The sequence below is a fragment of the Pleurodeles waltl genome, chromosome 6 (assembly GCF_031143425.1).
Source record: "Pleurodeles waltl isolate 20211129_DDA chromosome 6, aPleWal1.hap1.20221129, whole genome shotgun sequence".
NCBI classification, from domain to species: Eukaryota; Metazoa; Chordata; class Amphibia; order Caudata; family Salamandridae; genus Pleurodeles; species Pleurodeles waltl.
Window position 1 is genome coordinate 83,165,213 of NC_090445.1, and position 141,158 is coordinate 83,306,370.

General features: G+C 51.5%; 30 non-coding genes across 30 annotated transcripts; all 30 read left to right on the forward strand.

Moving 5' to 3' along the window:
- Window positions 1-5,137: 5,137 nt before the first annotated feature.
- Window positions 5,138-5,210, forward strand: TRNAK-CUU (transfer RNA lysine (anticodon CUU)). The gene has a single exon. It is a non-coding gene; the product is annotated as a tRNA-Lys (tRNA).
- Window positions 5,211-10,027: 4,817 nt separating this feature from the next.
- TRNAK-CUU (transfer RNA lysine (anticodon CUU)) lies at window positions 10,028-10,100 on the forward strand. Its single transcript has one exon. It is a non-coding gene; the product is annotated as a tRNA-Lys (tRNA).
- A 2,374-nt stretch (window positions 10,101-12,474) lies between these two features.
- TRNAM-CAU (transfer RNA methionine (anticodon CAU)) lies at window positions 12,475-12,547 on the forward strand. The gene has a single exon. It is a non-coding gene; the product is annotated as a tRNA-Met (tRNA).
- A 3,998-nt stretch (window positions 12,548-16,545) lies between these two features.
- Window positions 16,546-16,618, forward strand: TRNAN-AUU (transfer RNA asparagine (anticodon AUU)). The gene has a single exon. It is a non-coding gene; the product is annotated as a tRNA-Asn (tRNA).
- Window positions 16,619-23,867: 7,249 nt separating this feature from the next.
- TRNAK-CUU (transfer RNA lysine (anticodon CUU)) lies at window positions 23,868-23,940 on the forward strand. The gene has a single exon. It is a non-coding gene; the product is annotated as a tRNA-Lys (tRNA).
- A 1,551-nt stretch (window positions 23,941-25,491) lies between these two features.
- Window positions 25,492-25,564, forward strand: TRNAK-CUU (transfer RNA lysine (anticodon CUU)). The gene has a single exon. It is a non-coding gene; the product is annotated as a tRNA-Lys (tRNA).
- A 1,551-nt stretch (window positions 25,565-27,115) lies between these two features.
- TRNAK-CUU (transfer RNA lysine (anticodon CUU)) lies at window positions 27,116-27,188 on the forward strand. The gene has a single exon. It is a non-coding gene; the product is annotated as a tRNA-Lys (tRNA).
- Window positions 27,189-28,753: 1,565 nt separating this feature from the next.
- TRNAK-CUU (transfer RNA lysine (anticodon CUU)) lies at window positions 28,754-28,826 on the forward strand. Its single transcript has one exon. It is a non-coding gene; the product is annotated as a tRNA-Lys (tRNA).
- Window positions 28,827-32,847: 4,021 nt separating this feature from the next.
- On the forward strand, window positions 32,848-32,920 carry TRNAK-CUU (transfer RNA lysine (anticodon CUU)). The gene has a single exon. It is a non-coding gene; the product is annotated as a tRNA-Lys (tRNA).
- Window positions 32,921-35,299: 2,379 nt separating this feature from the next.
- On the forward strand, window positions 35,300-35,372 carry TRNAK-CUU (transfer RNA lysine (anticodon CUU)). Its single transcript has one exon. It is a non-coding gene; the product is annotated as a tRNA-Lys (tRNA).
- A 746-nt stretch (window positions 35,373-36,118) lies between these two features.
- TRNAK-CUU (transfer RNA lysine (anticodon CUU)) lies at window positions 36,119-36,191 on the forward strand. Its single transcript has one exon. It is a non-coding gene; the product is annotated as a tRNA-Lys (tRNA).
- Window positions 36,192-37,760: 1,569 nt separating this feature from the next.
- Window positions 37,761-37,833, forward strand: TRNAK-CUU (transfer RNA lysine (anticodon CUU)). The gene has a single exon. It is a non-coding gene; the product is annotated as a tRNA-Lys (tRNA).
- Window positions 37,834-38,579: 746 nt separating this feature from the next.
- TRNAK-CUU (transfer RNA lysine (anticodon CUU)) lies at window positions 38,580-38,652 on the forward strand. The gene has a single exon. It is a non-coding gene; the product is annotated as a tRNA-Lys (tRNA).
- Window positions 38,653-41,029: 2,377 nt separating this feature from the next.
- On the forward strand, window positions 41,030-41,102 carry TRNAK-CUU (transfer RNA lysine (anticodon CUU)). Its single transcript has one exon. It is a non-coding gene; the product is annotated as a tRNA-Lys (tRNA).
- A 5,657-nt stretch (window positions 41,103-46,759) lies between these two features.
- On the forward strand, window positions 46,760-46,832 carry TRNAN-AUU (transfer RNA asparagine (anticodon AUU)). The gene has a single exon. It is a non-coding gene; the product is annotated as a tRNA-Asn (tRNA).
- A 1,574-nt stretch (window positions 46,833-48,406) lies between these two features.
- Window positions 48,407-48,479, forward strand: TRNAK-CUU (transfer RNA lysine (anticodon CUU)). Its single transcript has one exon. It is a non-coding gene; the product is annotated as a tRNA-Lys (tRNA).
- Window positions 48,480-49,222: 743 nt separating this feature from the next.
- On the forward strand, window positions 49,223-49,295 carry TRNAK-CUU (transfer RNA lysine (anticodon CUU)). Its single transcript has one exon. It is a non-coding gene; the product is annotated as a tRNA-Lys (tRNA).
- A 748-nt stretch (window positions 49,296-50,043) lies between these two features.
- On the forward strand, window positions 50,044-50,116 carry TRNAN-AUU (transfer RNA asparagine (anticodon AUU)). The gene has a single exon. It is a non-coding gene; the product is annotated as a tRNA-Asn (tRNA).
- Window positions 50,117-59,480: 9,364 nt separating this feature from the next.
- Window positions 59,481-59,553, forward strand: TRNAK-CUU (transfer RNA lysine (anticodon CUU)). The gene has a single exon. It is a non-coding gene; the product is annotated as a tRNA-Lys (tRNA).
- Window positions 59,554-82,534: 22,981 nt separating this feature from the next.
- TRNAK-CUU (transfer RNA lysine (anticodon CUU)) lies at window positions 82,535-82,607 on the forward strand. Its single transcript has one exon. It is a non-coding gene; the product is annotated as a tRNA-Lys (tRNA).
- Window positions 82,608-84,162: 1,555 nt separating this feature from the next.
- Window positions 84,163-84,235, forward strand: TRNAK-CUU (transfer RNA lysine (anticodon CUU)). Its single transcript has one exon. It is a non-coding gene; the product is annotated as a tRNA-Lys (tRNA).
- A 1,558-nt stretch (window positions 84,236-85,793) lies between these two features.
- On the forward strand, window positions 85,794-85,866 carry TRNAM-CAU (transfer RNA methionine (anticodon CAU)). Its single transcript has one exon. It is a non-coding gene; the product is annotated as a tRNA-Met (tRNA).
- Window positions 85,867-87,422: 1,556 nt separating this feature from the next.
- TRNAK-UUU (transfer RNA lysine (anticodon UUU)) lies at window positions 87,423-87,500 on the forward strand. Its single transcript has one exon. It is a non-coding gene; the product is annotated as a tRNA-Lys (tRNA).
- Window positions 87,501-92,190: 4,690 nt separating this feature from the next.
- TRNAK-UUU (transfer RNA lysine (anticodon UUU)) lies at window positions 92,191-92,268 on the forward strand. The gene has a single exon. It is a non-coding gene; the product is annotated as a tRNA-Lys (tRNA).
- A 3,990-nt stretch (window positions 92,269-96,258) lies between these two features.
- TRNAK-CUU (transfer RNA lysine (anticodon CUU)) lies at window positions 96,259-96,331 on the forward strand. Its single transcript has one exon. It is a non-coding gene; the product is annotated as a tRNA-Lys (tRNA).
- A 1,551-nt stretch (window positions 96,332-97,882) lies between these two features.
- Window positions 97,883-97,955, forward strand: TRNAK-CUU (transfer RNA lysine (anticodon CUU)). The gene has a single exon. It is a non-coding gene; the product is annotated as a tRNA-Lys (tRNA).
- A 1,563-nt stretch (window positions 97,956-99,518) lies between these two features.
- On the forward strand, window positions 99,519-99,591 carry TRNAK-CUU (transfer RNA lysine (anticodon CUU)). Its single transcript has one exon. It is a non-coding gene; the product is annotated as a tRNA-Lys (tRNA).
- Window positions 99,592-102,785: 3,194 nt separating this feature from the next.
- Window positions 102,786-102,858, forward strand: TRNAK-CUU (transfer RNA lysine (anticodon CUU)). The gene has a single exon. It is a non-coding gene; the product is annotated as a tRNA-Lys (tRNA).
- Window positions 102,859-106,869: 4,011 nt separating this feature from the next.
- On the forward strand, window positions 106,870-106,942 carry TRNAK-CUU (transfer RNA lysine (anticodon CUU)). The gene has a single exon. It is a non-coding gene; the product is annotated as a tRNA-Lys (tRNA).
- A 4,009-nt stretch (window positions 106,943-110,951) lies between these two features.
- TRNAK-CUU (transfer RNA lysine (anticodon CUU)) lies at window positions 110,952-111,024 on the forward strand. The gene has a single exon. It is a non-coding gene; the product is annotated as a tRNA-Lys (tRNA).
- The last annotated feature ends 30,134 nt before the right edge of the window (window positions 111,025-141,158 follow it).

A 141,158-nucleotide genomic window follows, 5' to 3' on the forward strand; every position in this document is an offset into this window, starting at 1 on the left:
AAAGCAACTGCAAGTATGTGCCCAGAGACAGGTTGAGAGGACAGATGCATGTATGTACCAGAGTGAGCTCCAGAGAGACTGATGGGGACATAAGACTGTGGTAGAGCGAGAGATGGAGAAAGAGAAAGGTGCCTGTGTCGAGTCAGCAGCAGAGAAAATGAAACAAAGGGGCCTCCTGGGATAACCACAAACTACTTCCTCACAAAGAACACACAGAGGGTGTGTGAAATGATAAAGACACAGCAGCCCGGCTACCTCAGTCGGTAGAGCATGAAACTCTTAATCTCAGGGTTGTGGGTTTGAGCCCCATGTTGGGCGTGATGCTTTTTAAAGGCTTCTCCATTTTCGGGTTTAACATTAACTCTCACCTTTTTCATATATTTCGCTGAGGCTTAAAACTACACACACACACACATCCTGCAGTTTGCCTCACGATTCCCACAGGACTCCACACAACGCAGCACTTCCCGCCCTGGGAGGCGCCGGTGGGAGTGGTCCTAGGCCGAGCCTTTCCTGCGCCCTTTCCTAGCCTGAGCCGCCCGTGCTTACAGCGAACTCGGAGTCCGCTCCGTTCCATCCTGTCCCCCCCCATCCTTTCAAAAAGAGGAGTTTAAAGTCTCATCCCCGCTGGTGTTATGATTAAAGTAGGTATGAAAACTGCTTTATGTCGGCAGTGGGATGTGATCACTGGACTCGGGAAGATACACCTCCTGAAAGTGGTGCCTTACACCGCTCGGCCATTCCGGCAGCCTCCAGAATACAGCTCTGGAGGCTGACTGCCACCTCGCAAAACAGGGAGAGTTCACATTGTTCTCTACTGGACATTTAAGTATGTGCCCAGAGACAGGTTGAGAGGACAGATGCATGTATGTACCAGAGTGAGCTCTAGAGAGACTGATAGGGGCACAAGACTGGGGTAGAGCGAGAGATGGAGAAAGAGAAAGTTGCCTGTGTCGAGTCAGCAGCAGAGAAAATGAAACAAAGGGGCCTCCTGGGATAACCACACACTACTTCCTTACAAAGAACACACACAGGGTGTGTGAAATGACATAGGCAGAGCAGCCCGGCTAGCTCTTTCGGTAGACCATGAGACTCTTAATCTCAGGGTTGTGGGTGTGAGCCCCACGTTGGTGCTTGATGCTTTTTAAAGGCTTCTCCATTTTCGGGTTTAACATTAACTCTCACCTTTTTCAGATATTTCGCTGAGGCTTAAAACTACACACACACACATCCTGCAGTTTGCCTCACGATTCCCACAGGACTCCACACAACACAGCACTTCCCGCCCTGGGAGGCGCCGCTGGGAGCGGTCCTAGGCCGAGCCTTTCCTGCGCCCTTTCCTAGCATGAGCTGCCCGTGCTTACAGCGAGCTCGGAGTCCGCTCCGGTCCGTCCTGTCCCCCCCCATCCTTTCAAAAAGAGGAGTTTAAGGTCTCATCCCCGCTGGTTTTATGATTAAAGTAGATATGAAAATTACTTTATGTCGGCAGCAGGATTTGATCACGGGACTGGGGAAGATACTGCTCTTAAATGTGGCACCTTACACCACTCGGCCATTCCGTCAGCCTCCGGAGCACCACTCTGGAGGCTGACTGCCACCTCGCAAAACAGGGAGAGTTCACACTGTTCTCTACTGGACATTTAAGTATGTGCCCAGAGACAGGTTGAGAGGACAGATGCATGTATGTACCAGAGTGAGCTCCAGAGAGACTGACGGGACATAAGACTGGGGTAGAGCGAGAGATGGAGAAAGAGAAAGGTGCCTGTGTCGAGTCAGCAGCAGAGAAAATGAAACAAAGGGGCCTCCTGGGATAACCACACACTACTTCCTCACAAAGAACACACAGAGGGTGTGCGAAATGACATAGGTACAGCAGCCCGGCTAGCTCAGTCGGTACAGCATGAGACTCTTAATCTCAGGGTCGTGGGTTCGAGCCCAACGTTGGGAGTAATGCTTTTTTAAGGCTTCTCCAATTTCAGGTTTAACATTAACTCTCACCTTTTTCAGATATTTTGCTGAGGCTTAAAACTAACACACACACATCCTGCAGTTTGCCTCACGATTCCCACAGGACTCCACACAACGCAGCACTTCCCGCCCTGGGAGGCGCAGCTGGGAGCGGTCCTAGGCCCAGCCTTTCCTGCGCTCTTTCCTAGCCTGAGCCACTCGTGCTTACAGCGAGCTCGGAGTCCGCTCCGGTCCGTCTTGTCCCCCCCCATCCTTACAAAAAGAGGAGTTTCAGGTCTCATCCCCACTGGTGTTATGATTAAAGTAGGTATGAAAACTACTTTATGTCGGCAGCGGGAATTGATCACGGGAGTGGTGTAGATACTGCTCTGGAATGTGGCGCCTTACACCGCTCGGAAATTCCGGCAGCCTCCCGAACACGGCTCTGGAGGCTGACTGCCACCTCGCGAAACAGGGAGAGTTCACACTGTTCTCTACTGGACATTCAAGTATGTGCCCAGAGACAGGTTGAGAGGACAGATGCATGCATGTACCAGAGTGAGCTCCAGAGAGACTGATGGGAACATAAGACTGGGGTAGAGCGAGAGATGGAGAAAGAGAAAGGTGCCTGTATCGAGTCAGCAGCAGAGAAAATGAAACAAAGGGGCCTCCTGGGATAACCACACACTACTTCCTCACAAAGAACACACAGAGGGTGTGTGAAATGACATAGGCACAGCAGCCTGGCTAGCTACGTCAGTAGAGCATGACACTCTTAATGTCAGGGTTGTGGGTTCAAGCCCCACGTTGGGCGTGACGCTTTTTAAAGGCTTCTCCATTTTCGGGTTTAACATTAACTCTCACCTTTTTCAGATATTTCACTGAGGCTTAAAAAGACACACACACACACATCCTGCAGTTTGATTCACGATTCCCACAGGACTCCACACAACGCAGAACTTCCCTCCCTGGGAGGCGCCGCTGGGAGCGGTCCTAGGCCCAGCCTTTCCTGCGCCCTTTCCTAGCCTGAGCCGCCCGTGCTTACAGCAAGCTCGGAGTCCGCTCCGGTCCGCCCTGTCCCCCCCCCATCCTTTCAAAATGAGGAGTTTAAAGTCTCATCCCCGCAGGTGTTATGATTAAAGTAGGTATGAAAACTACTTTATGTCGGCAGCAGGATTTCATTACGGGACTGGGGAAGATACTGCTCTTGAATGTGGCACCTTACACCGCTCAGCCATTCCGGCAGCCTCCGGAACACGGCTCTGGAAGCTGACTGCCACCTCGCGAAACAGGGAGAGTTCACACTGTTCTCTACTGGACATTTAAGTATGTGCCCAGAGACAGGTTGAGAGGACAGATGCATGTATGTACCAGAGTGAGCTCCAGAGAGACTGATGGGGACATAAGAATGGGGTAGAGCGAGAGATGGAGAAAGAGAAAGGTGCCTGTGTCGAGTCAGCAGCAGAGAAAATGAAACAAAGGGGCCTCTTGGGATAACCACACACTACTTCCTCACAAAGAACACACAGAGGATGTGTGAAATAACTTAGGCACAGCAGCCCGGCTAGCTCAGTCGCTAGACCATGAGACTCTTAATCTCAGGGTCGTGGGTTTGAGCCCCACGTTGGGCGTGATGCTTTTTAAAGGCTTATCCATTTATGGGTTTAACATTAACTCTCACCCTTTTCAGATATTTCACTGAGGCTTAAAACTACACACACACACATCATGCAGTTTGCCTCCCGATTCCCACAGGACTCCACACAACGCAGCACTTCCCACCCTGGGAGGTGCCACTGGGAGCGGTCCCAGGCTGAGCCTTTCCTGCGCCCTTTCCTAGCCTGAGCCGCCCGTGCTTACAGCGAGCTCGGAGTCCGCTCCGGTCCGTCCTGTCTCCACCTCATCCTTTCAAAAAGAGGAGTTTAAGGTCTCAACCCCGCTGGTGTTATGATTAAAGTAGGTATGAAAACTACTTTATGTCGGCAGCGGGAATTGATCACGGGACTGGGGAAGATACTGCTCTTGAATGTGGCACCTTACACCGCTCGGAAATTCCGGCAGCCTCCTGAACACGGCTCTGGAGGCTGACTGCCACCTCGCGAAACAGGGAGAGTTCACACTGTTCTCTACTGGACATTCAAGTATGTGCCCAGAGACAGGTTGAGAAGACAGATGCATGTATGTACCAGAGTGAGCTCCAGAGAGACAGATGGGGACATAAGACTGGGGTAGAGCGAGAGATGGAGAAAGAGAAAGATGCCTGTGTCGAGTCAGCAGCAGAGAAAATGAAACAAAGGGGCCTCCTGGGATAACCACACACTACTTCCTCACAAAGAACACACAGAGGGTGTGTGAAATGACATAGGCACAGCAGCCCAGCTAGCTCAGTCGGTAGAGCATGAGACTCTTAATCTCAGGGTCGTGGGTTCAAGCCCTACGTTGGGCGTGATGCTTTTTAAAGGGTTCTCCATTTTCGGGTTTAACATTAACTCTCACCTTTTTCAGATATATTTCGCTGAGGCTTAAAAATACAAAGACACACACATCCTGCAGTTTGCCTCACGATTCCCACAGGACTCCACACAACGCAGCACTTCCCGCCCTGGGAGGCGCCGCTGGGAGCGGTCCTAGGCCGAGCCTTTCCTGCGCCCTTTCCTAGCCTGAGCCGCCCGTGCTTACAGCGAGCTCGGTGTCTGCTCCGGTCCGTCCTGTCCCCCCCATCCTTTCAAAAAGAGGAGTTTAAGGTCTAATACCCACTGGTGTTATGATTAAAGTAGGTATGAAAACTACTTTATGTCGGCAACGGGAATTGATCATGGTACTGGGGAAGATACTGCTCTTGAATGTGGCGCCTTTCACCGCTTAGCCATTCCGGCAGCATACGGAACACGGCTCTGGAAGGTGACTGCCACCTCGCGAAACAGGGAGAGTTCACACTGTTCTCTACTCGACATTTAAGTATGTGCCGAGAGACAGGGTGAGAGGACAGATGCATGTATGTACCAGAGTGAGCTCCAGAGAGACTGACGGGGACATAAGACTGGGGTAGAGCGAGAGATGGAGAAAGAGAAAGGTGCCTGTGTCGAGTCAGCAGCAGAGAAAATGAAACAAAGGGGCCTCCTGGGATAACCACACACTACTTCCTCACAAAGAACACACAGAGGGTGTGTGAAACAACATAGGCACAGTAGCCTGACTAGCTCAGTTGGTAGAGCATGAGACTCTTAATCTCAGGGTCGTGGGTTCGAGCCCCACGTTGGGCGTGATGTATTTAAAAGGCTTATCCATTTTCGGGTTTAACATTAACTCTCACCTTTTTCAGATATTTCGCAGAGGCTTAAAACTACACACACACACATCCTGCAGTTTGCCTCAAAATTCCCACAGGACTCCACACAACGCAGCACTTCCCACCCTGGGAGGCGCTGCTGAGAGCGGTCCTAGGCCGAGCCTTTCCTGCGCCCTTTCCCAGCCTGAGCCGCCCGTACTTACAGCGAGCTCGGAGTCCGCTCCGGTCAGTCCTGTCCCCCCACATCCTTTCAAAATGAGGAGTTTAAGGTCTCATCCCCGCTGGTGTTATGCTTAAAGTAGGTATGAAAACTACTTTATGTCGGCAGCGGGAATTGATCACAGGACTGTGGAAGATACTGCTCTTGAATGTGGCGCCTTACACCGCTAGGAAATTCCGGCAGCCTCCCGAACACGGCTCTGGAGGCTGACTGCCACCTCGCGAAACAGGGAGAGTTCACACTGTTCTCTACTGTACATTCAAGTATGTGCCCAGAGACAGGTTGAGACGACAGATGCATGTATGTAACAGAGTGAGCTCCAGAGAGACTGATGGGGACAGAAGACTGGAGTAGAGCGAGAGATGGAGAAAGAGAAAGGTGCCTGTGTCGAGTCAGCAGCAGAGAAAATGAAACAAAGGGGCCTCCTGGGATAACCACACACTACTTCCTCACAAAGAACGCACAGAGGGTGTGTGAAATGACATAGGCACAGCAGCCCGGCTAGCTCAGTCGGTAGCGCATGAGAATCTTAATTTCAGGGTCGTGGGTTCAAGCCCCGCGTTGGGCGTGATGCTTTATAAAGGCTTCTCCATTTTCGGGTTTAACATTAACTCTCACCTTTTTCAGATATATTTCACTGAGGCTTAAAACTACAAACACACACACATCCTGCAGTTTGCCTCACGATTCCCACAGGACTCCACACAACGCAGCACTTCCCGCCCTGGGAGGCGCCGCTGGGAGCGGTCCTAGGCCGAGCCTTTCCTGCGCCCTTTCCTAGCCTGAGCCGCCCGTGCTTACAGCGAGCTCGGTGTCCGCTCCGGTCCATCCTGTCCCCCCATCCTTTCAAAAAGAGGAGTTTAAGGTCTAATCCCCGCTGGTGTTATGATTGAAGTAGGTATGAAAACTACTTTATGTCGGCAACGGGAATTGATCATGGTGCTGGGGAACATACTGCACTTGAATGTGGCGCCTTACACCGCTTAGCCATTCCAGGAGCCTACGGAACAAGGCTCTGGAGGCTGACTGCCACCTCGCGAAACAGGGAGAGTTCACACTGTTCTCTACTGGACATTTAAGTATGTGCCCAGAGACAGGTTGAGAGGAAAGATGCATGTATGTACCAGAGTGAGCTCCAGAGAGACTGACGGGGACATAAGACTGGGGTAGAGCGAGAGATGGAGAAAGAGAAAGGTGCCTGTGTCGAGTCAGCAGCACAGAAAATGAAACAAAGGGGCCTCCTGGGATAACCACACACTACTTCCTCACAAAGAACACACAGAGGGTGTGTGAAAAGACATAGGCACAGTAGCCTGGCTAGCTCAGTCGGTAGAGCATGAGACTCTTAATCTCAGGGTCGTGGATTAGAGCCCCACGTTGGGTGTGAGGCTTTTTAAAGGCTTCTCCATGTTCGGGTTTAACATTAACTCTCACCTTTTTCAGATATTTCGCTGAGGCTTAAAACTACACACACACACATCCTGCAGTTTGCCTCACAATTCCCACAGGACTCCACACAACGCAGCGCTTCCCGCCCTGGGAGGCGCCGCTGAGAGTGGTCCTAGGTCGAGCCTTTCCTGGGCCCTTTCCTAGCCTGAGCCGCCCGTACTTACAGCGAGCTCCGAGTCCGCTCCGGTCCGTCCTGTCCCCCCCCCCATCCTTTCAAAAAGAGGAGTTTAAGGTCTCATCCCCGCTGGTGTTATGATTAAAGTAGGTATGAAAACTACTTTATGTCGGCAACAGGATTTGAACACGGGACTGGGGAAGATACTGCTCTTGAATGTGGCTCCTTACACCGCTCGGCCATTCCGGCAGCCTCCGGAACATGGCTCTGGAAGCTGACTGCCACCTCGCGAAACAGGGAGAGTTCACACTGTTCTCTACTGGACATTTAAGTATGTGCCCAGAGACAGGTTGAGAGGACAGATGCATGTATATACCAGATTGAGCTCCAGAGAGACTGATGGGGACATAAGACTGGGGTAGAGCGAGAGATGGAGAAAGAGAAAGGTGCCTGTGTCGAGTCAGCAGCAGAGAAAATGAAACAACGGGGCCTCCTGGGATAACCACACACTACTTCCTCACAAAGAACACACAGAGGGGGTGTGAAACGACATAGGCACAGCAGCCCGGCTAGCTCAGTCGGTAGAGCTTGAGTCTCTTAAGGTCAGGGTCGTGGGTTTGAGCTCCCTGTTGGGCGTGATGCTTTTTAAAGGCTTCTCCATTTTCGGGTTTAACATTAACTCTCACCTTTTTCAGATATTGCGCTGAGGCTTAAAACTACACACACACACACACATCCTGCCGTTTGCCTCACGATTCCCACAGGACTCCACACAACGCAGAACTTCCCGCCCTGGGAGGCGTCGCTGGGAGCGGTCCTAGGCCGAGCCTTTCCTGCCCCCTTTCCTAGCCTGAGCCGCCCGTGCTTACAGCGAGCTCGGTGTCCGCTCCGGTCCGTCCTGTCCCCCCCATCCTTTCAAAAAGAGGAGTTTAAGGTCTAATCCCCGCTGGTGTTATGATTAAAGTAGGTATGAAAACTACTTTATGTCGGCAACAGGAATTGATCATGGTACTGGGGAAGATACTGCTCTTGAATGTGGAACCTTACACCGCTTAGCCATTCCAGCAGCCTACGGAACACGGCTCTGGAGGCTGACTGCCACCTCGCGAAACAGGGAGAGTTCACACTGTTCTCTACTGGACATTTAAGTATGTGCCCAGAGACAGGTTGAGAGGACAGATGCATGTATGTACCAGAGTGAGCTCCAGAGAGGCTGACGGGGACATAAGACTGGGGTAGAGCGAGAGATGGAGAAAGAGAAAGGTGCCTGTGTCGAGTCAGCAGCAGAGAAAATGAAACAAAGGGGCCTCCTGGGATAACCACACACTACTTCCTCACAAAGAACACACAGAGGGTTTGTGAAAAGACCTAGGCACAGCAGCCTGGCTAGCTCAGTCGGTAGAACATGAGACTCTTAATCTCAGGGTTGTGGGTTCGAGCCCCATGTTGGGCGTGATGCTTTTTAAAGGCTTCTCCATTTTCGGGTTTAACATTAACTCTCACCTTTTTCAGATATTTCGCTGAGGCTTAAAACTACACAAACACACATCCTGCAGTTTGCCTCACGATTCCCACAGGACTCCACACAACGCAGAACTTCCCGCCCTGGGAGGCGCCGCTGGGAGCGTTCCTAGGCCGAGCCTTTCCTGCGCCCTTTCCTAGCCTGAGCCGCCCGTGCTTACAGCAAGCTCGGAGTCCGCTCCGGTCCGTTCTGTCCCCCCCCATGCTTTCAAAAAGAGGAGTTTAAAGTCTCATCCCCGCTGGTGTTATGATTAAATTAGGTATGAAAACTACTTTATGTCGGCAGCGGGATTTCATCATGGGACTGGGGAAGATACTACTCTTGAATGTGGCACCTTAAACCGCTCAGCCGTTCCGGCAGCCTCCGGAACACGGCTCTGGAGGCTGACTGCCACCTCGCGAAACAGGGAGAGTTCACACTGTTCTCTACTGGACATTTAAGTATGTGCCCAGAGACAGGTTGAGAGGACATATGCATGTATGTACCAGAGTGAGCTCCAGAGAGTCTGATGGGGACAAAAGACTGGGGTAGAGCGAGAGATGGAGAAAGAGAAAGGTGCCTGTGTCGAGTCAGCAGCAGAGAAAATGAAACAAAGGGGCCTCCTGGGATAACCACACACTACTTCCTCACAAAAAACACACAGAGGGTTAGTGAAATGACATAGGCACTGCAGCCAGGCTAGCTCAGTAGGTAGAGCATGAGACTCTTAATCTCAGGGTCGTGCGTTCGAGCCCCACGTTGGTTGTGATACTTTTTAAAGGCTTCTCCCTTTTTGGGTGAACATTAACTCTCACGTTTTTTAGATATTTCGCTGAGGCTTAAAACTACACGTACACACATCCTGCAGTTTGCCCTTACAATTCCCACAGGACTCCACACAACGCAGCACTTCCCGCTCTGGGAGGCGCCGCTGGGAGTGGTCCTAGGCCGAGCCTTTCCTGCGCCCTTTCCTAGCCTGAGCCGCCCGTGCTTACAGCGAGCTCGGAATCCGCTCCGGTCCATCCTGTCCCCCCCATCTTTTCAAAAAGATGAGTTTAAGGTCTCATCCCCGCTGGTGTTATGATTAAAGTAGGTATGAAAACTACTTTATGTCGGCAGCAGGATTTGATCACGGGACTGGGGAAGATACTGCTCTTGAATGTGGCACCTTACACCGCTCGGCCATTCCGGCAGCCTCCGGAACATGGCTCTGGAAGCTGACTGCCACCTCGCGAAACAGGGAGAGTTCACACTGTTCTCTACTGGACATTTAAGTATGTGCCCAGAGACAGGTTGAGAGGACAGATGCATGTAAGTACCAGAGTGAGCTCCAGAGAGACTGATGGGGACATAAGACTGGGGTAGAGCGAGAGATGGAGAAAGAGAAAGGTGCCTGTGTCGAGTCAGCAACAGAGAAAATGAAACAAAGGGGCCTCCTGGAATAACCACACACTACTTCCTCACAGAGAACACACAGAGGATGTGTGAAATAACATAGGCACAGCAGCCCGGCTAGCTCAGTCGGTAGAGCATGAGACTCTTAATCTCAGGGTCGTGGGTTCGAGCCCCACGTTGGGCGTTATTTCTTTTAAAGACTTATCCATTTTCTGTTTGAACATTAACTCTCAACTTTTTCAGATATTTCGCTGAGGCTTAAAACTACACACACACACATCCTGCAGTTTGCCTCACGAATCCCACAGGACTCCACACAACGCAGCACTTCCCGCCCTAGGAGGCGCCGCTGGGAGCGGTCCTAGGCCGAGCCTTTCCTGCGCCCTTTCCTAGCCTGAGCCGCCCGTGCTTACAGCGAGCTCGGAGTCCGCTCCGGTCCGTCCTGTCTCCCCCCCATCCTTTCAAAAAGAGGAGTTTAAGGTCTCAACCCCGCTGGTGTTATGATTAAAGTAGGTATGAAAACGACTTTATGTCGGCAGCGGGAACTGATCACGGGACTGGGGAAGATACTGCTCTTGAATGTGGCACTTTACACCGCTCGGAAATTCCGGCAGCCTCCCGAACATGGCTCTGGAGGCTGACTGCCACCTCGCGAAACAGGGAGAGTTCACACTGTTCTCTACTGGACATTCAAGTATGTGCCCAGAGACAGGTTGAGAGGACAGATGCATGTATGTACCAGAGTGAGCTCCAGAGAGACTGATGGGGACATAAGACTGGGGTAGAGCGAGAGATGGAGAAAGAGAAAGATGCCTGTGTCGAGTCAGCAGCAGAGAAAATGAAACAAGGGGGCCTCCTGGGATAACCACACACTACTTCCTCACAAAGAACACACAGAAGGTGTGTGAAAAGTTATAAGCACAGCAGCCCGGCTAGCTCAGTCGGTAGAGCATGAGATTCTTAATCTCAGGGTCGTGGGTGTGAGCCCCGCGTTGGGTGTGATGCTTTTTAAAGGCTTCTCCGTTTTCGGGTTTAACATTAACTCTCACCTTTTTCAGATATTTTGCTGAGGCATAAAACTACACAAACACACATCCTGCAGTTTGCCTCACGATTTCCACAGGACTCCACACAACGCAGCACTTCCCGCCCTGGGAGGCGCCGCTGGGAGCGGTCCTAGGCTGAGCCTTTCCAGCGCCCTTTCCTAGCCTGAGCCGCCCGTGCTTACAGCGTGCTTGGAGTCCTCTCCGGTCCGTCCTGTCCCCCCCCGCATCCTTTCAAAAAGAGGAGTTTAAGGTCTCATCCCCGCTGGTGTTATGATTAAAGTAGGTATGAAAACTACTTTATGTCGGCAGCGGGATTTGATCACGGGACTGGGGAAGATACTGCTCTTGAATGTGGCGCCTTACAGCACTCAGCCATTCCGGCAGCCTCCAAAACACGGCTCTGGATGCTGACTGCCACCTCGCGAAACAGGGAGAGTTCACACTGTTCTCTACTGGACATTTAAGTATGTGCCCAGAGACAGGTTGAGACGACAGATGCATGTATGTACCAGAGTGAGCTCCAGAGAGACTGATGGGGACATAAGACTGGAGTAGAGCGAGAGATGGAGAAAGAGAAAGGTGCCTGTGTCGAGTCAGCAGCAGAGAAAATGAAACAAAGGGGCCTCCTGGGATAACCACACACTACTTCCTCACAAAGAACACACAGAGGGTGTGTGAAATGACATAGTCAAAGTACCCTGGCTAGCTCAGTTGGTAGAGCATGAGACTCTTAATCTCAGGGTCGTGGGTTCGAGCCCCATGTTGGGCGTGATGCTTTTTAAAATCTTCTCCATTTTCGGGTTGAACATTAACTCTCACCTTTTTCAGATATTTCGCTGAGGCTTAAAACTACACACACACACACATCCTGCCGTTTGCCTCACGATTCCCACAGGACTCCACACAACGCAGCACTTCCCGCCCTGGGAGGCGCCGCTGGGAGCGGTCCTAGGCCGAGCCTTTCCTGCGCCCTTTCCTAGCCTGGCCGCCCGTGCTTACAGCGAGCTCGGAGTCCGCTGCGGTCCGTCCTGTCCCCCCCCATCCTTTCAAAAAGAGGAGTTTAAGGTCTCATCCCCGCTGGTGTTATGATTAAAGTAGGTATGAAAACTACTTTATGTCAGCAGTGGGATTTGATCATGGGACTGGGGAAGATACTGCTCTTGAATGTGGCACCTTACACCGCTCGGCCATTCCGGCAGCCTACAGGACAAGGCTCTGGAAGCTGACTGCCACCTCGCGAAACAGGGAGAGTTCACACTGATTCTCTACTGGACATTTAAGTATGTGCCCAGAGACAGGTTGAGAGGACAGATGCATGTATGTACCAGAGTGAGCTCCAGAGAGACTGATGGGGACATAAGACTGGGGTAGAGCGAGAGATGGAGAAAGAGAAAGGTGCCTGTGTCGAGTCAGCAGCAGAGAAAATGAAACAAAGGGGCCTCCTGGGATAACCACACACTACTTCCTCACAAAGAACACACAGAGGGTGTGTGAAATGACATAGGCACAGCAACCAGGCTAGCTCAGTCGGTAGAGCATGAGACTCATAATCTCAGGGTCGTGGGTTCGAGCCCCATGTTGGGTGTGATGCTTTTTAAGGCTTATCCATTTTCGGGTTTAACATTAACTCTCACCTTTTTCAGATATTTCGCTGAGGCTTAAAACTACACACACACACATCCTGCATTTTGCCTCACAATTCCCACAGGACTCCACATAATGCAGCACTTCCCGCCCTGGGAGGCGCCGCTGGGAGCGGTCCTAGGCCGAGCCTTTCCTGCGCCCTTTCCTAGCCTGAGCCGCCCGTGCTTACAGCGAGCTCGGAGTCCGCTCCGGTCTGTCCTGCTCCCCGCCCCATCCTTTCAAAAAGAGGAGTTTAAGGTCTCATCCCCGCTGGTGTTATGATTAAAGTAGGTGTGAAAACTACTTTATGTCAGCAGCAGGATTTGATCACGGGACTGGGGAAGATACTGTTCTTGAATGTGGCACCTTACACCGCTCGGCCATTCCGGCAGCCTCCGGAACACCGCTCTGGAGACTGACTGCCACCTCGCGAAACAGGGAGAGTTCACACTGTTCTCTACTGGACATTTAGGTATGTGCCCAGAGACAGGTTGAGAGGACAGATGCATGTATGTACCAGAGTGAGCTCCAGAAAGACTGATGGGGACATAAGACTGGGGTAGAGAGAGAGATGGAGAAAGAGAAAGGTGCCTGTGTCGAGTCAGCAGCAGAGAAAATGAAACAAAGTGGCCTCCTGGGATAACCACACACTACTTCCTCACAAAGAACACACAGAGGGTGTGTGAAATGACATAGGCACAGCAACCCGGCTAGCTCAGTCGGTAGAGCATGAGACTCTTAATCTCAGGGTCGTGGGTTCGAGCCCCATGTTGGGCGTGATGCTTTTAAAAGGCTTCTCCATTTTCGGGTTTAACATTAACTCTCACCTTTTTCAGATATTTCGCTGAGGCTTAAAACTACACACACACATCCTGCAGTTTGCCTCACGATTCCCACAGGACTCCACACAACGCAGCACTTCCCGCCCTGGGAGGCGCCGCTGGGAGCGGTCCTAGGCCGAGCCTTTCCTGCGCCCTTTCCTAGCCTCAGCCGCCCGTGCTTACAGCGAGCTCGGAGTCTGCTCCGGTCCGTCCTGCCCCCCGCCCCATCCTTTCAAAAAGAGGAGTTTAAGGTCTCATCCCCGCTGGTGTTATGATTAAAGTAGGTGTGAAAACTACTTTATGTCAGCAGCAGGATTTGATCACGGGACTGGGGAAGATACTGTTCTTGAATGTGGCGCCTTACACCGCTCGGCCATTCCGGCAGCCTCCGAAACACAGCTCTGGAGGCTGACTGCCACCTCGCGATTCAGGGAGAGATCACAATGTTCTCTACTGGACATTTAAGTATGTGCCCAGAGACAGGTTGAGAGGACAGATGCATGTATGTACCAGAGTGAGCTCCAGAGAGACTGATGGGGACATAAGATTGGGGTAGAGCGAGAGATGGAGAAAGAGAAAGGTGCCTGTGTCGAGTCAGCAGCAGAGAAAATGAAACAAAGGGGCCTCCTGGGATAACCACACACTATTTCCTCGCAAAGAACACACAGAGAGTGTGTGAAATGACAAAGACACAGCAGCCAGGCTAGCTCAGTCGGTAGAACATGAGACTTTTAATCTCAGGGTCGTGGGTTCGAGCCACACGTTGAGTGTGTTGATTTTTAAAGGCTTCTCCATTTTCGGGTTTAACATTAACTCTCACCTTTTTTAGATATTTCACTGAGGCTTAAAACTACACACACACACATCCTGCAGTTTGCCTCACGATTCCCACAGGACTCCACACAACGCAGCACTTCCCGCCCTGGGAGGCGCCGCTGGGAGCGGTCCTAGGCCAAGCCTTTCCTGTGCCCTTTCCTAGCCTGAGCCGCCCATGCTTACAGCGAGCTCGGAGTCTGGTCCTGTCCGTCCTGTCCCCCCCCATCATCCAAAAAGAGGAGTTTAAGCTCTCATCCCCGCTGGTGTTATGATTAAAGTAGGTATGAAAACTACTTTATGTCGGCAGCGGGATTTGATTACAGGACTGGGGAAGATACTGCTCTTGAATGTGGCCCCTTACACCGATCGGCCATTCCGGCAGCCTCCGGAACACGGCTGTGGAGGCTGACTGCCACCTTGCGAAACAGGGAGAGTTCGCACTGTTCTCTACTGGACATTTAAGTATGTGCCCAGAGACAGGTTGAGAGGACAAATGCATGTATGTACCAGAGTGAGCTCTGGAGAGACTGATGGGGACATAAGACTGGGGTAGAGCGAGAGATGGAGAAAGAGAAAGGTGCCTGTGTCGAGTCAGCAGCAGAGAAAATGAAACAAAGGGGCCTCCTGGGATAACCACACACTACTTCCTCACAAAGAACACACAGAGGGTGTGTGAAATGACAGTTGGCACAGCATCCCGGCTATCTCAGTCGGTAGAAAATGAGACTTAATCTCAGGGTCGTGGGTTCGAGCCACACGTTGAGCGTGATGATTTTTAAAGGCTTCTCCATTTTCGGGTTTAACATTAACTCTCACCTTTTTCAGATATTTCGCTGAGGCTTAAAACTACACACACACACACATCCTGCAGTTTGCCCCACGATTCCCACAGGACTCCACACAATGCAGCACTTCCCGCCCTGGGAGGCGCCGCTGGGAGCGGTCCTAGGCCGAGCCTTTCCTGAGCCCTTTCCTAGCCTGAGCCGCCCGTGCTTACAGCGAGCTCGGAGTCCGCTCCGGTCGGTACTGTCCCCCCCATCCTTTCAAAAAGAGGAGTTTAAGGTCTCATCCCCGCTGGTGTTATGATTAAAATTGGTATGGAAACTACTTTATGTCAGCAGCAGGATTTGATCACAGGACTGGGGACGATACTGCTCTTGAATGTGGCGCCTTACACCGCTCGGCCATTCCGGCAGCCTCCGGAACATAGCTCTGGAGGCTGACTGCCACCTCGCGAAACAGGGAGAGTTCACACTGTTCTCTACTGGACATTTAAGTATGTGCCCAGAGACAGGTTGAGAGGACAGATGCATGTATGTACCAGAGTGAGCTCCAGAGAGACTGATGGGGACATAAGACTGGGGTAGAGCGAGAGATGGAGAAAGAGAAAGGTGCCTGTGTCGAGTCAGCAGCAGAGAAAATGAAACAAAGGGGCCTCCTGGGATAACCACACACTACTTCCTCACAAAGAACACACAGTGGGTGTGTGAAATGACATAGGCACATCAGCCCGGCTAGCTCAGTCAGTAGAGCATGAGACTCTTAATCTCAGAGTTGGGTTCGAGCCCCATGTTGGGCGTGATGCTTTTTTAAGGCTTCTCCATTTTCGGTTTTAACATTAACTCTCACCTTTTTCAGATATTTTGCTGAGGCTTAAAACTACACACACACACACATCCTGCAGTTTGCCTCACGATTCCCACTGGACTCCACACAACGCAGCACTTCCCGCCCTGGGAGGCGCCGCTGGGAGCGGTCCTAGGCCGAGCCTTTCCTGCTCCCTTTCCTAGCCTGAGCCGCCCGTGCTTACAGTGAGCTCGGAGTCCGCTCCTGTCCGTCCTGTCCCCCCCCCATCCTTTTAAAAATAGGAGTTTAAGATCTCATCCCCGCTGGTGTTATGATTAAAGTAGGTATGAAAACTACTTTATGTCGACAGCGGGATTTGATCACATGACTGGGGAAGATACTGCTTTTGAATGTGGCACCTTACACTGCTCGGCCATTCCGGCAGCCTCCAGAGCACAGCTCTGGAGGCTGACTGCCAGCTCGCGAAACAGAAAGATTTCACACTGTTCTCTACTGGACATTTAAGTATGTGCCCAGAGACAGGTTGAGAGGACAGATGCATGTATGTACCAGAGTGAGCTCCAGAGAGACTGACGGGGACATAAGACTGGGGTAGAGCGAGAGATGGAGAAAGAGAAAGGTGCCTCTGTCGAGTCAGCAGCAGAGAAAATGAAACAAAGGGGCCTCCTGGGATAACCACACACTACTTCCTCACAAAGAACACACAGACGGTGTGTGAAATGACATAGGCACTGCAGCCTGGCTAGCTCAGTCGGTAGAGCATGAGACTATTAACCTCAAGGTCGTGGGCTCGAGCCCAATGCTGGGCGTGATGATTTTTAAAGGCTTCTCCATTTTCGGGTTTAACATTAACTCTCACCTTTTTCAGATATTTCACTGAGGCTTAAAACTACACACACACACATCCTGCAGTTTGCCTCACGATTCCCACAGGACTCCACACAACGCAGCACTTCCTGCCCTGGGAGGCGCCGCTGGGAGCGGTCCTAGGCCGAGCCTTTCCTGCGCCCTTTCCTAGCCTGAGCCGCCCAAGCTTACAGCGAGCTCGGAGTCCGCTCTCGTCCGTCCTGTCCCCCCCATCATTCAAAAAGAGGAGTTTAAGGTATCATCCCCGCTGGTGTTATGATTAAAGTAGGTATGAAAACTACTTTAATTCGGCAGAGGGATTTGATCACGGGACTGGGGAAGATACTGCTCTTGAATGTGGCGCTTTACACCGCTCGACAATTCCAGCAGCCTCCGGAACACGGCTCTGGAGGCTGACTGCCACCTCTCGAAACAGGGAGAGTTCACACTGTTCTCTACTGGACATTTAAGTATGTGCCCAGAGACAGGTTGAGAGGACAGATGCATGTATGTACCAGAGTGAGCTCCAGAGAGACTGATGGGGACATAAGACTGGGGTAGAGCGAGAGATGGAGAAAGAGAAAGGTGCCTGTGTCAAGTCAGCAGCAGAGAAAATGAAACAGAGGGGCCTCCTGGGATAACCACACACTACTTCCTCACAAAGAACACACAGAGGGTGTATGAAATGACATAGGCACGGTAGCCCGGCTAGCTTATTGGTGGAGCATGAGACTCTTAATCTCATGGTCGTGAGTTCGAGCCCCACGTTGGGCGTGTTGCTTTTTAAAGGCTTCTCCATTTTCGGGTTTAACATTATCTCTCAACTATTTCATATATATTTCGCTGAGGCTTAAAACTACACACACACACACACACATTCTGCAGTTTGCCTCACGATTCCCACAGGACTCCACACAACACAGCACTTCCCGCCTTGGGAGGCGCCGCTGGGAGCGGTCCTAGGCCGAGTTTTCACTGCGCCCTTTCCTAGCCTGAGCCGCCCTTGCTTACAGCGAGATCGGAGTCCGCTCCGGTCCATCCTGTCCCCCCCAATCTTTAAAAAAGTGGAGTTTAAAGTCTCATCCCCGCTGGTGTTATGATTAACATAGATACGAAAACTACTTTATGTCAGCAGCGGGATTTGATCACGGGACTGGGGAAGATACTGTTCTTGAATGTGTCGCCTTACACCGCTCAGCCATTTCGGCAGCCTCATGGACACGTCTCTGGAGGCTGACTGCCACCTCGCGAAACAGGGAGAGTTCACACTGTTCTCTTCTGGACATTTAAGTATGTGCCCAGAGACAGGTTGAGAGGACAGATGCATGTATGTACCAGAGTGAGCTCCAGAGAGACTGATGGGGACATAAGACTGGGGTAGAGCGAGAGATGGAGAAAGAGAAAGGTGCCTGTGTCGAGTCAGCAGCAGAGAAAATGAAACAAAGGGGCCTCCTGGAATAACCACACACTACTTCCTCACAAAGAACACACAGAGAGTGTGTGAAAGAATATAGGCACAGCAACCTGGCTAGCTCAGGCGGTAGAGCATGAGACTCTTAATCTCAGGGTCGTGGGTTCGAGCCCCATGTTGGGTGTGATGCTTTTTAAAGGCTTTTCCATTTTCGGGTTTAACATTAACTCTCACCTTTTTCAGATATTTCGCTGAGGCTTAAAACTACACACACACACACACACATCCTGCAGTTTGCCTCACAATTCCCACAGGACTCCACACAACGCAGCAGTTCCCGCCCTGGGAGGCGCCGCTGGGAGCGGTCCTAGTCCGAGCCTTTCCTGCGCCCTTTCCTAGCCTGAGCCGCCCGGGCTTACAGTGAGCTCAGAGTCCGCTCCGGTCCGTCCTGTCCCCCCCCATCCTTACAAAAAGAGGAGTTTAAGATCTCATCCCCGCTGGTGTTATGATTAAAGTAGGTATGAAAACTACTTTATGTCAGCAGTGGGATTTGATCATAGAACTGGGGAAGATACTGCTCTTGAATTTGGCGCCTTACACCGCTCGGCCATTCCGGCAGCCTCCGGAATACAGCTCTGGAAGCTGAGTGCCACATCGTGAAACAGGGAGAGTTCACAGTGTTCTCTACTGGACATTTAAGTATGTGCCTAGAGACAGGTTGAGAGGACAGATACATGTATGTACCAGAGAGAGCTCCAGAGAGACTGATGGGGACATAAGACTGGGATTGAGCCAGAGATGGAGAAAGAGAAAGGTGCCTGTGTCCAGTCAGCAGCAGAGAAAATAAAACAAAGGGGCCTCCTGGGATAACCACACACTACTTCCTCACAAAGAACACACAGATGGTGTGTGAAATGACGTAGACACAGAAGCCCGGCTAGCTCAGTCGGTAGGGCATGAGACTCTTAATTTCAGGGTTGTGGGTTCGAGCCCCACATTGGGTGAGATGCTTTTTAAAGGCTTCTCCATTTTCGGGTTTAACATTAACTCTCACCTTTTTCAGATATTTCGCTGAGGCTTAAAACTACACACACACACATCCTGCAGTTTGCCTCACGATTCCCACAGGACTCCACACAACACAGCACTTCCCGCACTGGGAGGCACCGCTGGGAGCGGTCCTAGGCCGAGCCTTTCCTGCGCCCTTTCCTAGCCTGAGCCGCCCGTGCTTACAGCGAGCTCGGAGTCCGCTCCGGTCCGTCCTGTCCCCCCCCCAATCTTTCAAAAAGAGAAGTTTAAGGTCTCATCCCCGCTGGTGTTATGATTAAAGTAGGTATGAAAACTACTTTATTTCAGCAGTGGGATTTGATCACGGGACTGTGGAAGATACTGCTCTTGACTGTGGCGCCTTACACTGCTCAGACATTCCGGCAGCCTCCGGAGCACGGCTCTGGAGGCTGACTGCCAGCTCGCGAAACAGGGAGAGTTCACACTGTTCTCTACTGGACATTTAAGTATGTGCCCAGAGACAGGTTGAGAGGACAGATGCATGTATGTACCAGAATGAGCTCCAGAGAGACTGATGGGGACATAAGACTGCAGTAGAGCGAGAGATGGAGAAAGAGAAAGGTGCCTGTGTCGAGTCAGCAGCAGAGAAAATGAAACAAAGGGGCCTTCTGGGATAACCACACACTACTTCCTCACAAAGAACACACAGAGGGTGTGCGAAATGACATCGGCACAGTAGCCCGGCTAGCTCAGTCGGTAGAGCATGAGACTCTTAATCTCAGGGTCGTGGGTTTGAGCCTGACATTGGGCGTAATGCTTTTTTAAGGCTTCTACATTTTTGGGTTTAACATTAACTCTTACCTTTTTCAGATATTTTGCTGAGGCTTAAAACTACACACACACACATCCTGCAGTTTGCCTCATGATTCCCACAGGACTCCACACAACGCAGCACTTCCCGCCCTGGGAGGCGCCGCTGGGAGCGGTCCGAGGCCGAGCATTTCCTGTGCCCTTTCCTAGCTTGAGACGCCCGTGCTTACAGCGAGCTCGGAGTCCGCTCCGGTCCGTCCTGTCCCCCCCCATCCTTTCAAAAAGAGCAGTTTAAGGTCTCATCCCCGCTGGTGTTATGATTAAAGTAGGTATGAAAACTACTTTATGTTGGCAGCAGGATTTGATCACGGGACTGGGGAAGATACTGCTCTTGAATGTGGCGCCTTACACCGCTCGGGCATTCCAGCAGCCTCTGGAACACGGCTCTGGAGGCTGACTGCCACCTCGCAAAACAGGGAGAGTTCACACTGTTCTCTACTGGACATTTAAGTATGTGCCCAGAGACAGGTTAAGAGGACAGATGCATGTATGTACCAGAGTGAGCTCCAGAGAGACTGATGGGGACATAAGACTGGGGTAGAGCGAGAGATGGAGAAAGAGAAAGGTGCCTGTGTCGATTCAGCAGCAGAGAAAATGAAACAAAGGGGCCTCCTGGGATAACCACACACTACTTCCTCACAAAGAACACACAGAGCGTGTATGAAATGACATAGGCACAGTAGCCCGGCTAGCTTATTGGTAGAGCATGAGACTCTTAATCTCAGGGTCGTGGGTTAGAGCCCCATGTTGGGCGTGATGCTTTTTAAAGGCTTCTCCATTTTCGGGTTTAACATTAACTCTCAACTTTTTCAGATATATTGCGCTGAGGCTTAAAACTACACACACATATTGCAGTTTGCCTCACGATTCCCACAGGACTCCACACAACGCAGTACTTCCCGCCCTGGGAGGCGCCGCTGGGAGAGGTCTAAGGCCGAGCCTTTCCTGCGCCCTTTCCTAGCCTGAGCCGCCCTTGCTTACAGCGAGCTCGGAGTCCGCTCCGGTCTGTTTTGTCCCCCCCCATCCCTTCAAAAAGAGGAGTTTAAGGTCTCATCCCCGCTGGTGTTATGATTAAAGTAGGTATGAAAACTACTTAAATTCGTCAGCAGGATTCGATCACGGTACTGGGGAAGATACTGCTCTTGAACGTGGCGCCTTACACCGCTCGGCCATTCCGGCAGCCTCTGGAACCTGGCTCTGGAGGCTGACTGCCACCTCTCGAAACAGGGAGATTTCACACTATTCTCTACTGGACATTTAACTATGTGCCCAGAGACAGGTTGAGAGGACAGATGCATGTATGTACCAGAGTGAGCTCCAGGGAATCTTATGGGGACATAAGACTGGGGTAGAGCGAGAGATGGAGAAAGAGAAAGGTGCCTGTGTCGAGTCAGCAGCAGAGAAAATTAAACAAAGGGGCCTCCTGGGATAACCACACACTACTTCCTCACAAAGAACACACAGAGGGTGTGTGAAATGACGTAGGCACAGCAGCCCGGCTAGCTCAGTCGGTAGAGCATGAGACTCTTAATCTCAGGGGTGTGGGTTCGAGCCCCACGTTGGGTGTGATGCTTTTTAAAGGCTTCTCCATTTTCGGGTTTAACATTAACTCTCACCTTTTTCAGGTATTTCGCTGAGGCTTAAAACTACACACACACACATCCTGCAGTTTGCCTCACGATTCCCACAGGACTCCACACAACGTAGCACTTCCCTCCCTGGGAGGCGCCTCTGGGAGCGGTCCTAGGCCGAGCCTTTCCTGCTCCCTTTCCTAGCCTGAGCCGCCCGTGCTTACAGCGAGCTCGGAGTCCTCTCCGGTCCGTCCTGTCCCCCCCCATCCTTTCAAAAAGAGGAGTTTAAGGTCTCATCCCCACTGGTGTTATGATTAAAGTAGGTATGAAAACTACTTTATATCGGCAGTGGAATTTGATCACAGGACTGGGGAAGATACTGCTCTTGAATGTGGCACCTTACACCGCTCGGCCATTCTGGCAGCCTCCGGAACACAGCTCTGGAGGCTGACTGCCACCTCGCGAAACAGGGAGAGTTCACACTGTTCTCTACTGGATATTTAAGTATGTGCCCAGAGACAGGTTGAGAGGACAGATGCATGTATGTACCAGAGTGAGCTCCAGAGAGACTGATGGGGACATAAGACTGGGGTAGAGCGAGAGATGTAGAAAGAGAAAGGTGCCTGTGTCGAGTCAGCAGCACAGAAAATGAAACAAAGGGGCCTCCTGGGATAACCACACACTACTTCCTCACAAAGAACACACAGAGAATGTGTGACATGACCTAGGCACAGCAGCCTGGCTAGCTCAGTCGGTAGAGCATGAGACTCTTAATCTCAGGGTCGTGGGTTCAAGCCCCACATTGGGCGTGATGCTTTTTAAAAGCTTATCCATTTTCGGGTTTAACATTAACTCTCACCTTTTTCAGATATTTCGCTGAGGCTTAAAACTACACACTCACACATCCTGCAGTTTGCCTCACGATTCCCACAGGACTTCTCACAACGCAGCACTTCGCGCTGCTGGGAGCGGTCCTAGGCCGAGCCTTTCCTGTGCACTTTCCTAGCCTGAGCCGCCCGTGCTTACAGCGAGCGCGGAGTCCGCTCCGGTCCGTCCTGTCCCCCCCCCATCCTTTCAAAAAGAGGAGTTTAAGGTCTCATCCCCGCTGGTGTTATGATTAAAGTATGTATGAAAACTACTTTATATCGGCAGCGGAATTTGATCACAGGACTGGGGAAGATACTGCTCTTGAATGTGGCACCTTACACCGCTCGGCCATTCCGGCAGCCTGCGGAACACTGCTCTGGAGGCTGACTGCCACCTCGCGAAACAGGGAGAGTTCACACTATTCTCTACTGGACATTTAAGTATGTGCCCAGAGACAGGTTGAGAGGACAGATGCATGTATGTACCAGAGTGAGCACCAGAGAGACTGACGGGGACATAAGACTGGGGTAGAGCGAGAGATGGAGAAAGAGAAAGGTGCCTGTGTCGAGTCAGCAGCAGAGAAAATTAAACAAAGGGGCCTCCTGGGATAACCACACACTACTTCCTCACAAACAACACACAGAGGGTGTGTGAAATAACATAAGCACAGCAGCCCGGCTAGCTCAGTCGGCAGAGCATGAGACTCTTAATCTCAGGGTTGTGCGTTCGAGCCCCACGTTGGGTGTGATACTTTTTAAAGGCTTCTCCATTTTCGGGTTTAACATTAACTCTCACGTTTTTCAGATATATTTCGCTAAGGCTTAAAACTACACACACACACACATCCTGCAGTTTGCCTCACGATTCCCACAGGACTCCACACAACGCAGCACTTCCCGCCCTGTGAGGCGCCGCTGGGAGCGGTCCTAGGCCGAGCCTTTCCTGAGCCCTTTTCTAGCCTGAGCCGCCTGTGCTTAAAGCGAGCTCAGAGTCCGCTCCGGTCCGTCCTGTCTCCCCCCCATCCTTTCAAAAAGAGGAGTTTAAGGTCTCAACCCAGCCGGTGTTATGATTAAAGTAGGTATGAAAACTACTTTATGTCGGCAGCGGGAATTGATCACGGGACTAGGGAAGATACTGCTTTTGAATGTGGCGCCTTACACCGCTCGGAAATTCCGACAGCCTCCCGAACACGGCTCTGGAGGCTGACTGCCACCTCGCGAAATAGGGAGAGTTCACACTGTTCTCTACTGGACATTCAAGTATGTGCCAAGAGACAGGTTGAGAGGACAGATGCATGTTTGTACCAGAGTGAGCTCCAGAGAGACTGATGGGGACATAAGACTGGGTTAGAGCGAGAGATGGAGAAAGGTGCCTGTGTCGAGTCAGCAGCAGAGAAAATGAAACAAAGGGGCCTCTTGGGATAACCACACACTACTTCCTCACAAAGAACACACAGAGGTTGTGTGAAATAACACAGGCACAGTAGCCCGGCTAGCTCAGTCGGTAGAGCATGAGACTCTTAATCTCAGGGTCGTGGGTTCGAGCCCCATGTTGGGCGTGATGATTTTTAAAGGCTTTTCCATTTTCGGGTTTAACATTAACTCTCACCTTTTTCAGATATTTTGCTGAAGCTTAAAACGACACACACACACATCCTGCCGTTTGCCTCACGATTCCCACAGGACTCCACACAACGCAGCACTTCCAGCCCTGGGAGGCGCCGCTGGGAGCGGTCCTAGGCCCAGCCTTTCCTGCGCCCTTTCCTAGCCTGAGCCGCCCGTGCTTACAGCGAGGTCGGAGTCCGCTCCGGTCCGTCCTGTCCCCCCCCATCCTTTCAAAATGAGGAGTTTAAGGTCTCATCCCCGCTGGTGTTATGATTAAAGTAGGTAAGAAAACTACTTTATGTCAGCAGCAGGATTTGATCACAGGACTGGGGACGATACGGCTCTAGAATGTGGCACCTTACACCGCTCGGCCATTCCGGCAGCCTGCAGAACACTGCTCTGGAGGCTGACTGCCACCTCGCAAAACAGGGAGAGTTCACACTGTTCTCTACTGGACATTTAAGTATGTGCCCAGAGACAGGTTGAGAGGACAGATGCATGTATGTATCAGAGTGAGGTCCAGAGAGACTGATGGGGACATAAGACTAGGGTAGAGCGAGAGATGGAGAAAGAGAAAGGTGCCTGTGTCGAGTCAGCAGCAGAGAAAATGAAACAAAGGGGCCTCCTGGGATAACCACACACTACTTCCTCACAAAGAACACACAGAGGATGTGTGAAATAACATAGACACAACAGCCTGGCTAGCTCAGTCGGTAGAGCAAGAGACTCTTAATCTCAGGGTCGTGGGTTCGAGCCCCACGTTGGGCGTGATGCTTTTTAAAGGCTTATCCATTTCCGGGTTTAACATTAACTCTCACCTTTTTCAGATATTTCGCTGAGGCTTAAAACTACACACACACACATCCTGCAGTTTGCCTCACGATTCCCACAGGACTCCACACAACGCAGCACTTCCCACCCTGGGAGGCGCCGCTGGGAGCGGTCCTAGGCCGAGCCTTTCCTACGCCCTTTCCTAGCCTGAGCCACCCGTGCTTACAGCGAGCTGGGAGTCCGCTCCGGTCCGTCCTATCTCCCCCCCCATCCTTTCAAAAAGAGGAGTTTAAGGTCTCAACCCCGCTGGTGTTATGATTAAAGTAGGTATGAAAACTAATTTATGTCGGCAGCGGGAATTGATTACGGGACTGGGGAAGATACTGCTCTTGAATGTGGCGCCTTACACGGCTCGGAAATTCCGGCAGCCTCCCGAACACGGCTCTGGAGGCTGACTGCCACCTCGCGAAACAGGGAGAGTTCACACTGTTCTCTACTGGACATTCAAGTATGTGCCCAGAGACAGGTTGAGAGGACAGATGCATGTATGTACCAGAGTGAGCTCCAGAGAGACTGATGGGGACATAAGACTGGGGTAGAGCGAGAGATGGAGAAAGGTGCCTGTGTCGAGTCAGCAGCAGAGAAAATGAAACAAAGGGGCCTCTTGGGATAACCACACACTACTTCCTCACAAAGAACACACAGAGGTTGTGTGAAACCCCACAGGCACAGGAGCCCGGCTAGCTCAGTCGGTAGAGCATGAGACTCTTAATCTCAGGGTCGTGGGTTCGAGCCCCACGTTGGGCGTGATGATTTTTAAAGGCTTTTCCATTTTCGGGTATAACATTAACTCTCACTTTTTTCAGATATTTCGCTGAGGCTTAAAACGACACACACACACACATCCTGCCGTTTGCCTCACGATTCCCACAGGACTCCACACAACGCAGCACTTCCAGCCCTGGGAGGCGCCGCTGGGAGCGGTCCTAGGCCCAGCCTTTCCTGCGCCCTTTCCTAGCCTGAGCTGCCCGTGCTTACAGCGAGCTCGGAGTCCGCTCCGGTCCGTCCTGTCCCCCCCCCATCCTTTCAAAAAGAGGAGTTTAAGGTCTCATCCCCGCTGGTGTTATGATTAAAGTAGGTATGAAAACTACTTTATGTCAGCAGCGGGATTTGATCACGGGACTGGGGACGATACGGCTCTAGAATGTGAAACCTTACACCGCTCGGCCATTCCGGCAGCCTGCGAAGCACTGCTCTGGAGGCTGACTGCCACCTCGCAAAACAGGGAGAGTTCACACTGTTCTCTACTGGACATTTAAGTATGTGCCCAGAGACAGGTTGAGAGGACAGATGCATGTATGTACCAGAGTGAGCTCCAGAGAGACTGATGGGGACATAAGACTGGGGTAGAGCGAGAGATGGAGAAAGAGAAAGGTGCCTGTGTCGAGTCAGCAGCAGAGAAAATGAAACAAAGGGGCCTCCTGGGTTAACCACACACTACTTCCTCACAAAGAACACACAGAGGATGTGTGAAATGACGTAGGCACAGCAGCCCGGCTGGCTCAGTCGGTAGAGCATGAGACTCTTAATCTGAGGGTCGTGGGTTCGAGCCCCACGTTGGGCGTGATGCTTTTCAAAGGCTTATCCATTTTCGGGTTTAACATTAACTCTCACCTTTTTCAGATATTTCGCTGAGGCTTAAAACTACACACACACACACACATCCTGCAGTTTGCCTCACGATTCCCACAGGACTCCACACAACGCAGCACTTCCCACCCTGGGAGGCGCCGCTGGGAGCAGTCCTAGGCCGAGCCTTTCCTAGCCTGAGCCGCCCGTGCTTACAGCGAGATGGGAGTCCGCTCCGGTCCGTCCTAACTCCCCCCCATCCTTTCAAAAAGAGGAGTTTAAGGTCTCAACCCCGCTGGTGTTATGATTAAAGTAGGAATGAAAACTAATTTATGTCGGCAGCGGGAATTGATTACGGGCCTGGGGAAGATACTGCTCTTGAATGTGGCGCCTTACACCGCTCGGAAATTCCGGCAGCCTTCCGAACACGGCTCTGGAGGCTGACTGCCACCTCGCGAAACAGGGAGAGTTCACACTGTTCTCTACTGGACATTCAAGTATGTGCCCAGAGACAGGTTGAGAGGACAGATGCATGTATGTACCAGAGTGAGCTCCAGAGAGACTGATGGGGACATAAGACTGGGGTAGAGCGAGAGATGGAGAAAGAGAAAGATGCCTGTGTCGAGTCAGCAGCAGAGAAAATGAATCAAAGGGGCCTCCTGGGATAACCGCACACTACTTCCTCACAAAGAACACACAGAGGGTGTGTGAAATAACATAGGCACAGGAGCCCGGCTAGCTCAGTCGGTAGAGCATGAGACTCTTAATCTCAGGGTTGTGGGTTCGATCCCCACGTTGGGCGTGATGCTTTTTAAAGGCTTCTCCATTTTCGGGTTTAACATTAACTCTCACCTTTTTCAGATATATTTAGCTGAGGCTTAAAACTACACACACACACACACACATCCTGCAGTTTGCCTCACGATTCCCACAGGACTCCACACAACGCAGCACTTCCCACCCTGGGAGGCGCCGCTTGGAGCGGTCCTAGGCCGAGCCTTTCCTGCGCCCTTTTCTAGCCTGAGCCGCCCGTGCTTACAGCGAGCTCGGAGTCCGCTCCGGTCCGTTCTGTCTCCCCCCCATCCTTTCAAACAGAGGAGTTTAAGGTCTTAACCCCGCCGGCGTTATGATTAAAGTAGGTATGAAAACTACTTTATGTCGGCAGCGGGAATTGATCACGGGACTGGGGAAGATACTGCTCTTGAATGTGGCGCCTTACACCGCTTGGAAATTCCGGCAGCCTCCCGAACACGGCTCTGGAGGCTGACTGCCACTTCGCGAAACAGGGAGAGTTCACACTGTTCTCTACTGGACATTCAAGTATGTGCCCAGAGACAGGTTGAGAGGACAGATGCATGTATGTACCAGAGTGAGCTCCAGAGAGACTGAAGGGGACATAAGACTGGGGTAGAGCGAGAGATGGAGAAAGAGAAACGTGCCTGTGTCGAGTCAGCAGCAGAGAAAATGAAACAAAGGGGCCTCCTGGGATAACCACACACTACTTCCTCACAAAGAACACACAGAGGGTGTGTGAAATGACTTAGGCACCGTAGCCTGGCTAGCTCAGTTGGTAGAGCATGAGCCTCTTAATCTCAGGGTTGTGGGTTCGAGCCCCACGTTGGGCGTGATGCTTTTTAAAGGCTTCTACATTTTCCGGTTTAACATTAACTCTCACCTTTTTCAGATATTTCGCTGAGGCTTAAAACGACACACACACACACATCCTGCCGTTTGCCTCACGATTCCCACAGGACTCCACACAACGCAGTACTTCCCGCCCTGGGAGGCGCCGCTGGGAGCGGTCTTAGGCCCAGCCTTTCCTGTGCCCTTTCCTAACCTGAGCTGCCCGTGCTTACAGCGAGCTCGGAGTCCGCTCCGGTCCGTCCTGTCCTTCCCATCCTTTCAAAAAGAGGAGTTTAACGTCTCATCCCCGCTGGTGTTATGATTAAAGTAGGTATGAAAACTACCTTATGTCAGCAGCGGGATTTGATCACGGGACTGGGGACAATACTGCTCTAGAATGTGGCACCTTACACCGCTCGGCCATTCGGGCACCCTCCGGATCACGGCTCTGGAGGCTGACTGCCACCTCGCAAAACAGGGAGAGTTCACACTGTTCTCTACTGGACATTTAAGTATGTGCCCAGAGACAGGTTGAGACGACAGATGCATGTATGTACCAGAGTGAGCTCCAGAGAGACTGATGGGGACATAAGACTGGAGTAGAGCGAGAGATGGAGAAAGACAAAGGTGCCTGTATCGAGTCAGCAGCAGAGAAAATTAAACCAAAGGGCCTCCTGGGATAACCACAAACTACTTCCTCACAAAGAACACACAGAGGATGTGTGAAATGACATAGGCACAGCAGCCCGGCTAGCTCAGTCGGTAGAGCATGAGACTCTTAATCTCAGGGTCGTGGGTTCAAGCCCCACGTTGGGTGTGATGCTTTTTAAAGGCTTCTCGATTTTCGGGTTTAACATTAACTCTCACCTTTTTCAGATATATTTCGCTGAGGCTTAAAACTACACACACACATCCTGCAGTTTGCCTCACTATTCCCACAGGACTCCACACAACGCAGCACTTCCCACCCTGGGAGGCGCCGCTGGGAGCGGTCCTAGGCCGAGCCTTTCCTACGCCCTTTCCTAGCCTGAGCCGCCCGTGCTTACAGCGAGCTGGGAGTCCGCTCCGGTCCGTCCTATCTCCCCCCCCATCCTTTCAAAAAGAGGCGTTTAAGGTCTCAACCCCGCTGGTGTTATGATTAAAGTAGGTATGAAAACTAATTTATGTCGGCAGCGGGTATTGATTACGGGACTGGGGAAGATACTGCTCTTGAATGTGGCGCCTTACACAGCTCGGAAATTCCGGCAGCCTCCCGAACACGGCTCTGGAGGCTGACTGCCACCTCGCGAAACAGGGAGAGTTCACACTGTTCTCTACTGGACATTCAAGTATGTGCCCAGAGACAGGTTGAGAGGACAGATGCATGTATGTACCAGAGTGAGCTCCAGAGAGACTGATGGGGACATAAGACTGGGGTAGAGCGAGAGATGGAGAAAGGTGCCTGTGTCGAGTCAGCAGCAGAGAAAATGAAACAAAGGGGCCTCTTGGGATAACCACACACTACTTCCTCACAAAGAACACACAGAGGTTGTGTGAAATACCACAGGCACAGCAGGCCGGCTAGCTCAGTCGGTAGAGCATGAGACTCTTAATCTCAGGGTCGTGGGTTCGAGCCCCACGTTGGGCGTGATGATTTTTAAAGGCTTTTCCATTTTCGGGTTTAACATTAACTCTCACCTTTTTCAGATATTTCGCTGAGGCTTAAAACGACACACACACACACATCCTGCCGTTTGCCTCACGATTCCCACAGGACTCCACACAACGCAGCACTTCCAGCCCTTGGAGGCGCCGCTGGGAGCGGTCCTAGGCCCAGCCTTTCCTGCGCCCTTTCCTAGCCTGAGCCGCCCGTGCTTACAGCGAGCTCGGAGTCCGCTCCGGTCCGTCCTGTCCCCCCCCATTCTTTCAAAAAGAGGAGTTTAAGGTCTCATCCCCGCTGGTGTTATGATTAAAGTAGGTATGAAAACTACTTTATGTCAGCAGCGGGATTTGATCACGGGACTGGGGACGATACGGCTCTAGAATGTGAAACCTTACACCGCTCGGCCATTCCGGCAGCCTGCGGAGCACTGCTCTGGAGGCTGACTGCCACCTCGCAAAACAGGGAGAGTTCACACTGTTCTCTACTGGACATTTAAGTATGTGCCCAGAGACAGGTTGAGAGGACAGATGCATGTATTTACCAGAGTGAGCTCCAGAGAGACTGATGGGGACATAAGACTGGGGTAGAGCGAGAGATGGAGAAAGAGAAAGGTGCCTGTGTCGAGTCAGCAGCAGAGAAAATGAAACAAAGGGGCCTCATGAGTTAACCACACACTACTTCCTCTCAAAGAACACACAGAGGATGTGTGAAATGACATAGGCACAGCAGCCAGGCTGGCTCAGTCGGTAGAGCATGAGACTCTTAATCTGAGGGTTGTGGGTTCGAGCCCCACGTAGGACGTGATGCTTTTTAAAGGCTTATCCATTTTCGGGTTTAACATTAACTCTCACCTTTTTCAGATATTTCGCTGAGGCTTAAAACTACACACACACACACACATCCTGCAGTTTGCCTCACGATTCCCACAGGACTCCACACAACGCAGCACTTCCCACCCTGGGAGGCGCCGCTGGGAGCAGTCCTAGGCCGAGCCTTTCCTACGCCCTTTCCTAGCCTGAGCCGCCCGTGCTTACAGCGAGATGGGAGTCCGCTCCGGTCCGTCCTAACTCCCCCCCATCCTTTCAAAAAGAGGAGTTTAAGGTCTCAACCCCGCTGGTGTTATGATTAAAGTAGGTATGAAAACTAATTTATGTCGGCAGCGGGAATTGATTACGGGACTGGGGAAGATACTGCTCTTGAATGTGGCGCCTTACACCGCTCGGAAATTCCGGCAGCCTCCCGAACACGGCTCTGGAGGCTGACTGCCACCTCGCGAAACAGGGAGAGTTCACACTGTTCTCTACTGGACATTCAAGTATGTGCCCAGAGACAGGTTGAGAGGACAGATGCATGTATGTACCAGAGTGAGCTCCAGAGAGACTGATGGGGACATAAGACTGGGGTAGAGTGAGAGATGGAGAAAGAGAAAGATGCCTGTGTCGATTCAGCAGCAGAGAAAATGAATCAAAGGGGCCTCCTGGGATAACCACACACTACTTCCTCACAAAGAACACACAGAGGGTGTGTGAAATGACATAGGCACAGGAGCCCGGCTAGCTCAGTCGGTAGAGCATGAGACTCTTAATCTCAGGGTCGTGGGTTCGAGCCTCACGTTGGGCGTGATGCTTTTTAAAGGCTTCTCCATTTTCGGGTTTAACATTAACTCTCACCTTTTTCAGATATATTTAGCTGAGGCTTAAAACTACACACACACACACACACACACACACATCCTGCAGTTTGCCTCACGATTCCCACAGGACTCCACACAACGCAGCACTTCCCACCCTGGGAGGCGCTGCTTGGAGCGGTCCTAGGCCGAGCCTTTCCTGTGCCCTTTTCTAGCCTGAGCCGCCCGTGCTTACAGCGAGCTCGGAGTCCGCTCCGGTCCGTCCTGTCTCCCCCCCATCCTTTCAAACAGAGGAGTTTAAGGTCTTAACCCCGCCGGTGTTATGATTAAAGTAGGTATGAAAACTACTTGATGTCGGCAGCGGGAATTGATCACGGGACTGGGGAAGATACTGCTCTTGAATGTGGCGCCTTACACCGCTCGGAAATTCCGGCAGCCTCCCGAACACGGCTCTGGAGGCTGACTGCCACCTCGCGAAACAGGGAGAGTTCACACTGTTCTCTACTGGACATTCAAGTATGTGCCCAGAGACAGGTTGAGAGGACAGATGCATGTATGTACCAGAGTGAGCTCCAGAGAGACTGATGGGGACATAAGACTGGGGTAGAGCGAGAGATGGAGAAAGAGAAAGGTGCCTGTGTCGAGTCAGCAGCAGAGAAAATGAAACAAAGGGGCCTCCTGGGATAACCACACACTACTTCCTCACAAAGAACACACAGAGGGTGTGTGAAATGACATAGGCACCGTAGCCTGGCTAGCTCAGTCGGTAGAGCATGAGCCTCTTAATCTGAGGGTCGTGGGTTTGAGCCCCACGTTGGGCGTGATGGTTTTTAAAGGCTTTTCCATTTTCGGGTTTAACATTAACTCTCACCTTTTTCAGATATTTCGCTGAGGCTTAAAACGACACACACACACACATCCTGCAGTTTGCCTCACGATTCCCACAGGACTCCACACAACGCAGCACTTCCCACCCTGGGAGGCGCCGCTGGGAGCAGTCCTAGGCCGAGCCTTTCCTACGCCCTTTCCTAGCCTGAGCCGCCCGTGCTTACAGCGAGCTGGGAGTCCGCTCCGGTCCGTCCTATCTCCCCCCCCATCCTTTCAAAAAGAGGAGTTTAAGGTCTCAACCCCGCTGGTGTTATGATTAAAGTAGGTATGAAAACTACCTTAAGTCAGCAGCAGGATTTGATCACGGGACTGGGGACAATACTGCTCTAGAATGTGGCACCTTACACCGCTCGGCCATTCCGGCAGCCTCCAGAACACGGCTCTGGAGGCTGACTGCCACCTCGCAAAACAGGGAGAGTTCACACTGTTCTCTACTGGACATTTAAGTATGTGCCCAGAGACAGGTTGAGACGACAGATGCATGTGTGTACCAGAGTGAGCTCCAGAGAGACTGATGGGGACATAAGACTGGGGTAGAGCGAGAGATGGAGAAAGAGAAAGGTGCCTGTGTCGAGTCAGCAGCAGAGAAAATGAAACAAAGGGTCCTCCTGGGATAACCACACACTACTTCCTCACAAAGAACACACAGAGGATGTGTGAAATAACATAGACACAACAGCCTGGCTAGCTCAGTCGGTAGAGCATGAGACTCTTAATCTCAGGGTCGTGGGTTCGAGCCCCACGTTGGGCGTGATGCTTTTTAAAGGCTTATCCATTTCCGGGTTTAACATTAACTCTCACCTTTTTCAGATATTTCGCTGAGGCTTAAAACTACACACACACACATCCTGCAGTTTGCCTCACGATTCCCACAGGACTCCACACAACGCAGCACTTCCCACCCTGGGAGGCGCCGCTGAGAGCGGTCCTAGGCCGAGCCTTTCCTACGCCCTTTCCTAGCCTGAGACCCCCGTGCTTACAGCAAGCTGGGAGTCCGCTCCGGTCCGTCCTATCTCCCCCCCCATCCTTTCAAAAAGAGGAGTTTAAGGTCTCAACCCCGCTGGTGTTATGATTAAAGTAGGTATGAAAACTAATTTATGTCGGCAGCGGGAATTGATTACGGGACTGGGGAAGATACTGCTCTTGAATGTGGCGCCTTACACGGCTCGGAAATTCCGGCAGCCTCCTGAACACGGCTCTGGAGGATGACTGCCACCTCGCGAAACAGGGAGAGTTCACACTGTTCTCTACTGGACATTCAAGTATGTGCCCAGAGACAGGTTGAGAGGACAGATGCATGTATGTACCAGAGTGAGCTCCAGAGAGACTGATGGGGACATAAGACTGGGGTAGAGCGAGAGATGGAGAAAGGTGCCTGTGTCGACTCAGCAGCAGAGAAAATGAAACAAAGGGGCCTCTTGGGATAACCACAAACTACTTCCTCACAAAGAACACACAGAGGTTGTGTGAAATTCCACAGGCACAGGAGCCCGGCTAGCTCAGTCGGTAGAGCATGAGACTCTTAATCTCAGGGTCGTGGGTTCGAGCTCCACATTGGGCGTGATGCTTTTTAAAGGCTTCTCCATTTTCGGGTTTAACATTAACTCTCACCTTTTTCAGATATATTTAGCTGAGGCTTAAAACTACACACACACACACACACACACATCCTGCAGTTTGCCTCACGATTCCCACAGGACTCCACACAACGCAGCACTTCCCACCCTGGGAGGCGCCGCTGTGAGCGGTCCTAGGCCGAGCCTTTCCTACGCCCTTTCCTAGCCTGAGCCGCCCGTGCTTACAGCGAGCTGGGAGTCCGCTCCGGTCCGTCCTATCTCCCCCCCATCCTTTCAAACAGAGGAGTTTAAGGTCTTAACCCCGCCGGTGTTATGATTAAAGTAGGTATGAAAACTACTTTATGTCGGCAGCGGGAATTGATCACGGGACTGGGGAAGATACTGCTCTTGAATATGGCGCCTTACACCGCTCGGAAATTCCGGCAGCCTCCCGAACACTGCTCTGGAGGCTGACTGCCACCTCGCGAAACAGGGAGAGTTCTCACTGTTCTCTACTGGACATTCAAGTATGTGCCCAGAGACAGGTTGAGAGGACAGATGCATGTATGTACCAGAGTGAGCTCCAGAGAGACTGATGGGGACATAAGACTGGGGTAGAGCGAGAGATGGAGAAAGAGAAAGGTGCCTGTGTCGAGTCAGCAGCAGAGAAAATGAAACAAAGGGGCCTCCTGGGATAACCACACACTACTTCCTCACAAAGAACACACAGAGGGTGTGTGAAATGACATAGGCACCGTAGCCTGGCTAGCTCAGTTGATAGAGCATGAGCCTGTTAATCTCAGGGTTGTGGGTTCGAGCCCCACGTTGGGCGTGATGCTTTTTAAAGGCTTCTCCATTTTCCGGTTTAACATTAACTCTCACCTTTTTCAGATATTTCGCTGAGGCTTAAAACGACACACACACACACATCCTGCCGTTTGCCTCACGATTCCCACAGGACTCCACACAACGCAGCACTTCCCGCCCTGGGAGGCGCCGCTGGGAGCGGTCCTAGGCCCAGCCTTTCCTGCGCCCTTTCCTAACCTGAGCTGCCCGTGCTTACAGCGAGCTCGGAGTCCGCTCCGGTCCGTCCTGTCCTTCCCATCCTTTCAAAAAGAGGAGTTTAAGGTCTCATCCCCGCTGGTGTTATGATTAAAGTAGGTATGAAAACTACTTTATGTCAGCAGCGGGATTTGATCACAGGACTGGGGACGATACGGCTCTAGAATGTGAAACTTTACACCGCTCGGCCATTCCGGCAGCCTGCGGAGCACTGCTCTGGAGGCTGACTGCCACCTCGCAAAACAGGGAGAGTTCACACTGTTCTCTACTGGACATTTAAGTATGTGCCCAGAGACAGGTTGAGAGGACAGATGCATGTATGTACCAGAGTGAGCTCCAGAGAGACTGATGGGGACATAAGACTGGGGTAGAGCGAGAGATGGAGAAAGAGAAAGGTGCCTGTGTCGAGTCAGCAGCAGAGAAAATGAAACAAAGGGGCCTCCTGGGTTAACCACACACTACTTCCTCACAAAGAACACACAGAGGATGTGTGAAATGACATAGGCACAGCAGCCCGGCTGGCTCAGTCGGTAGAGCATGAGACTCTTAATCTCAGGGTTGTGGGTTCGAGCCCCACGTTGGGCGTGATGCTTTTTAAAGGCTTATCCATTTTCGGGTTTAACATTAACTCTCACCTTTTTCAGATATTTCGCTGAGGCTTAAAACTACACACACACACACACATCCTGCAGTTTGCCTCACGATTCCCACAGTACTCCACACAACGCAGCACTTCCCACCCTGGGAGGCGCCGCTGGGAGCAGTCCTAGGCCGAGCCTTTCCTACGCCCTTTCCTAGCCTGAGCCGCCCGTGCTTACAGCGAGATGGGAGTCCGCTCCGGTCCGTCCTAACTCCCCCCCATCCTTTCAAAAAGAGGAGTTTAAGGTCTCAACCCCGCTGGTGTTATGATTAAAGTAGGTATGAAAACTAATTTATGTCGGCAGCGGGAATTGATTACGGGACTGGGGAAGATACTGCTCTTGAATGTGGCGCCTTACACCGCTCGGAAATTCCGGCAGCCTCCCGAACACGGCTCTGGAGGCTGACTGCCACCTCGCGAAACAGGGAGAGTTCACACTGTTCTCTACTGGACATTCAAGTATGTGCCCAGAGACAGGTTGAGAGGACAGATGCATGTATGTACCAGAGTGAGCTCCAGAGAGACTGATGGGGACATAAGACTGGGGTAGAGCGAGAGATGGAGAAAGAGAAAGATGCCTGTGTCGAGTCAGCAGCAGAGAAAATGAATTAAAGGGGCCTCCTGGGATAACCACACACTACTTCCTCACAAAGAACACACAGAGGGTGTGTGAAATGACATAGGCACAGGAGCCCGGCTAGCTCAGTCGGTAGAGCATGAGACTCTTAATCTCAGGGTCGTGGGTTCGAGCCCCACGTTGGGCGTGATGCTTTTTAAAGGCTTCTCCATTTTCGGGTTTAACATTAACTCTCACCTTTTTCAGATATATTTAGCTGAGGCTTAAAACTACACACACACACACACACACACACATCCTGCAGTTTGCCTCACGATTCCCACAGGACTCCACACAACGCAGCACTTCCCACCCTGGGAGGGGCCGCTTGGAGCGGTCCTAGGCCGAGCCTTTCCTGCGCCCTTTTCTAGCCTGAGCCGCCCGTGCTTACAGCGAGCTCGGAGTCCGCTCCGGTCCGTCCTGTCTCCCCCCCATCCTTTCAAACAGAGGAGTTTAAGGTCTTAACCCCGCCGGTGTTATGATTAAAGTAGGTATGAAAACTACTTTATGTCGGCAGCGGGAATTGATCACGGGACTGGGGAAGATACTGCTCTTGAATGTGGCGCCTTACACCGCTCGGAAATTCCGGCAGCCTCCCTAACACGGCTCTGGAGGCTGACTGCCACCTCGCGAAACAGGGAGAGTTCACACTGTTCTCTACTGGACATTCAAGTATGTGCCCAGAGACAGGTTGAGAGGACAGATGCATGTATGTACCAGAGTGAGCTCCAGAGAGACTGATGGGGACATAAGACTGGGGTAGAGCGAGAGATGGAGAAAGAGAAAGGTGCCTGTGTCGAGTCAGCAGCAGAGAAAATGAAACAAAGGGGCCTCCTGGGATAACCACACACTACTTCCTCACAAAGAACACACAGAGGGTGTGTGAAATGACATAGGCACCGTAGCCTGGCTAGCTCAGTTGATAGAGCATGAGCCTGTTAATCTCAGGGTTGTGGGTTTGAGCCCCACGTTGGGCGTGATGCTTTTTAAAGGCTTCTCCATTTTCCGGTTTAACATTAACTCTCACCTTTTTCAGATATTTCGCTGAGGCTTAAAACGACACACACACACATCCTGCCGTTTGCCTCACGATTCCCACAGGACTCCACACAACGCAGCACTTCCCGCCCTGGGAGGCGCCGCTGGGAGCGGTCCTAGGCCCAGCCTTTCCTGCGCCCTTTCCTAACCTGAGCTGCCCGTGCTTACAGCGAGCTCGGAGTCCGCTCCGGTCCGTCCTGTCCTTCCCATCCTTTCAAAAAGAGGAGTTTAAGGTCTCATCCCCGCTGGTGTTATGATTAAAGTAGGTATGAAAACTACTTTATGTCAGCAGCGGGATTTGATCACAGGACTGGGGACGATACGGCTCTAGAATGTGAAACTTTACACCGCTCGGCCATTCCGGCAGCCTGCGGAGCACTGCTCTGGAGGCTGACTGCCACCTCGCAAAACAGGGAGAGTTCACACTGTTCTCTACTGGACATTTAAGTATGTGCCCAGAGACAGGTTGAGAGGACAGATGCATGTATGTACCAGAGTGAGCTCCAGAGAGACTGATGGGGACATAAGACTGGGGTAGAGCGAGAGATGGAGAAAGAGAAAGGTGCCTGTGTCGAGTCAGCAGCAGAGAAAATGAAACAAAGGGGCCTCCTGGGTTAACCACACACTACTTCCTCACAAAGAACACACAGAGGATGTGTGAAATGACATAGGCACAGCAGCCCGGCTGGCTCAGTCGGTAGAGCATGAGACTCTTAATCTCAGGGTTGTGGGTTCAAGCCCCACGTTGGGCGTGATGCTTTTTAAAGGCTTATCCATTTTCGGGTTTAACATTAACTCTCACCTTTTTCAGATATTTCGCTGAGGCTTAAAACTACACACACACACACACATCCTGCAGTTTGCCTCACGATTCCCACAGTACTCCACACAACGCAGCACTTCCCACCCTGGGAGGCGCCGCTGGGAGCAGTCCTAGGCCGAGCCTTTCCTACGCCCTTTCCTAGCCTGAGCCGCCCGTGCTTACAGCGAGATGGGAGTCCGCTCCGGTCCGTCCTAACTCCCCCCCATCCTTTCAAAAAGAGGAGTTTAAGGTCTCAACCCCGCTGGTGTTATGATTAAAGTAGGTATGAAAACTAATTTATGTCGGCAGCGGGAATTGATTACGGGACTGGGGAAGATACTGCTCTTGAATGTGGCGCCTTACACCGCTCGGAAATTCCGGCAGCCTCCCGAACACGGCTCTGGAGGCTGACTGCCACCTCGCGAAACAGGGAGAGTTCACACTGTTCTCTACTGGACATTCAAGTATGTGCCCAGAGACAGGTTGAGAGGACAGATGCATGTATGTACCAGAGTGAGCTCCAGAGAGACTGATGGGGACATAAGACTGGGGTAGAGCGAGAGATGGAGAAAGAGAAAGATGCCTGTGTCGAGTCAGCAGCAGAGAAAATGAATTAAAGGGGCCTCCTGGGATAACCACACACTACTTCCTCACAAAGAACACACAGAGGGTGTGTGAAATGACATAGGCACAGGAGCCCGGCTAGCTCAGTCGGTAGAGCATGAGACTCTTAATCTCAGGGTCGTGGGTTCGAGCCCCACGTTGGGCGTGATGCTTTTTAAAGGCTTCTCCATTTTCGGGTTTAACATTAACTCTCACCTTTTTCAGATATATTTAGCTGAGGCTTAAAACTACACACACACACACACACACACATCCTGCAGTTTGCCTCACGATTCCCACAGGACTCCACACAACGCAGCACTTCCCACCCTGGGAGGGGCCGCTTGGAGCGGTCCTAGGCCGAGCCTTTCCTGCGCCCTTTTCTAGCCTGAGCCGCCCGTGCTTACAGCGAGCTCGGAGTCCGCTCCGGTCCGTCCTGTCTCCCCCCCATCCTTTCAAACAGAGGAGTTTAAGGTCTTAACCCCGCCGGTGTTATGATTAAAGTAGGTATGAAAACTACTTTATGTCGGCAGCGGGAATTGATCACGGGACTGGGGAAGATACTGCTCTTGAATGTGGCGCCTTACACCGCTCGGAAATTCCGGCAGCCTCCCTAACACGGCTCTGGAGGCTGACTGCCACCTCGCGAAACAGGGAGAGTTCACACTGTTCTCTACTGGACATTCAAGTATGTGCCCAGAGACAGGTTGAGAGGACAGATGCATGTATGTACCAGAGTGAGCTCCAGAGAGACTGATGGGGACATAAGACTGGGGTAGAGCGAGAGATGGAGAAAGAGAAAGGTGCCTGTGTCGAGTCAGCAGCAGAGAAAATGAAACAAAGGGGCCTCCTGGGATAACCACACACTACTTCCTCACAAAGAACACACAGAGGGTGTGTGAAATGACATAGGTACCGTAGCCTGGCTATCTCAGTCGGTAGAGCATGAGCCTCTTAATCTCAGGGTTGTGGGTTCGAGCACCACGTTGGGCGTGATGCTTTTTAAAGGCTTCTCCATTTTCCGGTTTAACATTAACTTTCACCTTTTTCAGATATTTCGCTGAGGCTTAAAACGACACACACACACATCCTGCCGTTTGCCTCACGATTCCCACAGGACTCCACACAACGCAGCACTTCCCGCCCTGGGAGGCGCCGCTGGGAGCGGTCCTAGGCCCAGCCTTTCCTGCGCCCTTTCCTAACCTGAGCTGCCCGTGCTTACAGCGAGCTCGGAGTCCGCTCCGGTCCGTCCTGTCCTTCTCATCCTTTCAAAAAGAGGAGTTTAATGTCTCATCCCCGCTGGTGTTATGATTAAAGTAGGTATGAAAACTACCTTATGTCAGCAGCGGGATTTGATCACAGGACTGGGGACAATACTGCTCTAGAATGTGGCACCTTACACCGCTCGGCCATTCGGGCAGCCTCCGGAACACGGCTCTGGAGGCTGACTGCCACCTCGCAAAACAGGGAGAGTTCACACTGTTCTCTACTGGACATTTAAGTATGTGCCCAGAGACAGGTTGAGACGACAGATGCATGTATGTACCAGAGTGAGCTCCAGAGAGACTGATGGGGACATAAGACTGGAGTAGAGCGAGAGATTGAGAAAGAGAAAGGTGCCTGTATCGAGTCAGCAGCAGAGAAAATTAAACCAAAGGGCCTCCTGGGATAACCACACACTACTTCCTCACAAAGAACACACAGAGGATGTGTGAAATGACATAGGCACAGCAGCCCGGCTAGCTCAGTCGGTAGAGTATGAGACTCTTTAACTCAGGGTCGTGGGTTCAAGCCCCATGTTGGGTGTGATGCTTTTTAAAGGCTTCTCCATTTTCGGGTTTAACATTAACTCTCACCTTTTTCAGATATATTTCGCTGAGGCTTAAAACTACACACACACATCCTGCAGTTTGCCTCACTATTCCCACAGGACTCCACACAACGCAGCACTTCCCACCCTGGGAGGCGCCGCTGGGAGCGGTCCTAGGCCGAGCCTTTCCTACGCCCTTTCCTAGCCTGAGCCGCCCGTGCTTACAGCGAGCTGGGAGTCCGCTCCGGTCCGTCCTATCTCCCCCCCCATCCTTTCAAAAAGAGGAGTTTAAGGTCTCAACCCCGCTGGTGTTATGATTAAAGTAGGTATGAAAACTAATTTATGTCGGCAGCGGGAATTGATTACGGGACTGGGGAAGATACTGCTCTTGAATGTGGCGCCTTACACGGCTCGGAAATTCCGGCAGCCTCCCGAACACGGCTCTGGAGGCTGACTGCCACCTCGCGAAACAGGGAGAGTTCACACTGTTCTCTACTGGACATTCAAGTATGTGCCCAGAGACAGGTTGAGAGGACAGATGCATGTATGTACCAGAGTGAGCTCCAGAGAGACTGATGGGGACATAAGACTGGGGTAGAGCGAGAGATGGAGAAAGGTGCCTGTGTCGAGTCAGCAGCAGAGAAAATGAAACAAAGGGGCCTCTTGGGATAACCACACACTACTTCCTCACAAAGAACACACAGAGGTTGTGTGAAATACCACAGGCACAGCAGCCCGGCTAGCTCAGTCGGTAGAGCATGAGACTCTTAATCTCAGGGTCGTGGGTTCGAGCCCCACGTTGGGCGTGATGATTTTTAAAGGCTTTTCCATTTTCGGGTTTAACATTAACTCTCACCTTTTTCAGATATTTCGCTGAGGCTTAAAACGACACACACACACACATCCTGCCGTTTGCCTCACGATTCCCACAGGACTCCACACAACGCAGCACTTCCAGCCCTGGGAGGCGCCGCTGGGAGCGGTCCTAGGCCCAGCCTTTCCTGCGCCCTTTCCTAGCCTGAGCCGCCCGTGCTTACAGCGAGCTCGGAGTCCGCTCCGGTCCGTCCTGTCCCCCCCATTCTTTAAAAAAAAAGAGTTTAAGGTCTCATCCCCGCTGGTGTTATGATTAAAGTAGGTATGAAAACTACTTTATGTCAGCAGCGGGATTTGATCACGGGACTGGGGACAATACGGCTCTAGAATGTGAAACCTTACACCGCTCGGCCATTCCGGCAGCCTGCGGAGCACTGCTCTGGAGGCTGACTGCCACCTCGCAAAACAGGGAGAGTTCACACTGTTCTCTACTGGACATTTAAGTATGTGCCCAGAGACAGGTTGAGAGGACAGATGCATGTATGTACTAGAGTGAGCTCCAGAGAGACTGATGGGGACATAAGACTGGGGTAGAGCGAGAGATGGAGAAAGAGAAAGGTGCCTGTGTCGAGTCAGCAGCAGAGAAAATGAAACAAAGGGGCCTCCTGGGTTAACCACACACTACTTCCTCACAAAGAACACACAGAGGATGTGTGAAATGACATAGGCACAGCAGCCCGGCTGGCTCAGTCGGTAGAGCATGAGACTCTTAATCTGAGGGTCGTGGGTTCGAGCCCCACGTTGGGCGTGATGCTTTTTAAAGGCTTATCCATTTTCGGGTTTAACATTAACTCTCACCTTTTTCAGATATTTCGCTGAGGCTTAAAACTACACACACACACACACATCCTGCAGTTTGCCTCACGATTCCCACAGGACTCCACACAACGCAGCACTTCCCACCCTGGGAGGCGCCGCTGGGAGCAGTCCTAGGCCGAGCCTTTCCTACGCCCTTTCCTAGCCTGAGCCGCCCGTGCTTACAGCGAGATGGGAGTCCGCTCCGGTCCGTCCTAACTCCCCCCCATCCTTTCAAAAAGAGGAGTTTAAGGTCTCAACCCCGCTGGTGTTATGATTAAAGTAGGTATGAAAACTAATTTATGTCGGCAGCGGGAATTGATTACGGGACTGGGGAAGATACTGCTCTTGAATGTGGCGCCTTACACGGCTCGGAAATTCCGGCAGCCTCCCGAACACGGCTCTGGAGGCTGACTGCCACCTCGCGAAACAGGGAGAGTTCACACTGTTCTCTACTGGACATTCAAGTATGTGCCCAGAGACAGGTTGAGAGGACAGATGCATGTATGTACCAGAGTGAGCTCCAGAGAGACTGATGGGGACATAAGACTGGGGTAGAGCGAGAGATGGAGAAAGGTGCCTGTGTCGAGTCAGCAGCAGAGAAAATGAAACAAAGGGGCCTCTTGGGATAACCACACACTACTTCCTCACAAAGAACACACAGAGGTTGTGTGAAATACCACAGGCACAGCAGCCCGGCTAGCTCAGTCGGTAGAGCATGAGACTCTTAATCTCCGGGTCGTGGGTTCGAGCCCCACGTTGGGCGTGATGATTTTTAAAGGCTTTTCCATTTTCGGGTTTAACATTAACTCTCACCTTTTTCAGATATTTCGCTGAGGCTTAAAACGACACACACACACACATCCTGCCGTTTGCCTCACGATTCCCACAGGACTCCACACAACGCAGCACTTCCAGCCCTGGGAGGCGCCGCTGGGAGCGGTCCTAGGCCCAGCCTTTCCTGCGCCCTTTCCTAGCCTGAGCCGCCCGTGCTTACAGCGAGCTCGGAGTCCGCTCCGGTCCGTCCTGTCCCCCCCATCCTTTAAAAAAAAAGAGTTTAAGGTCTCATCCCCGCTGGTGTTATGATTAAAGTAGGTATGAAAACTACTTTATGTCAGCAGCGGGATTTGATCACGGGACTGGGGACAATACGGCTCTAGAATGTGAAACCCTACACCGCTCGGCCATTCCGGCAGCCTGCGGAGCACTGCTCTGGAGGCTGACTGCCACCTCGCAAAACAGGGAGAGTTCACACTGTTCTCTACTGGACATTTAAGTATGTGCCCAGAGACAGGTTGAGAGGACAGATGCATGTATGTACTAGAGTGAGCTCCAGAGAGACTGATGGGGACATAAGACTGGGGTAGAGCGAGAGATGGAGAAAGAGAAAGGTGCCTGTGTCGAGTCAGCAGCAGAGAAAATGAAACAAAGGGGCCTCCTGGGTTAACCACACACTACTTCCTCACAAAGAACACACAGAGGATGTGTGAAATGACATAGGCACAGCAGCCCGGCTGGCTCAATCGGTAGAGCATGAGACTCTTAATCTGAGGGTCGTGGGTTCGAGCCCCACGTTGGGCGTGATGCTTTTTAAAGGCTTATCCATTTTCGGGTTTAACATTAACTCTCACCTTTTTCAGATATTTCGCTGAGGCTTAAAACTACACACACACACACACATCCTGCAGTTTGCCTCACGATTCCCACAGGACTCCACACAACGCAGCACTTCCCACCCTGGGAGGCGCCGCTGGGAGCAGTCCTAGGCCGAGCCTTTCCTACGCCCTTTCCTAGCCTGAGCCGCCCGTGCTTACAGCGAGATGGGAGTCCGCTCCGGTCCGTCCTAACTCCCCCCCATCCTTTCAAAAAGAGGAGTTTAAGGTCTCAACCCCGCTGGTGTTATGATTAAAGTAGGTATGAAAACTAATTTATGTCGGCAGCGGGAATTGATTACGGGACTGGGGAAGATACTGCTCTTGAATATGGCGCCTTACACCGCTCGGAAATTCCGGCAGCCTCCCGAACACGGCTCTGGAGGCTGACTGCCACCTCGCGAAACAGGGAGAGTTTACACTGTTCTCTACTGGACATTCAAGTATGTGCCCAGAGACAGGTTGAGAGGACAGATGCATGTATGTACCAGAGTGAGCTCCAGAGAGACTGATGGGGACATAAGACTGGGGTAGAGCGAGAGATGGAGAAAGAGAAAGATGCCTGTGTCGAGTCAGCAGCAGAGAAAATTAATCAAAGGGGCCTCCTGGGATAACCACACACTACTTCCTCACAAAGAACACACAGAGGGTGTGTGAAATGACATAGGCACAGGAGCCCGGCTAGCTCAGTCGGTAGAGCATAAGACTCTTAATCTCAGGGTTGTGGGTTCGAGCCCCACGTTGGGCGTGATGCTTTTTAAAGGCTTCTCCATTTTCGGGTTTAACATTAACTCTCACCTTTTTCAGATATATTTAGCTGAGGCTTAAAACTACACACACACACACACACACACACACATCCTGCAGTTTGCCTCACGATTCCCACAGGACTCCACACAACGCAGCACTTCCCACCCTGGGAGGCGCCACTTGGAGCGGTCCTAGGCCGAGACTTTCCTGCTCCCTTTTCTAGCCTGAGCCGCCCGTGCTTACAGCGAGCTCGGAGTCCGCTCCGGTCCGTCCTGTCTCCCCCCCATCCTTTCAAACAGAGGAGTTTAAGGTCTTAACCCCGCCGGTGTTATGATTAAAGTAGGTATGAAAACTACTTTATGTCGGCAGCGGGAATTGATCACGGGACTGGGGAAGATACTGCTCTTGAATGTGGCGCCTTACACCGCTCGGAAATTCCGGCAGCCTCCCGAACACGGCTCTGGAGGCTGACTGCCACCTCGTGAAACAGGGAGAGTTCACACTGTTCTCTACTGGACATTCAAGTATGTGCCCAGAGACAGGTTGAGAGGACAGATGCATGTATGTACAAGAGTGAGCTCCAGAGAGACTGATGGGGACATAAGACTGGGGTAGAGCGAGAGATGGAGAAAGAGAAAGGTGCCTGTGTCGAGTCAGCAGCAGAGAAAATGAAACCAAAGGGCCTCCTGGGATAACCACACACTACTTCCTCACAAAGAACACACAGAGGGTGTGTGAAATGACATAGGCACAGCAGCCCGGCTAGCTCAGTCGGTAGAGCATGAAACTCTTAATCTCAGGGTCGTGGGTTCAAGCCCCACGTTGGGTGTGATGCTTTTTAAAGGCTTCTCCATTTTCGGGTTTAACATTAACTCTCACCTTTTTCAGATATATTTCGCTGAGGCTTAAAACTACACACACACATCCTGCAGTTTGCCTCACTATTCCCACAGGACTCCACACAACGCAGCACTTCCCACCCTGGGAGGCGCCGCTGGGAGCGGTCCTAGGCCGAGCCTTTCCTACGCCCTTTCCTAGCCTGAGCCGCCCGTGCTTACAGCGAGCTGGGAGTCCGCTCCGGTCCGTCCTATCTCCCCCCCCATCCTTTCAAACAGAGGAGTTTAAGGTCTCAACCCCGCTGGTGTTGTGATTAAAGTAGGTATGAAAACTAATTTATGTCGGCAGCGGGAATTGATTACGGGACTGGGGAAGATACTGCTCTTGAATGTGGCGCCTTACACCGCTCGGAAATTCCGGCAGCCTCCCGAACACGGCTCTGGAGGCTGACTGCCACCTCGCGAAACAGGGAGAGTTCACACTGTTCTCTACTGGACATTCAAGTATGTGCCCAGAGACAGGTTGAGAGGACAGATGCATGTATGTACCAGAGTGAGCTCCAGAGAGACTGATGGGGACATAAGACTGGGGTAGAGCGAGAGATGGAGAAAGAGAAAGATGCCTGTGTCGAGTCAGCAGCAGAGAAAATGAATCAAAGGGGCCTCCTGGGATAACCACACACTACTTCCTCACAAAGAACACACAGAGGGTGTGTGAAATGACATAGGGACAGGAGCCTGGCTAGCTTAGTCGGTAGAGCATGAGACTCTTAATCTCAGGGTTGTGGGTTCGAGCCCCACGTTGGGCGTGATGCTTTTTAAAGGCTTCTCCATTTTCGGGTTTAACATTAACTCTCACCTTTTTCAGATATATTTCGCTGAGGGTTAAAACTACACACACACACACACATCCTGCAGTTTGCCTCACGATTCCCACAGGACTCCACACAACGCAGCACTTCCCACCCTGGGAGGCGCCGCTTGGAGCGGTCCTACGCCGAGCCTTTCCTGCGCCCTTTTCTAGCCTGAGCCGCCCGTGCTTACAGCGAGCTCGGAGTCCGCTCCGGTCCGTCCTGTCTCCCCCCCATCCTTTCAAAAAGAGGAGTTTAAGGTCTCAACCCCACCGGTGTTATGATTAAAGTAGGTATGAAAACTACTTTATGTCGGCAGCAGGAATTGATCACGGGACTGGGGAAGATACTGCTCTTGAATGTGGCGCCTTACACCGCTCGGAAATTCCGGCAGCCTCCCGAACACGGCTCTGGAGGCTGACTGCCACCTCGCGAAACAGGGAGAGTTCACACTGTTCTCTACTGGACATTCAAGTATGTGCCCAGAGACAGGTTGAGAGGACAGATGCATGTATGTACCAGAGTGAGCTCCAGAGAGACTGATGGGGACATAAGACTGGGGTAGAGCGAGAGATGGAGAAAGAGAAAGGTGCCTGTGTCGAGTCAGCAGCAGAGAAAATGAAACAAAGGGGCCTCCTGGGATAACCACACACTACTTCCTCACAAAGAACACACAGAGGGAGTGTGAAATGACGTAGGCACAGTAGCCTGGCTAGCTTAGTCGATAGAGTATGAGCCTATTAATCTCAGGGTTGTGGGTTTGAGCCCCACGTTGGGCGTGATGCTTTTTAAAGGCTTCTCCATTTTCGGGTTTAACATTAACTCTCACCTTTTTCAGATATTTCGCTGAGGCTTAAAATCACACACACACACACATCCTGCAGTTTGCCTCACGATTCCCATAGGACTCCACACAACGCAGCACTTCCCGCCCTGGGAGGCGCCGCTGGGAGCGGTGTAGGCCGAGCCTTTCCTGCGCCCTTTCCTAGCCTGAGCCGCCCGTGCTTACAGCGAGCTCGGAGTCCGCTCTGGTCCGTCCTGTCCCCCCCACCATCCTTTCAAAAAGAGCAGTTTAAGGTCTCATCCCGCTGGTGTTATGATTAAAGTAGGTATGAAAACTACTTTATGTCGGCAGCAGGATTTGATTACGGGACTGGGGAAGATACTGCTCTTGAATATGGCGCCTTACACCGCTCGGAAATTCCGGCAGCCTCCCGAACACGGCTCTGGAGGCTGACTGCCACCTCGCGAAACAGGGAGAGTTTACACTGTTCTCTACTGGACATTCAAGTATGTGCCCAGAGACAGGTTGAGAGGACAGATGCATGTATGTACCAGAGTGAGCTCCAGAGAGACTGATGGGGACATAAGACTGGGGTAGAGCGAGAGATGGAGAAAGAGAAAGATGCCTGTGTCGAGTCAGCAGCAGAGAAAATTAATCAAAGGGGCCTCCTGGGATAACCACACACTACTTCCTCACAAAGAACACACAGAGGGTGTGTGAAATGACATAGGCACAGGAGCCCGGCTAGCTCAGTCGGTAGAGCATAAGACTCTTAATCTCAGGGTTGTGGGTTCGAGCCCCACGTTGGGCGTGATGCTTTTTAAAGGCTTCTCCATTTTCGGGTTTAACATTAACTCTCACCTTTTTCAGATATATTTAGCTGAGGCTTAAAACTACACACACACACACACACACACACACATCCTGCAGTTTGCCTCACGATTCCCACAGGACTCCACACAACGCAGCACTTCCCACCCTGGGAGGCGCCACTTGGAGCGGTCCTAGGCCGAGACTTTCCTGCTCCCTTTTCTAGCCTGAGCCGCCCGTGCTTACAGCGAGCTCGGAGTCCGCTCCGGTCCGTCCTGTCTCCCCCCCATCCTTTCAAACAGAGGAGTTTAAGGTCTTAACCCCGCCGGTGTTATGATTAAAGTAGGTATGAAAACTACTTTATGTCGGCAGCGGGAATTGATCACGGGACTGGGGAAGATACTGCTCTTGAATGTGGCGCCTTACACCGCTCGGAAATTCCGGCAGCCTCCCGAACACGGCTCTGGAGGCTGACTGCCACCTCGTGAAACAGGGAGAGTTCACACTGTTCTCTACTGGACATTCAAGTATGTGCCCAGAGACAGGTTGAGAGGACAGATGCATGTATGTACAAGAGTGAGCTCCAGAGAGACTGATGGGGACATAAGACTGGGGTAGAGCGAGAGATGGAGAAAGAGAAAGGTGCCTGTGTCGAGTCAGCAGCAGAGAAAATGAAACCAAAGGGCCTCCTGGGATAACCACACACTACTTCCTCACAAAGAACACACAGAGGGTGTGTGAAATGACATAGGCACAGCAGCCCGGCTAGCTCAGTCGGTAGAGCATGAGACTCTTAATCTCAGGGTCGTGGGTTCAAGCCCCACGTTGGGTGTGATGCTTTTTAAAGGCTTCTCCATTTTCGGGTTTAACATTAACTCTCACCTTTTTCAGATATATTTCGCTGAGGCTTAAAACTACACACACACATCCTGCAGTTTGCCTCACTATTCCCACAGGACTCCACACAACGCAGCACTTCCCACCCTGGGAGGCGCCGCTGGGAGCGGTCCTAGGCCGAGCCTTTCCTACGCCCTTTCCTAGCCTGAGCCGCCCGTGCTTACAGCGAGCTGGGAGTCCGCTCCGGTCCGTCCTATCTCCCCCCCCATCCTTTCAAACAGAGGAGTTTAAGGTCTCAACCCCGCTGGTGTTGTGATTAAAGTAGGTATGAAAACTAATTTATGTCGGCAGCGGGAATTGATTACGGGACTGGGGAAGATACTGCTCTTGAATGTGGCGCCTTACACCGCTCGGAAATTCCGGCAGCCTCCCGAACACGGCTCTGGAGGCTGACTGCCACCTCGCGAAACAGGGAGAGTTCACACTGTTCTCTACTGGACATTCAAGTATGTGCCCAGAGACAGGTTGAGAGGACAGATGCATGTATGTACCAGAGTGAGCTCCAGAGAGACTGATGGGGACATAAGACTGGGGTAGAGCGAGAGATGGAGAAAGAGAAAGATGCCTGTGTCGAGTCAGCAGCAGAGAAAATGAATCAAAGGGGCCTCCTGGGATAACCACACACTACTTCCTCACAAAGAACACACAGAGGGTGTGTGAAATGACATAGGGACAGGAGCCCGGCTAGCTTAGTCGGTAGAGCATGAGACTCTTAATCTCAGGGTTGTGGGTTCGAGCCCCACGTTGGGCGTGATGCTTTTTAAAGGCTTCTCCATTTTCGGGTTTAACATTAACTCTCACCTTTTTCAGATATATTTCGCTGAGGGTTAAAACTACACACACACACACACATCCTGCAGTTTGCCTCACGATTCCCACAGGACTCCACACAACGCAGCACTTCCCACCCTGGGAGGCGCCGCTTGGAGCGGTCCTACGCCGAGCCTTTCCTGCGCCCTTTTCTAGCCTGAGCCGCCCGTGCTTACAGCGAGCTCGGAGTCCGCTCCGGTCCGTCCTGTCTCCCCCCCATCCTTTCAAAAAGAGGAGTTTAAGGTCTCAACCCCACCGGTGTTATGATTAAAGTAGGTATGAAAACTACTTTATGTCGGCAGCAGGAATTGATCACGGGACTGGGGAAGATACTGCTCTTGAATGTGGCGCCTTACACCGCTCGGAAATTCCGGCAGCCTCCCGAACACGGCTCTGGAGGCTGACTGCCACCTCGCGAAACAGGGAGAGTTCACACTGTTCTCTACTGGACATTCAAGTATGTGCCCAGAGACAGGTTGAGAGGACAGATGCATGTATGTACCAGAGTGAGCTCCAGAGAGACTGATGGGGACATAAGACTGGGGTAGAGCGAGAGATGGAGAAAGAGAAAGGTGCCTGTGTCGAGTCAGCAGCAGAGAAAATGAAACAAAGGGGCCTCCTGGGATAACCACACACTACTTCCTCACAAAGAACACACAGAGGGAGTGTGAAATGACGTAGGCACAGTAGCCTGGCTAGCTTAGTCGATAGAGTATGAGCCTATTAATCTCAGGGTTGTGGGTTTGAGCCCCACGTTGGGCGTGATGCTTTTTAAAGGCTTCTCCATTTTCGGGTTTAACATTAACTCTCACCTTTTTCAGATATTTCGCTGAGGCTTAAAATCACACACACACACACATCCTGCAGTTTGCCTCACGATTCCCATAGGACTCCACACAACGCAGCACTTCCCGCCCTGGGAGGCGCCGCTGGGAGCGGTGTAGGCCGAGCCTTTCCTGCGCCCTTTCCTAGCCTGAGCCGCCCGTGCTTACAGCGAGCTCGGAGTCCGCTCTGGTCCGTCCTGTCCCCCCCACCATCCTTTCAAAAAGAGCAGTTTAAGGTCTCATCCCGCTGGTGTTATGATTAAAGTAGGTATGAAAACTACTTTATGTCGGCAGCAGGATTTGATCACGGGACTGAGGAAAATACTGCTCTTGAATGTATCGCCTTACACCGCTCGGCCATTCCGGCAGCCTCCGAAACACAGCTCTGGAGGCTGACTGCTACCTCGCAAAACAGGGAGAGTTCACACTGTTCTCTACTGGACATTTAAGTATGTGCCCAGAGACAGGTTGAGAGGACAGATGCATATATGTACCAGAGTGAGCTCCAGAGAGACTGATGGGGACATAAGACTTGGGTAGAGCGAGAGATGTAGAAAGAGAAAGGTGCCTGTGTCGAGTCAGCAACAGATAAAATGAAACAAAGGGGCCTCCTGGGATAACCACACACTACTTCCTCACAAAGAACACACAGAGGGTGTGTGAAATGACATAGGCACAGCAGCCCGGCTAGTTCAGTCAGTAGAGCATGAGACTCTTAATCTCAGGGTCGTGCGTTTGAGCCCCATGTTGGGCGTGATGCTTGTTAAAGGCTTCTCCATTTTCGGGTTTAACATTAACTCTCACCTTTTTCAGATATTTCGCTGAGGCTTAAAACTACACACACACACATCCTGCAGTTTGCCTCACGATTCCCACAGGACTCCACACAACGCAGCACTTCCCGCCCTGGGAGGCGCCGCTGGGAGCGGTCCTAGGCCGAGCCTTTCCTGCGCCCTTTCCTAGCCTGAGCCGCCCGTGCTTACAGCGAGCTCGGAGTCCGCTCCGGTCCGTCCTGTCCCCCCCATCCTTTCAAAAAGAGCAGTTTAAGGTCTCATCCCACTGGTGTTATGATTAAAGTAGGTATGAAAACTACTTCATGTCTGCAGCAGGATTTGATCACGGGACTGGGGAAGATACTGCTCTTGAATGTGGCGCCTTACACCGCTCGGCCATTCCGGTAGCCTTCGGAACACGGCCCTGGAGGCTGACTGCCACCTCGCAAAACAGGGAGAGTTCACTCTGTTCTCTACTGGACATTTAAGTATGTGCCCAGAGACAGGTTGAGAGGACAGATGCATATATGTACCAGAGTGAGCTCCAGAGAGACTGATGGGGACATAAGACTTGGGTAGAGCGAGAGATGTAGAAAGAGAAAGGTGCCTGTGTCGAGTCAGCAACAGATAAAATGAAACAAAGGGGCCTCCTGGGATAACCACACACTACTTCCTCACAAAGAACACACAGAGGGTGTGTGAAATGACATAGGCACAGCAGCCCGGCTAGTTCAGTCAGTAGAGCATGAGACTCTTAATCTCAGGGTCGTGCGTTTGAGCCCCATGTTGGGCGTGATGCTTGTTAAAGGCTTCTCCATTTTCGGGTTTAACATTAACTCTCACCTTTTTCAGATATTTCGCTGAGGCTTAAAACTACACACACACACATCCTGCAGTTTGCCTCACGATTCCCACAGGACTCCACACAACGCAGCACTTCCCGCCCTGGGAGGCGCCGCTGGGAGCGGTCCTATGCCGAGCCTTTCCTGCGCCCTTTCCTAGCCTGAGCCGCCCGTGCTTACAGCGAGCTCGGAGTCCGCTCCGGTCCGTCCTGTCCCCCCCATCCTTTCAAAAAGAGCAGTTTAAGGTCTCATCCCGCTGGTGTTATGATTAAAGTAGGTATGAAAACTACTTTATGTCAGCAGCAGGATTTGATCACGGGACTGGGGAAGATACTGCTCTTGAATGTGGCGCCTTACACCGCTCGGCCATTCCGGTAGCCTTCGGAACACGGCCCTGGAGACTGACTGCCACCTCGCAAAACAGGGAGAGTTCACTCTGTTCTCTACTGGACATTTAAGTATGTGCCCAGAGACAGGTTGAGAGGACAGATGCATGTATGTACCAGAGTGAGCTCCAGAGAGACTGATGGGGACATAAGACTGGGGTAGAGCGAGAGATGGAGAAAGAGAAAGGTGCCTGTGTCGAGTCAGCAGCAGAGAAAATGAAACAAAGGGGCCTCCTGGGATAACCACACACTACTTCCTCACAAAGAACACACAGAGGGTGTGTGAAATGACATAGGCACAGCAGACCGGCTAGCTCAGTCTGTAGAGTATGAGACTCTTAATCTCAGGGTCGTGGGCTCGAGCCCCACGTTGGGCGTGATGCTTTTTAAAGGCTTCTCCATTTTCGGGTTGAACATTAACTCTCACCTTTTTCAGATATTTCGCTGAGGCTTAAAACTACACACACACACACACACATTCTGCAGTTTGCCTCACGATTCCCACAGGACTCCACACAAAGTAGTACTTCCCGCCCTGGGAGGCGACGCTGGGAGCGGTCCTAGGCCGAGCCTTTCCTGCGCCCTTTCCTAGCCTGAGCCGCCCGTGCTTACAGCAAGCTTGGAGTCCGCTCCGGTCCATCCTGTCCCCCCCCGTCCTTTCAAAAAGAGGAGTTTAAATTCTCATCCCTGCTGGTGTTATGATTAAAGTAGGTATGAAAACTACTTTATGTCGGCAGCGGTATTTGATCACGGGACTGTGGAAGATACTGCTCTTGAATGTGGCACCTTACACCGCTTGGCCATTCCGGCAGCCTCCGGAACACGGCTCGGGAGGCTGACTGCCACCTTGCGAAACAGGGAGAGTTCACACTGTTCTCTACTGGACATTTAAGTATGTGCCCAGAGACAGGTTGAGAGGACAGATGCATGTATGTACCAGAGTGAGCTCCAGAGAGACCTATGGGGACATAAGACTGGGGTAGAGCGAGAGATGGAGAAAGAGAAAGGTGCCTGTGTCGAGTCAGCATCAGAGAAAATGAAACAAAGGGGCCTCCTGGGATAACCACACACTACTTCCTCACAAAGAACACAAAGAGGGTGTGTGAAATGAAACAAGCACAGCAGCCTGGCTAGCTCAGTCGGTAGAGCATGAGAGTCTTAATCTCAGGGTCGTGGGTACGAGCCCTATGTCGGGTGTGATGCTTTTTAAAGGCTTCTCCATTTTCGGGTTTAACATTAATTCTCACCTTTTTCAGATATTTCGCTGAGGCTTAAAACTACACACACACACACACATCCTGCAGTTTGCCTCACGATTCCCACAGGACTCCACACAAGGCAGCACTTCCCGCCCTGGGAGGCGCCGCTGGGTGCGGTCCTAGGCCGAGGCGTTCCTGCGCCCTTTCCTAGCCTGAGCCGCCAGTGCTTACAGCGAGCTCGGAGTCCGCTCCGGTCCGTCCTGTCCCCCCCCATCCTTTCAAAAAGAGGAGTTTAAAGTCTCATCCCCGTTGGTGTTATGATTAAAGTAGGTATGAAAACTACTTTATGTCGGCAGCGGGATTTGATCACGGGACTGGGGAAGATACTGCTCTTGAATATGGCACCTTACACCGCTCGGCCATTCCGGCAGCCTGTGGAACAGCGCTCTGGAGGCTGACTGCCACCTCGCGAAACAGGGAGATTTCACACTGTTCTCTACTGGACATTTAAGTATGTGCCCAGAGACAGGTTGAGAGGACAGATGCATGTATGTACCAGAGTGAGCTCCAGAGAGACTGATGGGGACATAAGACTGGGGTAGAGCGAGAGATGGAGAAAGAGAAAGGTGCCTGTGTCGAGTCAGCAGCAGAGAAAATGAAACAAAGGGGCCTCCTGGGATAACCACACACTACTTCCTCACAATAGAACACACAGAGGGTGTGTGAAATGACGTAGGCACAGCAGCCCGGCTAGCTCAGTCGGTAGAGCATGAGACTCTTAATCTCAGGGTTGTGGGTTTGAGCCCTATTTTGGGCGTGATGCTTTTTAAAGGCTTCTCCATTTTCGGGTTTAACATTAACTCTCACCTTTTTCAGATATTTTGCTGAGGCTTAAAACTACAAACATACACACACACACATCCTACAGTTTGCCTCACGATTCCCACAGGACTCCACACAACGCAGCACTTCCCGCCCTGGGAGGTGCCGCTGGGAGCGGTCCTAGGCCGAGCCTTTCCTGCGCCCTTTCCTAGCCTGAGCCGCCCGTGCTTACATCAAGCTCGGAGTCCGCTCCGGCCCGTCCTGTCCCCCCCCATCCTTTCAAAAAGAGGAGTTTAAAGTCTCATCCCTGCTGGTGTTATGATTAAAGTAGGTATGAAAACTACTTTATGTCGGCAGCGGTATTTGATCATGGGCCTGGGGAAGATACTGCTCTTGAATGTGGCACCTTACACCGCTCGGCCATTCCGGCAGCCTACCAAACACGACTCTGGAGGCAGACTGCCACCTCGCGAAACAGGGAGATTTCACACTGTTCTCTACTGGACATTTAAGTATGTGCCCAGAGACAGGTTGAGAGGACAGATGCATGTATGTACCAGAGTGAGCTCCAGAGAGACTGATGGGGACATAAGACTGGGGTGGAGCGAGAGATGGAGAAAGAGAAAGGTGCCTGTGTCGAGTCAGCAGCAGAGAAAATGAAACAAAGGGGCCTCCTGGGATAACCACACACTACTTCCTCACAAAGAACACACAGAGGGTGGGTGAAATAACATAGGCACAGCAGCCCAGCTAGCTCAGACGGTAGAACATGAGACTCTTAATCTCAGGGTCGTGGGTTTGACCCCCACGTTGGGCGTGATTCTTTTTAAAGGCTTCTCCATTTTCGGGTTTAACATTAACTCTCACCTTTTTCAGATATTTTGCTGAGGCTTAAAACTACACACACACACATCCTGCAGTTTGCCTCATGATTCCCACAGGACTCCACACAACGCAGCACTTCCCGCCCTGGGAGGCGCCGCTGGGAGCGGTCCTAGGCCGAGCCTTTCCTGCGCCCTTTCCTAGCCTGAGCCGCCCGTGCTTACAGCGAGCTCGGAGTCCTCTCCGGTCCGTCTTGTTCCCCCCCATCCTTTCAAAAAGAGGAGTTTAAGGTCTCATCCCCGCTGGTGTTATGAATAAAGTAGGTATGAAAACTACTTTATGTCAGCAGCGGGATCTGATCACAGGACTGGGGAAGATACTGTTCTTGAAGGCGGCACCTTACACCGCTCGGCCATTCCAGCAGCCTCCGGAGTATAGCTCTGGAGGCTGACTGCCACCTCGCGAAACAGGGAGCGTTCACACTGTTCTCTACTGGACATTTAAGTATGTGCCCAGAGACAGGTTGAGAGGACAGATGCATGTATGTACCAGAGTGAGCTCCAGAGAGACTGGTGGGGACATAAGACTGGGGTAGAGCGAGAGATGGAGAAAGAGAAAGGTGCCTGTGTCGAGTCAGCAGCAGAGAAAATGAAACAAAGGGGCTCTTTCCTAGCCTGAGCCGCCCGTGCTTACAGCGAGCTCAGAGTATGCTCCGGTCCGTACTGTCCACCCCCCCCATCCTTTCAAAAAGAGGAGTTTAAGGTCTCATCCCCACTGGTGTTATGATTACAGTAGGTATGAAAACTACTTTATGTCGGCAGCGGGATTTGATCACAGGACTGGGCAAGATACTGCTCTTGAATGTGGCACCTTACACCGCTCGGCCATTCCGGCAGCCTCCGGACTGCAGCTCTGGGGGCTGACTGCCACCTCACAAAACAGGGAGAGTTCACACTGTTCTCTACTGGACATTTAAGTATGTGCCAAGAGTCAGGTTGAGAGGACAGATGCATGTATGTACCAGAGTGAGCTCCAGAGAGACTGATGGGGACATAAGACTGGGGTAGAGCGAGAGATGGAGAAAGAGAAAGGTGCCTGTGTCGAATCAGCAGCAGAGAAAATGAAACAAAGGGGCCTCCTGGGATAACGACACACTACTTCCTCACAAAGAACACACAGAGGATGTGTGAAATGACATAGGTAGAGCAGCCTGGCTAGCTCAGTCGGTCGAGCATGAGACTCTTAATCTCAGGGTTGTGAGCTTGAGCCCCATGTTGGACGTGATGCTTTTTAAAGGCTTCTACATTTTCAAGTTTAACATTAGCTCTCACCTTTTTCAGATATTTTGCTGAGGCTTAAAACTACACACACACACACATCCTGCAGTTTGCCTCACGTTTCCCACAGGACTCCACACAACGCAGCACTTCCCGCCCTGGAAGGCGCCGCTGGGAGCAGTCCTAGGCCGAGCCTTTCCTGTGCCCTTTCCTAGCCTGCGCCGCCCGTGCTTACAGCGAGCTCGGAGTCCGCTCCGGTCCGTCCTGTCCCCTCCATCTTTTCAAAAAGGAGTTTAAGGTCTCATCCCCGCTGGTGTTATGATTAAAGTAGGAATGAAAACTACTTTATGTCGGCAGCGGTGTTTGATCACAGGACTGGGGAAGATACTGCTCTTGAATGGGGCACCTTACACCTCTCAGCCATTCTGGCAGCCTCCGAAACACGGCTCTGAAGGCTGACTGACACCTCGCGACACAGGGAGAGTTCCCACTGTTCTCTACTGGACATTTAAGTACATGCCCAGAGACAGGTTGAGAGGACAGATGCATGTATGTACCAGAGTGAGCTCCAGAGAGACTGATGGGGACATAAGACTGGGGTAGAGCGAGAGATGGAGAAAGAGAAAGGTGCCTGTGTCGAGTCAGCAGCAGAGAAAATGAAACAAAGGGGCCTCCTGGGATAACCACACACTACTTCCTCACAAAGAACACAAAGAGGGTGTGTGAAATGACATAGGCACAGCAGCCCGGCTAGCTCAGTCGATAGCGCATGAGACTCTTAATCTCAGGGTCGTGGGTTCGAGCCCCACGTTGGGCGTGATGCTTTTTAAAGGCTTCTCCATTTTCGGGTTTAACATTAACTCTCACCTTTTTCAGATATTTCGCTGCGGCTTAAAACTACACACACACACACATCCTGCGGTTTGCCTCACGATTCCTACAGGACTCCACACAACGCAGCACTTCCCGCCCTGGGAGACGCTGCTGGGAGCGGTCCTAGGCCAAGCCTTTTCTGCGCCCTTTCCTAGCCTGAGCCGCCCGTGCTTACAGCGAGCTCGGAGTCCGCTCCGCTCCGTCCTGTCCCCCCCCATCCTTTCAAAAAGAGGATTTTAAGGTCTCATCCTCGCTGGTGTTATGATTAAAGTAGGTATGAAAACTATTTTATGTTGGCAGCGGTATTTGATCACAAGACTGGGGAAGATACTGCTCTTGAATGTGGCGCCTCACACCGCTCGGCCATTCCGGCAGCCTCCGAAACACCGCTCTGGAGGCTGACTGCCACCTCGCGAAACAGGGAGAGTTCACACTGTTCTCTACTGGACATTTAAGTATGTGCCCAGAGTCAGGTTGAGAGGACAGATGCATGTATGTACCAAAGTGAGCTCCAGATAGACTGATGGGGACATAAGACTGGGGTAGAGCGAGAGATGGAGAAATAGAAAGGTGCCTGGGTCGAGTCAGCAGCAGAGAAAATGAAACAAAGGGGCCTCCTGGGATAACCACACACTACTTCCTCACAAAGAACACACAGAGGGTGTGTGAAATGATATAGGCACAGCAGCCCGCCTAGCTCAGACGGTAGAGCGTGAGACTCTTAATCTCAGGGTCGTGGGTTCGAGCCCCATGTTGGGTGTGATGCTTTTTAAAGGCTTCTCCATTTTCGGGTTCAACATAAAATCTCACCTTTTTCAGATATTTCGCTGAGGCTTAAAAATACACAAACACACATCCTGCAGTTTGCCTCACGATTCCCACAGGACTCCACACAACGCAGCACTTCCCGCCCTGGGAGGCGCCGCTGGGAGCGGTCCTAGGCCAAACCTTTCCTGCGCCCTTTCCTAGCCTGAGCCGCCCGTGCTTACAGCGAGCTCGGAGTCCGCTCCGGTCCGTCCTGTCCCCCCCATCCTTTAAAAAAGAGGAGTTTAAGGTCTCATCCCCGCTGGTGTTATGATTAAAGTAGGTATGAAAACTACTTTGTCAGCAGCAGGATTTGACCACGGGACTGGGGAAGATACTGCTTTTGAATGTGGCGCCTTACACCGCTCGACCATTCCGGCAGCCTCCGGACACAACTCTGGAGGCTGACTGCCACCTCGCGAAACAGGGAGAGTTCACACTGTTCTCTACTGGCCATTTAAGTATGTGCCCAGAGACAGGTTGAGAGGACAGATGCATGTATGTACCAGAGTGAGCTCCAGAGAGACTGATGGGGACATAAGACTGGGGTAGAGCGGGAGATGGAGAAAGAGAAAGGTGCCTGTGTCGAGTCAGCAGCAGAGAAAATGAAACAAAGGGGCCTCCTGGAATAACCACACACTACTTCCTTACAAAGAACACACAGAGGGTGTGTGAAATGCCATAGGCACAACAGCCCGGCTAGCTCAGTCGGTAGAGCATGAGACTCTTATTCTCAGGGTCGTGGGTTCGAGCCCCACGTTGGGTGTGATGCTTTTTAACGGCTTCTCCATTTTCGGGTTTAACATCAACTCTCACCTTTTTCAGATATGTTGCTGAGGCTTAAAACTACACACACACACATCCTGCAGTTTGACTCACGATTCCCACAGGACTCCACACAACACAGCACTTCCCGCCCTGGGAGGCGCCGCTGGGAGCGGTCCTAGGCCGAGCCTTTCCTGCGCCCTTTCCTAGCCTGAGCCGCCCGTGCTTACAGCGAGCTCGGAGTCCGCTCCGGTCCGTCCTGTCCCCCCCCATCCTTTAAAAAAGAGGAGTTTAAGGTCTCATCCCTGCTGGTGTTATGATTAAAGTAGGTATGAAAACTACTTTGTCAGCAGCGGAATTTGACCACAGGACTGGGGAAGATACTGCTCTTGAATGTGGCGCCTTACACCGCTCGACCATTCCGGCAGCCTCCGGACACAACTCTGGAGGCTGACTGCCACCTCGCGAAACAGGGAGAGTTCACACTGTTCTCTACTGGACATTTAAGAATGTGCCCAGAGACAGGTTGAGAGGACAGATGCATGTATGTACCAGAGTGAGCTCCAGAGAGACTGAAGGGGACATAAGACTGGGGTAGAGCGAGAGATGGAGAAAGAGAAAGGTGCCTGTGTCGAGTCAGCAGCAGAGAAAATGAAACAAAGGGGCCTCCTGGGATAACCACACACTACTTCCTCACAAAGAACACACAGAGGGTGTTTGAAATGACATAGGAACAGCAGCCTGGCTAGCTCAGTCGGTAGAGCATGAGACTCTTAATCTCAGGGTCGTGGGTTCGAGCCCCACGTTGGGCGTGATGCTTTTTAAAGTCTTCTCCATTTTCGGGTTTAACATTAACTCTCACCTTATTCAGATTTTTCGCTGAGGCTTAAAAATACACAAACACACATCCTGCAGTTTGCCTCACGATTCCCACAGGACTCCACACAACGCAGCACTTCCCGCCCTGTGAGGCGCCGCTGGGAGTGGTCCTAGGCCGAGCCTTTCCTGCACCCTTTCCTAGCCTGAGCTGCCCGTGCTTACAGCGAGCTTGGAGTCTGCTCCGGTCCGTCCTGTCCCCCCCATCCTCCCCCATCCTTTCAAAAAGAGGAGTTTAAGGTCTCATCCCCCCTGGTGTTACGATTAAAGTAGGTATGAAAACTACTTTATGTCAGCAGCGGGATTTGACCACGGGACTGAGGAAGATACTGCTCTTGAAGGTGGCGCCATACACCGCTCGGCCATTCCGGCAGCCTCCGGAACACGACTCTGGAGGCTGACTGCCACCTCGCGACACAGGGAGAGATCCCACTGTTCTCTACTGGACATTTAAGTATATGCCCAGAGACAGGTTGAGAGGACAGATGCATGTATGTACCAGTGTGAGCTCCAGAGAGACTGATGGGGACATAAGACTGGGGTAGAGCGAGAGATGGAGAAAGAGAAAGGTGCCTGTGTCGAGTCAGCAGCAGAGAAAATGAAACAAAGGGGCCTCCTGGGATAACCACACACTACTTCCTCACAAAGAACACAAAGAGGGTGTGTGAAATGACATAGGCACAGCAACCTGGCTAGCTCAGTCGGTAGCGCATGAGACTCTTAATCTCAGGGTTGTGGGTTCGAGCCCCACGTTGGGCGTGATGCATTTTAAAGGCTTCTCCATTTTCGGGTTTAACATTAACTCTCACCTTTTTCAGATATTTCGCTGCGGCTTAAAACTACACACACACACACACATCCAGCAGTTTGCCTCACGATTCCCACAGGACTCCACACAACGCAGCACTTCCCGCCCTGGGAGCCGCCGCTGGGAGCGGTCCTAGGCCAAGCCTTTCCTGCGTCTTTTCCTAGCCTGAGCCGCCCGTGCTTACAGCGAGCTCGGAGTCCGCTCCGCTCCGTCCTGTCCCCCCCCATCCTTTCAAAAAGAGGATTTTAAGGACTCATCCCCGCTGGTGTTATGATTAAAGTAGGTATGAAAACTACTTTATGTTGGCAGCGGTATTTGATCACAGGACTGGGGAAGATACTGCTTTTGAATGTGGCGCCTCACACCGCTCGGCCATTCCGGCAGCCTCCGAAACACCGCTCTGGAGGCTGACTGCCACCTCGCGAAACAGGGAGAGTTCACACTGTTCTCTACTGGACATTTAAGTATGTGCCCAGAGTCAGGTTGAGAGGACAGATGCATGTATGTACCAAAGTGAGCTCCAGAGAGACTGATGGGGACATAAGACTGGGATAGTGTAGGAGGCTGGACTGGCTTGTTGTGAGTACCAAGGGGTACTTGCACCTTGCACCAGGCCCAGTTATCCCTTATTAGTGTATAGGGTGTCTAGCAGCTTAGGCTGATAGATAATGGTAGCTTAGCAGAGCAGCTTAGGCTGAACTAGGAGACGTGTGAAGCTACTACAGTACCACTTAGTGTCATATGCACAATATCATAAGAAAACACAATACACAGTTATACTAAAAATAAAGGTACTTTATTTTTATGACAATATGCCAAAGTATCTTAGAGTGTACCCTCAGTGAGAGGATAGGAAATATACACAAGATATATATACACAATAGCAAAAATATGCAGTATAGTCTTAGAAAACAGAGCAAACAATGTATAGTTACAATAGGATGCAATGGGGAAACATAGGGATAGGGGCAACACAAACCATATACTCCAAAAGTGGAATGTGAACCACGAATGGACCCCAAACCTATGTGACCTTGTAGAGGGTCGCTGGGACTATTAGAAAATAGTGAGAGTTAGAAAAATAACCCTCCCCAAGACCCTGAAAAGTGAGTGCAAAGTGCACTAAAGTTCCCCTAAGGACAAAGAAGTCGTGTTAGAGGAATAATGCAGGAAAGACACAAACCAGCAATGCAACAACTGTGGATTTCCAATCTATGGTACCTGTGGAAGAAGGGGACCAAGTCCAAAAGTCACAAGCAAGTCGGAGATGGGCAGATGCCCAGGAAATGCCATCTGCGGGTGCAAAGAAGCTTCTACTGGACAGAAGAAGCTGAGGTTTCTGCAGGAACGAAAAGGGCTAGAGACTTCCCCTTTGGTGGACGGATCCCTCTCGCCTTGGAGAGTCGTGCAGAAGTGTTTTCCCGCCGAAAGGACGCCAACAAGCCTTGCTAGTCGCAATTCGTGCGTTTGGCGTTTTTGGACGCTGCTGGGGCCCAGGAGGGACCAGGAGGTCGTAAATTGGACCTGAAGAGAGAGGGGACGTCGAGCAAGACAAAGAGCCCTCACTGAAGCAGGTAGCACCCGGAGAAGTGCCAGAAACAGGCACTATGAGGATGCGTGAAACGGTGCTCGCCGAAGTTGCACAAAGGAGTCCCACGTCGCCGGAGACCAACTTAGAAAGTCGTGCAATGCAGGTTAGAGTGCCGTGGACCCAGGCTTGGCTGTGCACAAAGGATTTCTGCCGGAAGTGCAAAGGGCCGGAGTAGCTGCAAAGTCGCGGTTCCCAGCAATGCAGCCCAGCGGGGTGAGGCAAGGACTTACCTCCACCAAACTTGGACTGAAGAGTCACTGGACTGTGGGGGTCACTTGGACAGAGTCGCTGGATTGGAGGGACCTCGCTCGTCGTGCTGAGAGGAGACCCAAGGGACCGGTAATGCAGCTTTTTGGTGCCTGCGGTTGCAGGGGGAAGATTCCGTCGACCCACGGGAGATTTCTTCGGAGCTTCTGGTGCAGAGAGGAGGCAGACTACCCCCACAGCATGCACAAGCAGGCAAACAGTCGAGAAGGCGGCAGGATCAGCGTTACAGAGTTGCAGTAGTCGTCTTTGCTACTATGTTGCAGGTTTGCAGGCTTCCAGCGCGGTCAGCAGTCGATTCCTTATCAGAAGGTGAAGAGAGAGATGCAGAGGAACTCGGCTGAGCTCATGCATTCGTTATCTAAAGTTTCCCCAGAGACAGAGACCCTAAATAGCCAGAAAAGAGGGTTTGGCTACCTAGGAGAGAGGATAGGCTACTAACACCTGAAGGAGCCTATCAGCAGGAGTCTCTGACGTCACCTGGTGGCACTGGCCACTCAGAGCAGTCCAGTGTGCCAGCAGCACCTCTGTTTCCAAGATGGCAGAGGTCTGGAGCACACTGGAGGAGCTCTGGACACCTCCCAGGGGAGGTGCAGGTCAGGGGAGTGGTCACTCCCCTTTCCTTTGTCCAGTTTCGCGCCAGAGCAGGGGCTAAGGGGTCCCTGAACCGGTGTAGACTGGCTTATGCAGAATTGGGCACCTCTGTGCCCAACAAAGCATTTCCAGAGGCTGGGGGAGGCTACTCCTCCCCTGCCTTCACACCATTTTCCAAAGGGAGAGGGTGTCACACCCTCTCTCAGAGGAAGTTCTTTGTTCTGCCATCCTGGGCCAGGCCTGGCTGGACCCCAGGAGGGCAGCTGCCTGTCTGAGGGGTTGGCAGCAGCAGCAGCTGCAGTGAAACCCCAGGAAGGGCAGTTTGGCAGTACCAGGGTCTGTGCTACAGACCACTGGGATCATGGGATTGTGCCAACTATGCCAGGATGGCATAGAGGGGGCAATTCCATGATCATAGACATGTTACATGGCCATATTCGGAGTTACCATTGTGAAGCTACATATAGGTAGTGACCTATATGTAGTGCACGCGTGTAATGGTGTCCCCGCACTCACAAAGTTCAGGGAATTGGCTCTGAACAATGTGGGGGCACCTTGGCTAGTGCCAGGGTGCCCTCACACTAAGTAACTTTGCACTTAACCGTTACCAGGTAAAGGTTAGACATATAGGTGACTTATAAGTTACTTAAGTGCAGTGTAAAATGGCTGTGAAATAACGTGGACGTTATTTCACTCAGGCTGCAGTGGCAGGCCTGTGTAAAAATTGTCAGAGCTCCCTATGGGTGGCAAAAGAAATGCTGCAGCCCATAGGGATCTCCTGGAACCCCAATACCCTGGGTACCTCAGTACCATATACTAGGGAATTATAAGGGTGTTCCAGTAAGCCAATGTAAATTGGTAAAATTGGTCACTAGCCTGTTAGTGTCAATTTTAATGAAATGAGAGAGCATAACCACTGAGGTTCTGGTTAGCAGAGCCTCAGTGAGACAGTTAGGCACCACACAGGGAACACATACATATAGGCCACAACCTTATGAGCACTGGGGTCCTGACTAGCAGGGTCCCAGTGACACATAACAAACATACTGAAAACATAGGGTCTTCACTATGAGCACTGGGCCCTGGCTAGCAGGATCCCAGTGAGACAGTGAAAACACCCTGACATACACTCACAAACAGGCCAAAAGTGGGGGTAACAAGGCTAGAAAGAGGCTACTTTCTCACACAACCCCCCCCCAAACGAAGGACAATAAGGCTAACCTTGGCCAGTTGAGACTTTATTGTCTAAGTGGTGATAAGTAGAGAGTAGCTCTGCAATAGACTGGTTACTCCCTTTATCATCCACTATATGGTTACTTCCCTGTGGGGATGTAAACCACCCTGTTTGAAGTTTTTTAGCTAAGCAACAATGTGAAGATGTATTTTCAGAGTTTCTATCAGTAAGTTTTAGTTTAGAGCAGTGGGAATTGTCCACTGAACCTATTTGTAGTGATGGAAATGCCAGACAGGGATGCTGTCTCAGAAAAGCCATAGCTGGGCAAAAACTTTGTCCATATGGCTGGAAGAGAGAACAGGGATGCTGTTTCTCTTGGGTTGGAGCAGGGCAGGGATGCTGTCCTATGAGCTCCACACTAGGGCAGGGATGCTGTCCTAAGTGTTGTGAGGCAGTGCAGAGTTTCTGCACTAAAGTTTCTCTGGGAGGGTTGGAGGGATGCTCCATGTTAACTAAAATGGTGCTCTTTTTCTCACCAATGTAAGTTATCCCACAGAGAGGTACTTCTACCTCAGGGAGTACAGCTTTGCCAGCTGATGTTTTCCTTGGAACAGGTGCCACCCCAGGAGAGGTTTCTCCCACCACAGGAATGCTATCCTGAATGGTAGGGTGGTTAGGGCATACTGTGATACCCTTTTTACCTGTTGATGGAGAGGGATCCTGAGTTTTTAGGCCTTCTCTCCTTTGCTTTTTCATTTCAGTAGAAATGAGAGGGAACAATTCCTCAGGGATGCCCAGCATGGCTGCATGGGCATAAAACTCTACATCAGCCCAACCTGAGGCCTCTAGGTCATTACCTAAGAGACAGTCTACAGGTAAGCTAGGTGATACCACCACCTGCTTAGGGCCAGTAACTCCACCCCAACTAAACTGAATTATAGCTAAGGGAAGAAACTTAGTGGAGTTATGGACATCAATAATCTTATACTGTTGTCCAATGATGTGTTGATCAGGGTGCACTAGGTTTTCAGTCACCAAAGTGATACTGGCACCTGTGTCCCTGTAGGCCAAGGCCTCAACACCATTTATTGAAACTGTCTGCCTGTACTTATCCATTGTAAGGGGACAAGCAGCCAGTGTGGCAAGGCCAATGCCACTAGGTGTGACAGAAACTGTCTTGGGACTGACTACCCCAGTTTCTATGATGGACCCATAAGTGAACCCAACTACACCCTTTGCTTGACTGTTGCCAGCAGTCCCACCACTAGTACCACTACTGCTAGGGGCACTAGAGCTTGATGTATTAGTGGTGGTAGGCTCAGGGGGTTTACCTGGACAGGACTTATCCCCTGGCCTATGGCCTCTATTTTTACACACAAAGCACCAAGGCTTTTTAAATTGTGTAGGTTGAGAAGAAGAGGAAGAATTTGTTTTATCCCCACCCTCTGAAGAGTGTTTAAGATTTGAAGTGGGATCTTTGGTTTTACCCTTATCCCCATGCTTATCTTGAGATTTTTCACCATCTTTCTTCTTATTGCCATCTTTGTCACCCCCTGTATGAACTTTTCTGTTCACCCTTGTTCTGACCCATTTGTCTGCCTTCCTTCCCAATTCTTGGGGAGAGGTCAGATCAGAGTCTACCAGGTACTGGTGCAACAAATCAGACACACAATTATTAAGAATATGCTCTCTCAGGATCAAGTTATACAGGCTGTCATAATCAGTAACTTTACTGCCATGTAACCACCCCTCCAAGGCCTTCACTGAATGGTCAATGTAATCAACCCAGTCTTGTGAAGACTCCTTTTTGGTCTCTCTGAACTTTATCCTGTACTGTTCAGTGGTTAAGCCATAACCATCCAGGAGTGCATTCTTAAGAACTTGGAAATTATTAGCATCATTTTATTTTACAGTAAGGAGCCTATCCCTACCTTTTCCACTAAATGATAGCCATAGGATAGCAGCCCACTGCCTTTGAGGGACATCCTGTACAACACAGGCCCTCTCAAGTGCAGCAAACCACTTGTTAATGTCATCCCCCTCCTTATAAGGGGGAACTATCTTGTGCAGATTCTTGGAATCATGCTCTTTTGCAGGATGACTATGGGGAATACTGCTGCTGCCACCATGGGTATCTAAACCCAACTTCTGTCTTTCCTTCTCTAATTCAAAAGACTGTCTATCCAAATCCAGCTGTTGCTTTTTAAGCTTCAGTCTGGTTTGTTCCACCCTCAACTTATTGAGTTCCCTCTCTAACATTCTGTCATCAGGGTTGGTGGGAGGGACATTCCTAGAAACAGAGGTATGATGGGAATGAACAGAAGGAGACCTGTCCCTTACAGGAGCCACCCTAACAGCTTGGTTAACAGAAACATTACTACCGGTATGGTGAGAATAAATGCTTTTGCTATGATGTGAGACAACACTATTTGTATGGTGTGGCTCATCATCATTCCCAACTATGCTAGACTGTCTAGTAATGGGCAGGCTAGGGAGTTTCTTTCCTGAATCTTTTCCTGGGGGAGTCCCTGAATCAGATTGGGAACTATTAGGTACTTTTTCAATAGATGAGGCACCTATGGCCTTATCCTGTTCTCTAAGCATGTTAAGTAACAGTTCCAAGGAAGGATTTTTCCCTACACTCAAACCTCTCTCTATACAGAGACTCCTTGCTCTTTTCCAGCTAAGGTTGTCATATGCAAGTTTGGACAGATCAACATTTTGGCCTGTGCCAGACATTTTTTTAGAGAGAGTTAAAGTGATAGAAAAAGAGAAAAAAGTTTTCAGAACTTTTTGGAAAGACAGAAAAAAACTTTTTAAACTTTTAAGAACTTTTTGAAAGTTTAGAAGTACTTTTCAGCACTTAGAAAAGAGTGAAAAGAGGAAATGCAAAACTTTTTGGCTATGTGTATATACACTGACCTTGTTTTGTATATTTTTCTCTCATGAAAAGTACAATGACAAGAGTGGTAAGTAGTCTCAAGCACTTATCCCACCGCTGCACAACCAATGTAGGAGGCTGGACTGGCTTGTAGTGAGTACCAAGGGGTACTTGCACCTTGCACCAGGCCCAGTTATCCCTTATTAGTGTATAGGGTGTCTAGCAGCTTAGGCTGATAGATAATGGTAGCTTAGCAGAGCAGCTTAGGCTGAACTAGGAGACGTGTGAAGCTACTACAGTACCACTTAGTGTCATATGCACAATATCATAAGAAAACACAATACACAGTTATACTAAAAATAAAGGTACTTTATTTTTATGACAATATGCCAAAGTATCTTAGAGTGTACCCTCAGTGAGAGGATAGGAAATATACACAAGATATATATACACAATAGCAAAAATATGCAGTATAGTCTTAGAAAACAGTGCAAACAATGTATAGTTACAATAGGATGCAATGGGGAAACATAGGGATAGGGGCAACACAAACCATATACTCCAAAAGTGGAATGTGAACCACGAATGGACCCCAAACCTATGTGACCTTGTAGAGGGTCGCTGGGACTATTAGAAAATAGTGAGAGTTAGAAAAATAACCCTCCCCAAGACCCTGAAAAGTGAGTGCAAAGTGCACTAAAGTTCCCCTAAGGACAAAGAAGTCGTGTTAGAGGAATAATGCAGGAAAGACACAAACCAGCAATGCAACAACTGTGGATTTCCAATCTAGGGTACCTGTGGAACAAGGGGACCAAGTCCAAAAGTCACAAGCAAGTCGGAGATGGGCAGATGCCCAGGAAATGCCAGCTGCGGGTGCAAAGAAGCTTCTACTGGACAGAAGAAGCTGAGGTTTCTGCAGGAACAAAAAGGGCTAGAGACGTCCCCTGTGGTGGACGGATCCCTCTCGCCTTGGAGAGTCGTGCAGAAGTGTTTTCCCGCCGAAAGGACGCCAACAAGCCTTGCTAGTCGCAAATCGTGCGTTTGGCGTTTTTGGACGCTGCTGGGGCCCAGGAGGGACCAGGAGGTCGCAAATTGGACCTGAAGAGAGAGGGGACATCGAGCAAGACAAAGAGCCCTCACTGAAGCAGGTAGCACCCGGAGAAGTGCCAAAAACAGGCACTACGAGGATGCGTGAAACGGTGCTTGCCGAAGTTGCACAAAGGAGTCCCACGTCGCCGGAGACCAACTTAGAAAGTCGTGCAATGCAGGTTACAGTGCCGTGGACCCAGGCTTGGCTGTGCACAAAGGATTTCCGCCGGAAGTGCACAGGGGCCGGAGTAGCTGCAAAGTCGCAGTTCCCAGCAATGCAGCCCAGCGAGGTGAGGCAAGGACTTACCTCCACCAAACTTGGACTGAAGAGTCACTGGACTGTGGGGGTCACTTGGACAGAGTCGCTGGATTCGAGGGACCTCGCTCGTCGTGCTGAGAGGAGACCCAAGGGACCGGTAATGCAGCTTTTTGGTGCCTGCGGTTGCAGAGGGAAGATTCCGTCGACCCACGGGAGATTTCTTCAGAGCTTCTGGTGCAGAGAGGAGGCAGACTACCCCCACAGCATGCACAAGCAGGAAAACAGTCGAGAAGGCGGCAGGATCAGCGTTACAGAGTTGCAGTAGTCGTCTTTGCTACTATGTTGCAGGTTTGCAGGCTTCCAGCGCGGTCAGCAGTCGATTCCTAATCAGAAGGTGAAGAGAGAGATGCAGAGGAACTCGGCTGAGCTCATGCATTCGTTATCTAAAGTTTCCCCAGAGACAGAGACCCTAAATAGCCAGAAAAGAGGGTTTGGCTACCTAGGAGAGAGGATAGGCTACTAACACCTGAAGGAGCCTATCAGCAGGAGTCTCTGACGTCACCTGGTGGCACTGGCCACTCAGAGCAGTCCAGTGTGCCAGCAGCACCTCTGTTTCCAAGATGGCAGAGGTCTGGAGCACACTGGAGGAGCTCTGGACACCTCCCAGGGGAGGTGCAGGTCAGGGGAGTGGTCACTCCCCTTTCCTTTGTCCAGTTTCGCGCCAGAGCAGGGGCTAAGGGGTCCCTGAACCGGTGTAGACTGGCTTATGCAGAATTGGGCACCTCTGTGCCCAACAAAGCATTTCCAGAGGCTGGGGGAGGCTACTCCTCCCCTGCCTTCACACCATTTTCCAAAGGGAGAGGGTGTCACACCCTCTCTCAGAGGAAGTTCTTTGTTCTGCCATCCTGGGCCAGGCCTGGCTGGACCCCAGGAGGGCAGCTGCCTGTCTGAGGGGTTGGCAGCAGCAGCAGCTGCAGTGAAACCCCAGGAAGGGCAGTTTGGCAGTACCAGGGTCTGTGCTACAGACCACTGGGATCATGGGATTGTGCCAACTATGCCAGGATGGCATAGAGGGGGCAATTCCATGATCATAGACATGTTACATGGCCATATTCGGAGTTACCATTGTGAAGCTACATATAGGTAGTGACCTATATGTAGTGCACGCGTGTAATGGTGTCCCCGCACTCACAAAGTTCAGGGAATTGGCTCTGAACAATGTGGGGGCACCTTGGCTAGTGTCAGGGTGCCCTCACACTAAGTAACTTTGCACCTAACCTTTACCAGGTAAAGGTTAGACATATAGGTGACTTATAAGTTACTTAAGTGCAGTGTAAAATGGCTGTGAAATAACGTGGACGTTATTTCACTCAGGCTGCAGTGGCAGGCCTGTGTAAGAATTGTCAGAGCTCCCTATGGGTGGCAAAAGAAATGCTGCAGCCCATAGGGATCTCCTGGAACCCCAATACCCTGGGTACCTCAGTACCATATACTAGGGAATTATAAGGGTGTTCCAGTAAGCCAATGTAAATTGGTAAAATTGGTCACTAGCCTGTTAGTGACAATTTGAATGAAATGAGAGAGCATAACCACTGAGGTTCTGGTTAGCAGAGCCTCAGTGAGACAGTTAGGCACCACACAGGGAACACATACATATAGGCCACAACCTTATGAGCACTGGGGTCCTGACTAGCAGGGTCCCAGTGACACATAACAAACATACTGAAAACATAGGGTCTTCACTATGAGCACTGGGCCCTGGCTAGCAGGATCCCAGTGAGACAGTGAAAACACCCTGACATACACTCACAAACAGGCCAAAAGTGGGGGTAACAAGGCTAGAAAGAGGCTACTTTCTCACACAACCCCCCCCCAAACGAAGGACAATAAGGCTAACCTTGGCCAGTTGAGACTTTATTGTCTAAGTGGTGATAAGTAGAGAGTAGCTCTGCAATAGACTGGTTACTCCCTTTATCATCCACTATATGGTTACTTCCCTGTGGGGATGTAAACCACCCTGTTTGAAGTTTTTTAGCTAAGCAACAATGTGAAGATGTATTTTCAGAGTTTCTATCAGTAAGTTTTAGTTTAGAGCAGTGGGAATTGTCCACTGAACCTATTTGTAGTGATGGAAATGCCAGACAGGGATGCTGTCTCAGAAAAGCCATAGCTGGGCAAAAACTTTGTCCATATGGCTGGAAGAGAGAACAGGGATGCTGTTTCTCTTGGGTTGGAGCAGGGCAGGGATGCTGTCCTATGAGCTCCACACTAGGGCAGGGATGCTGTCCTAAGTGTTGTGAGGCAGTGCAGAGTTTCTGCACTAAAGTTTCTCTGGGAGGGTTGGAGGGATGCTCCATGTTAACTAAAATGGTGCTCTTTTTCTCACCAATGTAAGTTATCCCACAGAGAGGTACTTCTACCTCAGGGAGTACAGCTTTGCCAGCTGATGTTTTCCTTGGAACAGGTGCCACCCCAGGAGAGGTTTCTCCCACCACAGGAATGCTATCCTGAATGGTAGGGTGGTTAGGGCATACTGTGATACCCTTTTTACCTGTTGATGGAGAGGGATCCTGAGTTTTTAGGCCTTCTCTCCTTTGCTTTTTCATTTCAGTAGAAATGAGAGGGAACAATTCCTCAGGGATGCCCAGCATGGCTGCATGGGCATAAAACTCTACATCAGCCCAACCTGAGGCCTCTAGGTCATTACCTAAGAGACAGTCTACAGGTAAGCTAGGTGATACCACCACCTGCTTAGGGCCAGTAACTCCACCCCAACTAAACTGAATTATAGCTAAGGGAAGAAACTTAGTGGAGTTATGGACATCAATAATCTTATACTGTTGTCCAATGATGTGTTGATCAGGGTGCACTAGGTTTTCAGTCACCAAAGTGATACTGGCACCTGTGTCCCTGTAGGCCAAGGCCTCAACACCATTTATTGAAACTGTCTGCCTGTACTTATCCATTGTAAGGGGACAAGCAGCCAGTGTGGCAAGGCCAATGCCACTAGGTGTGACAGAAACTGTCTTGGGACTGACTACCCCAGTTTCTATGATGGACCCATAAGTGAACCCAACTACACCCTTTGCTTGACTGTTGCCAGCAGTCCCACCACTAGTACCACTACTGCTAGGGGCACTAGAGCTTGATGTATTAGTGGTGGTAGGCTCAGGGGGTTTACCTGGACAGGACTTATCCCCTGGCCTATGGCCTCTATTTTTACACACAAAGCACCAAGGCTTTTTAAATTGTGTAGGTTGAGAAGAAGAGGAAGAATTTGTTTTATCCCCACCCTCTGAAGAGTGTTTAAGATTTGAAGTGGGATCTTTGGTTTTACCCTTATCCCCATGCTTATCTTGAGATTTTTCACCATCTTTCTTCTTATTGCCATCTTTGTCACCCCCTGTATGAACTTTTCTGTTCACCCTTGTTCTGACCCATTTGTCTGCCTTCCTTCCCAATTCTTGGGGAGAGGTCAGATCAGAGTCTACCAGGTACTGGTGCAACAAATCAGACACACAATTATTAAGAATATGCTCTCTCAGGATCAAGTTATACAGGCTGTCATAATCAGTAACTTTACTGCCATGTAACCACCCCTCCAAGGCCTTCACTGAATGGTCAATGTAATCAACCCAGTCTTGTGAAGACTCCTTTTTGGTCTCTCTGAACTTTATCCTGTACTGTTCAGTGGTTAAGCCATAACCATCCAGGAGTGCATTCTTAAGAACTTGGAAATTATTAGCATCATTTTATTTTACAGTAAGGAGCCTATCCCTACCTTTTCCACTAAATGATAGCCATAGGATAGCAGCCCACTGCCTTTGAGGGACATCCTGTACAACACAGGCCCTCTCAAGTGCAGCAAACCACTTGTTAATGTCATCCCCCTCCTTATAAGGGGGAACTATCTTGTGCAGATTCTTGGAATCATGCTCTTTTGCAGGATGACTATGGGGAATACTGCTGCTGCCACCATGGGTATCTAAACCCAACTTCTGTCTTTCCTTCTCTAATTCAAAAGACTGTCTATCCAAATCCAGCTGTTGCTTTTTAAGCTTCAGTCTGGTTTGTTCCACCCTCAACTTATTGAGTTCCCTCTCTAACATTCTGTCATCAGGGTTGGTGGGAGGGACATTCCTAGAAACAGAGGTATGATGGGAATGAACAGAAGGAGACCTGTCCCTTACAGGAGCCACCCTAACTATGAGCACTGGGCCCTGGCTAGCAGGATCCCAGTGAGACAGTGAAAACACCCTGACATACACTCACAAACAGGCCAAAAGTGGGGGTAATAAGGCTAGAAAGAGGCTACTTTCTCACAGATAGAGCGAGAGATGGAGAAATAGAAAGGTGCTTGGGTCGAGTCAGCAGCAGAGAAAATGAAACAAAGGGGCCTCCTGGGATAACCACACACTACTTCCTCACAAAGAACACACAGAGGGTGTGTGAAATGATAAAGGCACAGCAACCTGCCTAGCTCAGTCGGTAGAGCATGAGACTCTTAATCTCAGGGTCGTGGGTTCGAGCCCCACGTTGGGTGTGATGCTTTTTAAAGGCTGCTCCATTTTCGGGTTGAACATGAACTCTCACTTTTTTCAGATATTTTGCTGAGGCTTAAAACTACACACACACACACACATCCTGCAGTTTGCCTCACGATTCCCACAGGACTCCACACAACTCAGCACTTCCCGCGCTGGGAGGTGCCGCTGGGAGCGGTCCTATGCGAGCCTTTCCTGCGCCCTTTCCTAGCCTGAGCCGCCCGTGCTTACAGCGAGCTCGGAGTCCGCTCCGGTCCGTCCTGTCCCCACCCATCCTTTCAAAAAGAGGAGATTAAAGACTCATCCCCGCTGGTGTTATGATTAAAGTAGGTATGAAAACTACTATATGTCAGCAGCGGGATTTGATCACAGAACTGGGGAAGATACTGCTCTTGAATGTGGTGCCTTACACCGCTCGGCCATTCCGGCAACCTGCAAAACATGGCTCTGGAGGCTGACTGCCACCTCGCGACACAGGGAGAGTTCACACTGTTCTCTACTGGACATTTAAGTATGTGCCCAGAGACAGGTTGAGAGGACAGATGCATGTATGTACCAGAGTGAGCTCCAGAGAGACTGATGGGGACATAAGACTGGGGTAGAGCGAGAGAAGGAGAAAGAGAAAGGTGCCTGTGTCGAGTCAGCAGCAGAGAAAATGAAACAAAGGGGCCTCCTGGGATAACCACACACTACTTCCTCGTAAAGAACACACAGAGGGTGTGTGAAATGACATAGGCACAGCATCCCGGCTAGCTCAGTCGGTAGAGCATGAGACTCTTAATCTCAGGGTTGTGGGATCAAGCCCCACGTTGGGCGTGATGCTTTTTAAAGGCTTCTCCATTTTCGGGTTGAACATTAACTCTCACCTTTTTCAGATATTTTGCTGAGTTTTAAAACTACACACACACACATCCTGCAGTTTGCCTCACGATTCCCACAGGACTCCACACAACGCAGCACTTCCCGCCCTGGGTGGCGCCGCTGGGAGCGGTCCTAGGCCGAGCCTTTCCTGCGCCCTTTCCTAGCCTGAGCCGCCCGTGCTTACAGCGAACTCGGAGTCCGCTCCGGTCCGTCCTGCCCCCCCCCATCCTTTCAAAAAGAGGAGTTTAAAGTCTCATCCCCACTGGTGTTATGATTAAAGTAGGTATGAAAACTACTTTATGTCAGCATCAGGATTTGACCACGGGACTGGGGAAGATTCTGCTCTTGAATGTGGCGCCTTACACCGCTCGGCCATTCCGGCAGGCTGCGGAACACGGCTCTGGAGGCTGACTGCCACCTCGCGACACAGGGAGAGTTCACACTGTTCTCTACTGGACATTTAAGTATGTGCCCAGAGACAGGTTGAGAGGACAGATGGATGTATGTACCAGAGTGAGCTCCAGAGAGACTGATGGGGACATAAGACTGGGGTAGAGCGAGAAAGAGAAAGGTGCCTGTGTCGAGTCAGCAGCAGAGAAAATGAAACAAAGGGGCCTCCTTGGATAACCACACACTACTTCCTCACAAAGAACACACAGAGGGTGCGTGAAATGACGCGACAACAACAGCCTAGCTAGCTCAGTCAGTTGAACATGAGACTCTTAATCTCAGGGTCGTGGGTTTGAGCCCCACGTTGGGAGTGATGCTTTTTAAAGGCTTCTCCATTTTCGGGTTTAACATTAACTCTCACCTTTTTCAGATATTTCGCTGAGGCTTAAAACTACACACACACACACACACATCCTGCAGTTTCCTCACGATTCCCACAGGACTCCACACAACGCAGCACTTCCCTCTCTGGGAGGCGCCGCTGGGAGCGGTCCTAGGCCGAGCCTTTCCTGCGCCCTTTCCTAGCCTGAGCCACCCGTGCTTACAGCGAGCTCGGAGTCCGCTCCGGTCCGTCCTGCCCTCCCCCCCCCCAATCCTTTCAAAAAGAGGAATTTAAGGTCTCATCCCCGCTGGTGTTATGATTAAAGTAGGTATGAAAACTACTTTATGTCGGCAGCGGGATTTGATCACAAGACTGAGAAATATACTGCTCTTGAATGTGGCACCTTACAACGCTCGGCCATTCCGGCAGCCTCCAGAACACAGCTCTGGAGGCTGACTGCCACCTCGCGAAACAGGGAGAGTTCACACTGTTCTCTACTGGACATTTAAGTATGTGCCCAGAGACAGGTTGAGAGGACAGATGCACGTATGTACCAGAGTGAGCTCCAGAGAGACTGATGGGGACTTAAGACTGGGGTAGAGCGAGAGATGGAGAAAGAGAAAGGTGCCTGTGTCGAGTTAGCAGCAGAGAAAATGAAACAAAGGGGCCTCCTGGGATAACCACACACTACTTCCTCACAAAGAACACACAGAGGGTGTGTGAAATGACATAGGCACAGCATCCCGGCTAGCTCAGTCGGTAGAGCATGAGACTCTTAATCTCAGGGTCGTGGGTTCGAGCCCCACGTAGGGCGTGATGCTTTTTTAAAGGCTTCTCCATTTTCGGATTTAACACTAACTCTCACCTTTTTCAGATATTTCGCTGAGGCTTACAACTACACACACACACACATCCTGCAGTTTGCCTCACGATTCCCACAGGACTCTACACAACGCAGCACTTCCCACCCTGGGAGGCGCCGCTGGGAGCGGTCCTAGGCCGAGCCTCTCCTGTGCCCTTTCCTAGCCTGATCCGCCCGTGCTTACAGCGAGCTCGGAGTCCGCTCCGGTCCGTCCTGTCCCCCCCCATCCTTTCAAAAAGAGGAGTTTAAGGTCTCATACCCGCTGGTGTTATTATTAAAGTAGGTATGAAAACTACTTTATGTCGACAGCAGGATTTGATCACAGGACTGGGGAAGATACTGCTCTTGAAGGTGGCACCTTACACCGCTTGGCGATTCCGGCAGCCTCCGGAACACGCCTCTGGAGGCTGACTGCCACCTCGCGAAACAGGGAGAGTTCACACTGTTCTCTACTGGACATTTAAGTATGTGCCCAGAGACAGGTTGAGAGGACAGATGCATGTATGTACCAGACTGAGCTCCAGAGAGACTGATGGGGACATAAGACTGGGGTAGAGCGAAAGATGGAGAAAGAGAAAGGTGCCTGTGTCGAGTCAGCAGCAGAGAAAATGAAACAAAGGGGCCTCCTGGGATAACCACACACTACTTCCTCACAAAGAACACACAGAGGGTGTGTGAAATGATATAGGCAAAGCAACCTGGCTAGCTCAGTGGGTTGCGCATGAGACTCTTAATCTCAGGGTTGTGGGTTAGAGCCCCATGATGGGCGTGATGCTTTTTAAAGGCTTCTCCTTTTTCGGGTTTAACATTAACTCTCACCTTTTTCAGATATTTCGCTGAGGCTTAAAACTACACACACAAACATCCTGCAGTTTGCCTCACGATTCCCACAGGACTCCACACAACGCAGCACTTCCCGCTCTGGAAGGCGCCGCTGGGAGTTTTCCTAGGCCGATACTTTCCTGCGCCCTTTCCTAGCCTGAGCCGCCCGTGCATACAGCGAGCTCGGAGTCCGCTCGGGTCCGTCCTGTCCCCTCCCATCCTTTCAAAAAGAGGAGTTTAAAGTCTCATCCCTGCTGGTGTTATGATTAAAGTAGGTATGAAAACTACTTTATGTCAGCAGCGGGATTTGATCACAGGACTGGGGAAGATACTGCTCTTGAATGTGGCGCCTTACACCGCTCGGCCATTCCGGCAGCCTACGGAACACGGTTCTGGAGGCTGACTGCCACCTCGCGACACAGGGAGAGTTCACACTGTTCTCTACTGGACATTTAAGTATGTGCCCAGAGACAGGTTAAGAGGACAGATGCATGTATGTACTAGACTGAGCTCCAGAGAGACTGATGGAGACATAAGACTGGGGTAGAGCGAAAGATGGAGAAAGAGAAAGGTGCCTGTGTCGAGTCAGCAGCAGAGAAAATGAAACAAAGGGGCCTCCTGGGATAACCACACACTACTTCCTCACAAAGAACACACAGAGGGTGTGTGAAATGTCATAGTCACAGCAGCCTGGCTAGCTCAATCGGTAGAGCATGAAACTCTTAATCTCAGGGTCGTGGGTTGGAGACCTATGTTGAGTGTGATGCTTTTTAAAGGCTTCTCCATTTTCGGGTTTAACATTAACTCTCACCTTTTTCAGATATTTCGCTGAGGCTTAAAACTACACACACACACACATCCTGCAGTTTGCCTCACGATTCCCACAGGACTCCACACAACGCAGCACTTCCCGCCCTGGGAGGCGCCGCTGGGAGCGGTCCTAGGCCAAGCCTTCCTGCGCCCTTTCCTTGCCTGAGCCGCCCGTGCTTACAGCGAGCTCGGAGTCCGCTCCGGTCCGTCCTGTTCCCCCCCCCCATCCTTTCAAAAAGAGGAGTTTAAGGTCTCATCCCCGCTGGTGTTATGATTAAAGTAGGTAAGAAAACTACTTTATGTCAGCAGCGGGATTTGATCACAGGACTGGGGAAGATACTGCTCTTGAATGTGGCGCCTTACACCGCTCGGCCATTCCGGCAGCCTGCGGAACACGGCTCTGGATCCTGACTGCCACCTCGCGACACAGGGAGAGTTCACACTGTTCTCTACTGGACATTTAAGTATGTGCCCAGAGACAGGTTGAGAGGACAGATGCATGTATGTACCAGAGTGAGCTCCAGAGAAACTGATGGGGACATAAGACTGGGGTAGAGCGAGAGATGGAGAAATAGAAAGGTGCCTGTGTCGAGTCAGCAGCAGAGAAAATGAAACAAAGGGGCCTCCTGGGATAACCACACACTACTTCCTCACAAAGAACACACAGAGGGTGTGTGAAACAACATAGGCACAGCAGCCCGGCTAGCTCAGTTGGTAGAGCATGAGACTCTTAATCTCAGGGTCGTGGGTTCGAGCCCCAGGTTGGGCGTGATGCTTTTTAAAGGCTTCTCCATTTTCGGTTTGAACATTAACTCTCACCTTTTTCAGATATTTCGCTGAGGCTTAAAACTACACACACACACATCCTGCAGTTTGCCTCACGATTCCCACAGGACTCCACACAACGCAGCACTTCCCGCCCTGGGTGGCGCCGCTGGGAGCGGTCCTAAGCCGAGCCTTTCCAGCGCCCTTTCCTAACCTGAACCGCCCGTGCTTACAGCGAGCTCGGAGTCCGCTCCGGTCCGTCCTGTCCCCCCCCATCCTTTCAAAAAGAGGAGTTTAACGTCTCATCCCCGCTGGTGTTATGATTAAAGTAGGTATGAAAACTACTCTATGTCAGCAGCGGGATTTGACCACGGGACTGGAGAAGATACTGCTCTTCAATGTGGCGCCTTACACCGCTCGGCCATTCCGGCAGCCTGCGGAACACGGCTCTGGAGGCTGTCTGCCACCTCGCGACACAGGGAGAGTTCACACTGTTCTCTACTGGACATTTAAGTATGTGCCCAGAGACAGGTTGAGAGGACAGATGCATGTATGTAGCAGAGTGAGCTCCAGAGAGACTGATGGGGACATAAGACTGGGGTAGAGCGAGAGATGGAGAAAGAGAAAGGTGCCTATGTCGAGTCAGCAGCAGAGAAAATGAAACAAAGGGGCCTCCTGGGATAACCACACACTACTTCCTCACAAAGAACACACAGAGGGTGTGTGAAATGACATAGGCACAACAGCCTCACTAGCTTAGTCGGTAGAGCATGAGACTCTTAATCTCAGGGTTGTGGGTTCGAGCCCCACGTTGGGCGTGATGCTTTTTAAAGGCTTCTCCATTTTCGGGTTTAACATTAACTCTCACCTTTTTCAGATATTTTGCTGAGGCTTAAAACTGAACACACACACACATCCTGCAGTTTGCCTCACGATTCCCACAGGACTCCACACAACGCAGCACTTCCCGCCCTGGGAGGCGCCGCTGGGAGCGGTCCTATGCCGAGCCTTTCCTGCGCCCTTTCTTAGCCTGAGCCACCCGTGCTTACAGCGAGCTCGGAGTCCGCTCCGGTCCTTCCTGTCCCCCCCATCCTTTCAAAAAGAGGAGTTTAAAGTCTCATCCCTGCTGGTGTTATGATTAAAGTAGGTATGAAAACTACTTTATGTTTGCAGCGGTATTTGATCACAGGACTGGGGAAGATACTGCTCTGGAATGTGGCACCTCACACCGCTCGGCCATTCCGGCAGCCTCTGAAACGCGGCTCTGGAGGCTGACTGCCACCTCGCGAAACAGGGAGAGTTCACACTGTTCTCTACTGGACACTTAAGTATGTGCCCAGAGACAGGTTGAGAGGACAGATGCATGTATGTACCAGAGTGAGCTCCAGAGAGACTGAAGGGGACATAAGACTGGGGTAGAGCGAGAGATGGAGAAAGAGAAAGGTGCCTGTGTCGAGACAGCAGCAGAGAAAATGAAACAAAGGGGCCTCCTGGGATAACCACACACTACTTCCTCACAAAGAACACACAAAGGGTGTGTGAACTGACATAGGCACAGCAGCCTGACTAGCTCAGTCGGTTGAGCATGAGACTCTTAATCTCACGGTCGTGGGTTCGAGCCCCATGTTGGGTGTGATGCTTTTTAAAGGCTTCTCCATTTTCGGGTTTAACACTAACTCTCACCTTTTTCAGATATTTCGCTGAGGCTTAAAACTACACAAACACACATCCTGCAGTTTGCCTCATGATTCCCACAGGACTGCGCACAACGCAGCACTTCCAGCCCTGGGAGGCGCAGCTGGTAGCGGTCCTAGGCCGAGCCTTTCCTGCGCCCTTTCCTAGCCTGAGCCGCCCGTGCTTACAGCGAGCTCGGAGTCCGCTCCGGTCCGTCCTGCCCCCCCCCCCATCCTTTCAAAAAGAGGAGTTTAAGGTCTCATCCCCAGTGGTGTTATGATTAAAGTAGGTATGAAAACTACTTTATTTCGGTAGCGGGATTTGATCACCAGACTGGGGAAGATACTGCTCTTGAATGTGGCGCCTTACACCGCTCAGCCATTCCGGCAGCCTCCGAAACATACCTCTGGAGGCTGACTGCCACCTCGCGAAACAGGGAGAGGTCACACTGTTCTCTACTGGACATTTAAGTATGTGCCCAGAGACAGGTTGAGAGGACAGATGCATGTATTTACCAGAGTGAGCTCCAGAGAGACTGATGGGGACATAAGACTGGGGTAGAGCGAGAGATGGAGAAAGAGAAAGGTGCCTGTGTCGAGTCAGCAGCAGAGAAAATGAAACAAGGGGGCCTCCTGGGATAACCACACACTACTTCCTCACAAAGAACACACAGAGGGTGTGTGAAATGACATAGGCAGAGCAGCCTGGCTAGCTCAGTCGGTAGAGCATGAGACTCTTAATCTCGGGGTCGTGGCTTTGAGCCCCACGTTGGGGGTGATGCTTTTTAAAGGCTTCTCCATTTTCGGGTTTAACATTAACTCTCACCTTTTTCAGATATTTCGCTGAGGCTTAAAACGACACACACACACACATCCTGCCGTTTGCCTCACGATTCCCACAGGACTCCACACAACACAGCACTTCCCACCCTGGGAGTCGCCGCTGGGAGCGGTCCTAGGCCCAGCCTTTCCTGCGCTCTTTTCTAGCCTGAGCCGCTAGTGCTTACAGCGAGCTCGGAGTCCGCTCCGGTCCGTCCTGTCCCCCCCCATCCTTTCAAAAAGAGGAGTTTAAGGTCTCATCCCCCCTGGTGTTATGATTAAAGTAGGTATGAAAACTACTTAATGTCAGCAGCGGGATTTGACCACAGGACTGGGGAAGATAATGCCCTTGAATGTGGCACCTTACACCGCTCGGCCATTCCGGCAGCCTCCGGAACACGGCTCTGGAGGCTGACTGCCACCTCGCGACACAGGGAGAGTTCACACTGTTCTCTACTGGACATTTAAGTATATGCCCAGAGACAGTTTGAGAGGACAGATGCATGTATGTACCACAGTGAGCTCCAGAGAGACTGATGGGGACATAAGACTGGAGTAGAGCGAGAGATGGAGAAAGAGAAAGGTGCCTGTATCGAGTCAGCAGCAGAGAAAATGAAACAAAGGGGCCTCCTGGGATAACCACACACTACTTCCTCACAAAGAACACACAGAGGGTGTGTGAAATGACATAGGCACAGCAGCCTGGCTAGCTACGTCGGTAGAGCATGAGACTCTTAATCTCAGGGTTGTGGGTTCGAGCCCCACGTTGGGCGTGACGCTTTTTAAAAGCTTCTCCATTTTCGGGTTTAACATTAACTCTCACCTTTTTCAGATATTTCGCGGAGGCTTAAAACGACACACACACACACATCCTGCAGTTTGATTCACGATTCCCACAGGACTCCACACAACGCAGAACTTCCCTCCCTGGGAGGCGCCGCTGGGAGCGGTCCTAGGCCCAGCCTTTCCTGCGCCCTTTCCTAGCCTGAGCCGCCCGTGCTTACAGCGAGCTCGGAGTCCGCTCCGGTCCGTCCTGTCCCCCCCCATCCTTTCAAAAAGAGGAGTTTAAAGTCTCATCCCCGCAGGTGTTATGATTAAAGTAGGTATGAAAACTACTTTATGTCGGCAGCGGGATTTCATTACGGGACTGGGGAAGATACTGCTCTGGAATGTGGCAGCTTACACCGCTCAGCCATTCCGGCAGCCTCCGGAACACGGCTCTGGAGGCTGACTTCCACCTCACGAAACAGGGAGAGTTCACACTGTTCTCTACTGGACATTTAAGTATGTGCCCAGAGACAGGTTGAGAGGACAGATGCATGTATGTACCAGAGTGAGCTCCAGAGAGACTGATGGGGACTTAAGACTGGGGTAGAGCGAGAGATGGAGAAAGAGAAAGGTGCCTGTGTCGAGTCAGCAGCAGAAAAAATGAAACAAAGGGGCCTCCTGGGATATCCACACACTACTTCCTCACAAAGAACACACAGAGGGTGTGTGAAATGAAATAGGCACTGCAGCCCTGCTAGCTCAGTAGGTAGAGCATGAGACTCTTAATCTCAGGGTTGTGCATTCGAGCCACACGTTGGTCGTGATGCTTTTTAAAGGCTTCTCCATTTTCGGGTTTAACATTAAATCTCACGTTTTTCAGATATTTCGCTGAGGCTTAAAACTACACAAACACACATCCTGCAGTTTGCCTCACAATTCCCACAGGACTCCACACAACGCAGCACTTCCCGCTCTGGGAGGCGCCGCTGGGAGCGGTCCTAGGCCGAGCCTTTCCTGCGCCCTTTCCTAGCCTGAGCCGCCCGTGCTTACAGCGAGCTCGGAGTCCGCTCCGGTCCGTCCTGTCCCCCCCATCTTTTCAAAAAGAGGAGTTTAAGGTCTCATCCCCGCTGGTGTTATGATTAAAGTAGGTATGAAAACTACTTTATGTCGGCAGCGGGATTTGATCACGGGACTGGGGAAGATACTGCTCTTGAATGTGGCACCTTACACTGCTCGGCCATTCAGGCAGCCTCCAGGATATGGCTGTGGAAGCTGACTGCCACCTCGCGAAACAGGGAGAGTTCACACTGTTCTCTACTGGACATTTAAGTATGTGCCCAGAGACAGGTTGAGAGGACAGACGCATGTAAGTACCAGAGTGAGCTCCAGAGAGACCGATGGGGACATAAGACTGGGGAAGAGCGAGAGATGGAGAAAGAGAAAGGTGCCTGTGTCGAGTCAGCAGCAGAGAAAATTAAACAAAGGGGCCTCCTGGAATAACCACACACTACTTCCTCACAAAGAACACACAGAGGATGAGTGAAATGACATAGGCACAGCAGCCCGGCTAGCTCAGTCGGTAGAGCATGAGACTCTTAATCTCAGGGTCGTGGGTTCGAGCCCCACGTTGGGTGTGATTTCTTTTAAAGGCTTATCCATTTTGGGGTTTAACATTAACTCTCACCTTTTTCAGATATTTCGCTGAGGCTTAAAACTACACACACACACATCCTGCAGTTTGCCTCATGATTCCCACAGGACTCCACACAACGCAGAACTTCCCTCCCTGGGAGGCGCCGCTGGGAGCGGTCCTAGGCCCAGCCTTTCCTGCGCCCTTTCCTAGCCTGAGCCGCCCGTGCTTACAGCGAGCTCGGAGTCCGCTCCGGTCCGTCCTGTCCCCCCCCCATCCTTTGAAAAAGAGGAGTTTAAAGTCTCATCCCCGCAGGTGTTATGATTAAAGTAGGTATGAAAACTACTTTATGTCGGCAGCGGGATTTCATTACGGGACTGGGGAAGATACTGCTCTTGAATGTGGCAGCTTACACCGCTCAGCCATTCCGGCAGCCTCCGGAACACGGCTCTGGAGGCTGACTTCCACCTCACGAAACAGGGAGAGTTCACACTGTTCTCTACTGGACATTTAAGTATGTGCCCAGAGACAGGTTGAGAGGACAGATGCATGTATGTACCAGAGTGAGCTCCAGAGAGACTGATGGGGACTTAAGACTGGGGTAGAGCGAGAGATGGAGAAAGAGAAAGGTGCCTGTGTCGAGTCAGCAGCAGAAAAAATGAAACAAAGGGGCCTCCTGGGATATCCACACACTACTTCCTCACAAAGAAAACACAGAGGGTGTGTGAAATGAAATAGGCACTGCAGCCCAGCTAGCTCAGTAGGTAGAGCATGAGACTCTTAATCTCAGGGTTGTGCATTCGAGCCACACGTTGGTCGTGATGCTTTTTAAAGGCTTCTCCATTTTCGGGTTTAACATTAACTCTCACGTTTTTCAGATATTTCGCTGAGGCTTAAAACTACACAAACACACATCCTGCAGTTTGCCTCACAATTCCCACAGGACTCCACACAACGCAGCACTTCCCGCTCTGGGAGGCGCCGCTGGGAGCGGTCCTAGGCCGAGCCTTTCCTGCGCCATTTCCTAGCCCGAGCCGCCCGTGCTTACAGCGAGCTCGGAGTCCGCTCCGGTCCGTCCTGTCCCCCCCATCTTTTCAAAAAGAGGAGTTTAAGGTCTCATCCCCGCTGGTGTTATGATTAAAGTAGGTATGAAAACTACTTTATGTCGGCAGCGGGATTTGATCACGGGACTGGGGAAGATACTGCTCTTGAATGTGGCACCTTACACTGCTCGGCCATTCAGGCAGCCTCCAGGATATGGCTGTGGAAGCTGACTGCCACCTCGCGAAACAGGGAGAGTTCACACTGTTCTCTACTGGACATTTAAGTATGTGCCCAGAGACAGGTTGAGAGGACAGACGCATGTAAGTACCAGAGTGAGCTCCAGAGAGACCGATGGGGACATAAGACTGGGGAAGAGCGAGAGATGGAGAAAGAGAAAGGTGCCTGTGTCGAGTCAGCAGCAGAGAAAATGAAACAAAGGGGCCTCCTGGAATAACCACACACTACTTCCTCACAAAGAACACACAGAGGATGAGTGAAATGACATAGGCACAGCAGCCCGGCTAGCTCAGTCGGTAGAGCATGAGACTCTTAATCTCAGGGTCGTGGGTTCGAGCCCCACGTTGGGTGTGATTTCTTTTAAAGGCTTATCCATTTTGGGGTTTAACATTAACTCTCACCTTTTTCAGATATTTCGCTGAGGCTTAAAACTACACACACACACATCCTGCAGTTTGCCTCATGATTCCCACAGGACTCCACACAACGCAGCACTTCCCACCCTGGGAGGCGCCGCTGGGAGCGGTCCTAGGCCGAGCCTTTCCTGCGCCCTTTCCTAGCCTGAGCCGCCCGTGCTTACAGCGAGCTCGGAGTCCGCTCCGGTCCGTCCTGTCTCCCCCCCATCCTTTCAAAAAGAGGAGTTTAAGGTCTCAACCCCGCTGGTGTTATGATTAAAATAGGTATGAAAACTACTTTATGTCGGCAGCGGGAATTGATCACGGGACTGGGGAAGATACTGCTCTTGAATGTGGCGCCTTACACCGCTCGGAAATTCCGGCAGCCTCCCGAACACGGCTCTGGAGGCTGACTGCCACCTCGCGAAACAGGGAGAGTTCACACTGTTCTCTACTGGACATTCAAGTATGTGCCCAGAGACAGGTTGAGAGGACAGATGCATGTATGTACCAGAGTGAGCTCCAGAGAGACTGATGGGGACATAAGACTGGGGTAGAGCGAGAGATGGAAAAAGAGAAAGGTGCCTGTGTCGAATCAGCAGCAGAGAAAATGAAACAAAGGGTCCTCCTGGGATAACCACACACTACTTCCTCACAAAGAACACACAGAGGGTGTGTGAAATGACATAGGGACAGCAGCCTGGCTATCTCAGTCGGTAGAGCATGAGACTCTTAAGGTCAGGGTCGTGGGTTTGAGCCCCCTGTTGGGCGTGATGCTTTTTAAAGGCTTCTCCATTTTCGGGTTTAACATTAACTCTCACCTTTTTCAGATATTTCGCTGAGGCTTAAAACTACACACACACACACATCCTGCCGTTTGCCTCACCATTCCCACAGGACTCCACACAACGCAGCACTTCCCGCCCTGGGAGGCACCGCTGGGAGTGGTCCTAGGCCGAGCCTTTCCTGCGCCCTTTCCTAGCCTGAGCCGCCTGTGCTTACAGCGAGCTCGGAGTCCGCTCCGGTCCGTCCTGTCCCCCCCCATCCTTTCAAAAAGAGGAGTTTAACGTCTCATCCCCGCTGGTGTTATGATTAAAGTAGGTATGAAAACTACTCTATGTCAGCAGCGGGATTTGACCACGGGACTGGGGAAGATACTGCTCTTCAATGTGGCGCCTTACACCGCTCGGCCATTCCGGCAGCCTGCGGAACACGGCTCTGGAGGCTGTCTGCCACCTCGCGACACAGGGAGAGTTCACACTGTTCTCTACTGGACATTTAAGTATGTGACCAGAGACAGGTTGAGAGGACAGATGCATGTATGTAGCAGAGTGAGCTCCAGAGAGACTGATGGGGACATAAGACTGGGGTAGAGCGAGAGATGGAGAAAGAGAAAGGTGCCTATGTCGAGTCAGCAGCAGAGAAAATGAAACAAAGGGGCCTCCTGGGATAACCACACACTACTTCCTCACAAAGAACACACAGAGGGTGTGTGAAAGGACATAGGCACAGCAACCAGGCTAGCTCAGTCGGTAGAGCATGAGACTCATAATCTCAGGGTCGTGGGTTCGAGCCCCATGTTGGGTGTGATGCTTTTTAAGGCTTATCCATTTTCGGGTTTAACATTAACTCTCACCTTTTTCAGATATTTCGCTGAGGCTTAAAACTACACACACACACATCCTGCATTTTGCCTCACAATTCCCACAGGACTCCACATAATGCAGCACTTCCCGCCCTGGGAGGCGCCGCTGGGAGCGGTCCTAGGCCGAGCCTTTCCTGCGCCCTTTCCTAGCCTGAGCCGCCCGTGCTTACAGCGAGCTCGGAGTCCGCTCCGGTCTGTCCTGCTCCCCGCCCCATCCTTTCAAAAAGAGGAGTTTAAGGTCTCATCCCCGCTGGTGTTATGATTAAAGTAGGTGTGAAAACTACTTTATGTCAGCAGCAGGATTTGATCACGGGACTGGGGAAGATACTGTTCTTGAATGTGGCACCTTACACCGCTCGGCCATTCCGGCAGCCTCCGGAACACCGCTCTGGAGACTGACTGCCACCTCGCGAAACAGGGAGAGTTCACACTGTTCTCTACTGGACATTTAGGTATGTGCCCAGAGACAGGTTGAGAGGACAGATGCATGTATGTACCAGAGTGAGCTCCAGAAAGACTGATGGGGACATAAGACTGGGGTAGAGCGAGAGATGGAGAAAGAGAAAGGTGCCTGTGTCGAGTCAGCAGCAGAGAAAATGAAACAAAGTGGCCTCCTGGGATAACCACACACTACTTCCTCACAAAGAACACACAGAGCGTGTGTGAAATGACATAGGCACAGCAACCCGGCTAGCTCAGTCGGTAGAGCATGAGACTCTTAATCTCAGGGTCGTGGGTTCGAGCCCCATGTTGGGCGTGATGCTTTTAAAAGGCTTCTCCATTTTCGGGTTTAACATTAACTCTCACCTTTTTCAGATATTTCGCTGAGGCTTAAAACTACACACACACATCCTGCAGTTTGCCTCACGATTCCCACTGGACTCCACACAACGCAGCACTTCCCGCCCTGGGAGGCGCCGCTGGGAGCGGTCCTAGGCCGAGCCTTTCCTGCGCCCTTTCCTAGCCTCAGCCGCCCGTGCTTACAGCGAGCTCGGAGTCCGCTCCGGTCCGTCCTGCCCCCCGCCCCATCCTTTCAAAAAGAGGAGTTTAAGGTCTCATCCCCGCTGGTGTTATGATTAAAGTAGGTGTGAAAACTACTTTATGTCAGCAGCAGGATTTGATCACGGGACTGGGGAAGATACTGTTCTTGAATGTGGCGCCTTACACCGCTCGGCCATTCCGGCAGCCTCCGAAACACAGCTCTGGAGGCTGACTGCCACCTCGCGATTCAGGGAGAGATCACAATGTTCTCTACTGGACATTTAAGTATGTGCCCAGAGACAGGTTGAGAGGACAGATGCATGTATGTACCAGAGTGAGCTCCAGAGAGACTCATGGGGACATAAGATTGGGGTAGAGCGAGAGATGGAGAAAGAGAAAGGTGCCTGTGTCGAGTCAGCAGCAGAGAAAATGAAACAAAGGGGCCTCCTGGGATAACCACACACTATTTCCTCGCAAAGAACACACAGAGAGTGTGTGAAATGACAAAGACACAGCAGCCAGGCTAGCTCAGTCGGTAGAGCATGAGACTTTTAATCTCAGGGTCGTGGGTTCGAGCCACACGTTGAGTGTGATGATTTTTAAAGGCTTCTCCATTTTCGGGTTTAACATTAACTCTCACCTTTTTTAGATATTTCACTGAGGCTTAAAACTACACACACACACATCCTGCAGTTTGCCTCACGATTCCCACAGGACTCCACACAACGCAGCACTTCCCGCCCTGGGAGGCGCCGCTGGGAGCGGTCCTAGGCCAAGCCTTTCCTGTGCCCTTTCCTAGCCTGAGCCGCCCATGCTTACAGCGAGCTCGGAGTCTGCTCCTGTCCGTCCTGTCCCCCCCCATCATCCAAAAAGAGGAGTTTAAGCTCTCATCCCCGCTGGTGTTATGATTAAAGTAGGTATGAAAACTACTTTATGTCGGCAGCGGGATTTGATTACAGGACTGGGGAAGATACTGCTCTTGAATGTGGCCCCTTACACCGATCGGCCATTCCGGCAGCCTCCGGAACACGGCTGTGGAGGCTGACTGCCACCTTGCGAAACAGGGAGAGTTCGCACTGTTCTCTACTGGACATTTAAGTATGTGCCCAGAGACAGGTTGAGAGGACAAATGCATGTATGTACCAGAGTGAGCTCTGGAGAGACTGATGGGGACATAAGACTGGGGTAGAGCGAGAGATGGAGAAAGAGAAAGGTGCCTGTGTCGAGTCAGCAGCAGAGAAAATGAAACAAAGGGGCCTCCTGGGATAACCACACACTACTTCCTCACAAAGAACACACAGAGGGTGTGTGAAATGACAGTTGGCACAGCATCCCGGCTATCTCAGTCGGTAGAGAATGAGACTTAATCTCAGGGTCGTGGGTTCGAGCCACACGTTGAGCGTGATGATTTTTAAAGGCTTCTCCATTTTCGGGTTTAACATTAACTCTCACCTTTTTCAGATATTTCGCTGAGGCTTAAAACTACACACACCCACACATCCTGCAGTTTGCCCCACGATTCCCACAGGACTCCACACAATGCAGCACTTCCCGCCCTGGGAGGCGCCGCTGGGAGCGGTCCTAGGCCGAGCCTTTCCTGCGCCCTTTCCTAGCCTGAGCCGCCCGTGCTTACAGCGAGCTCGGAGTCCGCTCCGGTCGGTACTGTCCCCCCCATCCTTTCAAAAAGAGGAGTTTAAGGTCTCATCCCCGCTGGTGTTATGATTAAAATTGGTATGGAAACTACTTTATGTTTGCAGCGGTATTTGATCACAGGACTGGGGAAGATACTGCTCTGGAATGTGGCACCTCACACCGCTCGGCCATTCCGGCAGCCTCCGAAACGCGGCTCTGGAGGCTGACTGCCACCTCGCGAAACAGGGAGAGTTCACACTGTTCTCTACTGGACACTTAAGTATGTGCCCAGAGACAGGTTGAGAGGACAGATGCATGTATGTACCAGAGTGAGGTCCAGAGAGACTGAAGGGGACATAAGACTGGGGTAGAGCGAGAGATGGAGAAAGAGAAAGGTGCCTGTGTCGAGACAGCAGCAGAGAAAATGAAACAAAGGGGCCTCCTGGGATAACCACACACTACTTCCTCACAAAGAACACACAGAGGGTGTGTGAACTGACATAGGCACAGCAGCCTGACTAGCTCAGTCGGTTGAGCATGAGACTCTTAATCTCACGGTCGTGGGTTCGAGCCCCATGTTGGGTGTGATGCTTTTTAAAGGCTTCTCCATTTTCGGGTTTAACACTAACTCTCACCTTTTTCAGATATTTCGCTGAGGCTTAAAACTACACAAACACACATCCTGCAGTTTGCCTCATGATTCCCACAGGACTGCGCACAACGCAGCACTTCCAGCCCTGGGAGGCGCAGCTGGTAGCGGTCCTAGGCCGAGCCTTTCCTGCGCCCTTTCCTAGCCTGAGCCGCCCGTGCTTACAGCGAGCTCGGAGTCCGCTCCGGTCCGTCCTGCCCCCCCCATCCTTTCAAAAAGAGGAGTTTAAGGTCTCATCCCCAGTGGTGTTATGATTAAAGTAGGTATGAAAACTACTTTATTTCGGTAGCGGGATTTGATCACCAGACTGGGGAAGATACTGCTCTTGAATGTGGCGCCTTACACCGCTCAGCCATTCCGGCAGCCTCCGAAACATGCCTCTGGAGGCTGACTGCCACCTCGCGAAACAGGGAGAGGTCACACTGTTCTCTACTGGACATTTAAGTATGTGCCCAGAGACAGGTTGAGAGGACAGATGCATGTATTTACCAGAGTGAGCTCCAGAGAGACTGATGGGGACATAAGACTGGGGTAGAGCGAGAGATGGAGAAAGAGAAAGGTGCCTGTGTCGAGTCAGCAGCAGAGAAAATGAAACAAGGGGGCCTCCTGGGATAACCACACACTACTTCCTCACAAAGAACACACAGAGGGTGTGTGAAATGACAAAGGCATAGCAGCCTGGCTAGCTCAGTCGGTAGAGCATGAGACTCTTAATCTCGGGGTCGTGGCTTTGAGCCCCACGTTGGGGGTGATGCTTTTTAAAGGCTTCTCCATTTTCGGGTTTAACATTAACTCTCACCTTTTTCAGATATTTCGCTGAGGCTTAAAACGACATACACACACACATCCTGCCGTTTGCCTCACGATTCCCACAGGACTCCACACAACACAGCACTTCCCACCCTGGGAGTCGCCGCTGGGAGCGGTCCTAGGCCCAGCCTTTCCTGCGCTCTTTTCTAGCCTGAGCCGCTAGTGCTTACAGCGAGCTCGGAGTCCGCTCCGGTCCGTCCTGTCCCCCCCCATCCTTTCAAAAAGAGGAGTTTAAGGTCTCATCCCCCCTGGTGTTATGATTAAAGTAGGTATGAAAACTACTTAATGTCAGCAGCGGGATTTGACCACAGGACTGGGGAAGATAATGCCCTTGAATGTGGCACCTTACACCGCTCGGCCATTCCGGCAGCCTCCGGAACACGGCTCTGGAGGCTGACTGCCACCTCGCGACACAGGGAGAGTTCACACTGTTCTCTACTGGACATTTAAGTATATGCCCAGAGACAGGTTGAGAGGACAGATGCATGTATGTACCACAGTGAGCTCCAGAGAGACTGATGGGGACATAAGACTGGAGTAGAGCGAGAGATGGAGAAAGAGAAAGGTGCCTGTATCGAGTCAGCAGCAGAGAAAATGAAACAAAGGGGCCTCCTGGGATAACCACACACTACTTCCTCACAAAGAACACACAGAGGGTGTGTGAAATGACATAGGCACAGCAGCCTGGCTAGCTACGTCGGTAGAGCATGAGACTCTTAATCTCAGGGTTGTGGGTTCGAGCCCCACGTTGGGCGTGACGCTTTTTAAAAGCTTCTCCATTTTCGGGTTTAACATTAACTCTCACCTTTTTCAGATATTTCGCGGAGGCTTAAAACGACACACACACACACATCCTGCAGTTTGATTCACGATTCCCACAGGACTCCACACAACGCAGAACTTCCCTCCCTGGGAGGCGCCGCTGGGAGCGGTCCTAGGCCCAGCCTTTCCTGCGCCCTTTCCTAGCCTGAGCCGCCCGTGCTTACAGCGAGCTCGGAGTCCGCTCCGGTCCGTCCTGTCCCCCCCCATCCTTTCAAAAAGAGGAGTTTAAAGTCTCATCCCCGCAGGTGTTATGATTAAAGTAGGTATGAAAACTACTTTATGTCGGCAGCGGGATTTGATCACGGGACTGGGGAAGATACTGCTCTTGAATGTGGCACCTTACACTGCTCGGCCATTCAGGCAGCCTCCAGGATATGGCTGTGGAAGCTGACTGCCACCTCGCGAAACAGGGAGAGTTCACACTGTTCTCTACTGGACATTTAAGTATGTGCCCAGAGACAGGTTGAGAGGACAGACGCATGTAAGTACCAGAGTGAGCTCCAGAGAGACCGATGGGGACATAAGACTGGGGAAGAGCGAGAGATGGAGAAAGAGAAAGGTGCCTGTGTCGAGTCAGCAGCATGAGACTCTTAATCTCAGGGTTGTGCATTCGAGCCACAAGTTGGTCGTGATGCTTTTTAAAGGCTTCTCCATTTTCGGGTTTAAAATTAAATCTCACCTTTTTCAGATATTTCGCTGAGGCTTAAAACTACACACACACACATCCTGCATTTTGCCTCACAATTCCCACAGGACTCCACATAATGCAGCACTTCCCGCCCTGGGAGGCGCCGCTGGGAGCGGTCCTAGGCCGAGCCTTTCCTGCGCCCTTTCCTAGCCTGAGCCGCCCGTGCTTACAGCGAGCTCGGAGTCCGCTCCGGTCTGTCCTGCTCCCCGCCCCATCCTTTCAAAAAGAGGAGTTTAAGGTCTCATCCCCGCTGGTGTTATGATTAAAGTAGGTGTGAAAACTACTTTATGTCAGCAGCAGGATTTGATCACGGGACTGGGGAAGATACTGTTCTTGAATGTGGCACCTTACACCGCTCGGCCATTCCGGCAGCCTCCGAAACACAGCTCTGGAGGCTGACTGCCACCTCGCGATTCAGGGAGAGATCACAATGTTCTCTACTGGACATTCAAGTATGTGCCCAGAGACAGGTTGAGAGGACAGATGCATGTATGTACCAGAGTGAGCTCCAGAGAGACTCATGGGGACATAAGATTGGGGTAGAGCGGGAGATGGAGAAAGAGAAAGGTGCCTGTGTCGAGTCAGCAGCAGAGAAAATGAAACAAAGGGGCCTCCTGGGATAACCACACACTATTTCCTCGCAAAGAACACACAGAGAGTGTGTGAAATGACAAAGACACAGCAGCCAGGCTAGCTCAGTCGGTAGAGCATGAGACTTTTAATCTCAGGGTCGTGGGTTCGAGCCACACGTTGAGTGTGATGATTTTTAAAGGCTTCTCCATTTTCGGGTTTAACATTAACTCTCACCTTTTTTAGATATTTCACTGAGGATTAAAACTACACACACACACATCCTGCAGTTTGCCTCACGATTCCCACAGGACTCCACACAACGCAGCACTTCCCGCCCTGGGAGGCGCCGCTGGGAGCGGTCCTAGGCCAAGCCTTTCCTGTGCCCTTTCCTAGCCTGAGCCGCCCATGCTTACAGCGAGCTCGGAGTCTGCTCCTGTCCGTCCTGTCCCCCCCATCATCCAAAAAGAGGAGTTTAAGCTCTCATCCCCGCTGGTGTTATGATTAAAGTAGGTATGAAAACTACTTTATGTCGGCAGCGGGATTTGATTACAGGACTGGGGAAGATACTGCTCTTGAATGTGGCGCCTTACACCGCTCGGCCATTCCGGCAGCCTCCGGAACATAGCTCTGGAGGCTGACTGCCACCTCGCGAAACAGGGAGAGTTCACACTGTTCTCTACTGGACATTTAAGTATGTGCCCAGAGACAGGTTGAGAGGACAGATGCATGTATGTACCAGAGTGAGCTCCAGAGAGACTGATGGGGACATAAGACTGGGGTAGAGCGAGAGATGGAGAAAGAGAAAGGTGCCTGTGTCGAGTCAGCAGCAGAGAAAATGAAACAAAGGGGCCTCCTGGGATAACCACACACTACTTCCTCACAAAGAACACACAGTGGGTGTGTGAAATGACATAGGCACATCAGCCCGGCTAGCTCAGTCGGTAGAGCATGAGACTCTTAATCTCAGAGTTGTGGGTTCGAGCCCCATGTTGGGCTTGATGCTTTTTTAAGGCTTCTCCATTTTCGGTTTTAACATTAACTCTCACCTTTTTCAGATATTTCGCTGAGGCTTAAAACTACACACACACACACACACATTCTGCAGTTTGCCTCACGATTCCCACAGGACTCCACACAACGCAGCACTTCCCGCCTTGGGAGGCGCCGCTGGGAGCGGTCCTAGGCCGAGTTTTCACTGCGCCCTTTCCTAGCCTTAGCCGCCCTTGCTTACAGCGAGATCGGAGTCCGCTCCGGTCCATCCTGTCCCCCCCAATCTTTAAAAAAGTGGAGTTTAAAGTCTCATCCCCGCTGGTGTTATGATTAACATAGATACGAAAACTACTTTATGTCGGCAGCGGGATTTGATCACGGGACTGGGGAAGATACTGTTCTTGAATGTGTCGCCTTACACCGCTCAGCCATTTCGGCAGCCTCATGGACACGTCTCTGGAGGCTGACTGCCACCTCGCGCAACAGGGAGAGTTCACACTGTTCTCTTCTGGACATTTAAGTATGTGCCCAGAGACAGGTTGAGAGGACAGATGCATGTATGTACCAGAGTGAGCTCCAGAGAGACTGATGGGGACATAAGACTGGGGTAGAGCGAGAGATGGAGAAAGAGAAAGGTGCCTGTGTCGAGTCAGCAGCAGAGAAAATGAAACAAAGGGGCCTCCTGGAATAACCACACACTACTTCCTCACAAAGAACACACAGAGAGTGTGTGAAAGAATATAGGCACAGCAACCTGGCTAGCTCAGGCGGTAGAGCATGAGACTCTTAATCTCAGGGTTGTGGGTTTGAGCCCCATGTTGGGTGTGATGCTTTTTAAAGGCTTTTCCATTTTCGGGTTTAACATTAACTCTCACCTTTTTCAGATATTTCGCTGAGGCTTAAAACTACACACACACACACACACATCCTGCAGTTTGCCTCACAATTCCCACAGGACTCCACACAACGCAGCAGTTCCCGCCCTGGGAGGCGCCGCTGGGAGCGGTCCTAGTCCGAGCCTTTCCTGCGCCCTTTCCTAGCCTGAGCCGCCCGGGCTTACAGTGAGCTCAGAGTCCGCTCCGGTCCGTCCTGTCCCCCCCCATGCTTACAAAAAGAGGAGTTTAAGATCTCATCCCCGCTGGTGTTATGATTAAAGTAGGTATGAAAACTACTTTATGTCAGCAGTGGGATTTGATCATAGGACTGGGGAAGATACTGCTCTTGAATGTGGCGCCTTACACCGCTCGCCCATTCCGGCAGCCTCCGGAATACAGCTCTGGAAGCTGAGTGCCACATCGTGAAACAGGGAGAGTTCACAGTGTTCTCTACTGGACATTTAAGTATGTGCCTAGAGACAGGTTGAGAGGACAGATACATGTATGTACCAGAGAGACTGATGGGGACATAAGACTGGGATTGAGCCAGAGATGGAGAAAGAGAAAGGTGCCTGTGTCCAGTCAGCAGCAGAGAAAATAAAACAAAGGGGCCTCCTGGGATAACCACACACTACTTCCTCACAAAGAACACACAGAGGGTGTGTGAAATGACATAGACACAGAAGCCCGGCTAGCTCAGTCGGTAGGGCATGAGACTCTTAATTTCAGGGTTGTGGGTTCGAGCCCCACATTGGGTGAGATGCTTTTTAAAGGCTTCTCCATTTTCGGGTTTAACATTAACTCTCACCTTTTTCAGATATTTCGCTGAGGCTTAAAACTACACACACACACATCCTGCAGTTTGCCTCACGATTCCCACAGGACTCCACACAACACAGCACTTCCCGCACTGGGAGGCACCGCTGGGAGCGGTCCTAGGCCGAGCCTTTCCTGCGCCCTTTCCTAGCCTGAGCCGCCCGTGCTTACAGCGAGCTCGGAGTCCGCTCCGGTCCGTCCTGTCCCCCCCCCAATCTTTCAAAAAGAGAAGTTTAAGGTCTCATCCCCGCTGGTGTTATGATTAAAGTAGGTATGAAAACTACTTTATTTCAGCAGTGGGATTTGATCACGGGACTGGGGAAGATACTGCTCTTGACTGTGGCGCCTTACACTGCTCAGACATTCCGGCAGCCTCCGGAGCACGGCTCTGGAGGCTGACTGCCAGCTCGCGAAACAGGGAGAGTTCACACTGTTCTCTACTGGACATTTAAGTATGTGCCCAGAGACAGGTTGAGAGGACAGATGTATGTATGTACCAGAATGAGCTCCAGAGAGACTGATGCGGACATAAGACTGCAGTAGAGCGAGAGATGGAGAAAGAGAAAGGTGCCTGTGTCGAGTCAGCAGCAGAGAAAATGAAACAAAGGGGCCTTCTGGGATAACCACACACTACTTCCTCACAAAGAACACACAGAGGGTGTGCGAAATGACATCGGCACAGTAGCCCGGCTAGCTCAGTCGGTAGAGCATGAGACTCTTAATCTCAGGGTCGTGGGTTTGAGCCTGACGTTGGGCGTAATGCTTTTTTAAGGCTTCTACATTTTTGGGTTTAACATTAACTGTTACCTTTTTCAGATATTTTGCTGAGGCTTAAAACTACACACACACACATCCTGCAGTTTGCCTCATGATTCCCACAGGACTCCACACAACGCAGCACTTCCCGCCCTGGGAGGCGCCGCTGGGAGCGGTCCGAGGCCGAGCATTTCCTGTGCCCTTTCCTAGCTTGAGCCGCCCGTGCTTACAGCGAGCTCGGAGTCCGCTCCGGTCCGTCCTGTCCCCCCCCATCCTTTCAAAAAGAGCAGTTTAAGGTCTCATCCCCTCTGGTGTTATGATTAAAGTAGGTATGAAAACTACTTTATGTTGGCAGCAGGATTTGATCACGGGACTGGGGAAGATACTGCTCTTGAATGTGGCGCCTTACACCGCTCGGGCATTCCAGCAGCCTCTGGAACACGGCTCTGGAGGCTGACTGCCACCTCGCAAAACAGGGAGAGTTCACACTGTTCTCTACTGGACATTTAAGTATGTGCCCAGAGACAGGTTAAGAGGACAGATGCATGTATGTACCAGAGTGAGCTCCAGAGAGACTGATGGGGACATAAGACTGGGGTAGAGCGAGAGATGGAGAAAGAGAAAGGTGCCTGTGTCGATTCAGCAGCAGAGAAAATGAAACAAAGGGGCCTCCTGGGATAACCACACACTACTTCCTCACAAAGAACACACAGAGGTTGTGTGAAATAACACAGACACAGTAGCCCGGCTAGCTCAGTCGGTAGAGCATGAGACTCTTAATCTCAGGGTCGTGGGTTCGAGCCCCATGTTGGGCGTGATGATTTTTAAAGGCTTTTCCATTTTCGGGTTTAACATTAACTCTCACCTTTTTCAGATATTTTGCTGAAGCTTAAAACGACACACACACACATCCTGCCGTTTGCCTCACGATTCCCACAGGACTCCACACAACGCAGCACTTCCAGCCCTGGGAGGCGCCGCTGGGAGCGGTCCTAGGCCCAGCCTTTCCTGCGCCCTTTCCTAGCCTGAGCCGCCCGTGCTTACAGCGAGGTCGGAGTCCGCTCCGGTCCGTCCTGTCCCCCCCCATCCTTTCAAAATGAGGAGTTTAAGGTCTCATCCCCGCTGGTGTTATGATTAAAGTAGGTAAGAAAACTACTTTATGTCAGCAGCAGGATTTGATCACAGGACTGGGGACGATACGGCTCTAGAATGTGGCACCTTACACCGCTCGGCCATTCCGGCAGCCTGCAGAACACTGCTCTGGAGGCTGACTGCCACCTCGCAAAACAGGGAGAGTTCACACTGTTCTCTACTGGACATTTAAGTATGTGCCCAGAGACAGGTTGAGAGGACAGATGCATGTATGTACCAGAGTGAGCTCCAGAGAGACTGATGGGGACATAAGACTGGGGTAGAGCGAGAGATGGAGAAAGAGAAAGGTGCCTGTGTCGAGTCAGCAGCAGAGAAAATGAAACAAAGGGGCCTCCTGGGATAACCACACACTACTTCCTCACAAAGAACACACAGAGGATGTGTGAAATAACATAGACACAACAGCCTGGCTAGCTCAGTCCGTAGAGCATGAGACTCTTAATCTCAGGGTCGTGGGTTCGAGCCCCACGTTGGGCGTGATGCTTTTTAAAGGCTTATCCATTTCCGGGTTTAACATTAATTCTCACCTTTTTCAGATATTTCGCTGAGGCTTAAAACTACACACACACACATCCTGCAGTTTGCCTCACGATTCCCACAGGACTCCACACAACGCAGCACTTCCCACCCTGGGAGGCGCCGCTGGGAGCGGTCCTAGGCCGAGCCTTTCCTACGCCCTTTCCTAGCCTGAGCCGCCCGTGCTTACAGCGAGCTGGGAGTCCGCTCCGGTCCGTCCTATCTCCCCCCCCATCCTTTCAAAAAGAGGAGTTTAAGGTCTCAACCCCGCTGGTGTTATGATTAAAGTAGGTATGAAAACTAATTTATGTCGGCAGCGGGAATTGATTACGGGACTGGGGAAGATACTGCTCTTGAATGTGGCGCCTTACACGGCTCGGAAATTCCGGCAGCCTCCCGAACACGGCTCTGGAGGCTGACTGCCACCTCGCGAAACAGGGAGAGTTCACACTGTTCTCTACTGGACATTCAAGTATGTGCCCAGAGACAGGTTGAGAGGACAGATGCATGTATGTACCAGAGTGAGCTCCAGAGAGACTGATGGGGACATAAGACTGGGGTAGACCGAGAGATGGAGAAAGGTGCCTGTGTCGAGTCAGCAGCAGAGAAAATGAAACAAAGGGGCCTCTTGGGATAACCACACACTACTTCCTCACAAAGAACACACAGAGGTTGTGTGAAACTCCACAGGCACAGGAGCCCGGCTAGCTCAGTCGGTAGAGCATGAGACTCTTAATCTCAGGGTCGTGGGTTCGAGCCCCACGTTGGGCGTGATGATTTTTAAAGGCTTTTCCATTTTCGGGTATAACATTAACTCTCACTTTTTTCAGATATTTCGCTGAGGCTTAAAACGACACACACACACACATCCTGCCGTTTGCCTCACGATTCCCACAGGACTCCACACAACGCAGCACTTCCAGCCCTGGGAGGCGCCGCTGGGAGCGGTCCTAGGCCCAGCCTTTCCTGCGCCCTTTCCTAGCCTGAGCTGCCCGTACTTACAGCGAGCTCGGAGTCCGCTCCGGTCCGTCCTGTCCCCCCCCCATCCTTTCAAAAAGAGGAGTTTAAGGTCTCATCCCCGCTGGTGTTATGATTAAAGTAGGTATGAAAACTACTTTATGTCAGCAGCGGGATTTGATCACGGGACTGGGGACGATACGGCTCTAGAATGTGAAACCTTACACTGCTCGGCCATTCCGGCAGCCTGCGAAGCACTGCTCTGGAGGCTGACTGCCACCTCGCAAAACAGGGAGAGTTCACACTGTTCTCTACTGGACATTTAAGTATGTGCCCAGAGACAGGTTGAGAGGACAGATGCATGTATGTACCAGAGTGAGCTCCAGAGAGACTGATGGGGACATAAGACTGGGGTAGAGCGAGAGATGGAGAAAGAGAAAGGTGCCTGTGTCGAGTCAGCAGCAGAGAAAATGAAACAAAGGGGCCTCCTGGGTTAACCACACACTACTTCCTCACAAAGAACACACAGAGGATGTGTGAAATGACATAGGCCCAGCAGCCCGGCTGGCTCAGTCGGTAGAGCATGAGACTCTTAATCTGAGGGTCGTGGGTTCGAGCCCCACGTTGGGCGTGATGCTTTTCAAAGGCTTATCCATTTTCGGGTTTAACATTAACTCTCACCTTTTTCAGATATTTCGCTGAGGCTTAAAACTACACACACACACACACATCCTGCAGTTTGCCTCACGATTCCCACAGGACTCCACACAACGCAGCACTTCCCACCCTGGGAGGCGCCGCTGGGAGCAGTCCTAGGCCGAGCCTTTCCTACGCCCTTTCCTAGCCTGAGCCGCCCGTGCTTACAGCGAGATGGGAGTCCGCTCCGGTCCGTCCTAACTCCCCCCCATCCTTTCAAAAAGAGGAGTTTAAGGTCTCAACCCCGCTGGTGTTATGATTAAAGTAGGTATGAAAACTAATTTATGTCGGCAGCGGGAATTGATTACGGGCCTGGGGAAGATACTGCTCTTGAATGTGGCGCCTTACACCGCTCGGAAATTCCGGCAGCCTCCCGAACACGGCTCTGGAGGCTGACTGCCACCTCGCGAAACAGGGAGAGTTCACACTGTTCTCTACTGGACATTCAAGAATGTGCCCAGAGACAGGTTGAGAGGACAGATGCATGTATGTACCAGAGTGAGCTCCAGAGAGACTGATGGGGACATAAGACTGGGGTAGAGTGAGAGATGGAGAAAGAGAAAGATGCCTGTGTCGAGTCAGCAGCAGAGAAAATGAATCAAAGGGGCCTCCTGGGATAACCGCACACTACTTCCTCACAAAGAACACACAGAGGGTGTGTGAAATAACATAGGCACAGGAGCCCGGCTAGCTCAGTCGGTAGAGCATGAGACTCTTAATCTCAGGGTCGTGGGTTCGATCCCCACGTTGGGCGTGATGCTTTTTAAAGGCTTCTCCATTTTCGGGTTTAACATTAACTCTCACTTTTTCAGATATATTTAGCTGAGGCTTAAAACTACACACACACACACACACATCCTGCAGTTTGCCTCACGATTCCCACAGGACTCCACACAACGCAGCACTTCCCACCCTGGGAGGCGCCGCTTGGAGCGGTCCTAGGCCGAGCCTTTCCTGCGCCCTTTTCTAGCCTGAGCCGCCCGTGCTTACAGCGAGCTCGGAGTCCGCTCCGGTCCGTCCTGTCTCCCCCCCATCCTTTCAAACAGAGGAGTTTAAGGTCTTAACCCCGCCGGCGTTATGATTAAAGTAGGTATGAAAACTACTTTATGTCGGCAGCGGGAATTGATCACGGGACTGGGGAAGATACTGCTCTTGAATGTGGCGCCTTACACCGCTCGGAAATTCCGGCAGCCTCCCGAACACGGCTCTGGAGGCTGACTGCCACTTCGCGAAACAGGGAGAGTTCACACTGTTCTCTACTGGACATTCAAGTATGTGCCCAGAGACAGGTTGAGAGGACAGATGCATGTATGTACCAGAGTGAGCTCCAGAGAGACTGATGGGGACATAAGACTGGAGTAGAGCGAGAGATGGAGAAAGACAAAGGTGCCTGTATCGAGTCAGCAGCAGAGAAAATTAAACCAAAGGGCCTCCTGGGATAACCACACACTACTTCCTCACAAAGAACACACAGAGGATGTGTGAAATAACATAGGCACAGCAGCCCGGCTAGCTCAGTCGGTAGAGCATGAGACTCTTAATCTCAGGGTCGTGGGTTCAAGCCCCTCGTTGGGTGTGATGCTTTTTAAAGGCTTCTCCATTTTCGGGTTTAACATTAACTCTCACCTTTTTCAGATATATTTCGCTGAGGCTTAAAACTACACACACACATCCTGCAGTTTGCCTCACTATTCCCACAGGACTCCACACAACGCAGCACTTCCCACCCTGGGAGGCGCCGCTGGGAGCGGTCCTAGGCCGAGCCTTTCCTACGCCCTTTCCTAGCCTGAGCCGCCCGTGCTTACAGCGAGCTGGGAGTCCGCTCCGGTCCGTCCTATCTCCCCCCCCATCCTTTCAAAAAGAGGCGTTTAAGGTCTCAACCCCGCTGGTGTTATGATTAAAGTAGGTATGAAAACTAATTTATGTCGGCAGCGGGAATTGATTACGGGACTGGGGAAGATACTGCTCTTGAATGTGGCGCCTTACACAGCTCGGAAATTCCGGCAGCCTCCCGAACACGGCTCTGGAGGCTGACTGCCACCTCGCGAAACAGGGAGAGTTCACACTGTTCTCTACTGGACATTCAAGTATGTGCCCAGAGACAGGTTGAGAGGACAGATGCATGTATGTACCAGAGTGAGCTCCAGAGAGACTGATGGGGACATAAGACTGGGGTAGAGCGAGAGATGGAGAAAGGTGCCTGTGTCGAGTCAGCAGCAGAGAAAATGAAACAAAGGGGCCTCTTGGGATAACCACACACTACTTCCTCACAAAGAACACACAGATGTTGTGTGAAATACCACAGGCACAGCAGGCCGGCTAGCTCAGTCGGTAGAGCATGAGACTCTTAATCTCAGGGTCGTGGGTTCGAGCCCCACGTTGGGCGTGATGATTTTTAAAGGCTTTTCCATTTTCGGGTTTAACATTAACTCTCACCTTTTTCAGATATTTCGCTGAGGCTTAAAACGACACACACACACACATCCTGCCGTTTGCCTCACGATTCCCACAGGACTCCACACAACGCAGCACTTCCAGCCCTGGGAGGCGCCGCTGGGAGCGGTCCTAGGCCCAGCCTTTCCTGCGCCCTTTCCTAGCCTGAGCCGCCCGTGCTTACAGCGAGCTCGGAGTCCGCTCCGGTCCGTCCTGTCCCCCCCCATCCTTTCAAAAAGAGGAGTTTAAGGTCTCATCCCCGCTGGTGTTATGATTAAAGTAAGTATGAAAACTACTTTATGTCAGCAGCGGGATTTGATCACGGGACTGGGGACGATACGGCTCTAGAATGTGAAACCTTACACCGCTCGGCCATTCCCGCAGCCTGCGGAGCACTGCTCTGGAGGCTGACTGCCACCTCGCAAAACAGGGAGAGTTCACACTGTTCTCTACTGGACATTTAAGTATGTGCCCAGAGACAGGTTGAGAGGACAGATGCATGTATTTACCAGAGTGAGCTCCAGAGAGACTGATGGGGACATAAGACTGGGGTAGAGCGAGAGATGGAGAAAGAGAAAGGTGCCTGTGTCGAGTCAGCAGCAGAGAAAATGAAACAAAGGGGCCTCATGAGTTAACCACACACTACTTCCTCTCAAAGAACACACAGAGGATGTGTGAAATGACATAGGCACAGCAGCCCGGCTGGCTCAGTGGGTAGAGCATGAGACTCTTAATCTGAGTGTTGTGGGTTCGAGCCCCACGTTGGACGTGATGCTTTTTAAAGGCTTATCCATTTTCGGGTTTAACATTAACTCTCACCTTTTTCAGATATTTCGCTGAGGCTTAAAACTACACACACACACACACATCCTGCAGTTTGCCTCACGATTCCCACAGGACTCCACACAACGCAGCACTTCCCACCCTGGGAGGCGCCGCTGGGAGCAGTCCTAGGCCGAGCCTTTCCTACGCCCTTTCCTAGCCTGAGCCGCCCGTGCTTACAGCGAGATGGGAGTCCGCTCCGGTCCGTCCTAACTCCCCCCCATCCTTTCAAAAAGAGGAGTTTAAGGTCTCAACCCCGCTGGTGTTATGATTAAAGTAGGTATGAAAACTAATTTATATCGGCAGCGGGAATTGATTACGGGACTGGGGAAGATACTGCTCTTGAATGTGGCGCCTTACACGGCTCGGAAATTCCGGCAGCCTCCCGAACACGGCTCTGGAGGCTGACTGCCACCTCGCGAAACAGGGAGAGTTCACACTGTTCTCTACTGGACATTCAAGTATGTGCCCAGAGACAGGTTGAGAGGACAGATGCATGTATGTACCAGAGTGAGCTCCAGAGAGACTGATGGGGACATAAGACTGGGGTAGAGCGAGAGATGGAGAAAGAGAAAGATGCCTGTGTCGATTCAGCAGCAGAGAAAATGAATCAAAGGGGCCTCCTGGGATAACCACACACTACTTCCTCACAAAGAACACACAGAGGGTGTGTGAAATGACATAGGCACAGGAGCCCGGCTAGCTCAGTCGGTAGAGCATGAGACTCTTAATCTCAGGGTCGTGGGTTCGAGCCCCACGTTGGGCGTGATGCTTTTTAAAGGCTTCTCCATTTTCGGGTTTAACATTAACTCTCACCTTTTTCAGATATATTTAGCTGAGGCTTAAAACTACACACACACACACACACACACACACATCCTGCAGTTTGCCTCACGATTCCCACAGGACTCCACACAACGCAGCACTTCCCACCCTGGGAGGCGCTGCTTGGAGCGGTCCTAGGCCGAGCCTTTCCTGTGCCCTTTTCTAGCCTGAGCCGCCCGTGCTTACAGCGAGCTCGGAGTCCGCTCCGGTCCGTCCTGTCTCCCCCCATCCTTTCAAACAGAGGAGTTTAAGGTCTTAACCCCGCCGGTGTTATGATTAAAGTAGGTATGAAAACTACTTGATGTCGGCAGCGGGAATTGATCACGGGACTGGGGAAGATACTGCTCTTGAATGTGGCGCCTTACACCGCTCGGAAATTCCGGCAGCCTCCCGAACACGGCTCTGGAGGCTGACTGCCACCTCGCGAAACAGGGAGAGTTCACGCTGTTCTCTACTGGACATTCAAGTATGTGCCCAGAGACAGGTTGAGAGGACAGATGCATGTATGTACCAGAGTGAGCTCCAGAGAGACTGATGGGGACATAAGACTGGGGTAGAGCGAGAGATGGAGTAAGAGAAAGGTGCCTGTGTCGAGTCAGCAGCAGAGAAAATGAAACAAAGGGGCCTCCTGGGATAACCACACACTACTTCCTCACAAAGAACACACAGAGGGTGTGTGAAATGACATAGGCACCGTAGCCTGGCTAGCTCAGTCGGTAGAGCATGAGCCTCTTAATCTGAGGGTCGTGGGTTCGAGCCCCACGTTGGGCGTGATGGTTTTTAAAGGCTTTTCCATTTTCGGGTTTAACATTAACTCTCACCTTTTTCAGATATTTCGCTGAGGCTTAAAACGACACACACACACACATCCTGCAGTTTGCCTCACAATTCCCACAGGACTCCACACAACGCAGCACTTCCCACCCTGGGAGGCGCCGCTGGGAGCAGTCCTAGGCCGAGCCTTTCCTACGCCCTTTCCTAGCCTGAGCCGCCCGTGCTTACAGCGAGCTGGGAGTCCGCTCCGGTCCGTCCTATCTCCCCCCCCATCCTTTCAAAAAGAGGAGTTTAAGGTCTCAACCCCGCTGGTGTTATGATTAAAGTAGGTATGAAAACTACCTTAAGTCAGCAGCAGGATTTGATCACGGGACTGGGGACAATACTGCTCTAGAATGTGGCACCTTACACCGCTCGGCCATTCCGGCAGCCTCCGGAACACGGCTCTGGAGGCTGACTGCCACCTCGCAAAACAGGGAGAGTTCACACTGTTCTCTACTGGACATTTAAGTATGTGCCCAGAGACAGGTTGAGACGACAGATGCATGTGTGTACCAGAGTGAGCTCCAGAGAGACTGATGGGGACATAAGACTGGGGTAGAGCGAGAGATGGAGAAAGAGAAAGGTGCCTGTGTCGAGTCAGCAGCAGAGAAAATGAAACAAAGGGGCCTCCTGGGATAACCACACACTACTTCCTCACAAAGAACACACAGAGGATGTGTGAAATAACATAGACACAACAGCCTGGCTAGCTCAGTCCTTAGAGCATGAGCCTCTTAATCTCAGGGTTGTGGGTTCGAGTTGGGTGTGATGCTTTTTAAAGGCTTCTCCATTTTCCGGTTTAACATTAACTCTCACCTTTTTCAGATATTTCGCTGAGGCTTAAAACGACACACACACACACACATCCTGCCGTTTGCCTCACGATTCCCACAGGACTCCACACAACGCAGCACTTCCCGCCCTGGGAGGCGCCGCTGGGAGCGGTCCTAGGCCCAGCCTTTCCTGCGCCCTTTCCTAACCTGAGCTGCCCGTGCTTACAGCGAGCTCGGAGTCCGCTCCGGCCCGTCCTGTCCTTCCCATCCTTTCAAAAAAAGGAGTTTAACGTCTCATCCCCGATGGTGTTATGATTAAAGTAGGTATGAAAACTACCTTATGTCAGCAGCGGGATTTGATCACGGGACTGGGGACAATACTGCTCTAGAATGTGGCACCTTACACCGCTCGGCCATTCGGGGAGCCTCCGGAACACGGCTCTGGAGGCTGACTGCCACCTCGCAAAACAGGGAGAGTTCACACTGTTCTCTACTGGACATTTAAGTATGTGCCCAGAGACAGGTTGAGACGACAGATGCATGTATGTACCAGAGTGAGCTCCAGAGAGACTGATGGGGACATAAGACTGGAGTAGAGCGAGAGATGGAGAAAGAGAAAGGTGGCTGTATCGAGTCAGCAGCAGAGAAAATGAAACCAAAGGGCCTCCTGGGATAACCACACACTACTTCCTCACAAAGAACACACAGAGGATGTGTGAAATGACATAGCCACCGCAGCCCGGCTAGCTCAGTCGGTAGAGCATGAGACTCTTAATCTCAGGGTCGGAGGGTTCAAGCCCCACGTTGGGTGTGAAGCTTTTTAAGGCTTCTCCATTTTCGGGTTTAACATTAACTCTCACCTTTTTCAGATATATTTCGCTGAGGCTTAAAACTACACACACACATCCTGCAGTTTGCCTCACTATTCCCACAGGACTCCACACAACGCAGCACTTCCCACCCTGGGAGGCGCCGCTGGGAGCGGTCCTAGGCCGAGCCTTTCCTACGCCCTTTCCTAGCCTGAGCCGCCCGTGCTTACAGCGAGCTGGGAGTCCGCTCCGGTCCGTCAAATCTCCCCCCCATCCTTTCAAAAAGAGGAGTTTAAGGTCTCAACCCCGCTGGTGTTATGATTAAAGTAGGTATGAAAACTAATTTATGTCGGCAGCGGGAATTGATTACGGGACTGGGGAAGATACTGCTCTTGAATGTGGCGCCTTACACGGCTCGGAAATTCCGGCAGCCTCCCGAACACGGCTCTGGAGGCTGACTGCCACCTCGCGAAACAGGGAGAGTTCACACTGTTCTCTACTGGACATTCAAGTATGTGCCCAGAGACAGGTTGAGAGGACAGATGCATGTATGTACCAGAGTGAGCTCCAGAGAGACTGATGGGGACATAAGACTGGGGTAGAGCGAGAGATGGAGAAAGGTGCCTGTGTCGAGTCAGCAGCAGAGAAAATGAAACAAAGTGGCCTCTTGGGATAACCACACACTACTTCCTCACAAAGAACACACAGAGGTTGTGTGAAATACCCCAGCCACAGCAGCCCGGCTAGCTCAGTCGGTAGAGCATGAGACTCTTAATCCCAGGGTCGTGGGTTCGAGCCCCACATTGGGCGTGATGATTTTTAAAGGCTTTTCCATTTTCGGGTTTAACATTAACTCTCACCTTTTTCAGATATTTCGCTGAGGCTTAAAACGACACACACACACACATCCTGCCGTTTGCCTCACGATTCCCACAGGACTCCACACAACGCAGCACTACCAGCCCTGGGAGGCGCCGCTGGGAGCGGTCCTAGGCCCAGCCTTTCCTGCGCCCTTTCCTAGCCTGAGCCGCCCGTGCGTACAGCGAGTTCGGAGTCCGCTCCGGTCCGTCCTGTCCCCCCCCCATCCTTTCAAAAAGAGGAGTTTAAGGTCTCATCCCCGCTGGTGTTATGATTAAAGTAGGAATGAAAACTACTTTATGTCAGCAGCGGAATTTGATCACGGGACTGGGGACGATACGGCTCTAGAATGTGAAACTTTACACCGCTCGGCCATTCCGGCAGCCTGCGGAGCACTGCTCTGGAGGCTGACTGCCACCTCGCAAAACAGGGAGAGTTCACACTGTTCTCTACTGGACATTTAAGTATGTGCCCAGAGACAGGTTGAGAGGACAGATGCATGTATGTACCAGAGTGAGCTCCAGAGAGACTGATGGGGACATAAGACTGGGGTAGAGTGAGAGATGGAGAAAGAGAAAGGTGCCTGTGTCGAGTCAGCAGCAGAGAAAATGAAACAAAGGGGCCTCCTGGGTTAACCACACACTACTTCCTCACAAAGAACACACAGAGGATGTGTGAAATGACATAGGCACAGCAGCCCGGCTGGCTCAGTCGGTAGAGCATGAGACTCTTAATCTCAGGGTTGTGGGTTCGAGCCCCACGTTGGGCATGATGCTTTTTAAAGGCTTATCCATTTTCGGGTTTAACATTAACTCTCACCTTTTTCAGATATTTCGCTGAGGCTTAAAACTACACACACACACACACATCCTGCAGTTTGCCTCACGATTCCCACAGTACTCCACACAACGCAGCACTTCCCACCCTGGGAGGCGCCGCTGGGAGCAGTCCTAGGCCGAGCCTTTCCTACGCCCTTTCCTAGCCTGAGCCGCCCGTGCTTACAGCGAGATGGGAGTCCGCTCCGGTCCGTCCTAACTCCCCCCCATCCTTTCAAAAAGAGGAGTTTAAGGTCTCAACCCCGCTGGTGTTATGATTAAAGTAGGTATGAAAACTAATTTATGTCGGCAGCGGGAATTGATTACGGGACTGGGGAAGATACTGCTCTTGAATGTGGCGCCTTACACCGCTCGGAAATTCCGGCAGCCTCCCGAACACGGCTCTGGAGGCTGACTGCCACCTCGCGAAACAGGGAGAGTTCACACTGTTCTCTACTGGACATTCAAGTATGTGCCCAGAGACAGGTTGAGAGGACAGATGCATGTATGTACCAGAGTGAGCTCCAGAGAGACTGATGGGGACATAAGACTGGGGTAGAGCGAGAGATGGAGAAAGAGAAAGATGCCTGTGTCGAGTCAGCAGCAGAGAAAATGAATCAAAGGGGCCTCCTGGGATAACCACACACTACTTCCTCACAAAGAACACACAGAGGGTGTGTGAAATGACATAGGCACAGGAGCCCGGCTAGCTCAGTCGGTAGAGCATGAGACTCTTAATCTCAGGGTCGTGTGTTCGAGCCCCACGTTGGGCGTGATGCTTTTTAAAGGCTTCTCCATTTTCGGGTTTAACATTAACTCTCACCTTTTTCAGATATATTTAGCTGATGCTTAAAACTACACACACACACACACACACACATCCTGCAGTTTGCCTCACGATTCCCACAGGACTCCACACAACGCAGCACTTCCCGCCCTGGGAGGCGCAGCTGGGAGCGGTCCTAGGCCCAGCCTTTCCTGCGCCCTTTCCTAACCTGAGCTGCCCGTGCTTACAGCGAGCTCGGAGTCCGCTCCGGTCCGTCCTGTCCTTCCCATCCTTTCAAAAAGAGGAGTTTAATGTCTCATCCCCGCTGGTGTTATGATTAAAGTAGGTATGAAAACTACCTTATGTCAGCAGCGGGATTTGATCACGGGACTGGGGACAATACTGCTCTAGAATGTGGCACCTTACACCGCTCGGCCATTCGGGCAGCCTCCGGAACACGGCTCTGGAGGCTGACTGCCACCTCGCAAAACAGGGAGAGTTCACACTGTTCTCTACTGGACATTTAAGTATGTGCCCAGAGACAGGTTGAGACGACAGATGCATGTATGTACCAGAGTGAGCTCCAGAGAGACTGATGGGGACATAAGACTGGAGTAGAGCGAGAGATTGAGAAAGAGAAAGGTGCCTGTATCGAGTCAGCAGCAGAGAAAATTAAACCAAAGGGCCTCCTGGGATAACCACACACTACTTCCTCACAAAGAACACACAGAGGATGTGTGAAATGACATAGGCACAGCAGCCCGGCTAGCTCAGTCGGTAGAGTATGAGACTCTTAATCTTAGGGTCGTGGGTTCAAGCCCCCCGTTGGGTGTGATGCTTTTTAAAGGCTTCTCCATTTTCGGGTTTAACATTAACTCTCACCTTTTTCAGATATATTTCGCTGAGGCTTAAAACTACACACACACATCCTGCAGTTTGCCTCACTATTCCCACAGGACTCCACACAACGCAGCACTTCCCACCCTGGGAGGCGCCGCTGGGAGCGGTCCTAGGCCGAGCCTTTCCTACGCCCTTTCCTAGCCTGAGCCGCCCGTGCTTACAGCGAGCTGGGAGTCCGCTCCGGTCCGTCCTATCTCCCCCCCCATCCTTTCAAAAAGAGGAGTTTAAGGTCTCAACCCCGCTGGTGTTATGATTAAAGTAGGTATGAAAACTAATTTATGTCGGCAGCGGGAATTGATTACGGGACTGGGGAAGATACTGCTCTTGAATGTGGCGCCTTACACGGCTCGGAAATTCCGGCAGCCTCCCGAACACGGCTCTGGAGGCTGACTGCCACCTCGCGAAACAGGGAGAGTTCACACTGTTCTCTACTGGACATTCAAGTATGTGCCCAGAGACAGGTTGAGAGGACAGATGCATGTATGTACCAGAGTGAGCTCCAGAGAGACTGATGGGGACATAAGACTGGGGTAGAGCGAGAGATGGAGAAAGGTGCCTGTGTCGAGTCAGCAGCAGAGAAAATGAAACAAAGGGGCCTCTTGGGATAACCACACACTACTTCCTCACAAAGAACACACAGAGGTTGTGTGAAATACCACAGGCACAGCAGCCCGGCTAGCTCAGTCGGTAGTGCATGAGACTCTTAATCTCAGGGTCGTGGGTTCGAGCCCCACGTTGGGGGTGATGATTTTTAAAGGCTTTTCCATTTTCGGGTTTAACATTAACTCTCACCTTTTTCAGATATTTCGCTGAGGCTTAAAACGACACACACACACACATCCTGCCGTTTGCCTCACGATTCCCACAGGACTCCACACAACGCAGCACTTCCAGCCCTGGGAGGCGCCGCTGGGAGCGGTCCTAGGCCCAGCCTTTCCTGCGCCCTTTCCTAGCCTGAGCCGCCCGTGCTTACAGCGAGCTCGGAGTCCGCTCCGGTCCGTCCTGTCCCCCCCATTCTTTAAAAAAAAAGAGTTTAAGGTCTCATCCCCGCTGGTGTTATGATTAAAGTAGGTATGAAAACTACTTTATGTCAGCAGCGGGATTTGATCACGGGACTGGGGACAATACGGCTCTAGAATGTGAAACCTTACACCGCTCGGCCATTCCGGCAGCCTGCGGAGCACTGCTCTGGAGGCTGACTGCCACCTCGCAAAACAGGGAGAGTTCACACTGTTCTCTACTGGACATTTAAGTATGTGCCCAGAGACAGGTTGAGAGGACAGATGCATGTATGTACTAGAGTGAGCTCCAGAGAGACTGATGGGGACATAAGACTGGGGTAGAGCGAGAGATGGAGAAAGAGAAAGGTGCCTGTGTCGAGTCAGCAGCAGAGAAAATGAAACAAAGGGGCCTCCTGGGTTAACCACACACTACTTCCTCACAAAGAACACACAGAGGATGTGTGAAATGACATAGTCACAGCAGCCCGGCTGGCTCAGTCGGTAGAGCATGAGACTCTTAATCTGAGGGTCGTGGGTTCGAGCCCCACGTTGGGCGTGATGCTTTTTAAAGGCTTATCCATTTTCGGGTTTAACATTAACTCTCACCTTTTTCAGATATTTCGCTGAGGCTTAAAACTACACACACACACACACATCCTGCAGTTTGCCTCACGATTCCCACAGGACTCCACACAACGCAGCACTTCCCACCCTGGGAGGCGCCGCTGGGAGCAGTCCTAGGCCGAGCCTTTCCTATGCCCTTTCCTAGCCTGAGCCGCCCGTGCTTACAGCGAGATGGGAGTCCGCTCCGGTCCGTCCTAACTCCCCCCCATCCTTTCAAAAAGAGGAGTTTAAGGTCTCAACCCCGCTGGTGTTATGATTAAAGTAGGTATGAAAACTAATTTATGTCGGCAGCGGGAATTGATTACGGGACTGGGGAAGATACTGCTCTTGAATGTGGCGCCTTACACGGCTCGGAAATTCCGGCAGCCTCCCGAACACGGCTCTGGAGGCTGACTGCCACCTCGCGAAACAGGGAGAGTTCACACTGTTCTCTACTGGACATTCAAGTATGTGCCTAGAGACAGGTTGAGTGGACAGATGCATGTATGTACCAGAGTGAGCTCCAGAGAGACTGATGGGGACATAAGACTGGGGTAGAGCGAGAGATGGAGAAAGGTGCCTGTGTCGAGTCAGCAGCAGAGAAAATGAAACAAAGGGGCCTCTTGGGATAACCACACACTACTTCCTCACAAAGAACACACAGAGGTTGTGTGAAATACCACAGGCACAGCAGCCCGGCTAGCTCAGTCGGTAGAGCTTGAGACTCTTAATCTCAGGGTCGTGGGTTCGAGCCCCACGTTGGGCGTTATGATTTTTAAAGGCTTTTCCATTTTCGGGTTTAACATTAACTCTCACCTTTTTCAGATATTTCGCTGAGGCTTAAAACGACACACACACACACATCCTGCCGTTTGCCTCACGATTCCCACAGGACTCCACACAACGCAGCACTTCCAGCCCTGGGAGGCGCCGCTGGGAGCGGTCCTAGGCCCAGCCTTTCCTGCGCCCTTTCCTAGCCTGAGCCGCCCGTGCTTACAGCGAGCTCGGAGTCCGCTCCGGTCCGTCCTGTCCCCCCCATCCTTTAAAAAAAAAGAGTTTAAGGTCTCATCCCCGCTGGTGTTATGATTAAAGTAGGTATGAAAACTACTTTATGTCAGCAGCGGGATTTGATCACGGGACTGGGGACAATACGGCTCTAGAATGTGAAACCTTACACCGCTCGGCCATTCCGGCAGCCTGCGGAGCACTGCTCTGGAGGCTGACTGCCACCTTGCAAAACAGGGAGAGTTCACACTGTTCTCTACTGGACATTTAAGTATGTGCCCAGAGACAGGTTGAGAGGACAGATGCATGTATGTACTAGAGTGAGCTCCAGAGAGACTGATGGGGACATAAGACTGGGGTAGAGCGAGAGATGGAGAAAGAGAAAGGTGCCTGTGTCGAGTCAGCAGCAGAGAAAATGAAACAAAGGGGCCTCCTGGGTTAACCACACACTACTTCCTCACAAAGAACACACAGAGGATGTGTGAAATGACATAGGCACAGCAGCCCGGCTGGCTCAGTCGGTAGAGCATGAGACTCTTAATCTGAGGGTCGTGGGTTCGAGCCCCACGTTGGGCATGATGCTTTTTAAAGGCTTATCCATTTTCGGGTTTAACATTAACTCTCACCTTTTTCAGATATTTCGCTGAGGCTTAAAACTACACACACACACACACATCCTGCAGTTTGCCTCACGATTCCCACAGGACTCCACACAACGCAGCACTTCCCACCCTGGGAGGCGCCGCTGGGAGCAGTCCTAGGCCGAGCCTTTCCTACGCCCTTTCCTAGCCTGAGCCGCCCGTGCTTACAGCGAGATGGGAGTCCGCTCCGGTCCGTCCTAACTCCCCCCCATCCTTTCAAAAAGAGGAGTTTAAGGTCTCAACCCCGCTGGTGTTATGATTAAAGTAGGTATGAAAACTAATTTATGTCGGCAGCGGGAATTGATTACGGAACTGGGGAAGATACTGCTCTTGAATGTGGCGCCTTACACCGCTCGGAAATTCCGGCAGCCTCCCGAACACGGCTCTGGAGGCTGACTGCCACCTCGCGAAACAGGGAGAGTTTACACTGTTCTCTACTGGACATTCAAGTATGTGCCCAGAGACAGGTTGAGAGGACAGATGCATGTATGTACCAGAGTGAGCTCCAGAGAGACTGATGGGGACATAAGACTGGGGTAGAGCGAGAGATGGAGAAAGAGAAAGATGCCTGTGTCGAGTCAGCAGCAGAGAAAATGAATCAAAGGGGCCTCCTGGGATAACCACACACTACTTCCTCACAAAGAACACACAGAGGGTGTGTGAAATGACATAGGCACAGGAGCCCGGCTAGCTCAGTCGGTAGAGCATAAGACTCTTAATCTCAGGGTCGTGGGTTCGAGCCCCACGTTGGGCGTGATGCTTTTTAAAGGCTTCTCCATTTTCGGGTTTAACATTAACTCTCACCTTTTTCAGATATATTTAGCTGAGGCTTAAAACTACACACACACACACACACACACACATCCTGCAGTTTGCCTCACGATTCCCACAGGACTCCACACAACGCAGCACTTCCCACCCTGGGAGGCGCCGCTTGGAGCGGTCCTAGGCCGAGACTTTCCTGCGCCCTTTTCTAGCCTGAGCCGCCCGTGCTTACAGCGAGCTCGGAGTCCGCTCCGGTCCGTCCTGTCTCCCCCCCATCCTTTCAAACAGAGGAGTTTAAGGTCTTAACCCCGCCGGTGTTATGATTAAAGTAGGTATGAAAACTACTTTATGTCGGCAGCGGGAATTGATCACGGGACTGGGGAAGATACTGCTCTTGAATGTGGCGCCTTACACCGCTCGGAAATTCCGGCAGCCTCCCGAACACGGCTCTGGAGGCTGACTGCCACCTCGTGAAACAGGGAGAGTTCACACTGTTCTCTACTGGACATTCAAGTATGTGCCCAGAGACAGGTTGAGAGGACAGATGCATGTATGTACAAGAGTGAGCTCCAGAGAGACTGATGGGGACATAAGACTCGGGTAGAGCGAGAGATGGAGAAAGAGAAAGGTGCCTGTGTCGAGTCAGCAGCAGAGAAAATGAAACCAAAGGGCCTCCTGGGATAACCACACACTACTTCCTCACAAAGAACACACAGAGGGTGTGTGAAATGACATAGGCACAGCAGCCCGGCTAGCTCAGTCGGTAGAGCAAGAGACTCTTAATCACAGGGTCGTGGGTTCAAGCCCCACGTTGGGTGTGATGCTTTTTAAAGGCTTCTCCATTTTCGGGTTTAACATTAACTCTCACCTTTTTCAGATATATTTCGCTGAGGCTTAAAACTACACACACACATCCTGCAGTTTGCCTCACTATTCCCACAGGACTCCACACAACGCAGCACTTCCCACCCTGGGAGGCGCCGCTGGGAGCGGTCCTAGGCCGAGCCTTTCCTGCGCCCTTTCCTAGCCTGAGCCGCCCGTGCTTACAGCGAGCTCGGAGTCCGCTCTGGTCCTTCCTGTCCCCCCCACCATCCTTTCAAAAAGAGCAGTTTAAGGTCTCATCCCGCTGGTGTTATGATTAAAGTAGGTATGAAAACTACTTTATGTCGGCAGCAGGATTTGATCACGGGACTGAGGAAAATACTGCTCTTGAATGTATCGCCTTACACCGCTCGGCCATTCCGGCAGCCTCCGAAACACAGCTCTGGAGGCTGACTGCTACCTCGCAAAACAGGGAGAGTTCACACTGTACTCTACTGGACATTTAAGTATGTGCCCAGAGACAGGTTGAGAGGACAGATGCATATATGTACCGGAGTGAGCTCCAGAGAGACTGATGGGGACATAAGACTTGGGTAGAGCGAGAGATGTAGAAAGAGAAAGGTGCCTGTGTCGAGTCAGCAACAGATAAAATGAAACAAAGGGGCCTCCTGGGATAACCACACACTACTTCCTCACAAAGAACACACAGAGGGTGTGTGAAATGACATAGGCACAGCAGCCCGGCTAGTTCAGTCAGTAGAGCATGAGACTCTTAATCTCAGGGTCGTGCGTTTGAGCCCCATGTTGGGCGTGATGCTTGTTAAAGTCTTCTCCATTTTCGGGTTTAACATTAACTCTCACCTTTTTCAGATATTTCGCTGAGGCTTAAAACTACACACACACACATCCTGCAGTTTGCCTCACGATTCCCACAGGACTCCACACAACGCAGCACTTCCCGCCCTGGGAGGCGCCGCTGGGAGCGGTCCTAGGCCGAGCCTTTCCTGCGCCCTTTCCTAGCCTGAGCCGCCCGTGCTTACAGCGAGCTCGGAGTCCGCTCCGGTCCGTCCTGTCCCCCCCATCCTTTCAAAAAGAGCAGTTTAAGGTCTCATCCCGCTGGTGTTATGATTAAAGTAGGTATGAAAACTACTTCATGTCTGCAGCAGGATTTGATCACGGGACTGGGGAAGATACTGCTCTTGAATGAGGCGCCTTACACCGCTCGGCCATTCCGGTAGCCTTCGGAACACGGCCCTGGAGGCTGACTGCCACCTCGCAAAACAGGGAGAGTTCACTCTGTTCTCTACTGGACATTTAAGTATGTGCCCAGAGACAGGTTGAGAGGACAGATGCATATATGTACCAGAGTGAGCTCCAGAGAGACTGATGGGGACATAAGACTTGGGTAGAGCGAGAGATGTAGAAAGAGAAAGGTGCCTGTGTCGAGTCAGCAACAGATAAAATGAAACAAAGGGGCCTCCTGGGATAACCACACACTACTTCCTCACAAAGAACACACAGAGGGTGTGTGAAATGACATAGGCACAGCAGCCCGGCTAGTTCAGTCAGTAGAGCATGAGACTCTTAATCTCAGGGTCGTGCGTTTGAGCCCCATGTTGGGCGTGATGCTTGTTAAAGGCTTCTCCATTTTCGGGTTTAAAATTAACTCTCACCTTTTTCAGATATTTCGCTGAGGCTTAAAACTACACACACACACATCCTGCAGTTTGCCTCACGATTCCCACAGGACTCCACACAACGCAGCACTTCCCGCCCTGGGAGGCGCCGCTGGGATCGGTCCTAGGCCGAGCCTTTCCTGCGCCCTTTCCTAGCCTGAGCCGCCCGTGCTTACAGCGAGCTCGGAGTCCGCTCCGGTCCGTCCTGTCCCCCCCATCCTTTCAAAAAGAGCAGTTTAAGGTCTCATCCCGCTGGTGTTATGATTAAAGTAGGTATGAAAACTACTTTATGTCAGCAGCAGGATTTGATCACGGGACTGGGGAAGATACTGCTCTTGAATGTGGCGCCTTACACCGCTCGGCCATTCCGGTAGCCTTCGGAACACGATCCCTGGAGACTGACTGCCACCTCACAAAACAGGGAGAGTTCACTCTGTTCTCTACTGGACATTTAAGTATGTGCCCAGAGACAGGTTGAGAGGACAGATGCATGTATGTACCAGAGTGAGCTCCAGAGAGACTGATGGGGACATAAGACTGGGGTAGAGCGAGAGATGGAGAAAGAGAAAGGTGCCTGTGTCGAGTCAGCAGCAGAGAAAATGAAACAAAGGGGCCTCCTGGGATAACCACACACTACTTCCTCACAAAGAACACACAGAGGGTGTGTGAAATAACATAGGCACAGCAGACCGGCTAGCTCAGTCTGTAGAGTATGAGACTCTTAATCTCAGGGTCGTGGGCTCGAGCCCCATGTTGGGCGTGATGCTTTTTAAAGGCTTCTCCATTTTCGGGTTGAACATTAACTCTCACCTTTTTCAGATATTTCGCTGAGGCTTAAAACTACACACACACACACACACATTCTGCAGTTTGCCTCACGATTCCCACAGGACTCCACACAAAGTAGTACTTCCCGCCCTGGGAGGCGACGCTGGGAGCGGTCCTAGGCCGAGCCTTTCCTGCGCCCTTTCCTAGCCTGAGCCGCCCGTGCTTACAGCAAGCTTGGAGTCCGCTCCGGTCCATCCTGTCCCCCCCCGTCCTTTCAAAAAGAGGAGTTTAAATTCTCATCCCTGCTGGTGTTATGATTAAAGTAGGAATGAAAACTACTTTATGTCAGCAGCGGTATTTGATCACGGGACTGTGGAAGATACTGCTCTTGAATGTGGCACCTTACACCGCTTGGCCATTCCGGCAGCCTCCGGAACACGGCTCGGGAGGCTGACTGCCACCTTGCGAAACAGGGAGAGTTCACACTGTTCTCTACTGGACATTTAAGTATGTGCCCAGAGACAGGTTGAGAGGACAGATGCATGTATGTACCAGAGTGAGCTCCAGAGAGACCAATGGGGACATAAGACTGGGGTAGAGCGAGAGATGGAGAAAGAGAAAGGTGCCTGTGTCGAGTCAGCAGCAGAGAAAATGAAACAAAGGGGCCTACTGGGATAACCACACACTACTTCCTCACAAAGAACACAAAGAGGGTGTGTGAAATGAAACAAGCACAGCAGCCTGGCTAGCTCAGTCGGTAGAGCATGAGAGTCTTAATCTCAGGGTCGTGGGTACGAGCCCTATGTCGGGCGTGATGCTTTTTAAAGGCTTCTCCATTTTCGGGTTTAACATTAACTCTCACCTTTTTCAGATATTTTGCTGAGACTTAAAACTACAAACATACACACACACACATCCTACAGTTTGCCTCACGATTCCCACAGGACTCCACACAACGCAGCACTTCCCGCCCTGGGAGGTGCCGCTGGGAGCGGTCCTAGGCCGAGCCTTTCCTGCGCCCTTTCCTAGCCTGAGCCGCCCGTGCTTACATCAAGCTCGGAGTCCGCTCCGGCCCGTCCTGTCCCCCCCCATCCTTTCAAAAAGAGGAGTTTAAAGTCTCATCCCTGCTGGTGTTATGATTAAAGTAGGTATGAAAACTACTTTATGTCGGCAGCGGTATTTGATCATGGGCCTGGGGAAGATACTGCTCTTGAATGTGGCACCTTACACCGCTCGGCCATTCCGGCAGCCTCCCAAACACGACTCTGGAGGCAGACTGCCACCTCGCGAAACAGGGAGATTTCACACTGTTCTCTACTGGACATTTAAGTATGTGCCCAGTGAGCTCCAGAGAGACTGATGGGGACATAAGACTGGGGTGGAGCGAGAGATGGAGAAAGAGAAAGGTGCCTGTGTCGAGTCAGCAGCAGAGAAAATGAAACAAAGGGGCCTCCTGGGATAACCACACACTACTTCCTCACAAAGAACACACAGAGGGTGGGTGAAATAACATAGGCACAGCAGCCCAGCTAGCTCAGACGGTAGAACATGAGACTCTTAATCTCAGGGTCGTGGGTTTGACCCCCACGTTGGGCGTGATTCCTTTTAAAGGCTTCTCCATTTTCGGGTTTAACATTAACTCTCACCTTTTTCAGATATTTTGCTGAGGCTTAAAACTACACACACACACATCCTGCAGTTTGCCTCATGATTCCCACAGGACTCCACACAACGCAGCACTTCCCGCCCTGGGAGGCGCCGCTGGGAGCGGTCCTAGGCCGAGCCTTTCCTGCGCCCTTTCCTAGCCTGAGCCGCCCGTGCTTACAGCGAGCTCGGAGTCCTCTCCGGTCCGTCTTGTTCCCCCCCATCCTTTCAAAAAGAGGAGTTTAAGGTCTCATCCCCGCTGGTGTTATGAATAAAGTAGTTATGAAAACTACTTTATGTCAGCAGCGGGATCTGATCACAGGACTGGGGAAGATACTGTTCTTGAATGCGGCACCTTACACCGCTCGGCCATTCCAGCAGCCTCCGGAGTATAGCTCTGGAGGCTGACTGCCACCTCGCGAAACAGGGAGCGTTCACACTGTTCTCTACTGGACATTTAAGTATGTGCCCAGAGACAGGTTGAGAGGACAGATGCATGTATGTACCAGAGTGAGCTCCAGAGAGACTGATGGGGACATAAGACTGGGGTAGAGCGAGAGATGGAGAAAGAGAAAGGTGCCTGTGTCGAGTCAGCAGCAGAGAAAATGAAACAAAGGGGCTCTTTCCTAGCCTGAGCCGCCCGTGCTTACAGCGAGCTCAGAGTATGCTCCGGTCCGTACTGTCCACCCCCCCCATCCTTTCAAAAAGAGGAGTTTAAGGTCTCATCCCCACTGGTGTTATGATTACAGTAGGTATGAAAACTACTTTATGTCGGCAGCGGGATTTGATCACAGGACTGGGCAAGATACTGCTCTTGAATGTGGCACCTTACACCGCTCGGCCATTCCGGCAGCCTCCGGACTGCAGCTCTGGGGGCTGACTGCCACCTCACAAAACAGGGAGAGTTCACACTGTTCTCTACTGGACATTTAAGTATGTGCCAAGAGTCAGGTTGAGAGGACAGATGCATGTATGTACCAGAGTGAGCTCCAGAGAGACTGATGGGGACATAAGACTGGGGTAGAGCGAGAGATGGAGAAAGAGAAAGGTGCCTGTGTCGAATCAGCAGCAGAGAAAATGAAACAAAGGGGCCTCCTGGGATAACGACACACTACTTCCTCACAAAGAACACACAGAGGGTGTGTGAAATGACATAGGTAGAGCAGCCTGGCTAGCTCAGTCGGTCGAGCATGAGACTCTTAATCTCAGGGTTGTGAGCTTGAGCCCCATGTTGGACGTGATGCTTTTTAAAGGCTTCTACATTTTCGAGTTTAACATTAGCTCTCACCTTTTTCAGATATTTTGCTGAGGCTTAAAACTACACACACACACACATCCTGCAGTTTGCCTCACGTTTCCCACAGGACTCCACACAACGCAGGACTTCCCGCCCTGGAAGGCGCCGCTGGGAGCAGTCCTAGGCCGAGCCTTTCCTGTGCCCTTTCCTAGCCTGCGCCGTCCGTGCTTACAGCGAGCTCGGAGTCCGCTCCGGTCCGTCCTGTCCCCTCCATCTTTTCAAAAAGGAGTTTAAGGTCTCATCCCCGCTGATGTTATGATTAAAGTAGGTATGAAAACTACTTTATGTCGGCAGCGGTGTTTGATCACAGGACTGGGGAAGATACTGCTCTTGAATGGGGCACCTTACACCTCTCAGCCATTCTGGCAGCCTCCGGAACACGGCTCTGAAGGCTGACTGACCCCTCGCGAAACAGAGAGAGTTCACACCGTTCTCTACTGGCCATTTAAGTATGTGCCCAGAGACAGGTTGAGAGGACAGATGCATGTATGTACCAGAGTGAGCTCCAGAGAGACTGATGGGGACATAAGACTGGGGTAGAGCGAGAGATGGAGAAAGAGAAATGTGCCTGTGTTGAATCAGCAGCAGAGAAAATGAAACAAAGGGGCCTCCTGGGATAACCACACACTACTTCCTCACAAAGAACACACAGAGGGTGTGTGAAATGACATAGGTAGAGCAGCCTGGCTAGCTCAGTCGGTAGAGCATGAGACTCTTAATCTCAGGGTTGTGGGCTCGAGCCCCATGTTGGGCGTGATGCTTTTTAAAGGCTTCTCCATTTTCGAGTTTAACATTAGCTCTCAACTTTTTCAGATATTTCGCTGAGGCTTAAAACTACACACACACACAGATCCTGCAGTTTGCCTCACGATTCCCACGGGACTCCATACAATGCAGCACTTCCCGCCCTGGGAGGCGCCGCTAGGAGCGGTCCTTGGCCGAGCCTTTCCTGCGCCCTTTTCTAGCCTGAGCCGCCCGTGCTTACAGCGAGCTCGGAGTCCGCTCCGGTCCGTCCTGTCTCCCCCATCCTTTCAAAAAGAGGAGTTTAAAGTCTCATCCCCACTGGTGTTATGATTAAAGTAGGTATGAAAACTACTTTATGTCAACAGCGGGATTTGATCACGGGACTGGGGAAAATGCTGCTCTTGAATGTGGCACCTTACACCGCTCGGCCATTCCGGCAGCCTCTCAAACACATCTCTGGAGGCTGACTGCCACCTCGCGAAACAGGGAGAGTTCACACTGTTCTCTACTGGACATTTAAGTATGTGCCCAGAGACAGGTTGAGAGGACAGATGCATGTATGTACCAGAGTGAGCTCCAGAGAGACTGATGGGGACATAAGACTGGGGTAGAGCGAGAGATGGAGAAAGAGAAATGTGCCTGTGTCGAATCAGCAGCAGAGAAAATGAAACAAAGGGGCCTCCTGGGATAACCACACACTACTTCCTCACAAAGAACAGACAGAGGGTGTGTGAAATGACATAGGTAGAGCAGCCTGGCTAGCTCAGTCGGTAGAGCATGAGACTCTTAATCTCAGGGTTGTGGGCTCGAGCCCCATGTTGGGCGTGATGCTTTTTAAAGGCTTCTCCATTTTCGAGTTTAACATTAGCTCTCAACTTTTTCAGATATTTCGCTGAGGCTTAAAACTACACACACACACAGATCCTGCAGTTTGCCTCACGATTCCCACGGGACTCCATACAATGCAGCACTTCCCGCCCTGGGAGGCGCCGCTAGGAGCGGTCCTTGGCCGAGCCTTTCCTGCGCCCTTTTCTAGCCTGAGCCGCCCGTGCTTACAGCGAGCTCGGAGTCCGCTCCGGTCCGTCCTGTCCCCCCCATCCTTTCAAAAAGAGGAGTTTAAAGTCTCATCCCCACTGGTGTTATGATTAAAGTAGGTATGAAAACTACTTTATGTCAACAGCGGGATTTGATCACGGGACTGGGGAAAATGCTGCTCTTGAATGTGGCACCTTACACCGCTCCGCCATTCCGGCAGCCTCTCAAACACATCTCTGGAGGCTGACTGCCACCTCGCGAAACAGGGAGAGTTCACCCTGTTCTCTACTGGACATTTAAGTATGTGCCCAGAGACAGGTTGAGAGGACAGATGCATGTATGTACCAGAGTGAGCTCCAGAGAGACTGATGGGGACATAAGACTGGGGTAGAGCGAGAGATGGAGAAAGAGAAAGGTGCCTGTGTCGAATCAGCAGCAGAGAAAATGAAACAAAGGTGCCTCCTGGGATAACCACACACTACTTCCTCACAAAGAACACACAGAGGGTGTGTGAAATGACATAGGCACAGCAGCCTGGCTAGCTCAGTCGGTAGAGCATGAGACTCTTAATTTCAGGGTTGTGGGCTCGAGCCCCACGTTGGGCGTGATGCTTTTTAAAGGCTTCTCCATTTTCGGGTTTAACATTAACTCTCACCTTTTTCAGATATTTCGCTGAGGCTTAAAACTACACACACACACACACACATCCTGCAGTTTGCCTCACGATTCTCACAGGACTCCACACAACGCAGCACTTCCCGCCCTGGGAGGCGCCACTGGAAGCGGTCCTAGGCCGAGCCTTTCCTGCGCCCTTTCCTAGCCTGAGCCGCCCGTGCTTACAGCGAGCTCGGAGTCCTCTCTGGTCCGTTCTGTCCCCCCCCCATCCTTTCAAAAAGAGGAGTTTAAGGTCTCATCCCCGCTGGTGTTATGATTGAAGTAGGTATTAAAACTACTTTATGTCAGCAGCAGGATTTGATCACAGAACTGGGCAAGATACTGCTCTTGAATGTGGCGCCTTACACCGCTCGGCCATTCCCCAGCCTCCGGAACACGGCTCTGGAGGTTGACTGCCACCTCGCGAAACAGGGAGAGTTCACACTGTTCTCTACTGGACATTTAAGTATGTGCCCAGAGACAGGTTGAGATGACAGATGCATGTATATACCAGAGTGAGCTCCAGAGAGACTGATGGGGACATAAGACTGGGGTAGAGCGAGAGATGGAGAAAGAGAAAGGTGCCTGTGTCGAATCAGCAGCAGCGAAAATGAAACAAAGGGGCCTCCTGGGATAACCACACACTACTTCCTCACAAAGAACACACAGAGGGTGTGTGAAATGAAATAGGCACAGCAGCCTGGCTAGCTCAGTTGGTAGAGCATGAGACTCTTAATCTCAGGGTTGTGGGTTTGAGCCCCACATGGGCGTGATGCTTTTTAAAGGCTTCTCCATTTTCGGGTTTAACATTAACTCTCACCTTTTTCAGATATTTCGCTGAGGCTTAAAACTACACACACACACACACATCCTGCAGTTTGCCTCACGATTCCCACAGGACTCCACACAACGCAGCACTTCCCTCCGTGGGAGGCGCGCTGGGAGCGGTCCTAGGCCGAGCCTTTCCTGCGCCCTTTCCTAGCCTGAGCCGCCCGTGCTTACAGCGAGCTCGGAGTCCGCTGCAGTCCGTCCTGTCCCCCCACATCCTTTCAAAAAGAGGAGTTTAAGGTCTCATCCCCCCTGGTGTTATGATTAAAGTAGGTATGAAAACTACTTTACGTCGGCAGCGCTATTTGATCACGGGACTGGGGAAGATACTGCTCTTGAATGTGGCGCCTTACACCGCTCAGCCATTCCGGCAGCCTCCGAAACACGGCTCTGGAGGCTGACTGCCACCTCGCGAAACAGGGAGAGTTCACACTGTTCTCTACTGGACATTTACGTATGTGCCCTGAGAAAGGTTGAGAGGACAGATGCATGTATGTACCAGAGTGAGCTCCAGAGAGACTGATGGGGACATAAGACTGGGGTAGAGCGAGAGATGGAGAAAGAGAAAGGTGCCTGTGTCGAGTCAGCAGCAGAGAAAATGAAACAAAGGGGCCTCCTGGGATAACCACACACTACTTCCTCACAAAGAACACACAGAGGGTGTGTGAAATGACATAGGTAGAGCAGCCTGGCTAGCTCAGTCGGTAGAGCATGAGACTCTTAATCTCAGGGTTGTGGGCTCGAGCCCCATGTTGGGCGTGATGCTTTTTAAAGGCTTCTCCATTTTCGAGTTTAACATTAGCTCTCAACTTTTTCAGATATTTCGCTGAGGCTTAAAACTACACACACACACACAGATCCTGCAGTTTGCCTCACGATTCCCACGGGACTCCATACAATGCAGCACTTCCCGCCCTGGGAGGCGCCGCTAGGAGCGGTCCTTGGCCGAGCCTTTCCTGCGCCCTTTTCTAGCCTGAGCCGCCCGTGCTTACAGCGAGCTCGGAGTCCGCTCCGGTCCGTCCTGTCCCCCCCATCCTTTCAAAAAGAGGAGTTTAAAGTCTCATCCCCACTGGTGTTATGATTAAAGTAGGTATGAAAACTACTTTATGTCAACAGCGGGATTTGATCACGGGACTGGGGAAAATGCTGCTCTTGAATGTGGCACCTTACACCGCTCGGCCATTACGGCAGCCTCCGGAACACGGCTCTGGAGGCTGACTGCCACCTCGCAAGACAGGGAGAGTTCACACTGTTCTCTACTGGCCATTTAAGTATGTGCCCAGAGAAAGGTTGAGAAGACAGATGCATGTATGTACCAGAGTGAGCTCCAGAGAGTCTGATGGGGACATAAGACTGGGGTAGAGCGAGAGATGGAGAAAGAGAAAGGTGCCTGTGTCGAGTCATCAGCAGAGAAAATGAAACAAAGGGGCCTCCTGGGATAACCACACATTACTTCCTCACAAAGAACACACAGAGGGTGTGTGAAATGACATAGGCCCAGCAGCCTGGCTAGCTCAGTCGGTAGAGCATGAGTCTCATAATCTCAGGGTCGTGGGTTTGAGCCCCACGTTGGGAGTGATGCTTTTTAAAGGCTTCTCCATTTTCGAGTTTAACATTAACTCTCTCCTTTTTCAGATATTTCGCTGAGGCTTAAAACTACACACACACACACACATCCTGCAGTTTGCCTCACGATTCCCACAGGACTCCACACAACGCAGCACTTCCCCTCCTGGGAGTCGCCGCTGGGAGTGGTCCTAGGCCGAGCCTTTCCTGCGCCCTTTCCTAGCCTGAGCCGCCTGTGCTTACAGCGAGCTCGGAGTCCGCTCCAGTCCATCCTGTCCCCCCCCATCCTTTCAAAAAGAGGAGTTTAAGGTCTCATCCCTACTGGTGTTATGATTAAAGTAGGTATGAAAACTACTTTATGTCGGCAGCGGGATTTAATCACGGGACTGGGGAAGATACTGCTCTTGAATGTGGCGCCTTACACCGCTCGGCCATTCCGGCAGCCTCCGGACTGCAGCTCTGGGGGCTGACTGCCACCTCACAAAACAGGGAGAGTTCACACTGTTCTCTACTGGACATTTAAGTATGTGCCAAGAGTCAGGTTGAGAGGACAGATGCATGTATGTACCAGAGTGAGCTCCAGAGAGACTGATGGGGACATAAGACTGGGGTAGAGCGAGAGATGGAGAAAGAGAAAGGTGCCTGTGTCGAATCAGCAGCAGAGAAAATGAAACAACGGGGCCTCCTGGGATAACGACACACTACTTCCTCACAAAGAACACACAGAGGGTGTGTGAAATGACATAGGTAGAGCAGCCTGGCTAGCTCAGTCGGTCGAGCATGAGACTCTTAATCTCAGGGTTGTGAGCTTGAGCCCCATGTTGGACGTGATGCTTTTTAAAGGCTTCTACATTTTCGAGTTTAACATTAGCTCTCACCTTTTTCAGATATTTTGCTGAGGCTTAAAACTACACACACACACACATCCTGCAGTTTGCCTCACGTTTCCCACAGGACTCCACACAACGCAGGACTTCCCGCCCTGGAAGGCGCCGCTGGGAGCAGTCCTAGGCCGAGCCTTTCCTGTGCCCTTTCCTAGCCTGCGCCGCCCGTGCTTACAGCGAGCTCGGAGTCCGCTCCGGTCCGTCCTGTCCCCTCCATCTTTTCAAAAAGGAGTTTAAGGTCTCATCCCCGCTGGTGTTATGATTAAAGTAGGTATGAAAACTACTTTATGTCGGCAGCGGTGTTTGATCACAGGACTGGGGAAGATACTGCTCTTGAATGGGGCACCTTACACCTCTCAGCCATTCTGGCAGCCTCCGGAACACGGCTCTGAAGGCTGACTGACCCCTCGCGAAACAGAGAGAGTTCACACCGTTCTCTACTGGCCATTTAAGTATGTGCCCAGAGACAGGTTGAGAGGACAGATGCATGTATGTACCAGAGTGAGCTCCAGAGAGACTGATGGGGACATAAGACTGGGGTAGAGCGAGAGATGGAGAAAGAGAAATGTGCCTGTGTTGAATCAGCAGCAGATAAAATGAAACAAAGGGGCCTCCTGGGATAACCACACACTACTTCCTCACAAAGAACACACAGAGGGTGTGTGAAATGACATAGGTAGAGCAGCCTGGCTAGCTCAGTCGGTAGAGCATGAGACTCTTAATCTCAGGGTTGTGGGCTCGAGCCCCATGTTGGGCGTGATGCTTTTTAAAGGCTTCTCCATTTTCGAGTTTAACATTAGCTCTCAACTTTTTCAGATATTTCGCTGAGGCTTAAAACTACACACACACACAGATCCTGCAGTTTGCCTCACGATTCCCACGGGACTCCATACAATGCAGCACTTCCCGCCCTGGGAGGCGCCGCTAGGAGCGGTCCTTGGCCGAGCCTTTCCTGCGCCCTTTTCTAGCCTGAGCCGCCCGTGCTTACAGCGAGCTCGGAGTCCGCTCCGGTCCGTCCTGTCTCCCCCATCCTTTCAAAAAGAGGAGTTTAAAGTCTCATCCCCACTGGTGTTATGATTAAAGTAGGTATGAAAACTACTTTATGTCAACAGCGGGATTTGATCACGGGACTGGGGAAAATGCTGCTCTTGAATGTGGCACCTTACACCGCTCGGCCATTCCGGCAGCCTCTCAAACACCTCTCTGGAGGCTGACTGCCACCTCGCGAAACAGGGAGAGTTCACACTGTTCTCTACTGGACATTTAAGTATGTGCCCAGAGACAGGTTGAGAGGACAGATGCATGTATGTACCAGAGTGAGCTCCAGAGAGACTGATGGGGACATAAGACTGGGGTAGAGCGAGAGATGGAGAAAGAGAAATGTGCCTGTGTCGAATCAGCAGCAGAGAAAATGAAACAAAGGGGCCTCCTGGGATAACCACACACTACTTCCTCACAAAGAACAGACAGAGGGTGTGTGAAATGACATAGGTAGAGCAGCCTGGCTAGCTCAGTCGGTAGAGCATGAGACTCTTAATCTCAGGGTTGTGGGCTCGAGCCCCATGTTGGGCGTGATGCTTTTTAAAGGCTTCTCCATTTTCGAGTTTAACATTAGCTCTCAACTTTTTCAGATATTTCGCTGAGGCTTAAAACTACACACACACACAGATCCTGCAGTTTGCCTCACGATTCCCACGGGACTCCATACAATGCAGCACTTCCCGCCCTGGGAGGCGCCGCTAGGAGCGGTCCTTGGCCGAGCCTTTCCTGCGCCCTTTTCTAGCCTGAGCCGCCCGTGCTTACAGCGAGCTCGGAGTCCGCTCCGGTCCGTCCTGTCCCCCCCATCCTTTCAAAAAGAGGAGTTTAAAGTCTCATCCCCACTGGTGTTATGATTAAAGTAGGTATGAAAACTACTTTATGTCAACAGCGGGATTTGATCACGGGACTGGGGAAAATGCTGCTCTTGAATGTGGCACCTTACACCGCTCCGCCATTCCGGCAGCCTCTCAAACACATCTCTGGAGGCTGACTGCCACCTCGCGAAACAGGGAGAGTTCACACTGTTCTCTACTGGACATTTAAGTATGTGCCCAGAGACAGGTTGAGAGGACAGATGCATGTATGTACCAGAGTGAGCTCCAGAGAGACTGATGGGGACATAAGACTGGGGTAGAGCGAGAGATGGAGAAAGAGAAAGGTGCCTGTGTCGAATCAGCAGCAGAGAAAATGAAACAAAGGTGCCTCCTGGGATAACCACACACTACTTCCTCACAAAGAACACACAGAGGGTGTGTGAAATGACATAGGCACAGCAGCCTGGCTAGCTCAGTCGGTAGAGCATGAGACTCTTAATTTCAGGGTTGTGGGCTCGAGCCCCACGTTGGGCGTGATGCTTTTTAAAGGCTTCTCCATTTTCGGGTTTAACATTAACTCTCACCTTTTTCAGATATTTCGCTGAGGCTTAAAACTACACACACACACACACACATCCTGCAGTTTGCCTCACGATTCTCACAGGACTCCACACAACGCAGCACTTCCCGCCCTGGGAGGCGCCACTGGAAGCGGTCCTAGGCCGAGCCTTTCCTGCGCCCTTTCCTAGCCTGAGCCGCCCGTGCTTACAGCGAGCTCGGAGTCCTCTCTGGTCCGTTCTGTCCCCCCCCCATCCTTTCAAAAAGAGGAGTTTAAGGTCTCATCCCCGCTGGTGTTATGATTGAAGTAGGTATTAAAACTACTTTATGTCAGCAGCAGGATTTGATCACAGAACTGGGCAAGATACTGCTCTTGAATGTGGCGCCTTACACCGCTCGGCCATTCCGCAGCCTCCGGAACACGGCTCTGGAGGTTGACTGCCACCTCGCGAAACAGGGAGAGTTCACACTGTTCTCTACTGGACATTTAAGTATGTGCCCAGAGACAGGTTGAGATGACAGATGCATGTATATACCAGAGTGAGCTCCAGAGAGACTGATGGGGACATAAGACTGGGGTAGAGCGAGAGATGGAGAAAGAGAAAGGTGCCTGTGTCGAATCAGCAGCAGCGAAAATGAAACAAAGGGGCCTCCTGGGATAACCACACACTACTTCCTCACAAAGAACACACAGAGGGTGTGTGAAATGAAATAGGCACAGCAGCCTGGCTAGCTCAGTTGGTAGAGCATGAGACTCTTAATCTCAGGGTTGTGGGTTTGAGCCCCACATGGGCGTGATGCTTTTTAAAGGCTTCTCCATTTTCGGGTTTAACATTAACTCTCACCTTTTTCAGATATTTCGCTGAGGCTTAAAACTACACACACACACACACACATCCTGCAGTTTGCCTCACGATTCCCACAGGACTCCACACAACGCAGCACTTCCCTCCGTGGGAGGCGCGCTGGGAGCGGTCCTAGGCCGAGCCTTTCCTGCGCCCTTTCCTAGCCTGAGCCGCCCGTGCTTACAGCGAGCTCGGAGTCCGCTGCAGTCCGTCCTGTCCCCCCACATCCTTTCAAAAAGAGGAGTTTAAGGTCTCATCCCCCCTGGTGTTATGATTAAAGTAGGTATGAAAACTACTTTACGTCGGCAGCGCTATTTGATCACGGGACTGGGGAAGATACTGCTCTTGAATGTGGCGCCTTACACCGCTCAGCCATTCCGGCAGCCTCCGAAACACGGCTCTGGAGGCTGACTGCCACCTCGCGAAACAGGGAGAGTTCACACTGTTCTCTACTGGACATTTACGTATGTGCCCTGAGAAAGGTTGAGAGGACAGATGCATGTATGTACCAGAGTGAGCTCCAGAGAGACTGATGGGGACATAAGACTGGGGTAGAGCGAGAGATGGAGAAAGAGAAAGGTGCCTGTGTCGAGTCAGCAGCAGAGAAAATGAAACAAAGGGGCCTCCTGGGATAACCACACACTACTTCCTCACAAAGAACACACAGAGGGTGTGTGAAATGACATAGGTAGAGCAGCCTGGCTAGCTCAGTCGGTAGAGCATGAGACTCTTAATCTCAGGGTTGTGGGCTCGAGCCCCATGTTGGGCGTGATGCTTTTTAAAGGCTTCTCCATTTTCGAGTTTAACATTAGCTCTCAACTTTTTCAGATATTTCGCTGAGGCTTAAAACTACACACACACACACAGATCCTGCAGTTTGCCTCACGATTCCCACGGGACTCCATACAATGCAGCACTTCCCGCCCTGGGAGGCGCCGCTAGGAGCGGTCCTTGGCCGAGCCTTTCCTGCGCCCTTTTCTAGCCTGAGCCGCCTGTGCTTACAGCGAGCTCGGAGTCCGCTCCGGTCCGTCCTGTCCCCCCCATCCTTTCAAAAAGAGGAGTTTAAAGTCTCATCCCCACTGGTGTTATGATTAAAGTAGGTATGAAAACTACTTTATGTCAACAGCGGGATTTGATCACGGGACTGGGGAAAATGCTGCTCTTGAATGTGGCACCTTACACCGCTCGGCCATTACGGCAGCCTCCGGAACACGGCTCTGGAGGCTGACTGCCACCTCGCAAGACAGGGAGAGTTCACACTGTTCTCTACTGGCCATTTAAGTATGTGCCCAGAGAAAGGTTGAGAAGACAGATGCATGTATGTACCAGAGTGAGCTCCAGAGAGTCTGATGGGGACATAAGACTGGGGTAGAGCGAGAGATGGAGAAAGAGAAAGGTGCCTGTGTCGAGTCATCAGCAGAGAAAATGAAACAAAGGGGCCTCCTGGGATAACCACACATTACTTCCTCACAAAGAACACACAGAGGGTGTGTGAAATGACATAGGCCCAGCAGCCTGGCTAGCTCAGTCGGTAGAGCATGAGTCTCATAATCTCAGGGTCGTGGGTTTGAGCCCCACGTTGGGAGTGATGCTTTTTAAAGGCTTCTCCATTTTCGAGTTTAACATTAACTCTCTCCTTTTTCAGATATTTCGCTGAGGCTTAAAACTACACACACACACACACATCCTGCAGTTTGCCTCACGATTCCCACAGGACTCCACACAACGCAGCACTTCCCCTCCTGGGAGTCGCCGCTGGGAGTGGTCCTAGGCCGAGCCTTTCCTGCGCCCTTTCCTAGCCTGAGCCGCCTGTGCTTACAGCGAGCTCGGAGTCCGCTCCAGTCCATCCTGTCCCCCCCCATCCTTTCAAAAAGAGGAGTTTAAGGTCTCATCCCTACTGGTGTTATGATTAAAGTAGGTATGAAAACTACTTTATGTCGGCAGCGGGATTTAATCACGGGACTGGGGAAGATACTGCTCTTGAATGTGGCGCCTTACACCGCTCGGCCATTCCGGCAGCCTCCGGAGCAAGTCTCTGGAGGCTGACTGCCACCTCGCGAAACAGGGAGAGTTCACACTGTTCTCTACTGGACATTTAAGTATGTGCCCAGAGACAGGTTGAGAGGACAGATGCATGTATGTACCAGAGTGAGCTCCAGAGAGACTGATGAGGACATAAGACTGGGGTAGAGCGAGAGATGGAGAAAGAGAAAGGTGCCTGTGTCGAGTCAGCAGCAGAGAAAATGAAACAAAGGGGCCTCCTGGGATAACCACACACTACTTCCTCACAAAGAACACACAGAGGGTGTGTGAAATGACATAGGCACAGCAGTCTGGCTAGCTCAGTCGGTAGAGCATGGGACTCTTAATCTCAGGGTTGTGGGCTCGAGCCCCATGTTGGGCGCGATGCTTTTTAAAGGCTTCTCCATTTTCGGGTTTAACATTAACTCTCACCTTTTTCAGATATTTTGCTGAGGCTTAAAACTACACACACACACATCCTGCAGTTTGCCTCACGATTCCCACAGGACTCCACACAACGCAGCACTTCCCTCCCTGGGAGGCGCGCTGGGAGCGGTCCTAGGCTGAGCCTTTCCTGCTCCCTTTCCTAGCCTGAGCCGCCCGTGCTTACAGCGAGCTCGGAGTCCGCTCCAGTCCGTCCTGTCCCCCCCATCCTTTCAAAAAGAGGAATTTAAGGTCTCATCCCCGCTGGTGTTATGATTGAAGTAGGTATGAAAGGTACTTTACGTCGGCAGCGCTATTTGATCACGGGACAGGGGAAGATACTGCTCTTGAATGTGGCGCCTTACACCGCTCGGCCATTCCGGCAGCCTCCAGAACACGGCTCTGGAGGCTGACTGCCACCTCGCGAAACAGGGAGAGTTCACACTGTTCTCTATTGGACATTTAAGTATGTGCCCTGAGAAAGGTTAAGATGACAGATGCATGTATGTACCAGAGTGAGCTCCAGAGAGACTGATGGGGCATAAGACTGGGGTAGAGCGAGAGATGGAGAAAGAGAAAGGTGCCTGTGTCGAATCAGCAGCAGAGAAAAAGAAACAAAGGGGCCTCCTGGGATAACCACACACTACTTCCTCACAAAGAACACATAGAGGGTGTGTCAAATGACATAGGCATAGCAGCCTGGCTAGCTCAGTTGGTAGAGCATGAGGCTCTTAATCTCAGGGTTGTGGGCTCGAGCCCCACGTTTGGCGTGATGCTTTTTAAAGGCTTCTCCATTTTCGGGTTTTACATTAACTCTCACCTTTTTCAGATATTTCGCTGAGGCTTAAAACTACACACACACACATTCTGCAGTTTGCCTTACGATTCCCACAGGACTCCACACAACGCAGCACTTCCCGCCCTGGAAGGCGCCACTGGGAGCGGTCCTAGGCCGAGCCTTTCCTGCGCCCTTTCCTAGCCTGAGCCGCCCGTGCTTACAGCGAGTTCGGAGTCTGCTCCGGTCCGTCCTGTCCCCCCCCATCCTTTCAAAAAGAGGAGTTTAAGGTCTCATCCCCGCTGGTGTTATGATTGAAGTAGGTATGAAAGGTACTTTACGTCGGCAGCGCTATTTGATCACGGGACTGGGGAAGATACTGCTCTTGAATGTGGCGCCTTACACCGCTCGGCCATTCCGGCAGCCTCCAGAACACGGCTCTGGAGGCTGACTGCCACCTCGCGAAACAGGGAGAGTTCACACTGTTCTCTATTGGACATTTAAGTATGTGCCCTGAGAAAGGTTAAGATGACAGATGCATGTATGTACCAGAGTGAGCTCCAGAGAGACTGATGGGGCATAAGACTGGGGTAGAGCGAGAGATGGAGAAAGAGAAAGGTGCCTGTGTCGAATCAGCAGCAGAGAAAATGAAACAAAGGGGCCTCCTGGGATAACCACACACTACTTCCTCACAAAGAACACATAGAGGGTGTGTCAAATGACATAGGCACAGCATCCTGGCTAGCTCAGTTGGTAGAGCATGAGGCTCTTAATCTCAGGGTTGTGGGCTCGAGCCCCACGTTTGGCGTGATGCTTTTTAAAGGCTTCTCCATTTTCGGGTTTTACATTAACTCTCACCTTTTTCAGATATTTCGCTGAGGCTTAAAACTACACACACACACACACATCCTGCAGTTTGCCTTACGATTCCCACAGGACTCCACACAACGCAGCACTTCCCGCCCTGGAAGGCGCCACTGGGAGCGGTCCTAGGCCGAGCCTTTCCTGCGCCCTTTCCTAGCCTGAGCCGCCCGTGCTTACAGCGAGTTCGGAGTCCGCTCCGGTCCGTCCTGTCCCCCCCCATCCTTTCAAAAAGAGGAGTTTAAGGTCTCATCCCCGCTGGTGTTATGATTAAAGTAGGTATGAAAACTACTTTATGTCAGCAGCAGGATTTGATCACAGGACTGGGCAAAACACTGCTCTTGAATGTGGCGCCATTTCACCGCTCGGCCATTCCGGCAGCCTCCGGAACACAGCTCTGGAGGCTGACTGCCACCTCGCGAAACAGGGAGAGTTCACACTGTTCTCTACTGGACATTACGTATGTGCCCAGAGACAGGTTGAGATGACAGATGCATGTATGTACCAGAGTGAGCTCCAGAGAGACTGATGGGGACATAAGACTGGGGTAGAGCGAGAGATGGAGAAAGAGAAAGGTGCCTGTGTCGAATCAGCAGCAGACAAAATGAAACAAAGGGGCCTCCTGGGCTAACCACACACTACTTCCTCACAAAGAACACACAGAGGGTGTGTGAAATTACATAGGCACAGCAGTCTGGCTAGCTCAGTCGGTAGAGCATGGGACTCTTAATCTCAGGATTGTGGGCTCGAGCCCAATGTTGGGCGCGGTGCTTTTTAAAGGCTTCTCCATTTTCGGGTTTAACATTAACTCTCACCTTTTTCAGATATTTCGCTGAGGCTTAAAACTACACACACACACATCCTGCAGTTTGCCTCACGATTCCCACAGGACTCCACACAACGCAGCACTTCCCTCCCTGGGAGGCACACTGGGAGCGGTCCTAGGCCGAGCCTTTCCTGCGCCCTTTCCTAGCCTGAGCCGCCCGTGCTTACAGCGAGCTCGGAGTCCGCTCCAGTCCCCCCTGTCCCCCCCCATCCTTTCAAAAAGAGGAGTTTAAGGTCTCATCCCCGCTGGTGTTATGATTAAAGTAGGTATGAAAAGTACTTTACGTCGGCAGCGCTATTTGATCACGGGACTGGGGAAGATACTGCTCTTGAATGTGGCGCCTTACACAGCTCGGCCATTCCGGCAGCCTCCGGAACACGGCTCTGGAGGCTGACTGCCACCTCGCGAAACAGGGAGAGTTCACACTGTTCTCTATTGGACATTTAAGTATGTGCCCTGAGAAAGGTTAAGATGACAGATGCATGTATGTACCAGAGTGAGCTCCAGAGAGACTGATGGGGCATAAGACTGGGGTAGAGCGAGAGATGGAGAAAGAGAAAGGTGCCTGTGTCGAATCAGCAGCAGAGAAAATGAAACAAAGGGGCCTCCTGGGATAACCACACACTACTTCCTCACAAAGAACACATAGAGGGTGTGTCAAATGACATAGGCACAGCAGCCTGGCTAGCTCAGTTGGTAGAGCATGAGCCTCTTAATCTCAGGGTTGTGGGCTCGAGCCCCACGTTGGGCGTGATGCTTTTTAAAGGCTTCTCCATTTTCGGGTTTAACATTAACTCTCACCTTTTTCAGATATTTCGCTGAGGCTTAAAACTACACACACACACACACACACACACACACACATCCTGCAGTTTGCTTTACGATTCCCACAGGACTCCACACAACGCAGCACTTCCCGCCCTGGAAGGCGCCACTGGGAGCGGTCCTAGGCCGAGCCTTTCCTGCGCCCTTTCCTAGCCTGAGCCGCCCGTGCTTACAGCGAGTTCGGAGTCCGCTCCGGTCCGTCCTGTCCCCCCCCCATCCTTTCAAAAAGAGGAGTTTAAGGTATCATCCCCACTGGTGTTATGATTAAAGTAGGTATGAAAACTACTTTATGTGAGCCGCAGGATTTGATCACAGGACTGGGCAAGATACTGCTCTTGAATGTAGCGCCTTACACCGCTCGGCCATTCCGACAGCCTCAGGAACACACCTCTGGAGGCTGACTGCCACCTCGCGAAACAGGGAGAGTTCACACTGTTCTCTACTGGACATTTAAGTATGTGCCCAGAGACAGGTTGAGATGACAGATGCATGTATGTACCAGAGTCAGCTCCAGAGAGACTGATGGGGACATAAGACTAGGGTAGAGCGAGAGATGGAGAAAGAGAAAGGTGCCTGCGTCGAATCAGCAGCAGAGAAAATGAAACAAAGGGGCCTCCTGAGATAACCACACACTACTTCCTCACAAAGAACACACAGAGGGTGTGTGAAATGACATAGGTACAGCAGCCTGGCTAGCTCAGTCGGTAGAGCATGAGACTCTTAATCTCAGGGTTGTGGGCTCGAGCCCCACGTTGGGCGTAATGCTTTTTAAAGGCTTCTCCATTTTCGGGTTTAACATTAACTCTCACCTTTTTCAGATATTTCGCTGAGGCTTAAAACTACACACACACACACACATCCTGCAGTTTGCCTCACGATTCCCACAGGACTCCACACAACGCAGCACTTCCCACCCTGGGAGGTGCCGCTGGGAGCGGTCCTAGGTCGAGCCTTTCCTGCGCCCTTTCCTAGCCTGAGCCACCAGTGCTTACAGCAAGTTAGGAGTCCGCTCCGGTCCGTCCTGTCCCCCCCCATCCTTTCAAAAAGAGGAGTTTAAAGTCTCATCCCCGCTGGTGTTATGATTAAAGTAGGTATGAAAACTACTTCATGTCAGCAGAGGGATTTGATCACGGGACTGGGGAAGATACTGCTCTTGAATGTGGCGCCTTTACACCGCTCGCCATTCCGGCAGAATCCAGAGCACGGCTCTGGAGGCTGACTGCCACCTCGGGAAACAGGGAGAGTTCACACTGTTCTCTACTGGTCATTTAAGTATGTGCCCAGAGACAGGTTGAGAGGACAGATGCATGTATGTACCAGAGTGAGCTCCAGAGAGACTGATGGGGACATAAGACTGGGGTAGAGCGAGAGATGGAGAAAGACAAAGGTGCCTGTGTCGAATCAGCAGCAGAGAAAATGAAACAAAGGGGCCTCCTGGGATAACCACAAACTACTTCCTCACAAAGAACACACAGAGGGTGTGTGAAATGACATAGGCACAGCAGCCTGGCTAGCTCAGTCGGTAGAGCATGAGACTCCAAATCTCAGGGTTGTGGGCTGGAGCCCCACGTTGGGCGTGATGCTTTTTAAAGGCTTCTCCATTTTCGGGTTTAACATTAACTCTCACCTTTTTCAGATATTTCGCTGAGGCTTAAAACTACACACACACACATCCTGCAGTTTGCCTCACGATTCCCACAGGACTCCACACAATGCAGCACTTCCCGCCCTGGGAGGCGCCGCTGGGAGCGGTCCTAGGCCGAGCCTTTCCTGCGCCCTTTCCTAGCCTGAGCCGCCCGTGCTTACAGCGAGCTCGGAGTACGCTCCGGTCCGTCCTGTCCCCCCCATCCTTTCAAAAAGAGGAGTTTAAGTCTCATCCCCACTGGTGTTATGATTAAAGTAGGTATGAAAACTACTTTATGTCGGCAGCGGGATTTAATCACAGGACTGGGGAAGATACTGCTCTTGAATGTGGTGCCTTACACCGCTCGGCCATTACGGCAGCCTCTGGAAAACGGCTCTGGAAGCTGACTGCCACCTCGCAAAACAGGGAGAGTTCACACTGTTCTCTACTGGACATTTAAGTATGTGCCCAGAGACAGGTTGAGAGGACAGATGCATGTATGTACCAGAGTGAGCTCCAGAGAGACTGATGGGGACATAAGACTGGAGTAGAGCGAGAGATGGAGAAAGAGAAAGGTGCCTGTGTCGAGTCAGCAGCAGAGAAAATGAAACAAAGGGGCCTCCTGGGATAACCACACACTACTTCCTCACAAAGAACACACAGAGGGTGTGTGAAATGACATAAGCACAGCAGCCCGGCTAGCTCAATAGGTAAAGAGCATGAGACTCTTAATCTCAGGGATGTGGGTTCGACTCCCACGTTGGGTGTGATGCTTTTTAAAGGCTACTCCATTTTTGAGTTTAACATTAACTCTCACCTTTTTCAGATATTTCGCTGAGGCTTAAAACTACACACACACACACACACATCCTGCAGTTTACCTCACGATTCCTACAGGACTCCACACAACGCAGCACTTCCCGCCCTGGGAGGCGCCACTGGGAGCGGTCCTAGGCCGAGCCTTACCTGTGCCCTTTCCTAGCCTGAGCCGCCCGTGCTTACAGCGAGCTCGGAGTCCGCTCCAGTCCGTCCTGTCCCCCCCCCCCCCATCCTTTCAAAAAGAGGAGTTTAAGGTCTTATCCCTGCTAGTGTTATGATTAAAGTAGGTATGAAAACTACTTTATGTCAGCAGGGGGATTTGATCACAGGACTGAGGAAGATATTGCTCTTGAATGTGGCACTTCACACCGCTCGGCCATTCCGGCAGCCTCAGGAACACGGCTCTGGAGGCTGACTGCCACCTCGCGAAACAGAGAGAGTTCACACTGTTCTCTACTGGACATTTAAGTATGTGCCCAGAGACAGGTTGAGAGGACAGATGCATGTATGTACCAGAGTGAGCTCCAGAGAGACTGATGGGGACATAAGACTGGGGTAGAGCGAGAGATGGAGAAAGAGAAAGGTGCCTGTGTCGAGTCAGCAGCAGAGAAAATGAAAAAAGGGGCCTCCTGGGATAACCACACACTACTTCCTCACAAAGAACACACAGAGGGTGTGTGAAATGACATAGGCACAGCAGACCGGATATCTCAGTCGGTAGAGCATGAGACTCTTAAACTCAGGGTCTTGGGTTTGAGCCCCACGTTGGGCGTGATGCTTTTTAAAGGCTTCTCCATTTTCGGGTTTAACATTAACTCTCACCTTTTTCAGATATTTCGCTGAGTCTTAAAACTACACACACACACATCCTGCAGTTTGCCTCACGATTCCCACAGGACTCCACACAACGCAGCACTTCCCGCCCTTGGAGACGCCGCTGGGAGCCGTCCTAGGCCGAGCCTTTCCTGCGCCCATTCCTAGCCTGAGCCGCACATGCTTACAGCGAGCTCGGAGTCCGCTCCGCTCCGTCCTGTCCCCCCCCATCCTTTCAAAAAGAGGATTTTAAGGTCTCATCCTCGCTGGTGTTATGATTAAAGTAGGTATGAAAACTACTTTATGTTGGCAGCGGTATTTGATCACAAGACTGGGGAAGATACTGCTCTTGAATGTGGCGCCTCACACCGCTCGGCCATTCCGGCAGCCTCCGAAACACCGCTCTGGAGGCTGACTGCCACCTCGCGAAACAGGGAGAGTTCACACTGTTCTCTACTGGACATTTAAGTATGTGCCCAGAGTCAGGTTGAGAGGACAGATGCATGTATGTACCAAAGTGAGCTCCAGATAGACTGATGGGGACATAAGACTGGGGTAGAGCGAGAGATGGAGAAAGAGAAAGGTGCCTGGGTCGAGTCAGCAGCAGAGAAAATGAAACAAAGGGGCCTCCTGGGATAACCACACACTACTTCCTCACAAAAAACACACAGAGGGTGTGTGAAATGATATAGGCACAGCAGCCCGCCTAGCTCAGACTGTAGAGCGTGAGACTCTTAATCTCAGGGTCGTGGGTTCGAGCCCCATGTTGGGTGTGATGCTTTTTAAAGGCTTCTCCATTTTCGGGTTCAACATAAAATCTCACCTTTTTCAGATATTTCGCTGAGGCTTAAAAATACACAAACACACATCCTGCAGTTTGCCTCACGATTCCCACAGGACTCCACACAACGCAGCACTTCCCGCCCTGGGAGGCGCCGCTGGGAGCGGTCCTAGGCCAAACCTTTCCTGCGCCCTTTCCTAGCCTGAGCCGCCCGTGCTTACAGCGAGCTCGGAGTCCGCTCCGGTCCGTCCTGTCCCCCCCATCCTTTAAAAAAGAGGAGTTTAAGGTCTCATCCCCGCTGGTGTTATGATTAAAGTAGGTATGAAAACTACTTTGTTAGCAGCAGGATTTGACCACGGGACTGGGGAAGATACTGCTTTTGAATGTGGCGCCTTACACCGCTCGACCATTCCGGCAGCCTCCGGACACAACTCTGGAGGCTGACTGCCACCTCGCGAAACAGGGAGAGTTCACACTGTTCTCTACTGGCCATTTAAGTATGTGCCCAGAGACAGGTTGAGAGGACAGATGCATGTATGTACCAGAGTGAGCTCCAGAGAGACTGATGGGGACATAAGACTGGGGTAGAGCGGGAGATGGAGAAAGAGAAAGGTGCCTGTGTCGAGTCAGCAGCAGAGAAAATGAAACAAAGGGGCCTCCTGGAATAACCACACACTACTTCCTTACAAAGAACACACAGAGGGTGTGTGAAATGCCATAGGCACAACAGCCCGGCTAGCTCAGTCGGTAGAGCATGGGTCTCTTAATCTCTGGGTCGAGGGTTCGAGCCCCACGTTGGGTGTGATGCTTTTTAACGGCTTCTCCATTTTCGGGTTTAACATCAACTCTCACCTTTTTCAGATATGTTGCTGAGGCTTAAAACTACACACACACACATCCTGCAGTTTGACTCACGATTCCCACAGGACTCCACACAACACAGCACTTCCCGCCCTGGGAGGCGCCGCTGGGAGCGGTCCTAGGCCGAGCCTTTCCTGCGCCCTTTCCTAGCCTGAGCCGCCCGTGCTTACAGCGAGCTCGGAGTCCGCTCCGGTCCGTCCTGTCCCCCCCCATCCTTTAAAAAAGAGGAGTTTAAGGTCTCATCCCTGCTGGTGTTATGATTAAAGTAGGTATGAAAACTACTTTGTCAGCAGCGGAATTTGACCACAGGACTGGGGAAGATACTGCTCTTGAATGTGGCGCCTTACACCGCTCGACCATTCCGGCAGCCTCCGGACACAACTCTGGAGGCTGACTGCCACCTCGCGAAACAGGGAGAGTTCACACTGTTCTCTACTGGACATTTAAGAATGTGCCCAGAGACAGGTTGAGAGGACAGATGCATGTATGTACCAGAGTGAGCTCCAGAGAGACTGAAGGGGACATAAGACTGGGGTAGAGCGAGAGATGGAGAAAGAGAAAGGTGCCTGTGTCGAGTCAGCAGCAGAGAAAATGAAACAAAGGGGCCTCCTGGGATAACCACACACTACTTCCTCACAAAGAACACACAGAGGGTGTTTGAAATGACATAGGAACAGCAGCCTGGCTAGCTCAGTCGGTAGAGCATGAGACTCTTAATCTCTGGGTTGTGGGTTCGAGCCCCACGTTGGGCGTGATGCTTTTTAAAGTCTTCTCCATTTTCGGGTTTAACATTAACTCTCACCTTATTCAGATATTTCGCTGAGGCTTAAAAATACACAAACACACATCCTGCAGTTTGCCTCACGATTCCCACAGGACTCCACACAACGCAGCACTTCCCGCCCTGTGAGGCGCCGCTGGGAGTGGTCCTAGGCCGAGCCTTTCCTGCACCCTTTCCTAGCCTGAGCTGCCCGTGCTTACAGCGAGCTTGGAGTCTGCTCCGGTCCGTCCTGTCCCCCCCATCCTTTCAAAAAGAGGAGTTTAAGGTCTCATCCCCCCTGGTGTTACGATTAAAGTAGGTATGAAAACTACTTTATGTCAGCAGCGGGATTTGACCACGGGACTGAGGAAGATACTGCTTTTGAAGGTGGCGCCTTACATCGCTCGGCCATTCCGGCAGCCTCCGGAACACGGCTCTGGAGGCTGACTGCCACCTCGCGACACAGGGAGAGATCCCACTGTTCTCTACTGGACATTTAAGTATATGCCCAGAGACAGGTTGAGAGGACAGATGCCTGTATGTACCAGAGTGAGCTCCAGAGAGACTGATGGGGACATAAGACTGGGGTAGAGCGAGAGATGGAGAAAGAGAAAGGTGCCTGTGTCGAGTCAGCAGCAGAGAAAATGAAACAAAGGGGCCTCCTGGGATAACCACACACTACTTCCTCACAAAGAACACAAAGAGGGTGTGTGAAATGACATAGGCACAGCAACCTGGCTAGCTCAGTCGGTAGCGCATGAGACTCTTAATCTCAGGGTTGTGGGTTCGAGCCCCACGTTGGGCGTGATGCATTTTAAAGGCTTCTCCATTTTCGGGTTTAACATTAACTCTCACCTTTTTCAGATATTTCGCTGCGGCTTAAAACTACACACACACACACACATCCAGCAGTTTGCCTCACGATTCCCACAGGACTCCACACAACGCAGCACTTCCCGCCCTGGGAGCCGCCGCTGGGAGCGGTCCTAGGCCAAGCCTTTCCTGCGTCTTTTCCTAGCCTGAGCCGCCCGTGCTTACAGCGAGCTCGGAGTCCGCTCCGCTCCGTCCTGTCCCCCCCCATCCTTTCAAAAAGAGGATTTTAAGGACTCATCCCCGCTGGTGTTATGATTAAAGTAGGTATGAAAACTACTTTATGTTGGCAGCGGTATTTGATCACAGGACTGGGGAAGATACTGCTTTTGAATGTGGCGCCTCACACCGCTCGGCCATTCCGGCAGCCTCCGAAACACCGCTCTGGAGGCTGACTGCCACCTCCCGAAACAGGGAGAGTTCACACTGTTCTCTACTGGACATTTAAGTATGTGCCCAGAGTCAGGTTGAGAGGACAGATGCATGTATGTACCAAAGTGAGCTCCAGAGAGACTGATGGGGACATAAGACTGGGATAGTGTAGGAGGCTGGACTGGCTTGTTGTGAGTACCAAGGGGTACTTGCACCTTGCACCAGGCCCAGTTATCCCTTATTAGTGTATAGGGTGTCTAGCAGCTTAGGCTGATAGATAATGGTAGCTTAGCAGAGCAGCTTAGGCTGAACTAGGAGACGTGTGAAGCTACTACAGTACCACTTAGTGTCATATGCACAATATCATAAGAAAACACAATACACAGTTATACTAAAAATAAAGGTACTTTATTTTTATGACAATATGCCAAAGTATCTTAGAGTGTACCCTCAGTGAGAGGATAGGAAATATACACAAGATATATATACACAATAGCAAAAATATGCAGTATAGTCTTAGAAAACAGAGCAAACAATGTATAGTTACAATAGGATGCAATGGGGAAACATAGGGATAGGGGCAACACAAACCATATACTCCAAAAGTGGAATGTGAACCACGAATGGACCCCAAACCTATGTGACCTTGTAGAGGGTCGCTGGGACTATTAGAAAATAGTGAG